At 42.0% G+C, this 144179-nt stretch overlaps 2 protein-coding genes and 1 non-coding gene across 40 annotated transcripts; 2 read left to right on the top strand and 1 right to left on the bottom strand.

The window, feature by feature from the left end:
* The first annotated feature begins 19230 nt into the window (after positions 1-19230).
* Positions 19231-19347, top strand: LOC118150712 (U5 spliceosomal RNA). The gene has a single exon (XR_004738866.1). It is a non-coding gene; the product is annotated as a U5 spliceosomal RNA (small nuclear RNA).
* Positions 19348-31095: 11748 nt separating this feature from the next.
* MAP7D3 (MAP7 domain containing 3) lies at positions 31096-64411 on the top strand. Of its 11 annotated transcripts, XR_013531773.1 has the most exons (20): positions 31096-31362; positions 36460-36540; positions 37947-38110; positions 41069-41186; positions 41875-41982; positions 45733-45828; positions 50040-50446; positions 51257-51384; positions 51935-52083; positions 53972-54107; positions 54542-54574; positions 55281-55431; positions 56690-56794; positions 57833-57886; positions 59500-59669; positions 60551-60644; positions 61774-61972; positions 63034-63112; positions 63208-63339; positions 64191-64411. XR_013531773.1 is itself a non-coding variant. In XM_008989964.4 (19 exons), the coding sequence occupies exons 1-18, from the start codon at positions 31296-31298 to the stop codon at positions 63334-63336; spliced, it is 2295 nt and encodes a 764-aa protein (XP_008988212.1). In that variant the 5' UTR covers positions 31096-31295; the 3' UTR covers positions 63337-63339; positions 64191-64411. The 11 variants fall into 11 exon arrangements, 10 of the variants coding, with proteins under 10 accessions (XP_008988212.1, XP_008988211.1, XP_078220241.1 ...); XM_008989964.4 differs by lacking the exon at positions 59500-59669 and having other exon boundaries at positions 45733-45825; XM_008989963.5 differs by lacking the exon at positions 59500-59669.
* Positions 64412-68754: 4343 nt separating this feature from the next.
* On the bottom strand, positions 68755-134791 carry FHL1 (four and a half LIM domains 1). Of its 28 annotated transcripts, XM_078364123.1 has the most exons (9): positions 134085-134423; positions 133311-133383; positions 110595-110668; positions 73506-73687; positions 72894-73068; positions 72124-72293; positions 71477-71663; positions 70664-70863; positions 68755-70243 (listed from the first exon to the last, which is right to left on the bottom strand). In XM_078364123.1, the coding sequence occupies exons 4-9, from the start codon at positions 73659-73661 to the stop codon at positions 70160-70162; spliced, it is 972 nt and encodes a 323-aa protein (XP_078220249.1). In that variant the 5' UTR covers positions 73662-73687; positions 110595-110668; positions 133311-133383; positions 134085-134423; the 3' UTR covers positions 68755-70159. The 28 variants fall into 28 exon arrangements, with proteins under 28 accessions (XP_078220249.1, XP_078220251.1, XP_078220246.1 ...); XM_078364125.1 differs by lacking the exons at positions 133311-133383; positions 134085-134423 and adding an exon at positions 134667-134791; XM_078364120.1 differs by lacking the exon at positions 70664-70863.
* Between the last annotated feature and the right edge of the window lie 9388 nt (positions 134792-144179).

Genomic DNA, 144179 nt, shown 5'->3' with positions numbered 1-144179 from the left:
GCTCTAGTTCCTCCACTGAGGCCTTAGTAAAGTGCCTGGAGCAGAGATGATGGGGAGGAGCCAAGGTAGGTGGATGAGACTGGAGAGGAACAAGCGACAAGTCTTACCAGGTCCTGAATGCCTGCTAAAGAGCTGGACTGGACTCCTTTGCAATCACTCAGCACTTCTCAAAAGTTCTGAAGAATGGACAGCTTAATCAGAGAGATATGCCTTAGAAAATATGCAGGATGATAGGGCAAATGATGTGTCTCGAGGTGACTGCGTATGAATGTCTAGGTCTGGGAAGAGGGGCAGGGATGAGTGTTTAACAAAAGTTACCAGGTTAAGGTCATGTGAGGAGTCTGTGACACCAGAAGACTAGCAGGGATATTAGGTGGGGACAGTTGGGGATGAGAGAGAGAAAATGGGATCAAGAGAGACTTTAGGGATCTCGTGGTAAAAACAGCCTTCTGGAGGGGCACTTCTGCCCTAAGGGAAGCTGTTCAGAGGGAGGCACACATTTCCTGAAATCACTACTCATGTGTTACCACAAGATTCTCTTTAACTGGCTGAAGAGCCACATGTGGCCCTAGAAGCTACTACTCCCTCAATGACATTCCTGTCTCCACCCACTGCACCATGCATGCCCTGGAAGAAAGCCCTGAAATGATTGCAGAAGCCATTACTTTTATTACTACTACATTACTATTCATATTCAGCTCTGTAACTGGCTGTAGAAACCTGTAGGAGGGAGAAGACATGATGCCTTCACTGTGAGGCACCTAGTTAAGGTTTCTCATTGGTGGAAGGTAGCCCAATGGCTGACTTCCTTCTTAATGACATCCTCTGTAACAGGAGTCAGTGTTACACATCACCTCACGTGATAGGGTCAAGTCATTTTTTGTTAAAGAGGTAATTCTAAATGTAATACTCCCTCCATGACACCTTGACCTACACACACAGCACTGTACCCAGGAAAAGGACAACAGAGGGTTGCAGAAGTCATCCCTGACATTACTAATTACTTGTCTGCACAATGTGCTCTCTGAGCGACTGAAGGGAGCATCCGTAGGGAGGAGCCATGATGCCTCCCCTCTGAGGCATTGATGTCCTCTTTACTGAGGTTTCACATTAGTGGAGGCTGGCCAATAGTGATCCTTCTAATTAACCAAGGTTTTTTTCCGACTAGCCAATGTGCTTCATTTTCACCACAGAACTCTAGGTCATAGTGCAAGACCAGTAAAGATACATGAGTGGCCTTATATGACATATATCTGCACCTCCACACACTGCACTCACCAAAGAAAAGTACTTGAGAGGGTTGCAAAAGTAATCACTTCTATTACTAATACATTACTTTTCACATTTCAGCACAATATTGTCAATGAAAGGCTAAAGGGACTCACTAGAGGGAGGAGCCACAATGCCTCCATTGTGAGGCATTGATGCCCCCTTTAACTATTAAGATGTTATATGGGGAGCACCATATTTTAAGACCGTCCCAATACCTTTAGGTAACTTGACCCTATGACTTGGGGTTCTGGGGTGGAATTGAGCACACTGGCTGCTGACACAGATGCCTTGGTTAAGTGTAAGTGCACACTGGACAGCCCCACTAATGGGGAAACGTTAGTAGAGAGGACACCAACACCTCACAATGGAGGCAGCATGGTTCTTCCCTCCTAAGAGTGCCTTCAGCTACTCAAAGGGCACCTTGTGCAGATGTGTGAATTGTTATGTCAGGAATGAGTTCTGCAATCCTCTGATCTCCTTTCCCTGGAGTAGAGTGCAGGGTACAAATGCGGAGGTGTCATTGGGAAAGCATTGCATTCTGGGGCCACCCCTATTCCTCTTAATGGCTCTATCCTATGATTTGGGGTCCCAGTGTGGTAAACCAAGCACATTGTCTGCTGACACAGAGGCTGTGATTAAGTAGGAGGGCTGCCATTGGCTAGCTTCCACCAATGGGAATTCTTAGTAGAGAGAACATCAATACCTCACAATAGAGGCTTCATGGCTTCTCCCTCCCGAGGGTGTCTTCAGCCACTGAAAAAGTCCTTTGTGATGATATTTGAATAGTAATATATTAGTACTCTAGTAGTGATAGTATTAATAATAGAAATGATAAACTCTGCAACACTCTCAAGTCCTTGCCCTAGGAAGAACTTTGCAGTGTTTTCTGATACAGACATCATAGGGAGAATACTACCTTCTGGGGCCACCCCATACCTTTAAATGGTCCAACCCTATGATTTGGAGTTCCGGGAGGGGGAAGTCAAGCACATTGTCTGCTCATATGGTGGCCTCCGTTAAGTAGGAAGGCAGCCATTGGCCAGCTTTCACCAATGGGAAATCTTAGTAGAGAAGACATCAATATCTCATAATGGAAACATCATGGCTCCTCCCTCCAGGATCCCTTCAGCCACTCAGAGAGCACCTTGTGCAGATATAATAATAATGCCAAGGATGAGCTCTGCAACCCTCTAATCTCCTCCTCCTGGGTAGACTGCAGTGTATGAATGTAGAGGTGTCATGGGGGGAGCACTACTTTATAGGAACAAGCCTATTGTTTTGAATGACCTGACACTGTGATTTGGGGTTCTGGTATGTTAAAGAAACACATTTGCTACTGGTACAGAGGATGTCATTAAGAAGGAGGGCAGCCATTGGCCCACTTTCCACCAATGGGAAGCTTTAGCTAGAAGGGGCCTTACACCTCACAATAGAGACATCATGGCTCCTCGCTTCCTTGGGTCCACCCAGCCTCTGAGAGAATCTTGTGCTGAAATGTAAATAGTAATGTATTAGCAATACTACTAGTAATAGAAGTAATGACTTCTCGAGCCCTCTCAAGTTCTTCTCCTAAGGACATTTCAGCACAAGTTTCTCTCAGAGGCTGAGGGGACCCAAGGAAGGGAGAACCCATGATGTCTCCATTGTGAAGCATAATGTCCTTTCTAGCTAAAGCTTCCCATGGGTGGAAAGTGGGCCAATGGCTGCCCTCCTTCTTAATGGCATCCTCTGTAACAGCACCCAAAGTGCTTAACACCCCAGATTCCCAAATATAGGATTAAACCATTAAAAGAAATTAGTGTTCTCTCCCTCCCTCTGACTTCTCTACATCCATACACTGCATCCTTCCTAGGGGAAGAAGGTCAGAGGGTTGCAAAAATCATCCCTGACATTACTTTTTTTTTTTTTTGAGAAGGAGTTTCGCTCTTGTTACCCAGGCTGTAGTGCAATGGCGCGATCTCGGCTCACTGCAACCTCCGCCTCCTGGTTTCAGGCAATTCTCCTGCCTCAGCCTCCTGAGTAGCTGGGATTACAGGCACGCGCCACCATGCCCAGCTAATTTTTTGTATCTTTAGTAGAGACGGGGTTTCACCATGTTGACCAGGATGGTCTCCATCTCTTGACCTCGTGATCCACCCGCCTCGGCCTCCCAAACTGCTGGGATTACAGGCATGAGCCACCGCGCCCGGCCGACATTACTATTTACACATCTGCAGAACCTGTTCTCTGAGTAGATGAAGGGCCCTTTGGGAGGATGGAGTCACCATGCTTCCATCATGAGGTGCTGACGTCCTCTCTACTAAGGTTGCCCATTCGTGGAAGCTGTCCAGTGACTGCCCTCCTATTTAATCAAAGCCACTATATGGCTAGCCAATGTGTTTGACTCCTAGAACCCCAAATCATAGGGTTGGACCTTTCAAAAGTATTAGGGGTGGCCCAGAAGTTAGTGCTCCCCCTATGATATCTGTGTTTCCACACACAGTATCCTCCCTAAGGGAAGGACTTGAAAGGGTTGCAGAGGCCATCACTTCTATTACCAATACTATTATTAATACATCACCTATATATTACTATTCAAATTTCAGTGCAAGATATTGTGAGGCAATTTCTTGCACTGAAATTTCCTCACAATCTGTTGTGAAGCATTAATGGCTCCTCACAAGGTTTCCTACTGGTAGAAGATGACCAATGGCAGCCCTCCTACTTAATCACAGCTTTTGTGTTAGCAATCAATGTGCTTGTTCACACCACAGGACCCCAAATCAATAAGGTAGAGCCATCAAGAGGAACAGGGTTGGTCCTAGAAAGCAAAGCTCCTCACATGACATCTCCACCTCCATATCCCTGCACTCTACCCAGGGGAAGGAGATTAGAGGGTTGCAGAACTCATTCCTAATATTACTATTCACATGTCTGCACAAAGTGCTCTCTTAGTGACTAAAGGGACCTTTGGGAGAGAGGAGCCATGACGCCTCCATTGTGAGGCATTGATGTCCTTGTTACTAAAGTTTCCCATTGGTGAAAGCTGGTTATTGGCTGCCCTCCTACTTAATCACAGCCTCTCTATTAGCAGCCAGCATGCTTGAATTTCACCAAAGTGCCTCATGTCATAGGCTAAGGGCATTAGAAGCAATAAGGGTCACCCTGGAAGATCTGTGCTTCCTCATACCACTTCCACTTTAACCCAATGCATCCTGCCCTAGGGAAGGAATTCAGTGGGTTGCTGAAGTCACCCCTGACTGTACTACTCACATGTCTAACCAAAATCCTCTCTAATGGCTAAATGGGCCTATGGGTGGGAAGAGCCATGATGCTTGTATGGTGTTGACTGACCTCTCAATCTACAGATGCTCATTGGTGGAAGCTGGGCCAATGGCTAGCCTCCTACTTAATAGTCATCTTCTCTCTCTGCCAACCACAGGTAGGGTTTGTGTCAGATCTAAAGGTGAAAAGGTCTCTCTCCCATTATCATTCTCCAGAGTATACAAAAAGCATATATGGGTTTTTATGAAGAGATTATTTAAAAGCTTATAGTCTTGAGACATTAAGTGATAAATGTCATGAAGAGTTTGTGGAATAAGATAAGACTATTTTACACAAAGTGGGAAAGATATTTTAAAATCTCTCAACCTGATTATAACTTGATTATATGTAAATGTATATAATGTCTGGTCTATATTATTTATCTACTACATAAATATATAATATTGATCAATTAACTAAAAACGGCATTGTCATTCAGCAAAAGTATGGGCCTTTTCCTGACCCCAGTTGAATCTTTTGAAACTGATTTTAATTTGCTTTTGGAATATATATATGAATTGGGCCATGGTTGCTATGGAGATCTCAAGATCATCTAAACTTCTCTGTGGTTATGTCTGAAATGATGTCTTTGGGGAGATTCAAATTATGAGGATGAGGACTGTGGGTGTCTGCCTCTCAAGATGCCACTTGTTATCAGCTACCATCATCTACTAAACCAGAAAGACTCATAGATTCCCTATCTTGATAGATGATTACATTTCATAGTAGATCTTTTATCCTGTCAACCATCCTGAATAACATACCAAATTAATTTGGGGGTATAAATGGATGTGCTTTTTAGGTGAATTTGGCTCTATTTTCAGCTGTGAATTATGCATTAGTAAGAATTATTTGGACAGCATTCATCATCATTTCCGAAGTTAATGAAATTCCATTACACCTCAGTACATTTTCATTTTACCCAGTGGTAAATTAATTCTCCTTCCCTCTCTCTTTCTGTCTCTATCTCTCATTCTCTTTTGCATCGTTTACAGTAGTTACAGGTAGGGAAACATGGAGAGGCTTCATCACTAGAATAGGTTAAATAAGGGCCAGGAAAGACAGATGTTACCGATTTTGTCTATGACAATGATGTGCTCTGTAACTCAACACCAAGATGAGCAAGAAAGCCCGCTTGTTTTCACAGCTGCCACTGCTGTTTTCCACTGCTCAAGAATTGAGGGCACGATTGGAGCTGGGGGGTTTAGCTGGGCTATAACTTAGAAGCCTGGTCCCTCATCTCCTTGACACACTGCTCACCCTTCTGAGGTTCCAGCAGGAGCAGCAGCACATCCCACCCAGCTACGTTCCTCAACTTGGGGAGGCTCTTTCAGCAGATGAGAAAGCCAAGAGCTTTGCAAAGTTCAGCTTTTGCCCCATTGAAGAGAAGCAAGCCTAGAGCTCTCCTCAGTGCTGGCTGTTTCTGTTAATTATTGGCCCAGTCCCATTCCATGTGTCTAGCCCTAGTCATGGCCCAAGGGAATCCTGCTCCCACAGGTCTCCTGCCCAGTAGGCAAACAAATCTTCTGTCTAGTTCCCTAGGACCAGACCAAAGTGGATCTTGGGAGCTAATTTGGCCCTGACCCCTCACACGTGGCTGGCTCTGTGTGTTGCTAGTCTCTTCTTCCAGCTAATAGTGTAGTGGTTAAAAGGGAGTTCTCACTCTAAACACATAGAAAGCAGAGTTTGAGTGCCTTGTACTACTGTGGGAACATTGCCAAGTTCTGTGACAACTTGAGCCTGGTTTCCACAGCATAAAATGGAGATAACTTCTTTTCACCAACATATTACAAGGAGGAAATCAGATAACGTATGGGAAAGTATTGAGCACATGGGCCTGAAACTTAGTGAGTAGCAGTTATTACAATTGTTTCTAGCTCATTCTAATGCTGTTTACTGATGTTTTTCTGATTCCCTTCTCCTTTTCTCTTCTATTTACAGTTATGTGCAGTCTCCTGCCCACCCTCTGCAAGGCTCAGAGGGGTCTTGGTAGCCACGAAAGTGTGGCTAGCCCTTAAACACACTCGTTCTAATACCCCTAGACTTCCCAGTCTCAGCCAGTCTAAGCATGCTATTTGCTTCCTTTCCCATTCCTCCAGTCACATAAGCATGCCCAGACACTTGTGTTTACATGGATTATTTAGAAGTTGGCATTGTGCCTATAGAAAATTTGGGAAGGGTAGGACTTTTTTACTTTTTTTAACTGTTTCATTCACCCCAGCAGTGAGTTCCATCACGCACTGTGCTAGATCAAAACAATTGAGAACCTACTCTATTTCAAGTAAATGTTAGGGCCCCTTATTGAATAGGCCCCTGTAAGTGCTGGGAGTCACAGAATGTATGAGGTGGATAGGGATACAGATATTAAAGTCACCCCCAAGATGATGCCGGACTTGAGAACAAGAGGAAAATTCTCTTCAGCGTGTTTAGTGGTTTCATTATACAAGTAATAGGTGATATATTATAAACTTTCTGCCTTCAGGCAGATTTGTGGGGGATTTTTAAGAAAGAAAATTGAACTTTTGAATCCTTCATAGAGGAAAAAGTCTTCCAAATTCCTAAATGCCAAAACCATACAAAACACTCTATTTCTATGGCTGAAAAAGAGATCAGTCAATCAATTCTGTCAGAGCACTTAGAAATGACCCCAGTCAAATGGATTGTTTTCTGGTTAATGGTATTTGGCCAAACTAACCGAATGAAATCAACCAGATGGCAATCCCATTGATTGTACAAACATTGGTCATTCTGGAGTTCAAAAAAATGGCCTTTCAATGAGCACTACAGACATGTGATAACAACACAGACTCTTCCTTATATTAATATATAGTAGCCATCACTTTAGATTACTTTTCAGGTTGATTTAGTTGCCCCGTGTATACAACATATGTTTATTCAGACTATTCAATGCTCTTGATTTCAATTAACTCCAGACAAGTCACTCCCAGAGCAAAAGGCAGAGAGTGTAAGTTTATTTGCCTATCTTAACCAAATTGGCAGGTAGTCAGGCAAACACAACCATAACAACATCTGTGTATTAAGCTGCTCAAAGCTCCCAAGGCTGGAGAGTAATGCAAGTCAGGTGGAGATAAGAGAGTACCTTGACTGTTATTTATAGTTGTCAGGGAAATGACAGAACTGGGGAGGTGCCCTACTCTTGCTAAAAGCAGAAGTAATTAATGAAGGAGAGTAATCATGTTGATTACAAAAGGTACAGTAAATCTTATGACCATATGTATCCCCTTATCAGGAGATATTCTCCAGGAGTCACCAATCCTGGAAAACTCAGACGATTGTGACTAATTTGGAGCACAGCAAATTTGTAGGTGACCTTATTAGCTAAAAAGCAGCAAGATATGGTCACTGAATTATCTGGGCACCAGAAGGCCAAGTGTTAGTCTTGACTCCACATTGTGTAACCTTAGACAAGACCTTCCTTTCCTCTGCCCTCACTAGGTTCACCTGCAAAAGAAAATGAGTTACACTAAATGGCTACCAAGATGCCTCTCTCTCTCTCTCTCTCTCTCTCTCTCTCACACACACACACACACACACACACACACATACACACACACACAGTCTCTCTCACACACACACAGTCTCTCTCTCTCTCTCTCTCTTTCTCTCTCTCTCACACACAGTCTCTCTCTCTCTCTCTCTCTCTCTCTCTCTCTCTCTCTTTCCCTCTTTATTATTATTATTATTATTGAGATGGAGTCTTGTTCTATCACTCATACTGAAGTGCAATGGCACAATCTTGGCTCACTGCAACCTCCGCTCCCAGGTTCAAGTGATTCTCCTGCCTCAGCCTCCCGAGTAGCTGAGATTACAGGTGCGTGCCAGCATGCCCAGCTAATTTTTGTATTTTAGTAGAGACAGGGTTTCACCATGTTGGCCAGGCTGGTCTCAAACTCCTCAAGTGATCCACCCGCCTCAGTCTTCCAAAGTGCTGGGATTACAGGCGTGAGCCGCTGCGCCAAGCACATAACACATTTTGTTAGCCCTTGATGTGAAAAGCTCCATTCTAGACAAGAGACGAAATTATTACACATTTCCATCCTACTTTCCTTGAAAACGTCTCATCAGCAATTTTTGAGAGGTCCGAATACTCTGCATCTTTGCCAGCGTTTCATATAAACAGTTCTGTCTTTGCTTTGTTTTGGTTGTAGCCATCCTAATAGGTATGCAGTGGTATCTCGCTGCGGCTTTAATTTGCATTTCCTGAATGACTAATGATGTTGAGAGTCTTTTCATGCGCTTATTTGCCAGCACTATGCCTGGCACGTAATAAATGTTCCCTTCCAAGATTTTGGGTGGTTTCTACCCACTGCTTCCCAAATATATAATTTCAACAGGGGCCATCTAGAGACAAGGATTTTAAGTAGCAGTTGTGTGCTTGAGGAGAAAGGCATGGGAGAGCGAGAGAGAAGAGAAGATCTCTTGAAACTTCTCACACAGCACACTGTGTAGTGACCACAGATTTTTGGTGGGAATAATTGTCCTACTTCTAGCTGGGTGCAGTGGCTCATGCCTATAATCCCAGCTACTGAGGAGGCCTAGACAGGAGGATTGTTTGAGGCCAGAAGTTTGAGACCAGCCTGGACAACATAGAGAGACTCTGTCTCTGCAAAAAAAAAAAAAAAAAAAAAACTTAAAAGACTGTCTGGGCAAGGTGGCACACACCTGTAGTTCTAGCTACTCTGAAGACTGAGGTGGGAGAATGGCTTGTGCCCAGGAGTTTGAGGCTGCAATGAACTATGATTGCACCACTGCACTCTAGCTTGGGCAACAGAGTGACACCCTGTCTCAAAATAAATATTTTTTTAAATGCCCTAATTCTAAAAAATTCTTTTCAGTACTAGCTTCTCTGAATTATACATACAAACACACACACACACACACACACACACACACACACACACAGTTTTTTAAATTAAATAATTGTTTTTGAGTGAATTGTACAGTAAAGGCAGATAGCCAGATTCTAGGGGAGCTGTAGCAAGTCACTGAAAAACTGCCCATATGTCCTGCATTATTATAATCATGATTCACATAAAATGAGATGAGAACATTTACTATCTTTGCAATCTTCCCTTCACACTCTAAAATGAAGTTTCCATCATTTCTCATTTCTTTTGCTGTGTTTTGTTTTGTTTTGCAATCACCAGCTTGATTCTCGAAGCCTGGAACTCGATTACAAAGTTTATTTTGACTCACTAAATATTTGCTGGGTACCTAAAACATCCCAAGCGCTAGGCTAGACAACATGGGAGAATTTGATGATAAGTAAGACATTCTCTCAACTCCTAGAGGGGAACTTGCGGTCTATGTGCCCCTCAGGCTTGTTTCCAGAAACAGCAAAAATTCTGCTTGTACTCCAGACTTCGTACGTGGAGTCTAGGGATGAGGCAAGTCCTCTATTTTTTTTAAAAGACCTTTTCTCCTTTGATGACCCTCCAAACACAAAGTTTCCTTTAGTCTCCAACTCACTTCCTCTTTTGAAACGACATTCTCAGCTGTGTTCAACTATTTCCTGTTGATATTTTCTAACTGCCTTAAGAAAAACCATAGAGTAATAACATAAAACATTATACTTGATTTAGCATATATTCTTTGCCTGAAGAACCAAAAAAAAAGTCAAAAGAGGGATGAGAAGTCCAGGTACAGTGGCTCATGCCTATAATCCTAGCACTTTGGGAGGCCAAAGTGGGTGAATTACTTGAGGCCAGGAGTTCAAGACCAGCCTGGGCAACATTGTGAAACCCCATCTCTACTAAAATTTTAAAAATAAACAAATAACCGGATGCGGTTGTACATGCCTATAACCCCAGCTATTTGGGAGGCAGGAGAATTGCCTGAACCCAGGAGTCGGAGGTTACAGTGATCCGTGATTGCGCCACTGTACTCCAGTCTGGGCAATAGAGTGAAACTTTATCTCAAATAAATAAAAAGGGAGGGAGGTGAGAGCAAGAGTAAAATCATTGTTATGCATATTCTGTCCATATTACACGGATAGATATAGAACAGATGGTAGATGAATAAATACCTACATACCTACATAAAATACATAGATAGATTCTTGTTTAAGGAACCTCTTCATTTAAACTGGTAATTCAATGGGAGAAAGAGGGGATCGTAGGAACACTAGAAGAAAGTCCGTTTATTTCTGTGAATAATTCTGTGCATGCTTGTTTATTACTGGAGAGAATTTTGTGTGTGAGAGAGGAAGGTTTGAATTACTTAACCACACAGTCAATTCTTAATTATCCATGTTAATAGACAGAAGCAATTGCTCTGATAATCTAAAAAACATATAATCAAAAATTCTTCCCCTTAATTAGTCACCTGTATCCTCCTACTGTTTCTCTCCCCCTCTACCCGCACCCAGCAAACAATTTTCTGTAAATTAGGGAAAATGTTTTTCAGAGGTAATCTCTCCCCCTACAGGCAACTAGCTGACCAAGCTGATGATCAGTTCCCTGAGGAGAGGCTGTAATCCTGGAATGCCTATGCATTCATTTACAACAAAGTCTAGGGATGGCAAGGAGGGAATGTCTTCCTGGAGATAGAAATATACATGTCCACTAGAGTATACATTCACCTCCTGCTTCCTGGTATTAGTGCATCTTGGAAGCCAAACCTTCAGGGAAGAGACAGTAAAGGGCAGCAATAAAGAGCTGAGAAGGTCAGGGAGAGCTATGTGACCTTGGGAAAACTGCTTTCTGAGCCTCAACTTACTCGGCTATAATATAGGGGCCATAATAATTATGACTTCATTGGTCTATTGTCAGTTTTATGAGATAATGACTGGAAAGCTCCTAACACAGTGAATGCCCCTGGTGATATCAACTATTATTATCACCATTGTTGTTATTCCTAAGGTTGTTGACAGTGCAAAGAATCATTCCAGGCTGGGCACAGTGGCTCAAGCCTGTAATCCCAGCACTTTGGCAGGCCGAGGCAGGCAGATCACTTGAGACCAGGAGTTCAAGACTAGCCTGGCCAGCATGGTGAAACCCCATCTCTACTAAAAATATTTTTAAAAAATTAGCTGGGTGTGGTGTCATGCGCGTGTAATCCCAGCTACTTGCAAGGCTGAGGCATGAGCCTCTTGCTTGAACACAGGAGGTGGAGGAGGTTGAAGTGAGCCGGTGACAGAGCCAGACTCTGTCTCAAAAATAAAAAAAAGAATCAGTCCAAGAATGTGGGCCATCCAAACTACAAACTGTGAATTTGCTGCAAATTATTATTGTTAATAACAAAAGCTATTGATTTTTAAAAATACATTCTAGCAGATTCAAGTTATCCTGCAATAAGCTTTGCTTTTCATCTCACTTCTGATATTCTTTCTGATAGCAGAGGAAACAGTAGGATTAGATCTGGTACACTGGGAGCCCTGAGTACTCCCTCATGGGTGGGAATGTATCTCATGAAGATTGAGATCTGTTGACTGTGGGACCTTTATACTCAGCCTGGCCTCTATGAGTCCTGATGAGTGATTACTTCATCCCAGTAGAGAGCATCTTCTAGTGCCTGAAGCTCTCCCTCAGCTTCAGTTTCTCCACATTTCCTGCCAGACCACCCATATCTCCCTACTAGAACGACTTGGCTTCCTTCACATATGTTCATATCATTGATGATATCTCCTCATCTTGCTCCAGACTGAAGGTGATTTTGCAAATGTCTAATCTCATCCATTCTGGGTGGATTTGATCAGACCAGGTATCAGAGTTCTGAGACCAGCCTTCCTGTCAGTATTGCCTATGTAAACTATCTTTGTGGCCTTGGTCAAATACGTTTTCTTCTTCTGTGTTATGACTCAGGCTGCCCTAGAAATTCGCTGATGGTTCCTTCCTGCTCAGACTCAGGGTTCTAGGATTCCAGCTGGGAGAGGGAGAAGATCAGTGGGAAAGGACACAGTGTAAGCAGATGTTTGGAGGAAACCAAAGACTTCCAACTTAACACTTACAGACCTCCTTCTTAATCACTCCTACTTAACACTGCCCAGAGTAGCTCTTCTCCTGATCCAATTTTTCTCAAAGGAAAAGATATCGGATTGCAGGTACTGAAGCGAACATTGCAATTTTAACGTATTAGTGAAATCTCATAAGTTATTAACATTTGGTCAACTGGATGATTTCTGGTCTTTTTCCCTGGGTCTCCACAGAAGGACCTGACCTTGCATGATCGCCATCTTCCTTTTACCCGCTAGGTGGCAGCAACACTCAGCTTTGTCAAATAGGAAAAAGAGTCCTTATTGTCATCTCTGTCGTCTGTATGTTTGATTTAGGAGCACCTCGATAATTTGTGTTTCTATTTTTATTTTTATGAACACCTAAAGTTGAATTCCAGCTACAAGTAATCACAAATAACTGTACAGATTTTGTTTTCGATTTCAGAAAAAAAAATCGAATGTAAAGCCAGTACACAACCAGCACAGAAACTGATGAATGGATGATAAAATAGAATTGGAATGACTTGCCCAGAGTCATACAGGTAGTCAGTGGCAGCGCGAGAACTAGAAATCAATCTCAACTCTCAAACCCAATCTCTTGGCCATTTTTTCTTTTGGGTGGTGAATACGCCCAATAGTTTCATGGAGTAACTATGGTCCCTGGGGCAGATTTGTTAACCTCTCTGGGCCTCGAGTTCCTCATCTATAATATGGGGACAATGATAGTAGCTATCTCACAGAATTCTGCCAGAATTAAATGAGACCTTGCCAGCAAGGGGCAGGGAGGCACGTCATACTCAGGCAGGTGTGTCACACACAGGGATGGGCAGCACACACTGGGACACCTGATGGCATTTTGGACCACAGTTTCCTTTGAGAGAGTCTCATGCAACACACTCGGTACACAATTTGCCTTCTTTTTTTTCATATGCAGGACAGTGCATGCATTTTTAACACACACATTTAAGCTAGATTCCAAAAATAAGAAATGCCAAGTGGAGACTGATATCCAATGAGAGGATGTCCAAGGCCTCTTTCAATCTTCACAGTCTCTGAATGCAATGTGTCTAACTCCAGGTTTCTCCCTTAGCAGGGGAAGTGGGAGAGAGAGTGTTTCCTTCAGTTGCTGTCACATTGCATCAACAACCCACCTAAAACAAAGACCTGAGGTAGAATAATCGGCTTGCCCTGATTATTCTCTGAGTATTCTCTTTCACTCTGAGTACCACACCGAATACTCTGGCTCCCTTTAAGATATACACAAGACCACCATGAACAGAAACATCAGTGCAAGTGAGTCTCATACAGGTAGACATTGCATTTCCAAATATCATAGTGTAACCACAATCAGAGACCCACTTCTCAGAAATCATTCTTTTTTTTTTTGGAGAAAGAGTCTTATTCTGGTGCCCAGGCTGGAGTACAGTGGCACCATCTCGGCTTACTGCAACATCTGCCTCCCGGGTTAAAGTGATTCTCCTGCCTCAGCCTCCCAAGTAGCTGAGACTACAGTTGTGTGCCACCAGGCCAAGCTAATTTTTGTATTTTTAGTAGAGATGGGGTTTTGCCATGTTGGCCAGGCTGTCCTTGAATTCCAGACATCAAATGATCTGCTCACCTCAGCCTCTTAAGGTGCTGGGATTCCAGGTGTGAGCCACCAGGCCCAGCCATCAGAAATTATTCTTAGGACCGAAGCCGCTGAGTATCTCCAGAAAGCCTAGGACTGAGCCAGGTTATGCGGCTGGTAGAGTCCTATGGAATCACTGTAGCTAAATCAAATCCAACTGATCTTAATACCCTGAAGTTACAAAGTGCCTATGTTATTTGTGCAATGTTTTGTTCACTCTTTACAAGGCACTTTGCAAGTTTTTTAAAATCTCATTTGATGCTTAAAACAACACTGGAGCTAGTGTGGGAGGTTGTAAGTCACCATCTCATAAATGAGGAGAATATCAAAGGCAAAACAAGATCAAGTACAAAGGCCTTCAAATCAGACAGACTTGAGTTCATATCACAGCTCTGGTGCTTCCTAGCTATGTGACTCTGAGCAAGTTAAATGATCTTTCTAAGCCTCAGTTTCCTCCTCCACAAAAAGGGGATAATGGAGTTCACTCCAGGGGTTGTTCTGAGGATTAAATAAGAGAGCATTGGAGACAAAGGGCTTTAATATTTTTAATAACTTATTATTATTAAATCATTGACAACTTGTGACAGAAGTCAGGCTAGGCACCCCAAATCCAGTGGGGTAAATGTTCAGATTCAAGGATATGGATTCACGGATCCAAAATCAGACTTTTCTAGCTTAAAAAAAAAGGACAGGCTTTACTTATTAGCTGACCTTTGATACCAAAAATCACCTTTTTGGCCATGAATTTGTGAATCTCCAACATTTGAATTGGAGAAGTACTTTTCATGTTCCCACTTCCATGTATGTGGCTTTTGTGAGATTTTGCCTAGTATTGATGCAAAAGCTGTTTGTCCTGTTGCGTGACAGCATGGCCATTTCTGCTCCAAGATTCTGCAAAGAAAGAGAAAATTAGTAAAAGGCCAGGCACGGTGGCTTATGACTGTAATCCAAACAGTTTGGGAGGCCGAGGCAGGTAGATCACCTGGGTCAGGAGTTCAAGATCAGCCTGGCCAACATGGTAAAACTCTGTCTCTACTAAAACCATAAAAATTGGCTGGTGTGGTGGTGCATGCCTGTAATCCCAGCTACGTGGGAGGCTGAGGCATGATCCTCTCAGTTGAACCTGGGAGGCAGAGGCTGCAGTGACCCAAGATCACACCACTATGCTCCAGCCTGGGTGACAGAGCAAGACTTTGCAAAAAAAAGAAGAGAGAGAGAGAGAAAGAAAGAGAAAGGAAAGAAGGAAGGAAAGAAAGGCAGGCCAGGAAAGCAGTAACAGTACAGAAGATTGGGTGGAGTGAGTAGGGATGTGGAAGGAAATTTCAGCCAAGAATTCTCAAGTTCCTTTTCTAAGCCTGGAGAGAAGAGTTAAACCACTTTTTTTTTTTTTTCTGAGAATATAGTCTCGACAAGATGCAGTGGCTCAGGCCTATAATCTCAGAGCTTTAGGAGGCTGAATCAGAGGAATCATTTGAGGCCAGGAGTTCAAGGCTGCAGTGAGCTATGATTGAGCCACTGCACCTCCAGCCTGGGCAACAGAGTGATATCCTGTCTTTTAAAAATAAAAAATAATATTGCCTCCTCATCACTGATGACGCACAGACACACTGAACTGGTGGTATTTCTCTGGAGAGCAACTTGGTTGGAAAGCTCTGTACACCTCTGCCCCCATTGCTGAGACCACATTCCAAAGAAACAATCCCCAAAGAAACGAGGGAATGGAGGGTGAAACACTGTGTAAGGTCATTCCAAGCCCAGCTGTTTATAATGGTGAAAAACTGGAAACAATCCAAATGTTCAATAATGGTAGACTGTATAAAAGAATGTCGTCTATGGACCGGATGGAATGCTGTTTAGGCAAAACGTGGTAAGCCTGCGGGCTGCGTTAAGTGAAAAAGGCAGATCACAATGTGATATGGACATAAACATTACAACTATGTAAACCTAAAATATGTGGACATTAATATAAAAGAAAGAGACCGGGGATGGTGACTCATGCCTGTAATCCCAGCACTTTGGGTGGCTGAGGCAGGCAGATCACCTGAGGTCAGGAGTTCCAGACCAACCTGGCCAACATGTCAAAACGCCCGTCTCTAGTAAAAATACAAAAATTAGCCGGGTGTGGTGGCAGGCACCTGTAATCCCAGCAACTCAGGAGGCTGAGGCAGGAGAATCGCTTGAACCCAGGAGACAGAGCTTGCAGTGAGCTGAGATTGTGCCACTATACTCCAGCCTGGGCGATAAGAGAAAGACTTTGTCTCAAAAAAAAAAAAAAATATATATATATATATATATACACACATACACACACACACACACACACACACATATATGTAAAGGAAAGAAAATGTGTATAGTATATGTAGTGCAGAGACCAAGCTACTGTGCGTGCCACCTTATAAACATTATCTCATTTAATCCTCATACCATCTAACCATTTTGTTCATTTTTTTTTTTTTTTGAGACAAGGTCTCACTCTGTCATGCAGGCTGGAGTTCAGTGATCTTGGCTCAATGCAACCTCCACCTACCAGGCTTAAGCAGTTCTCCTGCCTCAGCCTTCAAGGAGCTGGAACTACCAGGCATGTGCCACCTGCCTGGCTCACTTTTGTATTTTTTGTAGAGACTGGGTTTCACCATGTTACCCAGGATGGTCTCGAACTCCTGAGCTCTGATGATCCACCCACCTCAGCCTCCCAAAGTGCTAGGATTACAGGTGTGAGCCACCCTGCCAGGCCCATTTTGTTCATTTTTTTCTTTTTTTTTTTTTTTTGAAACAGTCTTGCTCTGTCACCCTGGCTGGAGTGCAGCGGCATGATCTCGGCTCATTGCAACCTATGCCTCCCAGGTTCAAGTGATTCTCCTGCCTCAGCCTCTCAAGTAGCTGAGATTACAGGGCACACTGCCACACCCAGCTAAATAAATTATTTTGTGTTTTTAGTAGCGATGGTGTTTCCCCATGTTGGCCAGACTGGTCTCGAAATCCTGACCTTAAGTGATCCACCTGCCTCAGCCTCCCAAAGAGCTGGGATTGCAGGCTTGAGCCACTGTGCATGGCCACCATTTTGTTCATTTCTATTTCTATACACACACACACACACACACACACACACACAAAAGCCCTGCTGGGATTATAATTTGCATTGTGAAAAATGGGACTTTAAAATGAGTGGCTCTGGCCGGGCATGGTAGAATCCTGCTCCAGCAGGAGAATCGCTTGAACCTGGGAGGCAGAGGTTGCAGTGAGCTGAGATCACGTCACTCCATTCCAGCCTGGGTGACAGAGCAAGACTCCATCTCAAAAATAAATAAATAAATAAATAAATAAAATGAGCAGCTCTCCCATTTACAAGATGTGTGACTTTGGACACTAAACTGCTTCGTTCATAAAATGAGGAGGAAGCTGATTAAATGTTAAATCTGAGTGTCTTTGAGCTATCAAATGTGTCATAATTTTAGTTTTTATGTCTCTGGTGTTCTTGAGAATCAGTTCAAAAATGCCTACCATGAAGTGAGTGTCCATTGACATGTTTTGAAAGGTATGGTGCAAGTCTGGGCGCAGTGGCTCATGCCTGTAATCCCAGCACTTTGGGAAGCCAAGGTGGGTGGATCACCTGAGTCAGGAGTTTGAGACCAGGCTGGCCAACATGGTGAAACCCCATCTCTACTAAAAATACAAAAAATTAGCCTGGCATGGTGGCAGGTGCCTGCAATCCCAGCTACTCAGGAGGTGAGGCACGAGAATCACTTGAACCCAGGAGGTAGAGGTTGCAATGAACCGAGATAGCATCATTATTGCACTCCAGCCTAGGTAACAAGACCAAAACTCCATCTCAAAAAAAAAAAAGGAAAGTATACTGCAAAATGCCACCAAAAGATAACTGACTTTCCTATATTAAAGAAGAGAAAAGAGATTAAAACTTTTTCTATGTCAAAAAAGAAAAAGAAAAATATAACTGATTTTCCTATATTAAAGCAAGATACAGTTCAAAATATTCTATTAATGTCATTCATAGTTCCATAAATTTTAGTTACCAGAATAAAAGTGCTTTCTTTCTACCATACCCAGAGAATTGGCAGAGATGGAGATGGGGGTGGAATAACATACCCAGAAAGAATTAGAAACTATGCACAGACAGTTTAAGTGAAAACCGGAAATTCTGGCTGGAACCACATTGTTTTCAACTAGCATTCAAATAACTTTGTCATCTAGGAGGCGCTATTTCCCCCAACCACAAACTGTCCTTCTGAAGTGGAGGAAGGAGGAGTATGTTAAGCCACATGATCGGGGTTAACCCCTCCTGAAACTGACGCTCTTCAAGGCCCACTTGCCTCCCTCTTTGCCATAAACTGCTGAGACTGTGGTCTTCTGGCTTGGATTCTCATTAGGTGCTGCTTCCGTTTTTGCCTTACTCTTTTTTTTTTTTAGACACAGTCTTGCTCTGTTGCCCAGGCTGGAATGCAGTGGCATCATCTCAGCTCACTGCAACCTCTGCCTCCCAGGTTCAAGTGACTCTCCTCCGTCAGCCTCCGGCGTAGCTGGGATTACAGACATGTGCCACATCACCCGGCTAATTTTTGTATTTTTAATAGAGACGGAGCTTCACCATGTCGGCCAGGCTAGTCTCAAACTACTAGCCTCAAGAAATCTGCCTGCCTCGACCTCCCAAAGTACTAGAATTACAGGCGTGAGCCACCACGCCCAGCCTGACTTACTCTTGATAGATGTTCTCACTTCTTGCAAGGTCACTCTTCCAGTACGTCTGTTTCCACTTGTGAGAAATGAGGGGAGAGTTCAATCATGGTAGTAGCTGCAGTCTGTCGAGACTATGTTTGTCCCTGACTTCTGACTTCTACCATCGGGAGACAAGTTTGGGAAAGGGGTGGGTGGGTCTGCGACTGGACAACGTTTCACCAGCACCTCAAGGGAACAGACACTACCTTGTCTTCTTCTGAAACAGGCCTTCCCCTCCCCAACAGCTGAGGGAAGTAGGGGAAGGGGCAGAGCAGGAACACAAAAGGAACTGACATTCTGTGATGGTCCAGCATTCTGGCCTTTAAAAAGACTTTGAGTAATGCTCTGGTTTCTCTTCATAAGGAATAAATTTTTTGCCTTTTACTAAAGATTTTCGTGGAGAGGAACAATTATGAGCCTATAACCAAATTTTTTGATGTCCTGCTTAGGTAGGGCTAAGTAATAGGAAAAAAAAAAAAGACTTTAAGTGGCCGGGTGCAGTGCCTTACGCCTGTAATCCCAGCACTTTGGGAGGCTGAGGCGGGAGTATCATGAGGTCAGGAGTTCAAGACCAGCCTGATCAACATGGTGAAACCCCACCTTTACTAAAAATACAAAAATTAGCTGGGTGTGGTGGTGCACATCTGTAATCCCAGCTACTAAGGATGCTGAGGCAGGAGAATGTCTTGAACCTGGGAAGTGGAGGTTGCAGTGAGTTATCTCACCACTGCACTCCAGCCTGGGTGACAGAGTGAAACTCCGTCTCTAAAAAAAAAAAAAAAAAAAAGACTTTGAGTATATGAATGAGTCCTGTGTTTATTTCTCCCCAAACAAGCATCTTTGTTAGGTAGTTAGACGCAATTATTATTCTTGGCCTAAACAACTTGAAACTGCAAATCCCTCTGCCAGCATTTGGGTTGCAAAATGTTTTGTTTTCTTGGCCTTCTGTCTTTAGTCTCTAAATCACCTGGTGCAACATCCTCGGCCCTCTGTTCACAAATGAGGACATTTAGGGCAAAGGTGAGGGAACAAAGAAGAAAAGGCTTTCTAGTAACTTTTGAGTCGGGACAGGATTACGAAGCACAAAATTATCTATTTTAGTCTGAGCTATGTGGTATATATATTATTGTCATTATTAATAGTAACAGCATTTAGGCCAGGTACAGTGGCTCACGCCTATAATCCCAGCACTTTGAGGGCCAAGGTGGGTGGATTACAAGGTCAGGAGATCGAGACCATTCTGGCTAACATGGTGAAACCCCATCTCTACTAAAAATACAAAAACGAAAAAAAAGAATTAGTCTGGCATGGTGGTACATGTTTGTAGTCCCAGCTACTCAGGAGGTTGAGGCAGGAAAATCACTTGAACCTGGGAGGTGGAGGTTGCAGTGAGCTGAAATCACTCCACTGTACTCCAGCATGGGCGACAGAGCAAGACTTTGTCTCTAAAGAAAAAAAAAAAGGAAAACAAAACAAACACTAACAGCATTTGAGGAGATAATTCTACTAACTTCAGAGCATTTTATTTTTGAGACAGGGTCTCACTCTGTCCCCCAGGCTGGAGCGATACACTGGTGCGACCATGGTTCATTGCCGCCTGGACCTCCTGGACTCAAGCTATCCTCCTGACTAATTTTTTTTATTTTTTGTAGAGATGAGGTCTCACTGTGTTGCCCAGGCTGGTCTCAAACTCCTAGGCTCAAGGCAGCTGCTGGTCTTAGCCTCCCAAAGTACTGGGATTACAGTGTGAGCCACTGCGCCCGGCCTCATAGCATTATTGTCAGGAATAAGTGAGTCTGCGATGTAAATAAAGTATATGACTCAGTCCCTGGCCCACAGTAAATGCCTCTAAACTATTAGCTACTATTATTGTTACCAGTCATCTTTTTATTGAGCCTGTACTGTACAGGGGCACTGTATCTGATCTTTTATATCAACTGATTTGAATATCAACGGAACAGTTATAAGCAATTGTCATTATGCTCATTTTACAGATGAGAAAACCGAGATTCAAGGTCACAAAGTCCTTAGGTGGCAGAACTGGGACCCAGGCCCAGATGTGTTCAGTTCCAAAGCCCACATGCTCCTCACCGCACTGCAGTGGATAAAGGACACTTTCAGGGGCTTCGCAAGTTAGCCAGTTTCCCTCCTCAACAGTGTTACTAAACTATGAATCCTTATATAATGACAGCATTTCTCCCTGAACCAATTTTCTTCAAATGTCATTTCCTCCTTCTATAAACAGACTGAACACATCCCTGACTCACATTTGAACAAAGTCATTTCACATCTCATATTTTCTTTTCCCTGCAGTCAGCCCTATGGCAATTGCGCAGGCCCAGGGCCAAATTCCAGCTCAGAGTGGAGGATGTGTGAATACCATAGGCTAAGAAAATAGCATGAGACCAACTAACAGAGGGCCCCCAAGTCCTGTCTTACCCTGCTATTTCCCAGCAGGCTGTGGATTAAGATATAAATGAGACATATGGAGATGGTAAAAAGCATATTTCAGGCATGCTGTGGCCTGTATTCCTGTCAAGCACACACACTGGGTCATTTTTAATCATGAAAACACCACCAAGCAGGCTACGTAAATATTTCTACAGAACCAAAATTGAAGTCACTGCTTTATTTCTCACACTTTCCTTCTTACATCAGCCTTTTCTGCAGTGTCCCAGAATTGGGTGCACACACCCCTCCTCCGCCCCCAGAAAAAGGAGAGAGAAAGAAAAGAACTGGTTAGTTCCAAAAAAACGAAACAGTTCCTCCTGGGTATGTTTCAGTTGAATTAATTATCCCCAGGCATAATAATAAATGTTATCATGATCAACAGAAAAACTTATCTAACATAAACTTTCTACACAGTATTGTAGAAGGGCATTGTGGTAAAATGCCATCAAGCATCCCTGCTGCACCTCCCTGTCAGTGATGTGTCCCCCACGTCCCTGTGTTGTGATGCGCTTCCCTGCCTTAAGCTCTGAGGACAACATGTATAAGAACTCACCATTCAAGAAATAGCCATTTCTTCCGTGAAGCCACTCCAGTACACTAGAGCTTGGTCATTTCCTCCATTCCCATCTTCACTCCCCGATTCAGATGGCAATTTGATGTGGCCGCTCGTTTGGCCCTTGGCATAGGCTCCCTGGCACCATTTTTAGTGGCCCTGTCTTCCTCCGACTCCTCCTGCTGTTGGAAAGCTTGCAAGCTCTGGAGTCAGATTATCCTGAATTTGAATCATGCCTCGGTGAGGTGGGGGAAGAGCAAAGATCAAAGCAGAGGTCCTTGTGAGCTCAGGAGATGTCCTGGTTTCGCTGGTGCAGAAACGAGTTCCTGGGAGGAAGTAGTGAGGAATGAGTCTGGAACAGCAGGTAGGGGCCAATTCACAGGAACCTTTACAAAAAGAACAAGTTGTTAGACAGAACATCTTACAAAACTTTGCAACATCTCCATTTAATTCTCTCCTATCCCCTTTTCAGTTTCATTGGAAGGATATAGGCCAAACTCCAGCTGGATTATATAATGATTCCCAGCATTGGATCAGCAATTCTCACTTTTTTTTTCCTCCCAAAAGATTGTTTAGGCAGTCTTTCACGTGTATGTAGAGGAAAGAACATTCATTAGATAGGGTATCAGGAGACTCGGTTCTAGCCACTGGAAGTTGAGTCATCACCTCTCTCTGAGCCTCGGAGGAAGGTAAAAGGACTAAAGTAGGTGATTTTGACAGTTGTTCTAGGTCTGACATCCTTGATATGTTCTCAACAGTAACATCTGGAAACTAAAGAAAAGCAAAATCTAAGGGTATGTGTCGTTCATGAGAGCAGAGGAATATGGTCTGTTTACCCATTGGCTTCAGGGATAACCTGCACTTTTTCACTTCTCCACATTTACCTCAAGTCTCTTCCTGAACATGCTCCTTGTGGGCCTTGTAGTGTTGTCTGCTGGGTTAACCTGAGCCTTAGAACTTTTGCTCTGTTTTTGCTGAGTCTTTCACCTGACCTGCATGGAAAGATGTTGGGAACCCATTGGCAAAACTTGCTTCAGCTCTTGGCTGTCCATACGTGCATGCCAATAAACCCACGTGCCCTGGAGATTGTGAACACAGTTCCCTTTATACTCTCAGGCTCTTATTCTCCCAAAGTACACATTCTTTAAATAAGGTTGTGAGCTGGCCATGAAAACAACAATGAGGTGTACAGTGCAGGCTTTCAGCTACACAACTGTATCAGCCCATTGACAATTGAGTTTTGCAAAGAGACATTCTCTCAAGAAGAGCCAGAACAAGGACAGATTTTTAAACATTGAAAATGGCTTCAGCTTGAGTCTCAAAATGTTGATAAACTAAGACTTTCGAACACCATGTAGCCCCAGATAGCACTTGATGATTAATGAAGTACAATACCCAAATATGGATGAGATAGATTCCTCCCATCCACAGAGCGTCCAAATGTCTAGATCAACACTCAAAGCAAGAAACCATTCCCTCTGCCATGGAAACATCTGAGTTTGCAGCATTAAAAACTGGGGGCTGAATGCAGTGGATGAGGGGACATGATCTACTCTGAATCTGACCAATTTTCCCTGGGAAACATCTCTCTCGGTTTATAGAAGAGTTTCTTCTGCATCTCACTTCCTGTGTGTAATCTGGAGGTTTTTATGTCTCCCTCATTCATCTAGCTAGCTCATTTTTAAATGTAGTTGGCTTTGTGTGTGTACTGTCCTTTATGGGGAAATGGCTAGAAAATTGTGTGTGCAGTGTGTTGTATCAGACTCTGTCACAGGACATTGTGATACAAAATGCCATCAGGCATCCTTGCTGCACTCCCTATAAGTGACAAACATGACCACCCCCACCTGTCTGTATTGTGATGCACTTCCCTGCCTTGTCATGCTCGCTGGTAACATCATGGTGATACCTTGGCTTTCAATGTGCCCCAGGGCAAAGCATCTGCCTGCTCTGAGATATATATACATATATATAAAGTATCCACAATGAATGTACACAATACTAGATCTGTATTAGAATCTCTAATACTTCCCTTTATCAAAGTGTAATAGTATTAAATATTCAGCTGTAACTAACATCACATAAGACGTTATTCAGTATACTTTCTTAGAAATGGATGTCATACAAATAATAACATATAGAATCAGAAACTCTGGGAATGGGGCCCAGAAATCTATATTAACTTCTCTTTTCTTCTCATTTTTTTTCCATCTGGATTTTTATCAATTTTTAGCTCTATTAGAAATTCCAAAGTGTCTTTAAAGGGTATCCCTTGATACTTTCTGCTTTTTGGCATCCTCTGAAGCTTCCCTTATATTGCAGGCCTGTATTTGGAATGAGGAGGCACAGCCCATGTTTGCTGTACTTTATTTGAAGCCAAGAAAATAAATGAGGACATTTTCTTGCCCTTTAATAATTTTAAGTCTAGACCTTTTCAACACTGGGGTGGCCATCCAAAATATTTTCATCTCTTCCTCCTTTGGTACCCAGGGGGCTTCTAGTACTCTTTTCATTTATTCAATAAATATTATTTACAGGATAAACCGCATAATAAATGTGGCACATCTTCTTTTACACACGTATTTTGAAATCAGTCCCAAATACTCAGCATTTATTGACTCTTCTGAGCCTTTCCAGAAGGAAGCCTGTTTAAGAGGAGTCATATCTATCTCCATTTCAAGATACACATTAAACACCCATTTTCTTTTTTTTAAATCTGTATAACTTTAAGGGGTACAAGTGCAGTTTTATTTTTTGGCTATATTGTGTAGTGGTGACGTATCTGGGCTTTTATTGTAACCATCACCTAAACACCCATTTTCAATGTTTCAGTCGATTTCATTGGAGGCTTAAGAGGCAGCTGAACCAACACTCAGGTTAGGAGATGTAGTTGTGGGAGACCTTACCAATTAGAAAGTGCATCTTTCAAAAGTCCCAGTAGCCAGAGTGTGAGGATTGCCTCAAGGAAGAAGTGGAAGGCAAGGGTGAGGAATTAAGAGGGCATGAGGGCTTGTCAACTGGAAATTGGGAGGAGCCAGGTGCAGTGACTCACACCTGTAATCCCAGAAACTTGGGAGGCCAAGGCAGGTAGATCATTTGAGGTTAGGAGTTTGAGACCAGCCTGAGCAACATGGTGAAACCCAGTCTCTACGAAAAATACAAAAAAAATCAGCTGGATGTGGTGGCGCATGCCTGTAAGTCCCAGCTACTCAGGAGCCTGAGGCAGGACGATCACCTGAACTCAGGAGGCAGAGGTTGCAGTGAGCCATGATCACACCACTGCACTCCAGCCTGGGCAATAGAGTGAGACTCTGTCTCAGAAAATAAAGGGAAAAGAAATTGGGAGGCCCAATGGAAGGAGGATGAGCTCTGCAGTCAGATATATATGGGCTTGAATCTTCACTCTGTGACTTCCTAGCTGCACTAACTTTGGGCAGGCTAGCTAACCTCCCTGGGCCTGCTTCCTCATCTGTAAAATGAGGATGGGAATAGAAGTGAGTTCATAAAGTTGTGGTGAAGATTACATGAAGTAATCCATGTCAAGCCTTTTACACTGGCCCTCCCATTGAGTAGGCAATCAGCAAATGATGGCTCTTAATATCAACCAGGAAGTTTCCATGGCTTACCTACTACTCCAAGCAGATTGCCCCCACTGCCACACCATTCCTCTCTGAGGTTTGTCTACATTCCCACTTGGGAGGGATATGGCAGTGGGAGCCTCTTTCCTTTCCTCAGAAGTTCACTGCCCCCTGCCTGGTGAGCTCAGGCAAAGGAAATCAGCCTCTCTACCCTAGGGAAAACCTAAAAGGAGATGGCACAGAGCAGCCTGCTGAAATTAGACAGTGGGGTCACCCTGGTCCTCTGTGCCACAGGAAGGAGGGGGTACTGAAGCATCAGTTGCAGTGGGCAGTGCTGCAGCAGAAATTCCAGAGCTGAGAAGGCTGCCATCAGCCAAGTGAGACATGACCAGGCCCTGAGGTAAGTCTGTAACTTAGGAGGAAAGAAAGTGCAGAAGTGGGAAAAGGAAGGAAAATGTGAATAGATTTGGCAAGAGATGAGTCCAGAAGGAAACATCACTCTTCCTGGGCATCACAGTCAAGCTACAACAGATGCAGGGCAAGAGTGAGCGATGAGAGGAGAAAGAACGAAAAACCAGAGCCTTGTCTCAACTGTGTATATGACAAGGAATCTAACAGGTAGTTCCAGATGGAGAGAAAACGCCATCACATAGCTGGTAAGCTTAAAACTCATGGTACAGAGCTGTGGTGGTGGCAGTTCGCATGCAAATTAGCTAGACTTGGTAAGCTCACTAAATGTTTATTATATGTAAATTAAATTTTTAAAAAACTTCATCTTTTAATAGAAACAAATGTGACAATTCCTAGACCTATTATGACTGTGGTTTCTGAATGTTTTTCCTGATGGTATAAGGTTTAAGGGGAAAAAATAGCTAGAAGGAAGAAAAAGTGAGCAGGATTCCAATTCTTTTCTGCTCGCTGGGGAACACATGCTTTCCAAATACCGGGAGGAAAGGAGAGGAGAAGAGAGGAGAGGAGCCACCTGGGTTCTTTCTCAGCTCTGAGTCTGTTTTGGCTCCAGAATACACTCCACTTTCCCCAAGCTGATAGCTTTCAGTTCCAATATTTTTTTCTCAGAAATGCACAATCTCGTGAGAGCTCCTTGGTGAGCTTCTGTAGCCCCAAGGAAACATCTAAAGGGACGCTGATATAAGTCATTAGTTTAGAATCAATGAGATTGGGGGCCCCAGAGGGCAGGACTTCCTTCTGTATGTATTTGTCCCCATACAGACAGTCACAGAATAGGTGGTTAATAAAAGATTAATTGAATAATTTGCCTACTAAATTATTTTGTTTTATCTCTTGTTTTTCTTTTTTGAGACGGAGTTTCTCTCTTATTGCCCAGGCTGGAGTGCAATGGTGCCATCTAGGCTCACCACAACCTCTGCCTCCCAGGTTCAAGTGATTCTCCTGCCTCGGCCTCCTGAGTAACTAGGATTACAGGGGTGTGCCACCACGCCCAGCTGATTTTTTTTTTTTTTTTTTTTTTTTAGTAGAGATGGGGTTTCACCACATTGGCCAGGCTGGTCTTGAACTTCTGAAATCAGGTGATCAGCCCGCCTCAGCCTCCCAAAGTGCTGGGATTACAGGTGTGAGCCACCACACCCAGGCATTTTTTAAAAAAAACTTTTAATGTAGTCATCATTTAAAAATAGATTTTACAGTAAGATCCAGATTTCCAGCTTATTTTGAAAAATGGGAATATCTGGCCACAGATGGGCCCACCTCCCCACTCAGCGACCATGTGCTGGAATTATGGCGTGGTTACTCGGTTTTAGAGGTGGTTCCCACAGTCCCCATCTCAGGCCCAGGATACGTGCTAATTCTTCCACAAAGACTTCTCTGATCACCCCAAACAGGACTGATTTCTCATCCCTCTCAGCCCTTGGAACCCATTTCAATTACTCACCTAAATCCTCTACATGCTGCCTGTACATGGGTATTTCTGGATGTCTTGTCTCCCCTCTTCCTCCTACACCCTGGCTGGAATGAGGCCTTCTGAGGCTCTACACACTGAAAAGATTAGCAGGGTGCCTCCGCATATGTAATTCCCAATCAAATTTTATTTTTCAAAGTGACAGTGTTTACAAACAAGTTAAGGACAAACTTCTAGATTGAAAAAAATTTCTTGGCTGGGTGCAGTAGCTCACACCTGTAATCCCAGCACTCTAGGAAGCCAAGCAGGGTGGATTATTTGACCTCAGGAGTTGGAGATTAGCCCGGGCAACATGACAAAACCCCGTCTCTACTAAAAATACAAAAATTAGCCTGGTGTCGGGGTGCACTCTTGTAATCCCAGCTACTTGGGAGGCTGAGGCAGGAGAATTGCTTGAACCTAGGAGGTGGAGGGTGCAGTGAGCCAGGATCACACCAATGCACTCCAGCCTGGGCAACAGAATAAGACTCCATCTCAAAAAAGGAAGAAAAAATCTCTATTTTCTTCTAATGAAGAACAACTTCTTATTTTGAAAAACCCCAAATCAAATCTTTACCCCTACATTCTTCAACATCTTTTTCTCTTTTATTTTTTAAGATGAAGTCTTATTCTGCTCTCAGGGTGGAGTAGTGGGTGATCTCGGCTCACTGCAACCTCCACCACCAGGTTCAAGAGATTTTCTTCCCTTAGCCTCCTGAGTAGCTGGAATTACAGGCATGCGTCACCACACCCAGGCAATTTTTGGGGTTTTGTTTTGTGGGTTTTTTGTTTGTTTGGTTTTGTTTTTTTTTTTTGAGACGGAGTTTCGCTGTTGTTACCCAGACTGGAGTGCAATGGCACGATCTCGGCTCACCGCAACCTCCGCCTTCTGGGTTCAAGCAATTCTCCTGCCTCAGCCTCCCGAGTACCTGGGACTACAGGCGCGCACCACCATGCCCAGCTAATTTTTTGTATTTTTAGTAGAGACGGGGTTTCACCATGTTGACCAGGATGGTCTTGATCTCTTGACCTCGTAATCCACCCGCCTCGGCCTCCCAAAGTGCTAAGATTATAGGCGTGAGCCACCGCGCCCGGCCGATTTTTGTTTGTTTGTTTTTTGTTTTTTGTATTGGTGGGGTTTCGCCATGTTGGCCAGGCTGATCTGGAACTCCTGAGCCCAAGCAATCTACCTGCCTTGGCCTCCCAAAGTGCTGGGATTACAGGCGTGAGTATTTATTTCTTAAGAAGAAGTGCATTTTCCTAGGTGACCACAACATCATTCATACAAGAAAATTCACACCCAAGAAATTTGACCTGGATACAATATCATGTACCATAGAGTTCATATTCAAGTTTTCTAATTGTGCCAGTAATGTATGCCCTTTAAAACTTCTTTTAAAAATCAGAGTTCTAATCAAGGATCATACATTGCATGTGGTCCCTTTTTTTTTCTTTTTCTTTCTTCTTCTTTCTTTCTTTATTTTTTTAGACGAGTCTTGCTCTGTCACCAGGCTGGAATGCAGTGGCATAATCGCGGCTCACTGCAATTTCAGCCTCCCGGGTTCAAGCGATTCCACTGCCTCAGCCTCCCAAGTAACTGAGACTACAGGCGTGCGCCACCACGCCCAGCTAATTTTTTGTACTTTAGTAGCGATGGGGGTTTCACCATGTTGGCCAGCATGATCTCCATCTCCTGACCTCATGATCTGCTGGCCTCGGCTCCCAAAGAACTGGGATTACAGGCATGTCTGTGATCTGGAACACTTCCCCAATTTTTGTTGTTAGTCTTTCATGACACTAAAATTTTGAAGCATCGGGGCCAGTGTTTTGTAGACTATCCCACAGTCTCTACCTCTGTCTGAATGTTTCTTCATTATTATTACATTTAGGTTCAACATTTTTGTGAGAAACTACAAAGCTGATGTGGTTTGCTAAATTTTCTGTTGGTGGAGTTCCAGATACTGTCACGAAAGCTGAAAATGTGTTTGTGTATGTGTGTGTACTTTGTGGGCACCTTAATAATATGTGTGTTGTATTAATAATCTTGGCTACCATCCTGGATATCATGCAAAGCATTAGCCGGGTGTCAGAGTGCATGCCTGTAATCCAGCTACTCGGGAGGCTGAGGCAGGAGAATTTACTTATAAGCAGGGCTTCAGGAATTATAATGTCAAACTGTTTATTTTCCCCGCTAGTTGGTTTTTTGTTTTTTGGTTGTTTGTTTTGTTTTGTTTTGGAGACAGAGTCTCTCTCTGTTGCCCAGGCTGGAGAGCAGTGGCATGATCTCAGCTCACTGCCACCTCCACCTCCCAAGTTCAAGTGATGCTCCTGCCTCAGCCTCTCGAGTAGCTGGAATTACAGATGCCCGCATGACGCCCAGCTAATTTTTGTGTTATTAGTAGAGACAGGGTTTCTCAGTGTTGGCCAGGCTGGTCTTGAACTCCTGACCTCAGATGATCCGTCCGCCTCAGCCTCCCAAAGTGCTGGGATTACAGGCATGAGCCAAGGCATCCGGCCTCACACTAGTATTAATCTACTGTCATTGCAAACACTTATTGACCACGTTATAATTTTTGTTGAATCTGTAGGTGTAACATAATGTCTTTTTCCTTTGTTTGTTTTTTGTTTTGGTTTGGTTTTGAGACAGAGTCTCTGTCGCCAGGCTGGAATGCAGTGGTGCCATGTTGGCTCACCACAACCTCTGCCTCCCTGGTTCAAGCGATTCTCAAGTCTCAGCCTCTCGAGTAGCTGGGATTACAGGTGCCCACCACTGCACCCAGCTAATTTTTTGTATTTTTAGTAGAGATGGGGTTTCACCATGTTGGCCAGGCTGTTCTTAAACTCCTGACCTCAAATGATCCACCCACCTCAGCCTCCCAAAATGCTGGGATTACAGGCATGAGCCACCGCACCTGGACCTATATTACATATTATATTACATATATTACATATTAATACATGTAACATGCTGTTATTGCTAATATATGTAATATATGGTATTATTAGCTTCTTCCATTTTATAGCTCCCATGTCATTTGGAGACTCATTGGGCTCGCCAAGGTGCCCATCTCACAAGTGGTCCTGCCCCCTTTGGGGATGTCCTGCACCACACTTAATGGCCCCGACCATAAACTGCGTCCCTATAACCGTGTCACCACACACATGCTCATAACAGTGGTGACTCCACCTCGTACGGGCAAGTGCCCATGAACTGAAGTCTGCCCCTTAAGTGTCAGGCCAATTATGGTTTTCCTTGTGAATCGGAAAAACATTCTGCGACCCGGTAGTGTCTCCCAAAATCCGAAGAGATTGATGCCAATGAGTCCCCTGCCTCTCTTTAGAGACTCACAGACATCTTAAAGATATTTCACCCAACTTTTAGACCTATGTGTCATGATTTATTCTGCAACAATTAAAGGAAGTCTACTCATGACGGGGCCCCTAGCACCTGAAAGCAACCCTGCCACTCCCAACCTCTCCCTGGGCTTCTTCCCCCAACTTGAGTCTTTCTTTGTATAGTGTTTCAAGGACTAACTAGTAAACTCATGATACAAGCGCATCCAGGAGGCGAGCCATAAATGCTCCATGAATGAACGAATAAGGAAGGACTGTTACTGCGTTGCTAGGCAAAGGGAAGGAACGTTGGGGGGGCCAATCTAGGTGCTGATTGGCTAGTCCCCACAATGCAGTAGGCGTAGAGCACGAGGCAGTCGTGGCCCAGCTGGTGAGGAGGAGGGACACAGGAAGCAATCCTGCCTCGTTTGGTGGTCCAAGGCGAGCGCGGTGGCCCTTTGGGCCCCGCCCCGCCCCGCCCACCGGCAGCCGGGCCAAGGCCCCAGCGGAGGTCCCGCGGACGCCTGCGCAATGTATCCTTACTGCCACCGCTGCCTCCGATTCCGACTCCAGCAATGGCGGACCGCTCCGCCGCCGGCGCTGGCGGCAGCACATCCTTGAGGGAGATGCCGGCACGGAAGGGTGAGCTGGCGGGTGGCTCCCGGGGGTGGCTCGGTCCTGCGTGGGAGGCGGGGCTCCCGCAGACCCTGCGTGGGAGGCGGGGCTGTCGGAGCGGCGCAGCGGGCACCACAAAACTTTTCCCTGGAGTCGCCTGGCGCTATCCTGTCCTCCCCTCACCCCCGCCGGAGTCCCCTGGGATGGGACAGGGAGTAGCCCTGGGCCTGGGGCGGGGGCGGGGGGGTCCAAAAGGTAGGCTTGGGTCCCACGCCAACGGTTGAACCGCCGCTGTCAACAGTCTAAGCCCCGCGGGCACGGCGCGAGGAAACTCACCGGCTCTGCTTCGACGCGCGGGGCGGGGGTGGGCTGGAACCCGGACCTTGCGGACAGCCCCGAGCCCTGACTGCCCATGAGGGGCGGTGGCCGCCCTCTCAACGGCCCCAACGGACGCGGCGCTGCCCGGGGTGTGCGGGCGCCCGCCGGGACTCCGCGCGCCGGCGCCTCCCCCGCGTCCAGGCTGCCCTTCCAGGCACGGAAAGTTTGAGTGATCCCCCAGCCCAGGACGTGGGCGAGGTTAGGCGCTTTGACTGTGGCAGTCCTCGCCTCTCCCAAAGGCCTACCTCCTGCACCCTCCAGGTCAACGTCCAGGAGGAAGCGGGGTGAGGGCAGGGATGTTTAAAAGTTGCTTTAAAAGATGAAACTTGGCTCTTTGCATCTCCTGATTTGCCTGCTGTAGCACATGACTTCGACAAGATGTCACCTTCCACAGTACATCTTGCAGTCCCTAGGCTGAACTGAACGAGGATCAGCATTTCAGAGTGCTTTTCCCTCAATGGGTCCCAGCGCCAAAAAGTTTTTCCCTCCTCGAAAACCGTTAATCTTACACAATTTGACAGCGAATTGCTTGGTCCAGGAGACTGCTCCACTACCTGAGATAGGATTTCTTCCTTGCAGAAGGTTGCTTTTAGCTTGTTACACTAGTTCCCTCTGCTTTGAGTGCAAATCAAACGATTTTATTAATTTTAATCGATTTTTTAGGGTTTTTCTTTGCATTTGTAATTAAAAAGTTAGATTGTCTGAGATTGGGAAGCTGTATGTTACTTGAGAACACTTTGAATCAGCTCTCCAAAGACTGTCAGAAGCATATACTACATACACTTTTACCATTCATTAGGGAGAAGCGAATCTTCCTTCTGTGTCTAAATTTATGGTTCACCTAGAAAGAGTCTTCAATAAATTGTGTTGCTTATTGGTACCTGGGACTCTCTGACACTGGTTTATTTCAGTGATTTAGATTAACCAGCCTTACTCCAATGTGAAAGAGCTGTGGACCGAATAACCCCCTAAAAGCATTTGGATACCAGATGTTAGAAAGTGTTTTAAAATTATATATAGGGCAGATACTTGAATTCACAGCATTTCAAACCAAAAACTTAAAAGCCGTGCAAAAGGCTTAACCCAAGACTCTGGTTTAAATCCTTGCTTCCCATTTCATGTTAGGAATTGGAAATATCACATGTTAGACTTTCTTTCACAGAGCACCAACTTGACCAGAACCGCCCTTTAGATCTCAGCGTTTTCCTTAAGGGGTCACGGAGACAGATGTTTTTGCTAAAGTGTTTTCATGTTCTGCTGGGAGCCTGGCAGCAAGAGTTAAAACTGTCTTGAACACATAACATATAGCTGCACAGTACAGTACACATTTATTTTATACATTTATGTATGTATGCATTAAGAGATCCACTTATTTAAATAGATGTTATGTATAAAGCGTAAATATGCATGTATTGAGTTATGTTTTCTGCGCATAGCACTGTGCTGAGGTTATAGCATACCAAATATTTATTTTAACAAACACATGTGTTTCTTAGTTTCATGCAGAATTGTTTTAAAATAATTTATTTGAATATTTCAACCAGCTGAGCATAAGAAACTTGCCACTGACTTATCACCTTTCCTTTTCTAGTTTTCTAAATTCACAAATGTTTCTCAGTTTAGAATAACTTATTCAAAGAATAATTTCTACCTATGCAGAAAAAGTTACCGAGATTGACAGCCAGATTATCATACAATTTTAGAGTTGGAGAAACCTTAAGATTATCTTGTCTGGCATCCAGAGTCCCAGCTGTAAAATCCTGGGGCACTTCTACCACTTGAATATGCACTCTAATGAGGAGCTTAATATTTTTCCAAGTAGCCATTCCATTGTAAACAGCTCTAAATAGTAGAAAATTGTCTGCAATTTTCTCTTCAAGACACGCTATTGTTGGTTTGAACTTGGAGGTCTTCTGGAAGTCTCAGCCCTATGACTTTGGCTTTTGCTATTCAAGACGAAATTCTGTGATTCTGCCTGATTTTTATGGTTCTCTGATAGCAGATTTCTTTTGCTGTTATTTTCTCTTAATATTTTAGAATAAAGTTGCTTTGAAATTTACAGTTAAGTTCTGGTTTCACCACTTACTACCTGTGTGATCTGAGAAAGTTATGTTTAGCTTCAGTTTTCTCAACTGTAAAAATAAATGGGGGGAAATAGTTATGACTATAGGATTGTTATAAGAATTACATTAAGTAATACAAGTGAACTTTGTAAATGGTGAACTGATGTATAATAATGTGTTATGAAAGTTTTTAGAAAAGTACCATAGATGCATATTGGTACTTTTCTTAGTAATAAACTACACATTTTCTTAATCTACAGGCAAAATATAACTTTTACTTTAATTTTGGATTTAGAATTAGTATAAGGACTACAGAAATACCTTGCTGTTACTTTTAACTGAATATTAATTCCCTCATTCATTAAAATGCATGTTAAGTAAATTCTTTCATTCAATGAAGCTGTGTAAATTGTTGACCCTATTATATCCAGACATAAAGGCATTATCCCATTGGCTGGACATTTTAAATCATTTTTAAAGCCTGTCCTTTCTGTTAATGTATTTCTTACCAGTAGGAATTTGGATGCAAAGGACTAAAAGTCAGATTTGATACTACTACCACATTAACCTTTATAGGATTTGGTTCATTATTCTCATCACAGCTACTTCTAAGGTTATTTCTGTTTAATAAGATTTTTAATTAATCTGGTAAAAATGTACTTTTTTGAGACAGGGTCTCTCTTGACCGGACTGGCATATAGTGGCATGCTAATGGCTCACTGCAGCCTCAAACTCTTGGGCTCAGCCTCCTGAATAGCTGAGACTGTAGGTGTGCACCACCACACCCAGCTAATTTTTGTATTTTTGTAGAGATGGGGGTTTGCCATGTTACCCAGGCTGATCTCTAACTCTTAACCTGAAGTGATCCACTTGCCTTGGTCTCCCAAAGTGCTGGGATTTCAGGCATGAACCACCACACTGGGCCAAAAATGTACATGATGGGAGAAATTGTCAGCTAAATAGTGTCAAATACAGACTATCCTTAGGACTTCTAAGCAGGAGAACTGAATGTGTAAAAACAATATTACAAGATACTTTGTTTTCTCTGCACTCACATAAAAATGTTGTAAAGTGGATGTATAGGAGGATCTGTAGACTAAGAAGTTTTGTTAATATACTAGTGCTCAAATTCTGAAGATAATTGTGGTCCCTGGAATTGCCAGTAGTTAAATTATTAAGGAAGCTGAGAAGAGTCTAATCTTCAAATTAAGCTACGTCATACATTATCTGGGCTGTTAGGCCTCTGGTGTAAAAAAAAAAAGTCATTTTTCTCTTTGGAAATAGTGATCCTTATGGCAGCAATTGTGATGTCCCTTTCAAGGTTATGCTGTAAAATAACTCCCTCAGTAGCAATTAACATCTCAGAGTTCATTCATTTTATAAGTGCAAGGACAGCCCCTCTATTCCCTCAGTTATTTTAACTGCCCATCTTCAACTGTTATATTTTTATTAATATATAGAAACCAAACTTGTATGCAGCATCACAGGGGCTTACTTCCTGTGCTTTTCTACAAGGGTGGAACACAGTTAGTTTTCAGTGTTATTCTCCGTACTCTTTCTGAAGATACTCAGTATTGTAGGGCATTTTAGATACAGCCATATGTGGAATTAAAGGCCTCAGGGATTCCTCTTACTTTTCCTCATACTGTGCTTTCCTAATCTTACACTTCACTCTTATTGAAGTTTATCACTTTTTCTGCCTGTTTACACGTTTGTTTGCACATTGTATAATTTATATTTGTTTGCTTGACATCAACCTAGAATGATACCATCTCACTGGAGATTCAAAAGAATAGTTATTTTAACAACTGGCAATTGTTAAAAGCTTTATTCTGATGCACACTGAAGGTGGAGAAATAACTATTCTTTTGAATCTCCACACCCAGAGACTGGTGGTGGGGAGCGGGCAGGGAGGCATTGCTGATTTTTTTAAAGTGATTTAGATGACTCCAATGTGCAATCAGGGTAGAAAGCCCCTAATTTAGGTAATTTATAAATGTACCCCTTAACATTGGTTTGGCCTGATCTCTTAGTATTTCACTGTTAACACTTTGCTTCAAAATTCAGATGCATATATTCTTAACCTGATATCTTCTAAATTTCCAATTTATGGTGAAACTTAATTTTTCCAATTCCTTGCCAGCTCAGTTTTTCTAACACTTGGTGTAATGTCTTGTCTGAGACATTTTTGAAATCTATTAATCATTGGCTCCTACTCATCCACAAGCTTGTTCTGCCGCTGCCACTAGCAATTATCTTTATGTCTACAAATACCCTGGCCATCATAGTCAACACTTTAAATTCTTTGTTAAAGTATAGTTGAAGGTCATAGGCATTCAATATATCTTTGTTGTTGACCCAGATGAAATCGGTCATGATTTATAGAAGTGATCCTATCCTTTATCATCAGACACGGTTGGCTGTTGTTTGCTGACCCCTGTGTTAGCTATGCATATTCTTAATATCTAATCCCTTTATCTCCCTGTGTTTTAGTTGCTGCAATGCACCAGATTTCAGAAAAGCGGAAACAAGTTGTGATTAGTAGCATATCATCTCATTCCTCAAGTATAAGATCGACATTTAAACCAGGTGTAATTTCTCTGATGCTTTGATAGATGTCAAAGTGTCGTATCTTTAAAATTTGATATCCTATTAATATCTAACTATATTCTTTTTTTTTTAGTAATCTATAGATCTATACTTAAAAATGATGAAAAACGAAGATTAGCAGGAGAGAGACGGAAAGAGAAAAAAAGACAGCAAGGTGGTATATTTTAGACCTTTTTCAAAAATAAAAATGAATTTTATGTTATATACTGCGAAGTGTTTTTAACTTCTCCTCATTTGTTTATATGATAGATTATGATTTTTTTTTTTTTTTTATGAGACAGAGTTTCGCTCTTGTTACCCAGGCTGGAGTGCAATGGCGCGATCTCGGCTCACCGCAACCTCCGCCTCCTGGGTTCAGGCAATTCTCCTGCCTCAGCCTCCTGAGTAGCTGGGATTACAGGCATGCACCACCGTGCCCAGCTAATTTTTTATATTTTTAGTAGAGACGGGGTTTCACCATGTTGACCAGGACGGTCTCGATCTCTTGACCTCGTGATCCACCCGCCTCGGCCTCCCAAAGTGCTGGGATTACAGGCGTGAGCCACTGCACCTGGCCATGATTTTTATATTATGTATTATTTTGGGTTAAATCCTTTTACTAAATCAGGTAAGGGAGGCCCATGAAAATTCTTAGTCAATCAGATGCACCCGTGGGGGACTCTGAATAGTTAGCTAATTATACACACACACACACACACACACACACTGTACACACACACACAAAGCAGTGAGGAATTAATTCTGCAGGTGCTAGTGGCTGAATCCAGTATTCGAAAATTCTTTAACTAAATCGTTTAATTTTTGAAGGAGTAGTTTATCTAAGTTCTGATTTTCTGAAAACTAAAGTCTGAAAATTTCTTCAATGTTTGTAAAGATAATCAGAATAAGATTTCAGTAAAAGTGATTCTAAAAATGAAAATAAGTTGCCAATAACCCTAACATAAATAAGATGAAAAGCATGTTACCAACTTATAAAAAGATTATCCTTTTAGATCCTAATTTATACAGAGTCACCCTTCAGAAGCATTTAGTGACAGAAAATTTTAATATAGGAAAAATTGTGCTCTCCTATAATATGGTACATAGCTAAGTCCGTTAATGCAAAACTGGCATGTTTAATATGGTCTGCATAGATGAGGACTTTGAAAGAAGTTTCTTAGTAGAAGGAAACAAAACATATATCCTAGCCATGTGGTTTTTAAAAAGTTTTATTTTAATATACAGCATATTAATATGGTGGGGTTTGACTTTAACTCCAATCAGCAGAAATATCACATGAAAGAAAATATTTTTTCTTAATTTGGAATTGTAGTTTGCACAGGATGAGAGACAATCCAGTTCTCTAGAAATTAAATGAATACTCAGTGAAAATGGTTCTTCAGTGGCTACCTCTGTTCACTTTATAATAAATCTTTAGTTACTAGCACAGACTAGCACAGATTGTGTTATTTTAAGAAAGAGAATGAGATATGTTAACTTTTTCCTTCTGTGTGTGTAACGTGGAAAACCTAAATATTTTCTTGGTTCTTACGCATTGAAAATGTGTTCGGAATATTTCAGCCAATAAGGAGACACAGCTACTTGAAAAAGAAAGACAGACCAAGCTCCGATGCCAGCAGCAGACGGAGGTAAAAATGAGAAAGTACAGGGAGCGACAAGAGAAAGATGAACGAAGGAGAAGAGCTGCAGAAGAAAAAAGACACCAGAAGGATGAAGCGTTAAAGGTACATAATTTTACAGCCTGTGCGTGAGAAGATAGACTGTGTTGCCTGAGTCTGGAATGTTTTCTTAGGCCTTCTCTGCAGTACTGGCCCTGTAGAAAGGGAACCAATCCCAGCTCGCTCTTCCTCGCTTCCTCTTCTCCTCAGTATAACAAGCTCTTACTCCTCTCCTGGTAAGATCCCAGGACCTTAGAACCACTAGCCCAGGGAAGGAGGAGCCTTGCAAATCCAGGAATAAAGCCCTATCCACCTTCAGGACTTGGCATATGAGGAAGCTGTGGCCTGGGGTTTATTCTGAGTGGCTCTGTTGTCTCATTGCCTACAGAATAACGGCAGACCCCACTGTCTGACCCTCCCAACATGCCCTCATCTGACCCATGGTTCACACTGCTTTAAGAGTGTGACTCCCCAGCCAAATCAGGGCACTTGCTCTCCCTTTCAGCATTCCTGGCTCCCTCTGGTGTGCACTCATACTCTCTCCCTCTCCACCCTCTGCCCCCATATTCCTCACTTTCCCTTTCCTGGCAGGGACCCTCTGGACAGTGGTTCAGAGTCAGCATCCTTGCTCTTGTTTTGTGGGACTGCCCCTCTCTTTTCCTTTCTGGATTCTCTTTTGCTGTCTTCGGCACTCTGTTGGGATGAGTCTGTGGCTTTGTTATGCCCTCTCTTTTTCACTTCTTTCCCTTTTCAGTTTGTCTTTTGTTTATACTGGACATCTGGCTACCTGTCTCATTCTGTGATTCTCTCTGACACCAAATTTTTCTCTTGCAGGTCATTTCACTACTTGATTTGGAGTATGCTTGACTGCTTCTGAATCTAGCGCGGTCTCTCTCACCGTTCTCTATCTTCCCAATGTTCTCACTTTCTCTTTATTCCAGGGATTCTTAAGTGTCCCTGAATAAACCTTAGTCTGTCTTTGGGTCTCTATCTGACTCTGGCCATTTTCTGCCTGAGGCAGCTTGCTTTTCTTTCTTCTGTCTTTGTCGTAGCTTCTGTTTTTCCCCATCTTTGGACTCTCTGTCTGCCATTCTTTCAGTGTGTTCTATTTTTATTTGCCTCTCTTATTTTCTGTCACTCTAATATTTGCATTTCTTTTTCTCTCCTTTTCTTTTTGGTTCCATTTCTTCCACGAAGAAGCTTCTTGTCTTCCTCTGTGGTACTCACTTTCCTCCCTCCTCATCCATACTGTTGCTCTTGTACGTGCTTCCTCTCCAGCCCTGCACCCTATCTGGAGAGCTTCCTGATTCCAGAACACCTCTTATGCCACTTCTTCCCCATACATGGTGTACTATCTGTCTTTCTAAACCTTTTTCTGTGGTTTATGCTCTGTTTCATGTTCCACTATTTGGTAGACTCATTCCGAATTTCTGTCATTTTCCATCATCTTCTGTGAAACATCTCCTTATTTTACTTATCTGTGGTGAAGAGATGAAGGCCAGAGAGAGAGAGAGTATGAACTAAGTAAAGATAGTTTGAGAACCGAAGGAGGTGAAATATAAACTGTGTGTAGAGTGAGGGGGAGTGCATGGAGGAGAGAGTCCCAGGGACTGAGACCAAAAAATAAAGACTATCTTATAGAAAGACGAAGCTGCCAGAAAGAACAGAGAAGAGAGTGCAGCAAAATGACACTGCAGACAGAAAGGGAGCCACAGACATGGCAGGAGAAGGGGCAAAAGAAAACCCCAGAGAGCTAGTGTGGGGGAGTCCCAGACAACACAGGGCATGTGCACTGTAAGTAGGCTACATATAGCAAAAGAGGAATTCTGGAGAGCAGAAAAAAAAAAGACTCAGTGGTGCTGAGGACGGATAAGTGTGGACAGGAGGTGTATATGAGATGGGATAGGAACTTCCATGTGAGTCCTGGGTGGCCACAGTGTGAGAAGGGACCTGGATGAGAGCACAGTAGGTAATGCCTTTAGAAACAGTGGAATAGAATCAGAAATAGTTTAATAATACAAGATTAATCTTTGGTTTTAGTCTATTATAGTTTCAGGGTTTCTAAGTAATTCAGAACAACTGCCTTTCTGTTAGATAATATAATTTTCAAATATTACCATTAGATCAACTTTATTTTAAGAATTGCAGTTGCTTTTCTTCTCAGAAGGTATGGCTGCTCTCCATTTTCCTAGTAGGTTTATCTTTGCCCTTGGTAGAAACAGTAGAGGCTTTGTAAGGATGATGTTTGCTGTGAAATGGTTGTTGATAGGGAAGAATAGAAAACCTCTGGCCCTAAAAGTTGATTTGCTTACCTGAGTTCATGGTATGGTACAGTACAAGGATGAGAAATATTTGAGAGAAGCGCTCACTTCTGGAAGTGGAGTTGTTTTGCTGCAGCATGGCATTGATTTTGTATAGTGTCTTGACCACTTTAAGTTAAAGTTGAGGTCAAGACAAATACATTAATTATCTTTTTTGAAACTTTATTTTTATTAACACCAGAATTTAAGCTGTTACAGATGAGAGTATAATAGGTGATTCTCGTATAAATTTAACTTATATGTGTGCTGATTTTTTCCCCTGCCTCGTTCCACAAAGAATTCAGGTGACTTAAAAATGCATACCACACCAGATGATAAAATAAATGGTTGAGGGAATCAAGCAGAGGGGAAAATTAAGGTAGGCAATTAAAACATATAGTATGATTAGCATACACAAAAGCATACCAATCAGTTTTTGTACAGTTGCTAGAAATAGGCTACAAACTTGGTTCTAAATTTCCTAATGATACAAGCAAGGAGGAAGGCATGGTCATTTTCTCAATGCAGGGTCCATAAGATAAAAAAAATGAGTTACTTAGGAGAAGCACTGGTATTGATTGATAGCTGAGGCATGTCTCCAATTATTTTAAACTTTTACCTGATACAGAAATTTGGTGATGGTTTATTTTATAAACCACACAACAAAATTATACTGACTAATATAATGAATATGTAAAAATATGTGGGCATTTACTTTAAATAGGAGCAATTTAGAGCCATTCTTCAACGAACATTGGAAAGAAGGAGACTTACTAATGAATATCAACAAAAAAGATGGTCATGGGGAGTCTCTGCCATGGTGAATTCTGAGAACAAAACTGGTAATTAATGCATCTGTTAAATTTTAAGTTCATTTATGTTCTTGATTAAACACTGGCTATGAATAGAAGCTTGCATTACAGCAAGGTTTTAGTCTTTGTATCCTAAACAAAAATACTATAAATGGTAAATTTAAATTTGTGTCATTTGCCATTGTAAAAGAAACAGGTGACATTTTATAGTAGCTTTTATTTAGCTCAGTATACCTACAGTCTTATGGAAACTTATAATCAGCAGAAAAATGATGAATTGGTGAATAATAACTAAGCTTTACACAGCTTATTGAATACATATTTTAAAAAATAAGTCTGCCTTATCTATTATTGATTCAGTGTAAATTTTCCTATGTGTTCATAATTCTACATAATTTCAAAAAACAAAAGCAAAATGTATACAGTTTAGAAGGATTGGCCAGGTACCGTGGCTCATGCCTGTAATCCCAGCACTTTGGGAGGCCAAGGCCAGCATATCACTTGAGGTCAGGAGTTTGAGACCAACCTGGCCAACATGGTGAAACCCCTGTCTCTACTTAAAAAAAAAAAAAAAGGAATGACGGGTAGTGAATATTTTGAACTTCAGTAATGTAAGTCTGTGCTCCATAGAACTATATCATGAAAACTCATTTGGTTTCAGTTAATGATGCTTTCCTCCTTGAAATGTGATTACAGTAAGTGTTATGTCTTTTCTCAGCCAATAAACGATCTCTATCTACTGAAAAACTTGAAAAAGGACCTTCTTTTGCTCTTAACAGACAAATTCCTTTGACATCTGAAGTCCTTGAAACTTGCTTTGCCAAAAGTAAGTAGTTATTTTATGTATTCTACTGAATTTCCATTTAATGAAATTAGTTTATAATTTTACAGTACCACCTATTCGAATTGTGGAACATTTAGGTTTATTTCAGAATACCATGTTGTTTTACAGCAGAAAGAGAGAGATAGTCATACTTATTTTTTTTTTTTTTTTTGAGACAGAGTCTTACTTTGCTGCCCAGGCTAGAGTGCAGTGGCGGCTCACTGCAACCACTGCCTCCTAGGCTCAAGCAATTCTTGTGCCTCAGCCTCCCGAGTAGCTGGGATTACAGGCATGCACCACCCCGCCCAGCTAATTTTTGTAATTTTGGTAGAGACAGGGTTTCACCATGTGGGCCAGGCTGGTCTCAAATTCCTGACCTCAAGTGATCCACCTGCTTTGACCTCCCAAAGTGCTGGGATTACAGGCGTGAGCCATCATGCTTGGCCTTGTATTTTCATTAATATACTTGTTTCATGATGTTTGTCTTAATCATATCAGATTGGATTATTGAGCCTCAGTAGTGCAAACTGAAACAGACTTTGGCCAAAAGACATTGCCATTAAGTGGCATAATTATTTATTTTAAAAATTCATATTCTAGCCAACCTACAAATGAAATCATGTTTTTTAGGGACTGGTTAGACTAGTTATTCAATTTCCATTAAATATTGTGAATATTACCTCATTTAAGAAAAATAATAGCATATATATATAGCAGTGGACAAGTTGATCTGCATTACATATATCGTGTTTGTTATTCACCATTATCTTAGAAAATTGACAGACAAGTATAATTACCTTCCTTGTTTTGTAGTTAAGACTCCAAGAAATTCAGTGACTTCCATTCTAACATCCTTTTCTATGGTTTATATTTTGGTCATTTTATAGATGGATCATGATAATTAAATTGTACCTTTCATTTATAAGTCAACATTTTCCCCCAAAAGCAAATAAAGTGATAATGATGTTTAATGATAGATGTATTGCCAAGCTCCACTTTATAACTCTTCCTAGTGGCAATACAGAGTTGTTTTAAATATAGCAAAGTTATCTACTATGGATAATTTAAATATCTTTTTGCTCCTGATGTTTGCCCTTTTAATTAGTGTTCCTTATTGAAAGAAAAATCTATACCCGAGTGTGTGTCAATAACCACGTCTGGCTTGTAGCACATGGTGCCTCTCACTGATAATTGAAATGGATTAGGCAACCATACCTTCAATCCAAAAAAAGAGATCCTTTTTCTTTCTAGAGGAAAGAAAGGAATGTTCTTGAGAGGAAAAAGACAGAGCAAACAAATTCCACATCATTCCCTTAAACTTAGCCATTAAAAAAAGATGAAGAAAGACAGCTTTTGTGCCTTATGAATTGAAAAAGGCATAATTATAGTTTGAATTTTAAAATGTTTGTTTTGCATTATTAGGTTTCTCGACAATTTTTGAGCAATGCTGATTGCTATAAAATTCTAGTACAGCAAAAGATTTTGGATATCATTTAAAGTAATTAATTGTAGCAGTAGTTAACCTTATGAAAAAGATTTCCATTTTTGCGTAAAACAATATAGTTTTTAATATGTTTAAAAGTAATTCTAGGGGGAAAGGATTTTTGTTCAAACTGACTTTATGCTATTTGTACTTTTAGGACTCTTAATATTTCAATGATGAACTTGAGAGGTCTTCCATTTTATTGTCAGTCTGAGTATATCACGTTTTCTCTTGTATTGGCCTGAGAAAATTTCATCCATTTACCACCTCCACCCTCAATATGCTTTCCCAAAGCACTTTTATGTGTAGTCTGGGTTCATTTATAGATTAATATGGGGAGATTTTCTCTGTCACCTTGCTTATAATATGGTAAAATTGATTTATTATTCACCAGCTAAATCCTTTAGAAAAATTAGATAACATTAATTGCAATGCCATGTTTATGTACTTTCATTTTAATATATCTTAATTGTTCCACAAGCATTGACTCTGTTTACTATCTAATTGCTTTCAGGAATTAGCAAAGATTTATTTCATAGACAGTTATTACATATTTAATATAATGAGCAAAAGCCTTATTAATGAGACATGTAAAGAGAAGGGACAGATTATGACCTCAAGATAATAATTATTTAAATTGTAATGTGAAAGAGTAATTCCAAATAAAACTTTTAAAATGATTTCTTTATTAGTTTTTAATATAAGAAGGTATGCGTGGAAGATACTTTGTGACATAACTTGCTTACAGGTATAATATATTGCACACTCTGAAATGATGATTTCTAGAAAATAAAATCCATATTGGCAATGTCTTACCTTTAAATTGAAATAAAACCTGGTCAATACAGAGAGATCAATATTTTAAACTCAAATGAAGTTCATAATCTAACCTGTAATATTTTAAATAACCGTCTTAAATCTTGGTTGATTCAAGTAGTCTATTTTTGTGACTACTCATTGCTGATTCATAATAACTGCTCACACCATTTTGTCATTTCTTGCAGTATGCTCGTGAAGGATACTGACTTAATCACATGATCAAACCACCTCTGCAGTTCATGCTGCTCAATCACATTATCAATTCAAGGAATTTTCAGATCGCACTGTGTTGTTAACATGTACTTTCGTTTACAAATCCCCAAAAGAGAAATTATTATTGTCTTTTGAGACAGAGTTTCACTCTTGTTGCCCAGGCTGGAGTGCAATGGCACAATCTCAACTCACTGACCTCCGCCTCCCGGGTTCAAGTAATTCTCCTGCCTCAGCCTCCTGAGTAGCTGGAATTACAGGCATGCACCACCACACCTGACTAATTTTGTGTTTTCAGTAAAGATGGGGTTTCTCCATATTGGTCAGGCTGGTTTTGAACTCCTGACCTCAGGTGATCCACCCACCTTGGCCTCCCAAAGTGCTGTGATTACAGACGTGAGCCACCACACCCGGCTAAGAAATTATTTTTTAAACAGACATTTCTCAGTATTCTGAGCTAGAATATCTTATATGAAATAAAAGTGTCTACACGGAAGCAGATTATTTTTTCTTGGGTTGCTTAATTCATGGCATCTATACCAATGGTCAATATTGATTTTTATTTTAAAAATACTAGTTATAACTATGTAACTTGTAAGGTCCAGGACCTCAGCCTCTGAAAGCCATTTTTTGGCCATGCAGCTGAAGTCAGATGCTAGAGCTATTAATAACATTAAACTTGATATCAAAAGAATGGCTCCGTAGGGTAAAACACTGACAGTCTGTTAAAGCCTGTAAGCTGATACATGTATAACTCAGATAATTCATTTTCCTTATGTTAATAACAAATATCTTTTTATTTAAATGATTGATATTGGAGCTTGGTGTTTTCTTCATTTTGTATTGGTGTGTGCTCATGTATGTGTATACCTGTGTGTATACATATATGTGTTTTTAAAATATATGCATATATAACAAAAAACAGTAGTTATAACTAAAGTATAAATTACTTTTAAGTATTAGGCATGTCTAAAGGGTTGTATGCTTGTAATTTGGGAACTCTGATGTCAGTATCATCATTTTACCTCTTAATTTTTACCATTTTCTAAATAATTGTATTTCATTTCAGATAAAGAATAAACTCACTTTAAGTATGGGGATATAGACTTTCTGCACATTATTTGAAATTAAATCTTATAAGCAAAGTAGAGAAGATAAAAAATATTTGAAAAAGGAATGTCTCACTCCTGAGATAATTAGTAGTTTATGAACACTAATATTTCTTTGTACTTGATCTCTAGGAAAAACCAACAAGGAGAAAAACTTGTCTTTAAATAAAAGAAATACCAAGGCACATTCATCTGCTGATACAGAACAAGTGGAAAAGAAGCCAGGTGGTTAGTTAATTCTAAATACAAATTTTAAGTAGTGATTTAAAAGAGGTATTTTATGTCAACATTGAATTGCTTGAAAAATCATTTCCAAAATTGGAAGCCAAAATATTCCTTCTTAAACTAAAAAAACATGCTTTGATGCCATATCTATTTGGCTAAAGCTAGAACAATCTGTCTATAAATGAGTGTATGTAATTCCTCCCATCATCTGACAGGGGGTGGATAATGCCAGCTGAGGAAATAAATCACAGAATATTGGTATAGATAGCTGTGTATTGGAGGATTTGATTCACTTCCAAGATTTGATTAATTTGGATTTAGAAGTTTAAATTCCCGGCCACATTTTGAACTTCAAAACTTTGCTCTTGCTTCATAGCATTACCCATATACATCCTTTGTGCATATTTTCACTGCTGATTATTCACAGAATTTCACAGTGATTACTAAAGTACTTCTTTATATAAAGTAGGTTTTTTTGTTTTTTTTGTTTGTTTGTTTGTTTGTTTGTTTTTGAGATGGAGTCTCACTCAGTTGCCCAGGCTGGAGTGCAGTGGCGCCATCTCAGTTCACTGCAACCTCTGCCTCCTGGGTTCAAGCAATTCTCCTGCCTCAGCCTCCTGAGTAGCTGGGATTATAAGCACCCACCACCACAACTGGCTAATTTTTGTATTTTTAGTAGAGACAGAGTTTTGCCATGTTGGGTCTCACTCAGTTGCCCAGGCTGGAGCGCAGTGGCGCCATCTCAGTTCACTGCAACCTCTGCCTCCTGGGTTCAAGCAATTCTCCTGCCTCAGCCTCCTGAGTAGCTGGGATTACAAGCACCCCCTACCACACCTGGCTAATTTTTGTGTTTTTAGTAGAGACGGAGTTTTGCCATGTTGGCCAGGGTGGTCTTGAACTCCTGACCTCAGGTGATTTGTCTGCCTCGGCCTCCCAAAAAGTCCTGGGATTACAGGTGTGAGCCACTGCACTGGCCATAAAGTAAAACCTTTCTCTAGCATTTTCCTTTCACGTGTATTTGTTGCTTTTTGTTTCATACCAAAACTCTCCACTTAATTGATTCAGGTCAAATTCTGTTAGAACAAATGTCATTGACACAGGGATCTTTATGAACATGAAGATTTATTGGCGCAAGATATTTACAACAAAATTTACTGTTAATGAAAGAGTTTACTCACTTTCTTGGAGCCCTTGGCAGTGGACTTGACCGTTATGATTTTCAGTGATGTCCATCTGTAGGAATCCTTGTAAAAGTTGTTTTACCATGTGCAACTTTTTTTTCCCAAGTGTGAGTTCCTGTATACACTTCATACCGTGGGGAATGGCTGTGTTTGAATTGTTACCTATACTCCTTCCTTAGAGTTATTTTGGTATGTATGCTGTGGCCTTTCTCCTTTTATTTTGGGAATCTCTTCCTTGAAAGAGCAGTCCAGTCAGATGCCAGTGTTCAATCCTGGTATGTTTTGTGTTGCTGGGAAAGTTGCTATTGAGAGCAGTTTGCATTGCTCTTCCTTGCAATGGAATCCTTTGAATTTGTTTGCATTATATAGCTCATTGCTCATATATCAGTTCTCAAGAGAATAATTTGATCAGTTTTCTGCTCAGCCCAACAAAAGTGTCATTAGCCAAAAGCAGAAGTACTGCTTCATTATCCAGCCCTGAAAAAGATAGTCCGGATAACAGGCATATTGTGGAAAGCCTGATGCTAACACCTGGAGAGGTGTTAGTATTTGCATTTCAAAGCAGGCTTCATTACTGAATTTGTTGTATTTAGACACCAAAATAGCTTGAATCAGTAATTACAAGATTAGTGATTTGACCCAGCGTTTGATGTTGCATATTTATTGTTTGACTTCTAACATGATAGATAGGGCAGTTATCTGGAGAATAGGTAATTTGTAGGATGAGATTGTTAACTCTGGAGGTGGTTGTTAAATTTTAAAGCTGTAGGGGTTTTTAAAGTATAGAAAAACTTCACTGTCAAGGGAGAAAGTTTCCTACTCTACCCTCCTTTTTTCCCTAAAATGTGGAAAAATAGCATAGACCCACCCTTCAGCTTTTAACCAGAGACCTAAGATTGTTCTTAACATAAAACATCTTCAGGGTTGTGTGGACTTTCTCATTTTCTCATTTATGGTTTACATATAGTATTGGACTTGCCTTTGGATAGCAAGACACCCCCTGCCCCAATAATGGAAAGTGCTAACGCACTGTTCCTATGACGTTTTTCTCTTTTTTTCCCCTTCCACTTTTTCCTTTCTAGTATATATCCCACTCTCTTTGCTTTTTCTCAGTATTCATATGATTAGTAAAATGAATCTAAATGCTATCACAGACTTTCTTGTAGTGCACCCTTATCATTTTTGCTCTAATTCCTGACTTTTTTATGCCTAGTTATATGTATGTCAGGTTATTTTCTGCCAGTCTCCCCCACCAATCTATGGTGAGATATTTCTATTACCACCATCCAAAAAAACCTCAATATTTTGTCTTACATGTTTATAGCTAATAAAAATCCAGTTATACTATGTTTTCTGTAGATCAAACTGTTGGTGCTAATGTGACTGTTTAGGCATGTGTAGATGTGTAAATAAAATGCTTTCTCCACTAAAAATGACGGACTAAAAGATAACATTTAATATAGCTAAAAGTTTTATTCATAGGTAGTCAATCTTTCGTAATTTGGTCTATTTTAATAATTTTATAAGATTATGTGAAAATTTGCCACCCGTACATAATGATGAGGTGGCAGATAAATTTAACCAGGTCTTTTTTTAAAATTTAATTTACCAGGTCTTAAGAAAGCCACCTCCAAATACGTTTTTAAAAGTGTAATTAGGCCAGATGTGGTGTCTCACGCCTGTAATCCCAGCACTTTGGGAGACCAAGGCAGGTAGATCACCTGAGGTCAGGAGTTCAAGACCAGCCCAGTCAACATGGTGAAACCCCATCCCTACTAAAAGCACAAAATTCATCGAGTGTGGTGGCGCAGGCCTGTAATCCCAGCTACTTGGGTGGCTGAGGCAGGAAAATTGCTTGAACCTGGGAGGTGGAGGTTGCAATAAACCAAGATCACGCCACTGCACTCCAGCCTGGGTGATACAGCGAGACTCCATCTAAAAAAAATAATAATAATTAATTAATTATATAAGCAATAAATGTTTCATGGAGAAGAATTTTTTAATCGAATCCCCCATTATCCCAGTGTGCTCACTGGCAAGTTAATATTTTTCTTTGCATTTTTTTCACAAAATGAAATAACCTTCTTTTATTTAAACTCAATAGAAGCCATCTTTTATGTCCAAAATATTGCATGTTATTACTCTTAGTGACTGCCTTAATATAGTCCACATTTCCTTTGGAGCATTTGGATGCTATTTGCAATTGTTTCAATATTATAAACAGTATAGTAATTAGCAACTTTATGCATACATTTTTATGTATTTATGTAATTTCTTTTCCTAAGATTAAACCTAGAAGTAGAATTGCTAGAACAAGCAGTATGTACTTTTAATGGCCCCCCCCAGGGAAGATATACAAATCTATACTCCCACCTGTGGTGATGAGGTTGCCTGGTTCCAAACATTGGCATTAACGACTTTCTTCCATCTTACCTGGCACCAATATGATCATTTTTGTCCTCTTCATAGGAAAAATAAAATTAGATTGTTAAAGGTGGAAGGGACCTTGGAGATCCAATTCACTCTGATTAATGTCTCATTACAGTTGTTAGTATGGGTGAGAAAATGCTCTTTCTTACCTTCTATTCTAAAACAATAAACTATGGAGTGTCTTACATAATCACCTATAATGGTAAGATCTCTAGCCCTGGTGAAGATGTTTCGATTACTTTTAGAAAGGGTTGAAGATCTTGTAATTTTTTGTGAAAATTATTCTGAAATATAGTATGATTAAAATAGAAACAACTTACTGCAAACACCAACACTGGAGAAGCATCTTATTTTCATCTGTAACAGGCTATTGCCTTTACAATGACTGTTGTTCATGTTGCTTCTGAAGCACTGACTTTGTGATGGTTCTTTCCTGTGTCATCCAATTCACTAAAATTTCCTGTGTTGTGTGTAATCCCCGTGATGTCCTAATAAACAATCTCTTTTCTCTGTTCCTGTTCTTATACTGTATATGTGGTGTGTCCTTATCTTGTCAAATTTCTAGCTTAGGGAATTTAATTATCTGTCCTCATTCACTTACAGGCGGCCCCAAGTATGTAACGCAGTATGTCACTATGCCACTGCGTAAATGTACTAGTGATGAATTGAGAGCTTTTATGTTTCGCATATCGGCAGCAAAAATACCTCCTCAAACTAAAGTAGAAGTTCCCTCAGAAGAAGTAGAGGCACCTCCCAAGACACCTCCCAAGAGTATGGATGCACCCTCCCCAGGGAATATCAAAATAATTTCCAACAGAAAAATAGAGGCAATCCCCAAGTTTAACTTTTACATGGACACAATCCGTGAGAAGAGCATAGACTTATCCCCTGTGGTGAGTGGGGACGTGTCATCTGTCATGAGCACAACTGATTCTGAGTGGAGCACGGACACATCCTCCAAGTTGAGCATAGAAGCAGCCTCGAAGGTGCACCTGAGAACAGTTCCCAAGGTAAGCATAGAAGCATCTCTCGAGGTGAGCCCGGAAGCACCCCCAGAGGGGAGCCTGGAAGCACCTCCCAAGGTGTGTGCAGGAGCAGCCCCCAAGGAAAATGTGAAAGCATCATCCAAAGAGAACACGGAGGCAGTGGTGAAAGCGTCCCCAGAGTCGAGTGTAGAAGCGCCCCCAAGGCATCCCTTGAAGCAAGCTTGGAAGCCTCTCACAAGGCAAAAGTGAGAGATGCTCTAAGGGTTTGTCAAGTGTCTGTTATTGACAGGTTTTCTATTAAAATATGTACATTTTATTGTATACTTCACAGTAGGTCAGGTTTTACAACATAACCAGCATATTATTTATAGTATTTTGCAATATAGTTAATAAAATAGGCTAACTCACTTAAACTAAGAATTTAAACTCTCTGATGTTCATTGGACCACTTTTCCCCCAAAGCTGAAATATTAGTGAGTCTTTATTAGAAGGGAGAAAATGTAAGTTTATGTGAACTCTGTTTCTAAACTCTGAAGAAATGTTTTTCAAGAAATGTTTTAAACCCTGAGTTAGGATTTGGAAATAGAGTTAGGTTTTGAAGCATAATATGTCTTTTAAACCTATTACTTCTGTGATCTCCTCGAATTGTGTAATATAAATTGTTAGTCCAGAAGAAAATACCGCTGTCCTGCTTCTCATGCTCTAAAAGAAAATTGGAGTTTAAAGAATTCTAATTGTGTTTTATTCAGAATGTTTTTCTGTTTAAAAAAAAAAAAAAGCCAGCTGCAGTAAGAGAATTGCTAGTAACGTATCTTACTGTGTTTATCTGTTCAGAAATCAGAAACGGACCTACAGGCCTTAGACCGTGTTCCTAAGAAACATCTATCATCATACGGTGAATGTTATACATCGTCGTTTTCTCCTGAAAATGTTTGTGCTCCACCATCTCCTGTCAGTTCTAAGTAAGCAGCTTATTTGCAACTGTTCCTGATAGGTATTTTACCAGAACAAATTTCATGTTAATGTCTGATGAGTGAAATAATAGAGTGTGCATGGTAACACAAATGTAAAGGGGAAAAGCCTGTAAAAAGGGATTTACTGGGCCGGGCGCAGTGGCTCAAGCCTGTAATCCCATCACTTTGGGAGGCTGAGGCGGGTGGATCACGAGGTCAAGAGATCGAGACCATCCTGGTCAACATGGTGAAACCCCGTCTCTACTAAAAATGCAAAAAATTAGCTGGGCATGGTGGCGCGTGCCTGTAATCCCAGCTACTCAGGAGGCTGAGGCAGGAGAATTGCCTGAACCCAGGAGGTGGAGGTTGTGGTGAGCCGAGATCGCGCCATTGCACTCCAGCCTGGGTAACAAGAGCGAAACTCCATCTCAAAAAAAAAAAAAAGGATTTACTTTTCAGAAAAATTCCAAGATTATAATATCGTCTCATAATATCATCTCATATTTTATACAATTGTACACCAAAAATTAATTAGCAAACATGTATTACTTTTTCTCAGGAGTCAAATCCAAAAGAACCAGCTTTCATCACCTCTGCCGAAACAGTCAAAACAATCAGCAGACCCTTCCCTTCCCTGTAAAATGCCTCTTCAGTGGGACCAATTTGTGCAGAGTGAATCAAGCGCTGATAAAAATAAGAAAGAGTCAAGTAAGTTCTGTCGCTAAGTTTATCTTAGCAACACAGAAAATCTTACTGTATTCTGGGAAAGTTTCACTTCATTTTATTCCCCAATTGAGAGAACTTTAGGGAATTATTTTCCTTATAGAGAAAGAGAGTCTAACCAATCTCTGTTACATTGGAATGTATATTCTCTGTTTGCTTGTCCTTACCAAAGCTTTCTTCTCACCCCTTTGTTTTGAGAAACCATTTTTGGAACTGCTTTTAAAAGCATAGGTCTGGCCAGGCATGGTAACTAACACCTGTAATACCAGCATTTTGGGAGGCTGAGGTGAGAGGATTGCTTGAGCCCAGGAGTTCGAGACCAGCCCAGGCAACATAGAAGAGAGATTCCCTTTTCTACAAAAAAATACAAATATTAGCCTGATGTGGAAAGGATAGGCTGTATATTCTCTTAGGCGGTTAAGGATAAGAATAAGCCATATTATACCATAACTACCTAGCTTTAGGTGGTATACAGCTGTAGTCCCAGCTAGTAAGAAGGCTAAGGTGGGAGGATCGCTGAGACCACGAGGTGGAGGCTGCAGTGAGCCGTGATGGTGCCTCTACAGTCCAGTCTGGATGAGAGAGCGAGACCCTATATCAAAAAAAAAAGCACAGATCAGGTGAGAGGTTTGGTCTAGGTGATTGCTAAGGTCCCTTCTAGCTCTGAAAGTGATGGTTCTTGGAGAGAGCATATCCACTCGTGGATGAGCAGGTCTCTCCCAGGATTTAGGTTCCTTTCTATATATAGGCCATAATGTGGTTTCCCTTGATTTGTGTAGTATTCCTGAAAGTGCTATATTGCTATATATGCCCATCACATGCATTGTTAATACCCATGGACATTACTTAATTTCAAAAACACACTGGGAAATTTTGTTTTTTTTTTTAGGGAGCTCCACAGTGAATTTTTTGTAACAGAAACAATCATTTAATTATAGATTATTCATTCCTGATGTGTCTTCTCATTTTCATGTGTGATTTATTTAAAATAAATTAGTTATGTAGACCAAAGTATTATAATATGCCTCCATGTACTCACCTTATTTTACTGATAGTCTTGGTTTTATTATCTACTGTTAGCTACTCTATGATCAACCACATATATACACTATTATCAAGGTTTAGCTAAATAGTAATTATATAGTAAAAATGATGCACAAATCTCAAAACGTATGCCAGATGTATTTTTGCTTATTTGAGATACACGTACCCTTCATTTGGATTGAGCATAGCTTGTCTTCCTCTGTGTTCAGTATTTCTTATTCTTTTTTTTTTTTTGAGACGGAGTTTCGCTCTTGTTACCCAGGCTGGAGTGCAATGGTGCTATCTCAGCTCACTGCAACCTCCGCCTCCTGGGTTCAGGGAATTCTCCTGCCTCAGCCTCCTGAGTAGCTGGGATTACAGGCACACGCCACCATGCCCAGCTAATTTTTTGTATTTTTAGTAGAGACAGGGTTTCACCATGTTGACCAGGATGGTCTCGATCTCCTGACCTCGTGATCCACCCGCCTCAGCCTCCCAAAGTGCTGGGATTACAGGCATGAGCCACCTAGCTCCGCCCAGTATTTCTTACTCTTTTCCTGTGAGGTCGGTTGATTCAGTTATTTCAGAACAGCTAAAACGAAAGTATAAGTACATTGTTTCATTTTGGAACAAGCAGGTGTTAAAAAGAAACAAAATGCTACTGCTTTTGTTGAGGTACAGTTTGAGCGAAATCTGTTAAGCAAGCACCTATAGTTTGCTTGTGATTTATACATTTTGGACTATACACCTGTTTTGTTTTTTAATGTTTTGGATTGTGTTGTACTTCTTTGTTGGACTGAGAGATGACTAGCTCCCTAAACTAACTGTTGCACATATTTATTTAAACTAGAGTCTGATAAGAAGAATACTGTACGGTGTATGAATGACGAGATAGAAAAACTTTTTGCCAGGCTACGTCGTCGCATTGCTCGTCGACTAGGATCAAGAGAGGAAGAAGAAGAACTAGAGGAAGAGATGCAGCCAAGGTCAGCACGAAGTCTTCCTTCTTATACTATAAATCTTGAGTGGGGCCCACATTTTTGAAAATCAAAATTTAACCCTCAAGTTATGAATTCTCAAGGAGCAACTGACTTTCTTCAGTGAGGATCAGAAGTGCCTCATTGCTTGTATAGGAAGCATTTCAAGCCCTTGTAAATGGCTAAGGACTGTTGTGTGTAGATAAATGGCACAGTCCTTTTTGGCCTCCATACATCACGTGCCATTAAGGTGTGGTAGGAGGATGCACAGAGATCAAACTCACATTCAGGATTTGATCTCTCAACACCAGAGTGGTATATAAGAATATTTTTCTTTGTGTTCACTAGTGTCAGCCCTTTTCTTTTTTTAAATTGACTTTTAACCTCAGGATTTTAAACCTGAAAATTATACTTACTCCTGTTTTACTTTGGGTGTTTTCCAGGGATCTTTCTGACACCTGTATCTCGTCAGACCGGTGAGTCATTGCTAGGATTCCCTTAGTGCGCAGCAAATCTCATGTACAGTAGTGTGCTTTCAAATTCTAGCAAAGGTTTCTTGCTCCTCCATCTTGAGGCCTATTTCATGTGAGGCCTTATAATGTAAACCTCTGTCCACTGACTGCAGGGAATAACAACACTACTGACTTTGCTTTTAAGTATTTAGTGTTATTTGAAATTATCACATATTTTCCATATGCTTATATGGGCTTGGGAAAAAGAAGTATTATGAATAGCAAAAAACTATAGCCTGAAGAGTATTATTACTCACTTCATATAAACAGAGCTAATGTAGCCTTTGAAAATGCTGAATACTAGGGAACCAGCAGACTCTCCTCTAAGTTATCTCTACAATCCCCACGAGAGATTGGGTGTGAGCATGTATAAATAAGGCCTTTTGGGGGATGTCACATCTCAAAGACAGTTAAGTTTTTTAACAAGCAAATTAATCTATTACTTGATTGAAATATTTTTCTGCTCCTAAGGACTGGTTTTTCTCTTTTAAAAAGGGGTGGAACTGTGTGATTCCTATATAGTAAGAACACAGAAGATGTAGTGACTATGGTGTAAATATAAATTGTATTACTATACACAGGAAGTTTCACGATAAAAGCTCACATAGGACTGCAAGCTGAGTATGGTAGCAATCAAGACAAATACTAAGAATTATTTCAATACTCTCAGGGCCGTTAAGAAATCAAAAGATGTGGAAAAGAAAGAAGCTGAGTTATTGGAAGCAGAAGAGTTCTTGAAACCCGAAGATGGGCAACAACAAAAGGAGACTGAAGAGAAGAAGGGCTGGCCGGATCAGGAAGACCAGGAAACACCACTTCAGGTTTGCTGGCTTGACACTTTTATCAGGGGATGAGAACCAGATTACATCAGTTGGAACCCAAAGCAAAAATATCTGTCTCTGACAAGACATGAGCAGATTCTCTGGCTGCTTTATTTTATTTTATTTTTATTTTTTGAGACAGAGTTTCACTCTTGTCACCCAGGCTGGAGTGCAATGGCATGATCTCGGCTCACTGCAATCTCTACCTTCTGGGTTCAAGTGATTCTCCTGCCTCAGCCTCCTGAGTAGCTGGATTACAGGCATTCGCCACCACGCTCGGCTCCTTTTTGTATTTTTGGTAGAGACGGAGTTTCACCATGTTGTCCCAGCTGGTTTTGAACTCCTGACCTCAGATGATCTCTCCACTTTGGCTTCCCAGTGCTGGGATAACAGGCATGAGCCACTGTACCTGGACTCTGGCTGCATTTTTATGTTACAGTCTCTATTAGCCAGTACCACTGCAGGTCATTGTCAGCCACTCTCAGAAAACCACAGAATGTTTTCCTACTGAAATTAGCAGAAAACAGGAAATTGTGGATTAGTGGTTCTTAATTTGAAATCCAAATTGCTTAAACAGATTCAACATTCTACATTGGTTTCCCCCATCTTTCATTCTGTGGTACCACATACAACTCCACCAACTGGACCTTACAATGTCCCTGTAACAGATAAGATAAACCATAAATACTTTTACAAGTTTAAAATCATTAACCAATAAGAATGTCTCATCTATCTAAAGTCAATCATTGGGTAAATAAAGGCCCAAACTGAGCTCAGACTGTATTCAGTTTGAATTATTATCATAGCCCAATTCATATTCCTGGTTTTTAGTGTGTCATTCACCAGCGTTGGTCAAATGTTTTATATATGACTGTTTATGCCTGCTTTTTTTAGCAAAGTGCCTTCAATAATCCTCTCAGTGCTTTTGAGAAATGTCAGGTTGTTGGCTTCTGTTACTGTGTTAATGGACAGCTCCACAGTCATGTAAATACTTTGAAATAGGGTGGTATGGTGCTTATAAATGTAACCCTGTGGTCCTGAATCCTTAAGATAATGTTTAGCCTAGCTTTGTGCATTCTAATTAGTGCTTTGAAAATTGACAATCCACAAATATCTTATATATAGGAACCTTCATCCAAAAGGTTACATTATTTTGTTACACTAGATAACATTTTACTGTTGAAGTTTTTAAACTAGCGTTCTCTGATGTCACTCAGGTGTCTTGAGATTAAATGATACTTTTATATAAAATTCCTAGGAATGGGACACCAAAATAAAAGCTCAAGAGGAAGACAACAAATACAAGAAAGAAGTCGACAGAATTATGTTACAAAATTTAAAAGAACACCTAGGAAGGAAAAAGGTACTCACTCTCTGTTTAGGGGGACTTGATTTTGGGTTTAAAACAATATTGGGCACCTGATAGCAGCACATTTTTCAAAATCACACATCTGGTGTATGCTAGCCCCTGGTGGTTTCCCCACTCTGTTCTCTTCCTTTTCCAAGGATCTGACCTCTCCTACATAGAAGGCTCTCCTCTTACTAATCATGCCTCCCCATCATGGACCCTTGGTGGTTGTTATAGTGATGCCTCACTATATCAAACCTCTGGTAACAAAACTCCTCTGAGCAGAGTGACTCCAGTCGTGGTAGGGGTTGGTGGAAGTTAAGAATTTCTTCCAAACTTGCTGGAAATTGCAGCAACTACATGGGAAAAAGCAGAAACTGTGGGCCTCTCTGAGAGGCCGAGGCGCAGGCTATTTGTAAGGTAGGACCACATGTGAGCTTATCTGGCAGCCGTGGTCCTGCAGGTACTGCAAGGCTTCTCTGGTAGTAGATTGGTCACCTCGAGGGGGCCAGGGAGCTGCAAGTCTCCTCACTGCAGGGAAAGAAGTATGCACAGGAGAGAGAATTCTGTCATTCCCTAGAATATATTACTCTTCTACCTCCTGTCTTCTCTCTTCATTAACACAGTCTCTAACAGTGTGGCATCATTGAGGTGTATTATTTTCATTAACATTGGCTTCAGGAATCAACTGAAGACTAAAGACTATAATTATGTTAAGACTAAAATTATGTTAAAAGCTCTAATTGGTTTTCAATATGCTTAGTCTAAGTAATGAATTCCTGCATATACAAAATTAGGAGTTAGATGTTGTCATTTGGATATTTGTGTTATAACAAATCCAGCGGTCATCATTCCAGGCATTGTACCGCTAAAACTGGGATTGGGATAGGGAACATAACTGCCACCACAAGCCTTCTGTTGGTAATATTTGTGGTTTTGGAGCAATCACTGCCATTGTTTACCTCTGTGAAATGGGGATAATCAACTCCTTTAGAACAAGTGTTCGGTTTCTAATGTGTTTTTATGTTTGAATTTTTATTTTCCTTTAAACAGAGAATAGAAGAAATTATTAAGTGGATGGGACAGACAGATGTGAATGCCTCCAAGGTAATCTCCATACTCATACCAGCAGTGTATAAGAATGCCTCTTGTTTCACATTATTGCCATGCTTTTCATTTTTGCCAATCTGGTGCTAATGAAATAAAGTGTTACATTTCCATTTCCCTGATAATTAACAAGGTTGACCATGTTTTCATATCTTTAGTTAGCTCTCATGTTTTCTTTTGTGTGAAAGGCTTGTTTTGATCTTTTGCCCAAAACTTTTGGCTTGATTTGTCTCATTTGTAGTTCTTTAAATATTTGAGATACTGCCTTTTTTTTGGTTATGTATTGTAGATGTCTTCTCCCAGTTTACAGCTTATCTTTTCTTTCTTTTTTTTTCCTGGCTATAATGTATAATGATCAAATCAGGATAATTAGCATATCCATCACCTCAGAGGCTGATTATTTCTCTTTTTTTTTTCTTTTCTGAGACAGAGCCCTGCTCTGTCCCCTAGGCTGGAGTGCAGTGGCACAGTCTCAGCTCACTGCAACCTTCGCCTCCTGGTTTCAAGCAATTATCCTGCCTCAGCCTCCCCAGTAGCTGGGATTACAGTGTGCCACCATGCCCAGCTATTTTTGTATTATTAGTAGAGACAGAGTTTCACCGTGTTGGCCAGACTGGTCTCAAACTCCTGACCTCAGGTGATCCACCCACCTCAGCCTCGCAAAGTGCTGGGATTACAGGTGTGTGCCACCACGCCCGGCCAGCTTATCTTTCTTAATGTTGACCTCCACTGGATAGAAGCTTCTGATTTTTTCTTTCCTTTTTTTTTTTTTTTTTTTTTTTGAGATAGAATCTTGCTCTGTCACCCAGACAGGGGCACAGTGATACAATCTCGACTCACTGCAACCTCCACCTCCCAAGCTCAAGCGATCCTCCCACCTCAGCCTTCCAAGTAACTGGGACTACAGGTGCATACCACCACACTCAGCTAATTTTTAATTTTTTAATTTGTTTGTAGAAACGGGGTTTTACCATGTTACCCAGGCTGATCTTGAACTCCTGGACTCAAGCAATCCACCCGCCTCAGCCTCCCAAAGTGCTGGGATTGCAGGCTTGAACGCCCTGCCTTCTGATTTTAATGTTGTCGAATTTACCAATATTTTCTGATGACTAATGGGATAACTAATGAAGCCAGGCACCTTTTCATAAATCTTATGGGCCTGTTGGAGATTGTCTTTGGTGAAGAACTTTTTCACGTCATTTGCTTGTTTTGCTGTTTTGTTACCTGCCTTTCTCTGATTGAGTTGTAGACATTTTTACCAACACTAGTTAGGAGTCCTTTGGATTTGCAGGTTTCTTTTTTCATGCCATAGTCGGCCTCACACTCCCCTAATGTCTGTTGATGAATCAGACGGAAGTTCTTCTTTTTAACAAGCTCAAATTTATCCTTTTTTCCCTTATGATGAGTGCTTTTGTGGTCTGTTTCATAATTATTTGTTTACCCCAACGTCATGTCTTTTGATGGGGCACATGTATTCAAGGCCTTTTTCCTCCAGCTTCTGTGCTTTTTACATTCTGTGCTATAAAACTGATGTTTTGTCTGTTTGTAATTACCCAGTTGTGCTCATTTATATTAAATAAAATGAGAATTTACAGTAGAAATGTCATTTCCAGAAAATGCTGGGAGTCATCATGTCAAAGTTCGTTCAACTTATTGGGAGTTTTACCTCAAGCAGCAACCAAAGGCTGGGCACAGTGGCTTGCGCCTGTAATCCCAGCCTTTGGGAGGCCAAGGCGAGTGGATCTCTTGAGCCCAGGAGCTCAAGACCAGCCTAGATAACATAGTGAGTCCTCGTCTCTATAAAAAAATTTAAAAATTATCCAGGTATGGTGGCACATGCCTGTAGTCCCAACTACTTGGGAGGCTGGGACAGGAAGATTACGTTAGCCCTGGAGTTTGAGGCTGCAGTGAGCTATGCTCATGCCACTGCACTCTGTCCAGTGCAAGTCTAGTCAAAACTTTTTAGCTTCAGCAGAATGAGACTTTGTCCCCCACCACCACCAAAAAATAATCAGTCAAAACTTTTTTTTTTGAGACGGAGTTTCCCTCTTGTTACCCTGGCCGGAGTGCAATGGTGCGATCTCGGCTCACCGCAACCTCCACCTCCTGGGTTCAGGCAATTCTCCGGCCTCAGCCTCCTGAGTAGCTGGGATTACAGGCACGCGCCACCATGCCCAGCTAATTTTTTGTATCTTTAGTAGAGACGGGGTTTCACCATGTTGACCAGGATGGTCTTGATCACTTGACCTCGTGATCCACCCGCCTTGGCCTCCCAAAGTGCTGGGATTACAGGCGTGAGCCACCCGCCCCCCGACCTAGTCAAAACTTTTTAGCTATTCACTGACTAGTCCCATCCCACCTTAGTTAAGGTTCTGAGAAGGTATAGAACAAATGCCAACCCAAAGCTGTAGTCCCTTGGCTACTGCCCAGAGACATCTTTCATTCTCGAGCGTCTTTTCCAAACTAAAAGACACAGCTGTGGGTACCTGTCTCTATCCTTTGTAGATTCTTGGGGCTAGTTAAAAGAGGTTAGGTTTTTTTTAGCTTTTCATTGAAATGACAAAAGTTAGCCATCAATCCAGCTTTGAAATCTGACTTCGTTGAAATTCTAAACCAGGATGATTGAATATTAGGCATAATCAAGATTTCCTTTTTTAATCATAGGTCACAGAAACGCCCTGCCATGACACATATGAGGAGGCTGAGGCTACCAGTGAAGAAAGTGACACAGACTCATTGAATGAAATATTTCTGTCAGGTTAGTCCCCATTTAGGAGCTAGACTGCCTAGGTTCATATCCACGTGTTCCTCTGCTTTTGAGCTGTGTGGCTTTGGGCAGGTCACTTAACCTTTCTGTGCTGAGTTTTCCCATCTGAAAACAGGGGAAGCTAATGTCCTTTTCCTAGAGTGGACATGAGATTTCAATAAGATAAATCCATGTAATTCTAAGAACAGTGTCTGACACATAAACTCAATAAATATCAGTTGCTGCTGCTATTATTTGAAAGATCATGCTAATAGACTGTAGACATCAGCTCCTTCTCACTTGAATGTGAGGAGACCCAGCATTTCATAGCTCACCTCCTCAAGGCATCCATGATTGACCATAGGTGGAATTCCACTTTCCACTTCATTAAGAAAAATTGAAACCATGCCATAATATGAATGCCCTCTCAAATGTATCAGTGACTCCCTTACGAGTAGGAACGACTTTGTGGTAGCGGTAATTGGCATTTGAGAAAACAAGATTTGTCCATATTTTTCCTGCCAGTGTATATTAAACAGGGGAGTCAGGTCCTCTACTAGGTGTTGGGGATGAAGAAGGGTGGAAAGACATGGCCTCAGCTCGAAGGAGCCATAGCCAGTGGGAAGACAAACATATGAGCAAACCATAATACTGCCACAAGATGATGGGGTTAAAAGAAGTTTGGTGAAAATACAATGAGAACATAGCAGTAGGAGCCTCTCAGTCTGCCTTAGGGCATTGAGGAAAGCCGAAGGTAGGAGGTAACATTAGAGGTAAGATGAAATGCACAAACAGAATTGGCTAGGTGAGTGATCAGGGGAGGGGCAAGAATCTCGAGCAGTTCTTCTCTCTGGCCTGTTATTCTTTCCTAGCAAAGTAAAAACGACAAGTTCCTTAAAGGTAGCCTCTTGGTGCCTCGAGGGCAGGGTGAGTGTATGTGCTGAGCAGTGGCCCAGGACATGGCTTGGGAAAGTAAAACAGCTGTGGGGCTGCTGGGCCTGCCTCCCGGGGGTACCACTACTTGACTCTTCCTGCCTTCAGACAGGTGTCACCTCCTCCCCATGCCGTAAGGGTCACAGCCTTCGCTTTTTCTTGAATTTGTTATTGAAACTCCATATTTAATTGTGATTTTTTTCCCTAGGCACTTTAAATGGCAAAGATCCATCTTCCAAATTGAAAAAGTCAATTAAGAATGTCAAGAAGATGCCACCCAAGCTGGTATTTCTGCAAGACAGTGACATCCAGGTCCATAAAGAGCCAAAGACATATTTTAATCGTGATTTAAAAACCTTCAGACCAAAAAGAACGAAATACACTTCAACACAGGCAGTAATTTCAAGGTGAGTCACTTAGGCAGCTTATCTAAATAAACTTGGCAGGATTATGACTGACATTCTTAGAATGCTAAATAATAGTATCTCTTGAGCTCATGTTTGTACCAAACATGATGTCAGGTATTTGACTTAACAGAAATAAACTCATCCCCACAATAGCCTTGCTAGGTAAGGATCATCATCCCCATTTATAAAGACAAGGAGACTGAGGTGTGGAGAGGCTAGGGGCTTCATTTGCTCAATATCCTGCTATTAAAGGGCTGAGCCCAAATTCAATTCCAGATACATCTGGCTCCAAACTTTACTTTTGTTCATAGTGATTAATGTTGTCTCATAAAGCCGGGCAAGAAGACATTTACTGAGTGATTGCTATCTACCAGGCATTTTATATTACCCGTTTCAATTATCACAACTCTGAGTGTGACAGTAATATCTTCATTTTATTTATTTTTATTTTTTATATTTGTTAAGAGAAGAGGTTTCACCATGTTGGCCAGGTTGGTCTTGAACACCTGGGCTCAAGTGATCTGTCCACCTTGCCCTCCCAAAGTGCTGGTATTACAGGCATGAGCCAGTGTGCCCAGCCATAATATGCTCATTTTCAGTGTAAGAAAACAAGGTCAGAGGTTAGGTCAGGAAAGCAGGAACCAATTCATGGAAAGGGATGCTATTCACCTGCAAGGCCCACAGGAACAGGAGTCTGCTGAGAGGGGCGGTGATGTGGAAGGAGCACTAGAGCTAGAGAACCTGCACCAGTTCTGTCACTACATGTCATTGGCCACATCCTTGACCAATCTGAGGGAGGGACAGGGTTTCTGGAGTCCCACGTGCTTAGCTGCTCCTACTCCTGGTGCTTCCGTGGGACCAAGGGCTTTCTGGAATACAGTTTGAAAATCAGTGTGTCTGTGATCTCTAGGGTTCCTTTTAGCCATCCTGTTCTATGATTCGGAAAATATTTTTTTAATTCCAAGGCATTTCTTAGAAGTTAATCAAAGGACAGAGCTTCTTTTAGGATAGAGCCTTGGTGTGGGAATAATTGGGATTCTAACCAAACTGTCTCTTTCCAGACCATCTACCAAAAGAATGACCAGTCGTACAACAAAAATCAGAAAGGCAGATGAAACCAATACCACCAACAGATCCTCTGTTAGTATGAATTATGAGCAGCAGCATATTTGTGATAAGATTACCAATATTTTAAGTCACGCCAGACTGTCTTTGTCACATTTTTCTCCTGACAGCCACAAACAAAATCTGGAGGATTCCATGACAACTCGCCAAAGTCTTCAGACACCTTTAGACGACAAGAGAAGCAGCAAACCTGTTTATCCTATTCAGGAAGGGCCTCATCTCATCTACCTTTTTCTTGAAAGGCAATTGACCCCGAAACCCCCTCCCCTCCTTCTAGCTGTTCCAGGGCAGTCTTTGCACCACATAGCTTTGGAAGAGAAGAAGACAGTTATGGGTCTGCAGGAATGATGTGAGAGTCTTCCATTAAGCTGGTTTTGAGAGAGTAGAGAGTAGATGACTTGATTCTAATTTTTATGTCCCACATTTCCTGCCAGATATGAAAAATAACTTCTAGCCAGATGTGGCGACTCAGGCCGATAATCTCGGCACTTGGGGAGGCCAAGGTGGGCAGATCACTTGAGGTCAGGAGTTTGAGAGCAGCCTGGCCAACATGGTGAAACCCTCGGCTCTACTAAAAGTATAAAAATTAGCTGGGTGTGGTAGCGCATGCCTGTAATCCCAGCTACTTGGGAGGCTGAGGCAGGAGAATCACTTAAACCTGGGAGGCAGAGATTGCAGTGAGCCGAGATCACACCACTGCACTCCAGCCTGGGTGACAGTACAAGACTCTTTCTCAAAAAAAAAAGTTCTTTTCAAACTTACATCTCAGACTCCTCTTAGCTCCTGGTCTGCGGGTTGCTTGGCAAGCACGCAAACATTTGCTTAGGGCAGAATATTAGGGAGGTCTTTGGAATAGCCTCAACCTGTGTTCCCAAAACCGGAAGCCCCTTGTTTTTCTTTCCTTGAGAAGCTCTCTTTGAAATTGAGAAACACCTTGGGCTTGGTCGGGAGCTGGGGAAGGGGAGGGCATATATAGGGTCACCAGTATGTCAGCAACTCCAGGAGCATGTGCCCTGAAGCGAGGCCAGGGACAAGTTGCTGTGAGACTAGTATCTTCTCTACTAATCTTTCTTTTATTTTTCCCTCTGGTCAGATATGTAAACTTTTCTCACCCTGGGAGGTATATACATCGTCCACTTGGATAACTCAACTCCTGGGCCATCAGTCCTCAAATTTTTTGCTTCTGACTTGAACCTGGCAAAGGATGTGACACCGAAAAATTAAGGAAGCTTCAGAAGGTCTCGAAGATTCGCAAATCATCTTGTTCTCTTGTTTCTAAGCAAGAGTTCTGAGTAAAATGTTTCTGCATGCTCAGGCAGTTCACTGTGCTCTTTTACATACTCTTAATGACATCACCGTTACTGTGAGTTGGCAAAACAAATGTTCTGATCTGCCCATGAGTGTTTAGTTTCCAACCTTAAATCATGCTTTATTCCAGCAGTCCACAACCTTTTTGGCACCAGGGACTGGTTTTGTGGAAGACAATTTTTCCATGTACCTTTGGTGGGTGCAGTGTGGTGCTTTTAGGATGATTCAAGTGCATTACACGTATTGTGTACTTTATTTCTATTATTATTACATTGTAATAGATAATGAAGTAATTATACAGCTCACCATATTGTAGAATCAGTGAGAGCCCTGAGCTTGTATTCCTATAACTAGACGGTCCCATCTCAGGGTAGACAGTGACAGATCATCAGGCATTAGATTCTCATAAGGAGTGCATAGCCTAGATCCCTCACATGTGTGGTTCACAATAGGGTGAGTGGTCCTATGAGAATCTAATGCCACCACTGCTGTGACAGGAGGCAGAGCTCAGACAGCAATGCAGGTGATGGGGAGCCACTGTAAATACAGATCAAGATTTGCTTACCTGCCATTCACCTCTTGCTCTGCAACCCAGTTCCTAACAGGTCACAGACCAGCACCGGGCTGTGGCCCAAGGGGTGGGGACCCCTGCTTTACTAGGTTTTATTTTTGATAGGGCAAGGTCCTTGTTTATCCCCAGTCTTTGGGGTCTGGTGCTTATGAGAATGGTGGTAGCCATTCCCCACTGAACATGCTAGAGCTTTCTATATACTTTTGAATCAGCACAAACTAGACACAGCTCATTCCTGTCAAACATATCACCTCCATATGTCTCATCTGAGCTGGATACTCTTTACTGCCAAGTGTGGTGCCAGGTTCTGTAGATCCATCCATTGAAACTGTCTGCCAGGATGTTCCTGTTTACAAGGCCAAGGTGATGGCCCTTGACCTAGCCTTCCCCTCACGCTTTGCTGCCTCACATTTCCCTTCCTGGTGTCCTCTCCCTGGAGGGACAGACCCCTGGCCTCTAGCAGCAGATTCTGCAGATCAGTGCATTTTCTGCTCCTGTGTCATTGTGGACACTGCCTGTGGAATGAAGCTTTTAACAGCTCCAGTCCCTAAAAAGCACAAGAATGCAGTGTGAAATACCATAAAGAGTGCCAGACAGCCCCCTGAAGACCTGAATCCAGCCGAGAGGGCTGCTAGCTCCCATGTGACTTTGTGTGTGTTGTTGCTCCTCTCTGATCCCTGTTCCTTATCTGTCAAATGAGGGAGCTCTGCTACAATCTCTGCAGCCTTTTCAGTTCGGAGATTCCACTGTTCTCGAATACCTCTAATAGCAGTTAGGGCCAAGGAGCCAGGGCATAGAAGCAGGCTGTGCATGACATTTTATCATGTCAGGGGGCAATTCCCTGTCATTTTCAGTGACCCCACCCCCCTCAGTGCCTGGCCGGCCTGGTTGGTTGAAACAGGCTCCAAAACAGCCACCAGTCCAGTTACAGTGTTTCCAGATGGGTTTTAGGCACCCAAATAATTTGAATTTCCCCAACTGTGTTGTAATTGTTGTAGTTAGATTTACATGTGCAATATGCCAGGTACTTGGTAGGCATTTTGTTTTATTTTATTTTATTTATTTTTTGAGATAGTCTTGCTCTGTCGCCCAGGCTGGAGTGCAATGGCATGATCTCAGCTCACTGCAACCTCCACCTCCTGGGTTCAAGCAATTCTCCTGCCTCAGCCTCCTGAGTAGCTGGGATTACAGAGGCACACACCAGCACACTTGACTAATTGTATTTTTAGTAGAGACAGGGTTTCACTATGTTGGCCAGGCTGGTTCGAACTCCTGATTTCAAGCGATCTTACTGCCTCAGCCTCCCAAGGTGCTGGGATTACAAGCCTGAGCCACCGGGCCCTGCCAGGCATTTTCAATGCTCACAACAACCCTATGAGGTGTGGGTATTCATTTATGCCTATGAGGACACCAAGATGTGTGGCAAGCAGCATTTGTTCCAGGTCACACAACTGGAAAGAGGCAGAGCTGGTGTTCAAACCCAAGTTTGTCCCTCAGGCCAACACCCCACACTGCTTTGGGAGTGGGCATAGTGTCTTGAGGCTTGCAGGGTGGGTCACAGACACTAAAGCAGTGTTTTCAGTGCTGGGGACAAAATCTTTGCTAGCACTGAGTGCTTTTACTGGGTGCTAGTCCCCTCACTAAACACTTGCATTATATCCCCTACATGGAATTCTACAAAGTAGAAATTTTAGGTCTCACAGATGAAGGATCAAGCTCAGAGAGGTTAAGTAACTTGCCCAAGGTCTTATGACCAGAAAGTGGCTGAGAAGCCAGGATTTGAGCCCTGGTAGCCTGGTGCCAGAACCCACCCCATTAACCACAAGCAGAGAGGTTCTTGACATTCTGATCCCATTCATTATGTGGGAGAAAATGTTTCTCTGCTGACAAATTGTTAAGTGGAAATTTACCCTCATTTCTCCTGAGCCTTATGGGTGTCACTCTTAAAATCATGTATTCAACAAAGTGCCTTCTAAGTACTGAGCCCTGTGCATGCTGGTTTTATTGTGATGTGTATATTTGTATGACAATTTAGTGTCATGAGTGATATGCTAGAGGTGTGCCCAGGGTATGGCTTGTCACTTACTAGCTGTGGGACTTTGGGCAAGCTTCTTAACCTCTCTGTTTTTTCATCTGGGAAATGGGAGCAATGGTGTGTGTCGGCCGTGAGGGTTAGCTCTCGTGTGTAGGTGCTTCACAAGATGCAGAACTGTGAAGGGCAGGCATCACAAAGCAAGCAATAGCTAGAAGCAGACTCCAGATAGGCCTCAGTCTCCCGGGTGAGGGTGGTGGAGGTGGTCTTGGGACTTTGGGCCAAGTGGCAGAGTGGTGGGACTGGGAATTTTAGACCAGCATGGCTTTTCCTCCGCGGAGCTCAAGCCATCCACCCAGGTTTTGCAGGCCAAGCAGGCTAGAAGGGCAAAGGGATAGCAGGAGTAAGGGAAACGAATGCAGTGCAGAGAATAGAATCTAGGGCAGATGGGGAGGGGCATCAGGGTGGGAAGGGGCTGAGAAGGAGGGTGCACCGAGGACTGCAGGGCAAGGAACTGGCACAGTAAGGAAGAGTCTGGAATGGGAAACAACATGTGGGTAGGATCCAGAGCGAGCTGGGGCCAAAGCCCTTAGTGAAGGAAGTGGGGCCCCTCTCTCCATCCCAGGCCTCTCTCCTCTCCCCTCTCCCCTCTCCCCACGGGGCTCCTTTCCTTGCTGTAGCCTCAGGAACTCAGCCAGAGGGGGCAACCACTCTCCATCCCCCAACCCAGACTCATTTTCCTGGGGCCCCAGATGACTAGATAGACTTCATTGGTTTCGAGGTTTTCACAGCTAATTTCTGTAAGGAAACACACACAAGGGGATGTGCCACATTCCTGAAAGCGCTCATGGTTTCTTGCTGACAGGTTCAGTGCCCTTCTCAGAAGGCAAATGTTAGCACCAAAGGGCGTCTGCCCTTTGCTTGTATTACCCTCAGCGTGGGGCCCAGTTAAGACTAACACCCTCTCCTCCCACCCAGTTCTGCCTGGAGTTTGACAAGGGGCCATTAAGGTCTGAAGCCCCTTCCACTGGGAGGAGAGTGCAGCAGGCACCTGTCGCATGGGGCCTCCTGTGCTGTGCCGTAAGGGCCACATGGGTGGGCACAGTTTAGATGACCCAAGAACGCAAGCCTCAGAGGTGAATGAAAGACACTGGTGTGTGGTACTAGGCTAGCGGCAACTGCGGAGCCTCAATGCCAGGCCAACCCCTGCCTCTGCCCACAGCATCCCTGCATGTTCCCCCTAACTGAAGTGCATGGGCCCAAAGGGGCAGCCTCCTCAGTGAGCCATGCCCACAAGAAGCAGCAAAGATCTCATTCAGCTGTCAAGTGGAGGGAGCCGTGGTTGAGATGGTCACGCTCAACCTGGACCCTGGGCTCCAGAGGGCACAAAGGCAAAGGCACAGCAAGGAGGCACCCAAAAGACAGGGACTGAGATGGTTTCTCAGCAACACGCTTCACTGGGGGACTCAGGGATTCCCGCCCTAATCCCCTGGACAAATGAAACCAAGTCATCCTTTTTCAGTGAAAATCTGGGAAATACCATTTCAGGTCAGAATGGTTTCTGTTTTTTTTTTTAAAAAACTCAATTAAATGTGGTATTTACAGGTTTGTTTATAATTCTTATGTTCTGTACAACTGCACTGAACTGAGTGTATCCTGGAAGGAAAAGAAGTCATTTGGGTTTCTGGGTCAGGAGTATCACCTTAGAGTGATTCCACCCAGCAGAAAGAAAAGACAGGAGGCAGGTTATTCATATGCTGCTTTATTTCTGTAAGGATACACTGAAACGTTAGATGATAATAGCTAATGACAGAATGTAGAAATGAGGCATCAGCTTCTCTAACCACTCCTACAAGAATGTTAGTATGTATTGTCATTACATGTTTACTTTTGATACTGTCTCATTATACTATGTCATATAATAATGTAGAATACAGTTAATCAGGTGATCCTGCATTTCAGGTAAAGCGGTAGATAGAAATCCAGATTTCCTCTTGAGGATAAGTCCTAGGAATCACAAGAGAAGGGACTTTACAGTCCTCATTAACACAGGGACACAGAGCAGACAACTACTACGTTACAAGGAATTCAACTCATCACTGTTGGGAAATGTCATATCCATGTTGATGACAGCCCTGGCGCCTGCTCAACTCCCCCTCTAGAGTTTGGCGGTTACTTTTGTAGGATGAATTTCAACACTGCAGGAACATCTGAGGGGGGCTAAAATATTTTCATGCAAAGTTTCCAAACCCATAAACTATTTTACTATCAATTAAAAACAAAAAAATTTTAATTAAAAGCAATAAAAAGGACAGCAGGGTTAGTTTTGTTAAGCTTCCAGAAGTATCTGTGGTGACGATGTTGCTCTGAAACAGGCTCGTTTTCTCAGGTCTGCCTACACTTCCCAAATCACCTGCATGTTCCATGCTTTAAAGTAGGAACACTCAGAAACATGCCACACAGGGAAACCAAACGTTAGTACGGGGATAGGTCAGTTTAGAATTACAGCTAAGTTCAAATGTTAATTTTCTGGAAATTCATGTTAGTCATTTGAAAGCACAAAATAACAAAAGGAAGGGCAGAGTTCTGATGAGGAAGTTAAACCATGCATGTCAGTAAGTTCTTTTCCTGCTCACAGAAGAGGGTGAGCAGTGAGTTGGAGCAGCCGCTCCGACTCTGGCATGTTGTGTGTCTACACGGTGGGTCCCAGCTGAGGCGTGAGAGGCAGCTCAGTGGGCGCTTTATCTCCTATGCTTCTTGCTTACATCACTAAGTGGCTAAATGATTAGCACTTTTCTGCTCTATGAGAAACATGCAGAAGAGTCAATCTACCTAAGTTTTTTTTTTTAAATTGCAGCTGGACAGAAATTCACTTTGCTGCAGGGTTGCTTTTTGCTAAATGCTAATATGATCACGGTGTGCCCTTATTTGAGTAATACTGTAAAATGGGAGAAAAGATGGAAGGAGAACTTTAAAGAGGGGAAAGACCACTCTTCCCCTATTGATGGTAGAGGGCAGAAAGTAAGGACACAAAGAACAAGATTCAAATGCCATTTTACAGGACAGGAGCCCCTGTCAATTTACAGCTTTTTGGCACAGTCGGGACAATACACTTGCTCCTCGTGGAAAACAAAGCGCTTGTTGGCCAGATTCACGGAGCATTTTTTGCAGTGGAAGCAGTAGTCGTGCCAGGATTGTCCTTCATAGGCCACCACACTGGAGCCTTTACCAAACCCTGGGAAAAAAACAAAAGAAGACAAGAAAAACAGCTGAATGAACACAGGTAAGGAAGCCACGATTCAGAGAGATAAAATGACGACCTGCCCCACTCACAGACCGACAAGCACCGCAAGAGCCAGTGTCTGCCTGGCTCCCAGACCCCCTCCTCCACTCCATCGTGCACAGTCCCCCACGCCGCCATTGTCCCCCATGCCGCCGCAACCCTGCTATGGCTCTCCAGGACCTGAGAAGAAGCCGGAGCCCCGCCAAGGGCTTCCCTGATGTAAAGACCCCACGTTCCCATGCCACCGCGCTATTGCCCTGTGACTCGCACCGACCTCCCAGCATAACCAGTTTCTTTGATTTAGGTCAGGGCCATGGCATCAAAGTGGCCACCAGGAGGCAAACTTGGGCTGTTCGTGGGGTGTGCACTTACCGGGCCTCGAGGAGCTGCTAAGCTTCGATTTTTTCTATAAAGAACCACCACCCACGAGGGACAAGTCCTCTCTCCACCCGGATGCCTGCCCCGGAGGTTGGCGCTGGGAAACAGGGTGAGAGGCAAGCGTTTCCCGTGGCACACTGGGGGCTTCCTAGCTTTAGAGACTGGGTGGCTCACTCTTGACACAGTCCTTTTCCCTGAGGATGGCAAAAGTCTTCTCAAATGTACATTTCAAGGCTCCCCGGGGAGATGGGAAAATTGGAGGCAAGGGAAAGGGCCCAGGGCACGTGGATCGCGGCCGCGAGATGAGGAATGAAGTGATTAGCTTTGCTGATCGCAAAAACAAATGAACAGAAAACCAAAAAAAAAAACCCTGCCAACAGTCACCTCTGAACTAGCCTTCAGTTATGGGTTGTTACAATCCCAAGTTATCACTCTTCGGCCTCCCCTCCCACTTCCCCTACCCTTCTCCACCCTACCCCACCCCCCTTCTTTCTACCCTCCTCCCGCCCCTCCCCCCAGAATCCCCCTGCAACGTAGCATTGCCTGCCGGTGATGGCCGGCAGGTCTCAGGCTTGTGAACGCTTGGCATTGTTAGTCAACAGTAGTCAGGAAGTGTTCTGTATTGCAAAGCCTAACCTGGCCTGGGGACGAATCCAAACTCTTGGGGGACCTTTGGGATGACAATAGCAGGGGGAGAAGGGCATTCTCTGGGGGCCTTTGTGGATGAAACCGACGACAGGAAAATGAGAGATGGTTACCATGCGCAAAACCTAGCCTGGCAGACTTAGCAAGGACTCTTTAGCCTACCAGTGATGGGGTTCTTGCATCCAGCACACTTCTTGGCCACAAAGTTCTTGTAGCAATCCACGCAGTAATACTGGTCCTCCACAGCGGTGAAACGCTGCCCAGCCAGCTTCTTAGAGCAGGTAACACACACAAAGCAATCGGCATGCCAGGGCTGATCCTGGTAAGTGATTCCTCCAGATGTGATGGCCTAGACCAGGGAGTGTAGCACCGGATTCAGATTCAACAACCATTTTGTTGAATGCCTACTGTGTGCCAGGCACCGTGCTGGGCGCTTTGGTATACAATATCTCATTTAATCTCCACAGCAGCCATGGGAGGCAGGGGCCATTATTATCCCCAGTTCACAGATGAAGACACCAAGGCTCGGAGAAGGCGAGCCCCTATGCGAGGTTGCACAGCCCCTAAGTGGTAGAGGCAGGCCGTATGGGCCACCCGCACCACGGAGCTGAGCATGCGTACCGACAGCCGACTTGGCTGTGGCACTGCTTTCTAATCCATGGTCTCCTCATCTGTAAAATGGGAATAATAATTCCTACGTCACAGGACTGTCGTGAGGATGGAATGGGATAGTGTGTGTGGAAGTGCTCTGCAAACCATCAAACACTTCTGGAAACAGCGGTCAATGCCGAACTCCCTTGAAAGCATACCTTGTTGCACTTCACGCAATGCTTGGCAAACTTGGTCTCATGGCAAGTCACGCAGTAGAAGTCCTCCCCTTTAGGGAAGAAGCTTCCAGTCCCGATGACTTGCTTGCAGTTACTGCAGGTGAAGCAGTCTTTGTGCCAGACGGTCCCCTTGTACTCCACGTTTTGATCTCCTGCAGGAGGAAGCAATTGGATGGCCCCACTGACAGGCTCTGCAGGGTGCTGCATCCACTCAGCCCTCCTCCCCAGACCCCTAGAGGTGAGGGGATGCAGGCCCTGCAGTTACTGGCCTCACACTTCCAACTAACCTACCTGTGTTCTAATTGTGCTTGTGCCAACCCGGGATTTCTGTCATGGGCGGGGACCCCAGAATTATTATTTTAGGATCCGATGCCTGAATCCCCCATGCCCCCACCTCTATACCCTGCGTGCACTTAGACATTAAATCAGGGACTGACTGGCCCGCAATGACACCCTGAGGAAGAAGCATGCTTTCATCACTTACTACGCCCAAATGAGAAAGCGCTACATACTGTTCACTTCATTCTCTTGCCACAGGCTGTTCTCGCCAGTGTTCTTTAGTCTCCGAGTGTGTGCGTGTGTGCGAGCATATATGTGTACGCATATATACGTGTATGTATATGTGTACATATATATGCTAAGATCTCAAAGCAGCTCAGAGCAACGTTAGCCCCACCGTGACAAGCAAGCCCACATCACATCTGCCCTTAGGGCCTCCTCCCTGGGAACCCGGGGTGGGAAGGGGGCAGTACCTGCCACAATGGCCTTGAAGCACCCTTTGCACCTGGGGGAGTCCTCCCGAGTGGTGCACTTGTTGCACAGGATCTTGTTGTCCTTGGCCACAAAGGTCTCATTGGCCAAGGGGTGAAGGCACTTGGCACAGCGGAAGCAGGTGTCGTGCCAGAAGCGGTTCTTATAGTGCACCTCCTGGAAACCAAGCAGACGGGGGGCTGCCATGAGGGGTGCTGGGGGCAATGGCAGGAGCCCTCCCATAAGGCAGATTTCCCCGGGACTGACCACTGAGATGACACAGTCCCTTACACCTGGGACGGCCCCACAGTGACGGTTCTTATGAGTAATAAGAGGGACAAAAGTAATAGGATAGGATAAAAATCTCACAATTCTTAAAATGTTTAGAATGCAATCAAAAGAGCTGGCAAGGACCTTGGCACCCGTCTGGTCGAGCCCCACATTAAACAGCTCAGGCCACTGTGGCCTGGGGAGTGGAGGAGGCTTCCTTGAGACCTCAAGGTGGCTACAGTGATGCCGGGAAATCCTCCCAGCCAGACGCTGCTGCCATGGTTGCGGGGAAAGGATATTCCGAAGCCCAGCCCTGCCCATTAAGATGTGGGGAGGTCCATTACCTTGGAGTCCGCCCCGATGGGCTTGCGGCACTCCACGCAGGTGTTGGCACAGAACTTGTCAAAGCACTTCAGGCAGCAGTGGTGACCATCCTTCTGCACATACTTCTTCCCCTGCAAGGGGTCCCTGCAGTAGTGGCAGTCAAACTTCTCCGCCATGGTGCCCACCTTATAGCTGGAGGGACCTGCGGGGGCAAGCAGACAGGACAAATGACCACCAGAAACGCCCCAGCACCCAGAGGCACCTGTGCAATGCTGCCTTGGAGTCCATGGGGTCTGGGAACCAGGACCCAGCTTCGCCTTCAGCACAGCTGACCACCAGGCACCAAGATAACAGATACTTCAACTATGATTCCAGGAACAAAAGTGCCCCTCAGGGCCAGAAGGCTGATGGCCAGTGACTCCCTGGGGAGATGGTAGAGGCCCCTGTTCGGATATACCACTGTGCTGATTCACAAAGGACAGGGAGGAGGAAAAGTGGATCAAAGCCATGTTGGCCAAGTCACCAGACAGGGGACAGGATACTGGGAGATGTGGCCAGGTAGTGCTATTGTGCCACTGAGCAGTGACCCGATGGAGTGGAGAGGTGTGATAGGGCAGGCAGGTGAGAAGCAGTTGTTTTACACGAAGTAAGAGTGTGGGGCAGAGGCTCAAAGGGGTGCAGGAAAGCCGGGGTCCCGCCTGTAGGCAGCAGCTTCTCTGAGCCCACTATGTTGTCATGAAGAAGCCTCTCCAGCCGCTTGTGGCTCTTCCTCCTTCACTTTTAGAGAGGGTAGTATCCTCTAGAGGCCTCCCATTCCTCCTATCTATAAAATTCTAGTCATCAGCAGGCACCTAAGTAATCCTTGTTAATTTAAAATGTTTAAATTGACTTTAGGAGAAAAGTGTTAAATTCCTGAATAGATCCTAAAGAGGTTTGTCCAAGACAGTTTACCAACTTTTGAGGCCAGAGCAATATAGCAAGAGACAACTTACGTACATGGCATTGTCAATTGGTACAGGCAAGTTTGGTAACCGTGAATTATCTGTTATAGTCATGGGTGGCTTTGTGCCTAAAATTCAATCCCTCCCTTGATTCAAGCAAGTGAGGATCAATATGCTCATAGAATTGTAGCCAGTGTTATCATTTGGGATATATGCTGTTTTAAAAATTATAATCTTAAAATAGAGTTTGGAAAAAATTATTCCAAGAATCCCTTCCACTCCCTCCGTGTGAACACGGTCTCCCTCCCCAGCGGCGGCCCTAGACAACACGCCTGCAATCCCAAGCATTGCTAAGGCACTCTGTGACTCCCTTTGCCAAGGCATTTCCTATAGAATTCTGCCACCTAAAAAGGTACCAAATGTGAGTTTCAATTAAGCTCTCAACTTCTTTAAACATATGCTAATTTGTTCCTCTCCCCCTGAAAAAGAAATTTACACGGGTAAATAGATAGCAATTATTTCATTTGCACAGAAAACACACAAGTGAGACTATTTTCTAAAACTATCCACAAACATGGTTATTGTGCTAGCAAACATCCAGTGTAATTTAGAGAGAAAATAAATGAGCAGTTGCCTGGTACTCACCACAGCTCTTCCAGTGACTGAACAGCCCCAAACTGTCACTTTGGGTTCCATTCTCAGGTTTTTTTATACAAACACATGTCCAAGTTATTTGGATCCTGTTGCCATAAGCAACCAAATAGCAGAGAGTGAGCTAAGGAAACCACACCCTGTGTCTGAGAAGCCGCCTGGGCAAAGGCTATTGAACTCTCACTCAGAACCAAGCCTCCAAACAAGGGAAATCAGGCCACTGGAAGAGCCACAGGGCCTTCTGCCTCCTGCTAACACATAAACAGACCCCCCTCATCTCTAAGGAGCTGGCAGATGAAGCAGATGAGTGACATTCTTGTGCAAGGACAGTTGCTTAGGACAGTTGTGTCACAATTAAGAGACTTAGCAAGTCCAGAGAATGATTCTTTCTTGCACTTTTCTCTAAAAAGCAAACTGTGATGTTCCTTTATATAATGGGTTAGAAACAAAAACCAGAGACACAATGGATGCAGGGCCTGTCTCTCTGAAATATGTACTGTTTAGGCAAGGCAGCTTTCAACCTGCTTTTAGCCTCCGTATCTATGAATTACCTGTCACAGTGAGAACATATGGAAAATCACTCTCCTTAATCCATTCTTGCTTGTCTTTCCCACGTCACACAGAAGCCTTGTCTTAGCTTTGCCATACTGGTATTGTGCCCTCACAAAGACTTGCTTTCTTGTTAAGGGCTGAGTTGAGAAACCAAATAAAATCTCCAGTAACAGCCAGTGGTAATAAATTAAATTATCAGCTGCTCCTAAATCCCATTTGGCAGGAAAACAGAATTTGTAAGATTAGACAGCACTGGCTTCCTGCATGCCTAGTAACCGTGGCTGGTTTAGCCTTTCAGAGACTATCTTCTGGACCATACTTGAAAATCCCTCATTCTCTCTTATCAAGGTCTCTATTTAGTATACAACATTGAACCTACTCGCTCTAGTATCACTTGCTTTTGATACCTTTATAAGCAGAAATAGATTTCAAATATTTCTATTAAAGTACTATATAAAGTTCCACCTAAGGTGAGTCAAACCTCTCAGTATTTGAGTCCTATCTTTATGGTAAAAATACAGGTTAATTTGTGTCATACAGAAGAAAAAAAAACACTAGAAAACACAGTGAGTGCCATTTAGAAGTAGAGGTTTTGAAGAGAAGGAAAACTGCATTATGGGTCAGAGTACCTGAGAGATCTTACCTGCCATGTCTTTCACACATTAAAACCACACACCTTCAGAACTTTTTTATTACCAATGCAAAGTGCTTCACCATTTAGTCTCATAGTTCTAGAACATGACTTGCCCAGAGTTCTAAGCATCCAGATGATACAGTAATCCACGGCTCACCCGCGAAGACAGAAAAAACAAAGGGTGTTGAAAATGTCAGACAATGAAGTCACTGGCCACTATATAATTCCTAAAGTACACAGTCTTAAACCAAGCAAAAGGAAAATTAAATGAAACAACCCCAAGTTAATAGTATCCATAAGAAGAGATTCATCTAATGGTATTTTTGAATCCTAGCTGTAGGCAAGACTTTCTCACTCTCTAGTATGAAAACTCTAGGGTCACCTTACACCTTCTATTCCCCACCACTGTATACTTAAACCTATAGTCTGTACCCAGATGGAGAAACATTTCAAAGGGTATATTCTTTTCGAATTGATTTCTACAATTCACTTGAGTCCTTTTAATGTGTGTGGAAACAATTAGTGCAGATAAAACAGGCACTTCTAGGAATGCTGGATTTGTTGCCTAATAAGTAAACAGGCTAGAAATACTTACAGTATGTTCACAATGTGTATGTCAAACTCTTGAACGTTAGTACTTGTTTTGCCATAAATCAAGTGGAACTGCGGGCAACCTGAATTAGCTTATGTCATGTAGTTCTAACTTTATGATTATTTGTTACAAAAAGATTTCAAACCCTCACGCATGCAGTGTGCTCAGGATGAAGCTGGAGGAGATACTTACTGATCATACCACAACTTTGTATACAGTATGGACCAAAACAACCCTAAAAAGCCAGCTTATAAATGACAACGCTGAGACACACGTGCAAAGACCCTGTGTGGGCTCCCTAGGAGTCCGAGCTACTGTCGAGCTTTCACTTCATGAGGAGAAAAAAATTTGCACTTTCTTTTCTTTTGTTGGAAACAATGAGAAAATAGGGAAAGATGAAGATGGCATTTTACCTCGATTTTTTTTTTTTTTTTTTGAGACTGGGTCTCACTCTGTCTCCCAGGCTGGAGGGCAGTGGTGCCATCTTGGCTCACTACAACCTCCACCTCCCGGGGTCAAGAAATTCTCCTACCTTAGCCTCCTGAGTAGCTAGGACTATAGGTGCAGGCCACCACACCCGGCTAATTTTTGCTATTTTAGTAGAGACAGGGTTTTGCCATGTCGGCTAAGCTAGTCTCAAACTCCTGACCTCAAGTAATCTGCCCGCCTCAGCCTCCCAAACTGCTAGAATTGCAGGCGAGAGTCACCATGCCCTGCCACTATCTTACCACTTCTTTTGGGCTCTGTTTAACCTTACAGAATAATATGTACTTAGGCATTTATCTCTTAGGGAGTAATTTTTTATCCCCTTAGCGATTTCTAAGTACATGAAATGTGAAGGCTTTTAATCTTCCAAAACTTCTGGATATGTCTGCCTTGACCTATTGTTGTTATCTGGGAATGGGCATGTCAGCCATCATTGAAGGAGACATTTGCTACATATCATCACAATGCTTCTTCCCTTACCAACTGTCTTTGTGGACAGCATGTTTGCCCTCGGACAGCTCTTTGACTAATTTTAACGTCTCGGTATAGCCTTCATCTGTTCATAGTAGGGATGCTAGAGTAGGTATTAGACATGAGCACAGCTGGAAGGGGCACCCCACTCAACCAGGAATGTTAGGTGGCCATCAGGTGAAGGTTAGGTGGTTGTTAAACTCTCTCTCGCTCTAAAATAATGATTGGTCGAAGCTGGCACCAAGGAAATGCGGTTCCCAATAGACAGAAACACCTGAAACTGGTGATCAGCCACTTCCCTGTAAGATCTCAGGAGCTGGGTGAGTGGGCTCAAGTATGAGCACTAAGAGGCAAAATGGTGGCGTTCAACTGGTATAAGACCTACCTCTAGGAATGTTCCACTGCTAAGGGAAACACTGCTTAGGGGAAGCATGTGTACAACTTCAATAAACAGTGCGCACGCGGCCCTTCCCGAGTGATGGCAGGCCACTGGGCATGTGGACAACAGCCCACCCCAATGAAAGAATCAGAAGAGAAGTAATATAACCCCTTTTATATGCCAACATATAGAGGCCCAGGTCAAAGATCAAACCATAAACTTGAATCTCTCAATGAGCCTGTTTGGTCATCTTCCAAGTGTACTTTCATTCCTGCTCTAATTTTTTTTTTTTAAACAGAGTCTTACTCTGTCACCCAGGCTGGAATGTAATGGCGCTCTCTGTTCACCGCAACTTCCACTTCCCAGGTTCAAGCGATTCTCCTGCCTCAGCCTCCCAAGTAGCTGGGATTACAGGCGTATGCCACCATGCCTGGCTGATTTTTATATTTTTAGTAGAGACAGGGTTTCAACATGTTGACCAGGCTGGTCTCCAACTCCTGACTTCAAGTGATCTGCAAGCCTCAGCCTCCCAAAGTGCTAGGATTACAAGCGTGTGCCACCACACCCAGCCTCCTGCTCTAAAACTTTTTAATAAACTTTCAATTCTGCTCTAAACTTGCCTTGGCCTCTCCTTCTGCCTTGTTCTTCCTTGAGGAGGGAAGAGCTGAGACCCACACAGATTCCCTGCTAACATACTTTGGTGCCGAGTGACTTGGATACATTTCCTAGTGCTAACAAGTGGTTTGTCTATCACAAAAAGTTCTGCCCATACACAAGGAGCCCCAGTACTTAATCCAGGGCCTTGTATACAGGAATCACTCAGTATATGCCTGTTGATTGACAGATGGAGATAAATTACCATAACCATGTTTCTAAAACTTCCGGTATGTAGATGGTCACTAAAAGTGGTTTCTGATGCAATTATCTGAGCCTCTTATTTTGTCCATACCAAGCCTATTTTAGGACCACACTGATTTCCTTTCTGTAAGGACTTCTCTTCTTTCTTGGGCCAATTCTCCTCTGCTTTCATGGACTTATGAACCTAATGCAATATGACATGCTATTTCCTGATTTTAAAAATCATTTCCTATGACCCGTAAGGTGCTGAAGTCTAACCTACACCTCAGGGTCACATGAATGTCCCCTAATTATCTAAGAGAGAAAAAGCATCATTTTTAAATAATTTAATTTAAAAATTGACTTAAACGTTTTATAAACTTAGAATGCAGTTATAAATGTGGCTGGGTGACAAAATTTTAGATATTTATTCCAAAAGGGTAGCCTGACTTTCTATGCCTGCTTCAAAAGACACGTCATTTTTCACTTAATAAACAAGCTGCCTTTTTCAGAACATTCCTGAACTACATCCAGCATGCTGAGAGGTCCCTAAATAAACCTCAGCATCTTAATTAAAAGTTCTGGCTTTCAATTTAATCATGTACACAGAAGAGTAATATAACATTATGACATTTTTCTCTTTTTCACTATAAACTTCTCAATAGAGATTCAATTTGTATTTAATAAATCTTGCTTGTGGTCTTACATGTATTTTCTCATGTATTTCTTCCTTGTGTTCATTTTCTCCCACATGCCCGAGTAGCTCAAATCATGAATATTTAAGGACAAAGTGAGTAGGCAGCATTTTCTTATGTGCTTTCCCTGAAGGGTGTAATGTACAGTGTAAACAATAAACAACCCAAATGGAAAAAAAAACAGGCTATTTCAGACTCGTTCATCACTAAATCCAACATACCACTACATTAGTGACTCCACATATAAACACTGGCATCTAAAGAAAGGGTATAATGCTTTCCTCAGAACATTCACCAAATGGAGCGAAGCCTTAGCCGATGAATAGGACACTTGTGTAGCAGACATGCTAAGGCACCTGGAGGTGTTGTCAGACATTTGGGAATAAGAACCTAAGTAGCTGCAATGAGATGGAGCTCATGAGTCACGGCTGAAAAGTAGTTTTTCATACAATTTCATACAAAAATCAGAAAGTGTTTTTTCCTTTCAAAATAGAACGTGTACAGAATGATTCAATGTTATTAGCAACTTCACTGGTATGCTGCATTTCGAAAAAAAATCTTTTTGGGGTCATTGATACATAACTAACGCCATTTTAGATTATATTGGGTGTCAGGAGGGCTCAATACAGATTATTAAAAGAAAAATTATGTGCTACTGAACTTCCTGCACCATTTTGTCTGTCTGAAGGTTTTTCATAATGTTGCACAGATTATGTACAACACATCCCCTCTTTCATATGGGAAGAAAGCATCTCTGACCCGGCAGCAAAAGAGCATGAGTCCTTTAGTTTCTCCAGTTGTGCTGAAGCAGTAGGTAGACATTTAGTGGTCCTTAAAAGTACAAAACGTTCAGTTTCACCCTCACCCAAATCTTCTGAATTTTAAAAAGCCAATCCAGTTTCATTACTCTCCTCTCACCCTACCCTCCCATTTTCCATCCCTGCCCCAAGAAAAGAGGGGCAGGCTTGTGTAGCCCACTGAGCAGTGGCTGGTGAAGGGAATCAACGGCCATGTAATATGGCAAGTGACCTGATTCCCCCTCCACAACCCAATCCTTGTCTTTGACTTGAAAGGCCAAAGGGTAAAGAAATTAAATCTACATAATTTTGCAGACTGAAAGTCTTCAATGTCAAGAGTATACATTTTTTTTGTCCCTGAAATGTCCTCTCAGTATAGGGACAGTCACTAAAAATAGATTTGCATCCAATTATCCTAGCTTCTATTTTGCCCATACTGAGCCCATTTCAGGGCAACACTGATTTCCTATGAGGACTTCTCTCTCTCATGGACTGATTCTTCTCTGCTTTCATGAACCTATGAACCTGATGCAATGCAAAATGCTATTTCCTGATTTCAAAAATCATCTAAAAGGTGTAAATAATTTGTCTCATTTAGCCACAATTATTATAGCCTCCAGACTTACATACACAAGAATGACATAAGAATGTGTTGCAATTTAAGAGCCAAGGTTGGGTAAGCTTTTAAACTTTCTGTCACTATTCTGTCACTTAATTATTAAATACAATGAAGAGTTACTTTACCAGGTAACATGCATTTAAGGTTCATCAGGACAACTAGTACAGCTGACTAATTTGCTTACACCCAGAGAATGTGTATCTTGGCTGATAACCACAATCTCAAGCATTTGGTACCATGTTTGTGAAACAGTTCCTGAGGGTTGGGGAAAAAAAAACACAACTGTTGAACAGTTGGGAACAGGGAAGACATTGCATATTAATTCATTAAGGTAGGGAATTCCATTGCAGCATATCTACTTTAAAACCCCAAAAAGAGCAATTTCCATTGTTCAAATATTGACAGGCAACAAGTTTTAAAATATAATTTTTCCACCATGGCATGTGTATACCTATGTAACAAACCTGTACATTCTACACATGTAATCCAGAACTTAGAGTATAATAATAATTTTAAAAGATTTTTTCAAAAAAGCCATAGATAATGACTTTGTCTCTTAATCTGAAAGCTGGGAGACAGGACAAAATGCCTTCTTTAAATCCAACTGCCTGACTTGACCAGCTCCAAGAAAGGGAACCATTACTTAGGCAGTGGGCCACAGGGCCACAGCCACCCTCCTGGCTTCAAGGACTGGGCTTTTGTACCCTCAGCCCCTAATTCATAGATTTCTTGTCAGCGGCCAAAAGGCTTCCTTAATTGTAAGGTTACAAAACCAGAAGAAAATGCTCATGGCCTAAGGAATCCAAAATGTGCCCCTTTTTCTGCTAAAAACAGTAACATACTTATCACATCAAAAGGACCATAGCTGTTACTTTGGGAAGATTTAAAACATTGTCAGAAAAAGGGAAGATGTGTTAGGTCGTTGTGGACTTCCTTAGTTACAAATGTTCCTCCTTCCAGTTCCACATTTGATTTACCTTCTTCAAACACCTGAGATTTAAAGCACTGTCAAGATGAAGAATTCTATCTTAGAAAAAAGAAAACCAAAAATTCCTAAGCAGAAAAATCTTTCCTCACATAATCTCTTATAGTTTCAATGTAGTGGGAACATGTTCATATACATCCTTTTAAAATAAGCCACTCAAACTGTTAATTGTACTTGAACAATATTTTGCTTTGAAATAGCATGAAATGCAAAGGCAAAATAGAGACAAGCTATAATTTATTTACTATTCAGACAAGACTAAAATCGTTTCATCGAAAACCATCTTTTAGCCAAATGATGGATTCACTGCCCTAACAAAACTGTGCTCAATATAAGATAAAGAGCATTAATTTTTTTACCTGAGTGTCTATGGGAAGCCATGGCTCAGAAACCAAGTTCAGGAGCAGCACCTAGACCCGTCTTCCCTCAACCCCAGCTGATAAGGCTGTGGCTCATTTGTGAACATACATTTAAGGGGAAGCAGCTAACACAAAAATAACCGAGAGCAGATGTCCCACCCCTCCCCAGAGATCACAACCTTAATCCCACTAGAAAATTCTTAACCATTTTAGGTGATCCAAGGGAGAAGAATAGGACCCAGTAAAAATACCAAACGCTACATATAAATACCTGCGGGGCTACTCAGCATCCAAATTAGCTCCAGAGCAGAGAGGCCACATAGAAAGTCATGCCTGTACCGGAATAAAATTTGGACTCGGCTCTGGCATAGCTTAACACTGAGCCAACCTTATTAATCCACTTTATATGCCTCAAGAGCTTGCATTTGGCCCTATAAATAATACATTTCTGTGCTGTTAATGATAACAGTAACTCTAAAAGATAGACTTATGTTACCAGTGTAATTCAAGGAGATTAGACTCTATGAATATAGAGATTAAGGGGATTATAGATGTTGTCACTCTACATCCTCCTTGGTATGTTCCAGAGATCAGCAGACCACCGTACCAGAAAGGGGAGCGATTCTAATCACCCCACCTCCTTAACGGCAGGCAGCACAGAACAAGATGGGGAGACTACGTGTATCCCCACCACAGATACAATGAAGACATTTTGTCTGACAAACTCAACCTCTTGCTTTTCAACATCAGGGACAATAAAAGGAAAAATATGAATGAAAATAAAGACATCAACCTAACATGTTGTAACAGCTCAACAGGCCATCAGATGGCTGGAGGCTGGTCATTAGGAGCATGCTCTAGGAAAAGAAAGCCATCTTCTCCCAAATTCTTCTCTGGCCTTCTTATCTTCAGCCCCCTTTCCCTCACTCCTGCCTCACTGGCCTTCTCACAGAGGGCACAGGGGCCCCCATGGTTGTTCCTTCCACCACTTCAAGTCTGCTGGTATTGCACTGATTTCTCTCCTTGTTGTCTGATCTCCTGCTCTGCTCCATGAAGGCAGGGATTTAGTAGTGGAGCCCACTGCAGTGGCCCCAGAGCCTAGAACACTTTCCAGCTCCCAGGAGAGCCTCCAATAACGATTCCTTGAAAGAATGAACTAAATAACTAAAAAGTCCATCAAACCTCCAAAACACAGTCTCACCTGCAATCCTGAAGGTGGTTTTGGCCACTCAACTTTAAGGCAGGCAGCTGACCCTCATGCTGGTACACCTTTATAGCCACTGTCTTGTTGAACAGTGCATGTCACTGGTTTTGGCCCTATTCACCCATCTCCCCTACCAGGTTGAGGGCCAGGGCAGTGTTTTGCTTGTCTTCGTGTTCCTACAGCACAGAGTAGGTGAGCAGTAAATGTTCCCTGAATAAATCAATTAATGAGTTTCCCAATTCCTATGATCTTCAAACATTTAAGGAAAAGTTATTCTAAAAGGTAGCTGACATCAGTAACTCCCATTTAGCTAGAAAATGATACAATAAAAGCCAGGTTGTTACAAGCAAATTTATTACGTATTGGGGGGGAAAAAAAAGCCTGGGACAAGAAGAGACGCTACACTGTGCTCTCGCTCCATGCCTTTCTAGTCTCTTTCTTATCCAGCCTGATTAAATTATGGTGGGGAGATTAGCCAGTTGTAACACCACCACATCCCTAAAATAAACTGAAACTTTTCACCTGAGAAAATTCTCTTACTTTATTAGATGATTAACCTTAATGAACCCTGAATTTTTTATTTTAGTAAGGTATATTTTTAGGAAGAGCCCATGTATGTTGAAACGCCTCCCTTGCAGTGCTTGGTGTGCCAGATACTTTCCTTTAGGAAGTTTCAAGCTATGCATCGGTTAGTGTCTTATCGTAGCAAGTGTGGTGGTTCTTTAGGTTTCTGATCATTTTGAAAAGTGACAACAGAATATGGACAGACAGCCTTATGAAGGTATCAAAAAACAAATCTGTTTTGCCTAAAATAAAAGAGAAAATTCAAAGACAAGAGAATCCCTTTTTGACCATCATGAATTAGTCAGCTATGCCAGCCAGCATGGTCTGGGAGCTGAGCCCTGCAACAGAATTTACTCCAGTTATTTCCATTTCCATCAACAGGTAACTCTGCCTTCCTAAAAACTTCATGAAGCATGACAACTGCCTGCTTGCTCTGACATCTGGCCCTACTGCAGACATCCTCAAGGCACAATTAGACCTTCCACAAAACCAAAACACAAAAGGACCCCTGCATGATGAAAAACAATTTCTTAGGAATAATAGTTGGCAACTTTGTCCTGTCTCAGATCCGTGGTTCGGAACCCTTGCTGGTTATTTCACAGGTACCTGGAGTCACGGTTTTCATTGGCATCTGAGTCACTCTTGTTACACATAATAACATCCTTAAGAATCACCGTACTGTTTACAAAGCACCTTTATATACTATTGGTCGAGCTGGCTGGTGTTTGGTGAGCAATTCTCTTCCGTGTATGATGGTTACACTTCAGGCCTTCTAGTCTCATACTCTAGCAATATCAGGACAATTTTTTTTTTCAGTGAGTGCTAGGCATCAAACTCCCTAAGGTTCCCCTCCATGTGATCCTCTGTGAATCACTTACTTCAGGATTTATCTACACATCCTTATGTTCCTACTATCTACAGATGCATTATGACCCATTGTTGGGTTCACCTATAGATAATGCCACCCAGCCATTATTTTATTGTATATGACAAGCACTCATTGAACAGATGCCCTACTATGTGGTGCAAGATATTTTGCTGGTCACAAAGAATAAAATACAATCCTTACTTTCAAGTGTAACAAGATAAATATACAAATGACTGCCATGTAAGGCAGAGCTTGACAAATATTATAAGAAAGTTATAAAATGTTACTGAGATTTATCACAGGGAGAGATTACATCTGGTTTGGGGATCAAAAAGACTTGATGGATGTTATGGTATTTGACCTGGTCCCTGAAAAATGATTAAGACTTTGACACGGAGAGAAGGGAGAGGGAGTGTTCTAAGAAAAAGGTACCATGTCAGCTAAGATATGAGAAAAACATAGGGCATGTTCAAGAAGCAGGATGCAGCTGGGGTGGTTGGGGTGTGACAGAAGCACCAGATAAGGAAATAGTGGAGAGGAGAGAAAGCCACACCCGGAGGACCTTTCTGCAACTGGTGCAAGTGATGAATGAGATGGAGTCATGTAAGCAGTAATAAGAAGAGCAGATCTCCACCGGGGGTGGTGGCTCACGCCTGTAATCTCAGCACTTTGAGAGGCGGAGGTGGGCAGATCACTTGAGGTCAGGAGTTTGAGACCAGCCTGGGCAACATGGTAAAACCCCATCTCTACTGAAAATATAAAAATTAGCTGGGAGTGGTGGCACATGCCTGTAATCTCAACTACTCAGGAGGCTGAGACAGGAGAATCACTTGAACCTGTAAGTAAACATCATGCCATTGTACTCCAGCCTGGGCAACAAGAACGAAAGGGAGACAGGGAGGGAGGGAGGGAAGGAAGGAAGGAAGGAAGGAAGGAAGGAAGGAAGGAAGGAAGGCAGATCTCAGAGGAAGAGAGGAGGCAGGCAGACAGCACAGGGTACTCTCCAGTGAGATGCAAGGTAAGACTGAAAGAATGAGAGGCAGGGCAATGGGCATGGAAAGGAAAGACTAGATGTAAGGGACACTGTGGGACAAGGTTGCAAGGACTGAAAGAAGGGGAAGGAGCCAAGGATCTATCTGAGGTTCTGACTCTGGGTGATTGGGAAAATAATCGGGAAGGTGGGAGGCAGAGCTGGTGTAGGGAAGAGTGACACTTTTAGACTTCACAATGAGCTTCTTCTGAGATGTCAAAAATGAACCCCCTTTAATGGGATACCAGTTATCAAGGAGCAAGAGAGAACAGTAAGATTACAGTAGAATCACGTTTGTGGGATTTCTCAGGCTGCAATCTATTCCCAGCCTCTCTACCTCAGAAACACCACTGGGAGGATCAAACTTCAAAAGTTCAAAGTGGTGCAACCGAAGAGTCAAACATGGCAAATTCAGTGACCCACTTGGCCCACATTTCAGCAGTTTCTCATTCACAGCTGGACTTGTGGTCACCCTTCTCCCTTTACTAGATTTTTCTTTTCCTGAAGAAATTTCCAAATGGTTAAAAACTTGTTCAGACAATGACTAGCCATGTGTCATGACCAGGGGCAAGAGGCTGGTAACAAACTGTAATGGGGTCTTTGCCGATTTATCAGTGGTTTCATGTCCAGTTTTTAAACCTTACTCTTCTTTACTTCATGCCTACTACTAATAAACTAATATACTGCAAGTTTTTTTCTGAATATAATTTTGTCAGACTACTTAATTCCTCTGCCAACAATTTATCCTGAGTGAGTCCAACTGCAAGATTAAAGCAACTAGTCATGCACTATGATATGATGTGATTCAATGTTGAGCTCTCCGGAGTATTTCTTGTCCTATGTACTCTTGCCAGAAAAAAGCCCAGGACAGCTTCAGCCATCTCATGTTCCTGTCAATCTTTAAGGTGGGAAGAGTACTTTTTCCTACTGACAAGTCCAATTTGCAAAGTCACTGCTTAAATGTCACAATTCATGGCATACCTGTCAGAGATTAAAATGAAGGAGCACCCCTGGAACCCCAAGAGGGGGGATTTGGTCTTGTAAGATCCAAATGAAAGCAAAGCTGAAATTCGGCCTACCCAAAGGGTCTCTGAATCTCAGAGAGAAGGAAAAGGTGACTACGAAAGAAGAAGATCTGTTACAAATGAGATAAGATAAATGAAATAAAGGATCTTGTAAACAGCAAATCACCTGGAAAATGCTAATTAACTCAACTGAAGACCTGTTCATTTCACAGTTGATGAGGGCTTAGAAGTTCCCTTATAGTATTCACACGGAGATTACGAAGCATGGGCCATGGCCTCGTCCTTTGATTTTTGGTAATGTCATGATCAGTAACAGTTTTAAACATCTCTTGTCCCCAAAGTCTGCCCCCTTCCTGTGTTACTACTAGACTTTTACCAAGAGGTAGGAACTATCCCAACCACATCCTGTAGATACTTTTATGGGCCTATAACCAGAAATCACTACCAGGAAAACACCAAAAAAAGACTTTTGGAGCATACCTAGGATTGTATTTTTCAAAAAACAGAAGTGGCAAAAAAAAGTAAAAGAAGTAAAGAAAATAGAAACCAGAAGATGTTTTAGAAGGAAATATGTAACATAAATACAGATTCTCGAATCAAAGGAAAATGTTTCAAGAAACTGAGAAACTGCTAAGGATAAATCCTTGCCATATTTTAGATGTTAAAATTCTCTTCCAGTCTATTTCTACCAGCTACTTCTGATATATCTGTTTTATTTCCATGTTGCCATGTACCATGACTCAAAACACCCTTTTAATCATGCTAAGTCCTGGCATTCACCAAACCCACCTTTTATGAACATTTCAAGCCTCTGACAAATGCTTGAGGGCTAAACATTCCATGACCCTATTCTATAATTTACCCCGCTGGTTAATATCCATAACAGGAAAGAAGAGCAAATCAAATAAGCTTCCATCCATGCCCTTATTCTTAATGCTGATAACTGAGATTGACTGCCTTGTTCAGGGATGTTATAATTCATGAGCTCTGCTTCCTGGTGTGGAACATTAAGGCTAGTAACATACAATCTGTATTTACCAAAAAACTATAATTAATACATTACTTTATTATGCATTGGTGTTTTAAACCCCAAATAGGAGATAGCCCTAGAATTCAAGGTAAAGGTTGAAAAGACTCAGGAGTGGTTCTCTGGGGGTTTGGTCAGTAGAACATCTGAACTTAACATGGTGCACTGAAGTGGAAGTGTGAACATAGCAGGAGGAAAGAGACCAAGCTGTGACCTGGATGTCACTCAGGAAGTCTATATTTTGTTAGGCAACAGCATTGTCTATTTTGATAGCAGGGGAAATCCAGATTTCCAGAGGACTGAAAGTACATAAAGTGAAAGCTCACTTGGCTCCCACCTGCCAAGCTTCCCTGAAGGCCATCATTTGACTGCCTGAGCAGTGTCTTGATTCAAATTTTATGCAGGAGTACATACAGGTGGACAGAGGAGAGTGGTGGCCCATAGTTATTTGCATCTGAGAGAGCAAACAAAAATAACTTTCTATGGAAGGAGCTCTTCTGTTGTGCCAGGACAGGCACTGTTTTGTGAAAACTCAGCTGCAGAAGCAGAGTGATCTTGGTGTGTGACCTGCCATTAGGTTACCTCCCTGAATGGCAGCTTGTCTTCCCTGTTTGTCTACCTATGCATGGTGAGGACAGAGTATAGGCTCCTCCACAAGTTGGAGAGGCGTGGCAGACCTGAAGATAAACTGGGCCAAGTCTGTGGGTGTCTCCACCTTCATAAAGATCCCACGATAGAGTTGGAAATGGTCTTAGATACCACCTAATCCAATCACCTCATTTTACAGATGGGAAAGCTGAGGCCCAGAGATGGGGGGATGACTTGAGTTAACAGCCACTCCAGGTCTAGAAGCTGGGTGTCTGGGATCTTTACTCATGACAGTGTAAATCTCGGGAATGCTACGTACAGCAAATGGGGTTCGTTATGACTTTATATTAATCAACAGAGGTTAATCTGGTCACACACCCTGAGACTAAGGGACAGTTGTGTGTCTTGAGGACACATTTTGCAGATTCTCTCATGCAGCACCAAGAGTCCAGTCAAGTTATCTCAGCCACAGTTAGTTACGGTTAATTCTGGAGTCTCTGAGCCTACCCTGGTTCAGGAGGCTACCTAATTCACGAATTGTTCTTTGCTCAATTAAACTCTATTAAACTTATAAAAAACAAAGTTTATGGATAAACTTTGGCTGAGATAACTTGGAAGTGGTAGTTGACACAGAGCCGAGAGAGATATGGACTAGTCTGGATGGAAGCAGAGGCTCTACCTAAAACAGCTGACACTTAAGGAACAAGAGTGAATGATTTCAAAGCCCTTGAAGTCAAGCAACAAGTTCACCATGCCAGGCAGCAAGTACATGAAACAGAATGACAGGAACACGAAGTCCAGAAAGGAGAATGCAAGGAGAGTCTGCAGCTAGAGGAGCAGAAGCAGCCAAAGGACATGTACTTGGAAAGATCACACCCCATTCACCTCCCATCCCCGCCCTTCTTGCTCATTTCCAATCAGTGTGATAATCAACAAGAACAAACATGGGAAATATGTACCTAGCTAAGTGTAAATAACACCAGATTGTCTAAGGTACAGAAAAGAAAACAAGGAGTGATTGTCCTATTGCTTTCAATGAAATTCAGATAAAATGGTTTAGACTGGACCATAACTATTTTTGAAGGCTTCCCTGAAAGAAATTTAAGGCTTAACTTTATATGAGATTGGCTGAACAATTAAGATGGTTAGTTCCAAGACAAATAATAGGAAATTTGCCCTGAGGTTAGTATCGGTGTATCTATTTTATAATGTTTCAAGAGAATATAGCGCAGTGGCTAAGAGCATAGACTGGAGCCAGATTATTGGGATGTGAATCCTGCCTCCACCACTTACTGGTTGTATGACATTGGCAAGTTTCACTTAACTTCTCTGTGACTAAATTTGCCCATCCGTAAAATGGGGATGATAATAGAACCTATGTAAGAGGGTCATTGTGGGAAACAAAGCAGTAAATATTTATAACATTTAGAACAGTGGCTGGCACACAGTAAGTACTAGATATTATTATTAATTCAACTACATGCTAAAAATGTGGCTGACCCAAAGAGCAGATTCCTACAAACAGAATTTATCAAGTTTACCAATTCACAGGGGATAGGTGAAAAAGAGATAAGAGCTCAGGATGTTGGCCAAGAGCCCAGCTGCGAGGACCATGAGACTGAGGAAGTCTAGGGCAGCAGAGAGCAAAACTCAAAGTCCTAGGGACTCAGAGGAATTGGCCTCTAGCAGCTTGACAGCAAAGTGGAGATAGCTGTGGATTCAATACGGGTCAGAAGGGTTTATGAACAAATGATTGAGACCTAGGGAGAACAAATCTCTGCTCTCTTGATCCTCTAATGAAACAAATACCCAATAGGTCTAAGTCACCCGCCAGTCTTGAGTTGGGGAGGGTCTTCCCTACATCCTCCCTGCCAGGAAAGGGCCCAGTTAGCTCAGTGGATGATTAGACCTTTTCTAGCTAGAGTCAAAAATTTTCCAACACAACAAATAAGGGTCTGCCTTATGAGCACTAATTCATCAGGTATGCCACCCTTGGTTCACATCTCTGAGCTTAAGTTGGCCTATGAAGGCCAAAAATGAAAAGAGGCTACCTATATCCATCAGGCAGCTCCGCCAGAATGCAGATTAGCTTCGTATTATATGAGTTAATTCTGAATAAATGCCAAGGGCATGGATCTGAAAGACCCTATTTCATCAGCCACTTACAGAAAGGACTCAGCAGCTCAGAAGATGAGGTTGTTTGTGCTGAGACATAGCCTGGGTGAGTACAGCAATGTCCAAGTTCCCAGAGGTGGCAGAACCAAAATATACACCATCTATCCAAATCTTGACCAAAAATACGTTGTGGTCAATTCACCCATAACCACCCCAAGATGAACTCAGGCTAAAGCATCTAGAGTTGGGACGAGTGTCAGAAAACTATTATCTAACCAGCGTGTGGACAGACCAGATGCTGTATGTCTGCAATGACCCAGCACCTTACATTCCCACCCAAAAGAAACCCTGGATCTCTCAGTTGTCACTCTCCATACATAAACAGTTAGTGACTAGGAGAGGAGAGCCTATATTTTCAGGTCCACAGATCTCATCCCAGAGCCCCAAAGCTAATCTCCTCCCATGAGGATGGGCTCCCTAAACCCTGTGCCTCAGTTCACCGCAGGAGAACACAAGGAAGCAAACAGGGTCATATCAGCCTAAGGAGTCAAAGAGAGAAAGGACACACTGGTCCAAAAGAATCTCTGTGGCTCCATATCTCCTCTCCTACTGGCACAGCCTGAGCAGGGCATGCAGGTACAATATCTCAAATTTTTCTTAGTTATTTTACCCAAAAATTTATCAATCAGGGCTTCATTTGGGTTAATAATCTTCCCTTATAAAATGAAAAGATCCAAGGTGAGTGTGAGTGAAGGTGGCTAAAGAACATGAAGCTCTTTGTCATTATAGAGATAATATGTAAAATATTTGAGAACGAAAACATTTCTTAGGTGAAAACTTAAGAAGTTGTTGTTTTATATGTTCATAATGATTCTTAAAGTTTCCATGTTCATGACTTCAAGTTGTTTTTCTATGTTATTTTATTTACTGAGCTATAATTTACACACCTGTGCTTTGGGAGGCCAAGGCAAGAGGATCACCTGAGGCCAGGAGTTCAAGACTAGCCTGGGCAACATAGCGAGACCCCATCTCTAAGTCAAATTTAAAATAAACAATTTATATATCATAAAATTCACCTTTATAAAGTGTACAGATCAGCAGTTTTTAGTATATTCATAATGTATACCAATCATTACCACTATCTGATTTTATGTTTTCATCACCCCAAAAGAAACCCTGGACCTCTTAGCCATCACTCTCCATACCCCACCCCCACCCCCTGGGAACCACTAACCTACTTTCTGTCTTTATGGATGTGCCCCTTCTGGCAATGGAATCATGCAATATATGGCCTTCTGTGACTGATTTCTTTCACTTAGCATAATGCTTCCATAAAAACGGAACCACACAATACGCAGCTTTTGTGGCAGGTTTCTTTCCCTTAGTGTAGTGTTTTCAAGGCTCCTCCACGCTACGGCATGCATCAACATGTTACTTCTCTTTACAGGTGAATAACAGTCCATTGTATAGATACACCACATATTGTCCATCCATTTGGCAGGTAATGAACATTTGGGTTATTTCTACTTTTCAGCTGCTATGAATAATACTGCTATGAACATTTTTTTTTTTGCATGGATTTCCAAAGATGTATTTTTGAAGAGGTGTGAAAGAATTCAGAGTGAAAAGTCTTCCTCCCCTACCTATCCCCAGACACCTACTTCCCTGTCTCCATTGATAACTCATGATTCCAGTGTCTTCTTTGTGCTTCTGGAGATTCTGGGCTTAGAAAAGATAGGCAGCTATATATATATTTTTCTTTTTCCTTTTTTTTTTTTTAAAAAAAGATAAATGGTATACTATACATCCTCTTCTGCACCTTGTTTTTTCTATTTATTCTACTGCTAGTTCTATTTATTCATATTTAGAGAATTTTCCTTGTCAGTAAAGAGCTTCTGGGCCGGGCGCGGTGGCTCAAGCCTGTAATCCCAGCACTTTGGGAGGCCGAGGCAGGCAGATCATGAGGTCAAGAGATCGAGACCATCCTGGTCAACATGGTGAAACCCCGTCTCTACTAAAAATACAAAAAAATTAGCTGAGCATGGTGGTGCGTGCCTGTAATCCCAGCTACTCGGGAGGCTGAGACAGGAGAATTGCCTGAACCCAGGAGGCGGAGCTGAGATCACACCATTACCATTGAACTCCAGCCTGGGTAACAAGAGTGAAACTCCGTCTCAAAAAAAAAAAAAAAAAAAAAAAAAAGAGCTTCTACTTTTTGAATATGCACATAGTGTCCAACTGTGTAGCTATTCCACAATTAACCAGTCTCTTATTGACAAATATTTGTTTCCAGTCTTTTCTTTTGTTATCACAAACAATGCTGTAAGAAATATATACTTTTTTGTTCTTGTTGTTTGAGATGGAGTCTCTCTCTCTCTTTCTGTCACCCAGGCTGGAGTGCAATAACATGATCTCAGCTCACTGCAACCTCTGCCTCGCAGACTCAAGCGATTCTCCTTCCTCGGCCTCCTGAGTAGTTGGGATTACAGGTGCATGCCACCATGCCCAGCTAATTTTTGCACTTTTAATAGAGACAGGGTTTCATCATGTTGGCCATGCTGGTCTTGAACTCCTGACCTCAAGCAATCCACCCACCTCAGCCTCCCAAAATGCTGGGATTACAGGTATGAGCTACTGTGCCAGCCTTGAAATATATACATTTTTATAAGATAAGTAAAAACAATAGTAAGTCAGTTTAATCAGATTGGTTTCTTCTAACCCCAAAAAGAGATCAGCCACACTAAAGGAATAGGAGTTTTGATTTACAAGGAAAGGGAGAGAGCAAAAGAAACAGATGAAAAGATCTGGATTGGCTCAGGCAGCACCCACCAAAGCTTACTGAAATGGCGCATTTTTGTTCATGCAGAGAGGATGCCACCTGGAAATCCCATACCAACTATGGGAAGGTTACCCTCAGCTAATCAGCCACCCAGACGGGAAGTGCCTTTTGATTCCAAATCCACGCTCTTTGCACCAAAATCCACAATGCCTTGCCAATGAACTAAAAAAACAGTAAACTCAGCAAAACGCTGATACTGACGGTGCACACAGCATAGCCTCAGGCAGCACCACACCATGATGGATTAGTGGCGATGGAGACCCTACTTCTCAAAATTAAAGAGGCACCTTAATGTTCATCAAGTCTTCAGACTAAAAAGTTATAAAGTACGTATAGTATTTGAGTTTCAAATGTTCATGCTGTCTTCCTTATCTATTTTAAAAAATGAAAGGTGGCTTCTCAGCTGGAGATTATAATGGAGCAAGCTAAGCTGGGCACAAGCCCTTCTGGACGATTAGACTGGCAACATGTCACTGATGCATACCACCAGGGAAGTGCACAGCTCTGAGTCATAGGTCTGACCTTAAAACTGCATGCTGGGAAAACAACACACCATCCACGTTAGTTATATAAATCTGTCAGGGATTTTTCAACTCTGTCTGCATCAGAGTTTTAAATTAATGCTGTCATTGTTTCTTCCTTAAAGTAGAAGGGTAGCTTGATGTCTGTAGCCTCAAAGGTCAGTCTTTTCTGAAATGGGCACTTGTTTTCTTAAAGGTCACATAACTAATTGAAGCCAGGTGACCCATGTTCTATGACTATTTATCACTGATTTCCTAACTTAGATTGTATCTCCCTGTCTTTAAAGATAAACAAGAAAAAGAGATGTCACCAGCACCTCCACTCCAGTATCAGTGAACATAAAAAAAAATTAACTCTGGACTTCAGAAAAGGGGTTGATGTTTATAAAGCAGCTTAAAATAAACCATTTTAAAATTAAGTAGATTAGCAGCTATTTTTGTTAGATGTTCTAACAGGGATCCCCAGTCATGTCATGGCAATTCAGTGTGGCAAACCAGGAGTATTGTAAGAATTGCAAGACCTACTTAATCTTAATTCCCTTCAAACTGTCTACTAACTTAATGCCATAAGTAAACGCTAAAGCCTATGTAAATTATCATACTGGAACAGGAAATGTAAGGAGAAGAGATTAATTCAGGAATTGTGAAACAGAATACTTATTTTAAAACACTTTTAGCAAATTCAAAAATCAATTAAAAATTAACTTCATAAAATTAAATTAACGCTGCTTTTATATTGTTAAATTTTATACTGTTAAATTTTTTAATTGATTTTAAGCTTTCATTTAATGAAAATAACAGTAAATTTCATTGACTTAATTGTGTTGTAACCGAAGGAAAGCACACTAGACTTAGAATCAAAAATCTCAAATGCAATCCCTGACTCTGCTGAATTGCTTACTAGTCAATTTTTCTTCATCATCTATGAAATGGGAATATTAATATCTGTCTTGCTTTCCCTACTGAAATGTTTTAGAAATGAAATTAAATAATATATGTCCAAGTACTACACAAACTTTAATATAGCATAATATAGTCATAAAAGAAATATATCATAATATAGTCATAAAAGAAGTACATCAGGCTTTGTACCCAAGTAGGTAATGCTTTTAATTTTTCAAGTAGACTTGATTTTTTGTATGAGTTACACAATTTTCACAATAAACACACACAACTTTATCATATACTATAAAATCTAGTAGCAGGTCATTGTGAAAAGACAGGCAAGCCCCATGATAAGGATTCCCTCTCTTTCATGTCATTCTAAACTTTCAAGGGTACTATGGGTATTTTAGTTTTACTTAAAGCCTAGCTATTTAATCCTCTTGCATTTAGTTAATATTTAATTATTTGAATAGGCACAAGTAGCTGGGAACAAATATATCATAAGCAAGCTCCATAAAATCTTGCTTCTTCGCTTTGATCTAAAAATCAAAAGCATACTCCTCTACATATTTATCGTGGGTATTTTTAGTTGCTTTAAGTAACTGACATGGTTTATCCTCCATCCTTTACAAAGAAAATAACTTGGAAAGCCCTCAACAAAAGAAAAAAATAAGCCAAAGTTGGTTATTAAACTTTTATTTGGGAAAAATCAAAATAAGGAACCCCTTTTATGTCTGTTGCTTAAAGGGCTGAAGATTTAGTAACAACTTGAAGAAGTGAGTTAATCCCTTTGTAACACAGCCAGGATAGGGTTTATTTTCCTACTGTTATGGTGGTAACTTAGAACACACAGGAAAACAATATCAAATATCAATTCCCTCCAGAGTTGTAACTTTCTAAATGTAGTAATTAGTAATTTGTCAAGATTATCATTCAGCATACAAATACTCTCTACATAATTTGAACTTCCATGCCATCAAGTCCTCAAATGCTACCAAATATAAACCAGGTACCGGTTTCATGAAATAAGAATACAGGTGTTACAGATGAATACACTGAGACGTTTAAGAGATTAAGTGTCTTGCTTTAAGGGGATGGGGGGAGGCAAGGTCAAACTAAGAATAGAAGCTCAAGTACTATCACCTGTCCTAAGCATAAATCTAAAACACTTTCCACTTTCGTACTAGCCATAAGTGCATAGTCCCATCAAATTTGTATGTATTTTAAACATACATTTTGAAGAAAGAAAGTCTTTCAAACTGATTTGTGGACATATCATTTAATAAAGGGTGATTCTGCATGTATGAACTGCAGACTATAAAGTATTCATACATGAAATAACTTTTTATCAAATAAAATTAAATCTGATTTGAAAGCTTAATGTTAACATCTAAATGCTAAAAAATAATTCATAAACTTAAGCTATAACGGAAGCTAGATATAGTTTTAAACTTAACTATTCATTATATACAGTAAATCAGTTTTATTATGGGTGATTATGAAACAATCTCAGGACAGGTCAGTTACTTTCCAAGATCAAAGAGCAAGTCAGTGGTAGAGGAATCAAAAACGCTGCAACCTAATAGTCTCTTCCAAGACCAAAGTGTATATTATTCCACTGTGCCAAGGAGTTTTAATGGGTTTTAAAGTGTCATGTGTCTGTCTGAAGGGATTGGTAAATTTCTTACAACTCTCCATATATAATTTCTTTTTAATTCATGTTCTACACTGACATGACATGTTTAAATATATCTAATCACCAGGTTTCCCACCCATATCCCCCAACTAATCCCTCCTGCCCCAAAGGTTTTCTGTCCCTCTTTGTTCTCTCTTTTTTTTTTTTTTTTTTTTGAGACATAGTCTTGCTCTGTAGCAATCTCAGCTCACTGCAACCTCCACCTCCCAGGCTCCAGTGATTCTCCTGCCTCAGCCTCCCAAGTAGCTGGGATTACAGGCACCTGCCACCATGCCTGGCTAATTTTTGTATTTTTAGTAGAGATGGAGTTTCACCATGTTGGCTAGGCTGCTCTTGAACTTCTGACCTCAGGTGATCCACCCGCCTCAGCCTTCCAAAGTGCTGGGATTACAGGCGTGAGCCACCTCGCCTGGCCTCTTTGTTCTTATACACTCAATTTTTGTGGACCATCTGGAGTTTGAGAACACAGCAGAAATCTGTTTCTTCCCAAGCAACAGCAGCTGGAACTAAAGTGGAAAGTACAGGATGAGCCCCTATAGGGAAGTGAGAAAAACTGCTTGGAAATGGTTTTAAGGGATCTCTTGCCAGCTAACTCAAGAGTGCTAGTGAAGACTTCCAGAAGGAAACATACCCAGCCAACCCCTGGGCCAAGGGAGAGTGTTTGGACACAATTCTGGGGATTGAGAATAAAGGGAACAACAACACAGCTTTGCAAGGATGTGGAGAGTGCTTTCCACATAAATAGGGGCAAGAGCCATACATGAGAACCTTTCATCTCCATACCATTCTCTCTGTCCAAATTGTAATGAGTGTTTTCTTAAAAAAATAATAATAATTCACACTTAACACCTTGACATCACGGTTTGGAATCAGATCCTGCATAGATCAACTTAGTCCTCAGTTAACTGTTCCTCTGCCTTCCAAATGCAATTGATTCTGTGGGAGTAACCAACACTCTGTGTCTATAACACTTTTCAAGATGATCTTACCTCTCTATAAAAACTGGAAGTAACATGGCTCCTGCCTGAAATGAAAATAAAATTTACAAGTGTATCCCCTCCTTATTAGGGGTCAGCAATGTATGAGTCACAAAAAAGTCCCAATTTAAAAATTAGCTAATATTTTTTTTTCCAACTCCATGCCAGGATTCCAGAATACCTGTTACTTTTAAAATAAGCCTCCTAAATATTTTTCCCAGCAAAACTGGGGCATTTATTTTACACCTTCTTTCACAGCATTCTATACCAATTTAGGCACATTTGTGTACTATTCAAAAAGCTAGACTTCAAGTATATAAAATATTACAAAGTTAACTGGTGAAATCTGCTACATTCACTTTGAAATGCATCCAAAAATAAGATGAATGGATAGATAGAGGGACGGATAGATACGTGACAAAACAGGTAGAGTAAAATGCTATTAATGGAAGCCTCTTGATGATAGAGATAAAGGTGGCCACTATAAAAGTCGTTTCAACTTCGAAGATCTTAATAAATGCTAGAGGAAAATAAAATATACATCAGCAAACCCTTTAAAAATTTTCTGCAGCGGCTGGGCGTGGTGGCTCACACCTGTAATCCCAGCACTTTGGGAGGCCGAGGCGGGCTGATCACGAGGTCAGGAGATCAAGACCATCCCGACCAATATGGTGAAACCCGTCTCTACTAAAAATATAAAAATTAGCTGAGTGTGGCAGTGCGTGCCTGTAGTCCCAGCTACTCGGGAGGCTGAGGCAGGAAAATTGCTTCAACCTGGGGGGCAGAAGTTGCAGTGAGCTGAGATCACACCACTGCACTCCAGCCCTGGGCAGCAGATCGAGACTCTGTCTCAGAAAAGAAAAATTGACTTCAGCTACACACAAGGAGGTACTGGCTTCCAAAATGTTTTTCACACTATAGGCACAGAATGTGTTACAATCTGGAATGAAAAACACCAAAGTTAAGTGCCACAAACTCCAAATGGAAGAAATCTGCCAAACACATTTAAAGGTTTTTAGGCATAATCAATGAAGCCCTGAACATCACATCTCATCATGAAGTCCAATACTGCACATATCTGTTTTCAGACTATGTTGAGGAGTTTGGGCCAGAAGAGAGACCTTTTTGAAGGTTCCCTAATCCATTCACATAGGCCCATCTGAAGGATTACACTGTAGCCAGCCGCCAGCACCCTAACCATCTCTACCCTTGTATGGTCGTTTCAAGTTTAAAGCAGATACTCGTCAGATTCTTAAAGGTACTAGAAAAAAAAATCTAAATATAACAGATGGATAAGTGCTCATGGTAACTGGAAACCAAATGTAACTTCAGCTTTTGCAGGCCAATGCCTTAACACCCATGGCTTTAGTGTAATGGTCCTGCTGTGGACCTTTTGTCTTTATTCCCACATAGAAATACTACCCTGACTTTGATGAATGACAGATAAGTGTTAGTCAAAACTTTATTTTAGGTTGACATTAATAACTGGTCAATCAGGGCAGGGCGCGGTGGCTCACGCCCGTAATCTCAACACTTTGGGAGGCTGAGGCAGGTGGATCACCAGAGATCAGGAGTCCGAGAGCAGCCTGGCCAACATGATGAAACACTGTCTGTACTAAAAATACAAAAAATGAGCCAGGCGTAGTGGTGGGCGCCTGTAATCCCAGCTACTCAGGAGGCTGAGGGAGGAGAATCGCTTCAACCTGGGAAGCAGAGGCTGCAGTGAGCCGAGATGGTGCCATCGCACTCCATCCTGGGCAACAAAGCAACACTTCATCTCCGAATGAATGAATGAATGAATGAATGAATTAGAACAAAAGAAAGAAAGAAGGAAAATCTATCAGTATGTGTTCTCCAGGATGTTAAATTTTTCTACAAAACACAGTCAAGTGTGTCTATTGGGTTTTCTTATTCGTTTTTTAAAAAATAGTTCAATATACTTGCAAAAAAATAATTCAAATGTTGGTGAAACCTCTGAGACAATTCTATGAATTCTAGGGTTCCATGGAATATAATATGAAAACAACTAAACTGGAATAGCTGTATCTGCACTCATTGTTTATTCAATCCATGACCTTTAGGTGTCACAAACAGCCACCAAACCCTCTCTAGACTTCATATATGAAAGTGGTATCATGCCGGTAACTTCCTGATCTGAATCTCTTCCCCTTTTCTTATACTCAACTCTATCCTCCCCTTATAGCAGTTAACTCTAACATTTTGCCCTACTATTCTCAACCCCAATTCTCTGGTTTCATTCATATCCACAAGCCCCTCAACTGCATTTCCTAGGCTGGTTTTCCAAGTTTCAACAGTACAAATAATGTGACCCTATAATGAAGGGGAGAAGGGGCAGTGATATGTGTCTGTACAATTGCTGGTAGTTACAATGAAAAACTCCCAGTGTCTGAAAACTGAGCATATTGCACATTTGATTTATTACCTCTTCTTACCTACCATCAAAATAAATGTCAGGATCTCAACAAATCTGAAAGCAGCTCTAAGAAAATCAAAGCTGAAACCACATAATGATAAAGCTGAAGTATTTCAGGGTAAAGTCTACAGATGCCTTCAGCGTACTTCGAAATGCATCCGAAAAATCAAGATGGACTAATGGTGGATAGATATTTGATAAAGCAAATATAGTAAAATGTTTAATTGCTGACTGCAGGTGGTAGGAATAGGAGTGTTCACTGTATAATTTCAACTTTTCTGCTTGAAAAACTTGCTGATAACATGTCAGGAAAAAATAATGCCATGCTACAATGAGGGAAAAGGGATAGCTCTATTCAAGGATATTCTCCAATAATTCAGGAATACAGCTATTAGAGGAACAGGGATCCTGAGACAGTCCTGTGTCATATCACGGTAATGCTATGGTCTGTACTTAACACAATGCTTTTCATTCAATTAATTGTATCTCTAGTAAATGCCTACTAAATAATAAATGATATGAAGGACATAAGAGGAAACATCAGGCTTCTTGCTCTTCAGAAGCTTCCAGTTTCCTGGAGAAAGCGGGGTATAATTTAAGACAGTAACTCTGACCAAATCCTCTACTTGTTGTGCCTTAGATTGCCCCAGTAAGGAAAATGGAAAACATCCATGAGAGGACCAAGAGTCAGATCAAGATCCTGTGTAAAGTCTACAAGGACTGACAATTCAAAGGGCAGAGCTGGGAACATCAGGGATAGGCTAAAAATACTGGAGCACGTTGTACTATTTTCCAGTTCAAACCTGTCCCATGAGCCAATGCAAAAGGTGGAACTCACCCTCTCAAACTGGTTTGCATTTGAACCACTGTAGGGAGCAAAAGACACTCTGGAGTATAAATCCCCTTGCTTGTGCATGATGACAATTATGTACACAAGCTCTCACCACCACCCATAAAGAAAGCTCTACTGGTTCTGGGGAAGAAGCACACAGAGTACCTTAAGTAAATTATGAATTCGTAGCCCTAATTAATGTGTATAGAAATGGTCCTAACAGCTTGGCGCAGCGGCTCATGACTGTAATCCCAGCACTTTGGGAGGCTGAGGCATGAGAATCATTTGAACCCAGGAGTCAGAGGTTGCAGTGCGCCAAGATTGCAACATTGTACTCCAGTCTGGGCAACAGAGTGAGACTCTGTTTTTAAAATAAATAAATTATATATATATATATATATATATATACACACACACATATACATATATATATACATATATATATATATAAAGCAAGCAAGCAAAAGAAAAAGAAATGGTCCTATTATGTACACAAAGCACATGGTTTAAGAAATGTCCACAGACTCACAAAGACCACAGAGCATTGTTTTTCTGCTTCTCTACTTAGGTGAAGAACTGTTCTTTGGTTTATGTGGCTTGGTTTTATTTTTGTTTGTTTGTTTTTTAGACAGAGTCTCATTCTGTCACCCAGGTTGGAGGGTAGTGTTGCGATCTCTGCACCCTCTGCCTCCCGGATTCAAGTGATTCTCATGCCTCAGCCTCCTGAATAGCTGGGACTACAGGCGTGAGCCACTGCACTCAGCCCAAGAACTGTTAAAGAAGCTAATTGTTTATCCAATAATTAGATGTCCTTCAGTGAGAAATGCTCCACTGAACACAAAGCTTATCTGGCTGATGAGATAGACAATGAGGCTACTATTCTAAATCCATTTTTATATCTTTCTTCCTTTTTAAGTTGATCCCTACAGCTGTTTAAACAAAATTGAAATATCACTAATGAAATACATAAATTATAACTATTATTAGCACAGTTCCCCACACTGGGCTTTCAACATGTGCTGTGAGGTTGATACGATAATGATGATGATGATGATGATGATGATGATGAAAGTACTATTCTTTCTCAAGCATTATTAAACACTTTAGGCCTTAACATTGTGATTTCCATAAAAGCTTTGACCTCAGCTATGCTTATTGATCATAATAAAATTTGTATGATTTAGCTATGACCTTAATCTAACAAATATTTTAAGTCCATGGTTATAAGACAAATGAGTCAAGGTTTCAAACCCAGAAATTAAGGAGCATCCAACATTCATCTCCCAGGCATGGTTCTCTCTTACAAGACAGCATCTGTTGTTGGCTTCTCAAAGCTTTGTCTATTAATAGAAGAGTTGATGATGGACAAAATCTTAAAAGAACTTCCACATGCACTGAACTTTTATGATGTTCAAAAATCTTAGTAAATAATCACAAATTCCTATTGGACTTGAACTAAACTTGATGACATATCTGAACTCTAATACTTTTTACTTGGGGACAGAAGAATACTTTTGTCACTTCCCTTGCCTCAGTCTCTATGCAATATTTGATAATTAATCATTTACTGACTCATTTGTTTTGGTTTCAAAGAAAATTCACATGTGAGCTTATTCTTAGAGAAGCCGAAAGGACCTGTAAATAGCTGAATAAATCAGTAAATTCTTAAAACTGGAATGTTGTTAAAAGTCTCAAAGCACCATACAGGAGAAGAGAAAAAGTTTTGAAGGATCATTTGAACCAATAGAAATCCAAGATGGTTTGACTCTAACTACCTCAGAGATGAGATATCTGTGTCCTCATTTCACATCAATTATGTAGATGGAACACTAGATTTGAATTTTAACTGTCCAAATCTGACTCCTTCCATTGGGTTTATTGTGGACTTCCCCAGCACAATTTAATACACTTGAACTCCGAAATATGGTTCAAACATTTATATGCATGCAAATTTAGAATTCTGTAATGGGTAAAGGAGATACTTTTCAAAAATAAAAACGTAATGTCTGATCAATGTTTCCACTGACTTGGTATCCTGACAAAAGGTTCTCCTATAGAAAGTTCTTACAGACGGTTAATTCACATTAACTAAATAATACTTTATTTCACTTGAAAGAAAAGTATTTCCTTGAGATATTACGTGTGTGTGTGTGTGTGTGTGTGTGTGTGTGTTTCTACATGACTTCTTAGCTTTCTTTACAAGCACAACAGGTACTCTGAAGACTATGTAAGAATCACAGACTGGAGATTCCACTTTTCAAGAGTTAGGAACCCTTTTGTAAGTGAGGCAGTTTCTCTCCTCAAGTGAAAATGAATTCTTTCTAAATCAGAGGCTGGGAAAAGTTAGGAGATGTTACACGAGGTCAAAATTAAGCCCATTAAATCCCAGACCCAGATTTCGTCTCCGTAGAGACAAGGGAGATAAATAAACCAGCAACCCTAGCAAGCGTGCCGCGCCTTTGCCAGACACATCCCTGACTTACCATTATTTCTACTTAAGTATCTCTCAGTCCAAACATAACTGACTCCGAAGACTACAAAACCAAACAGAACTAGGCCCAAAAGAAATACGAACACTCACTGAAGCAAAGGGCAGGCAAAAGAGTCAAGAGCCACCCCCCACCCTTAGCGACATGCTCTCCGTTCCCCTTGAAAAACTATTGCAACATGAAGCTCCAGAGGCAATGACATATGGGGAAAATATGTGGTGCCAAAGCCAGAAGAAACCATGTCAAAAAAGAAAAACAGACATGAAGTAACCGACCTAATTAGAGGAGAAAAGTGTACTTACAGCAGAGAAACAAGTATATCTGAAACAGGAAACACAGCTGAAGGTGAGGGGGCCTGCTCTAAGGAGGCCCATGACCTTAAAGCGAATTTTTGTTGCTTATCTAAAGGAAATCAGAAGATGAAATAGGCATCGCTCTTGAGCCATTGCTCCATTAATATTCTCCTTAAGTGGACCCTGGGCCTTTAAACGTGAAGATTCATCCCCTGTCTGGCACTGCTATGCTTTCATTAAAAGCTCTGAAACAAATATTTGTACTTGGTGTCACGTGGGATACCAGGATGCCTCTACCAACCACCAAAAATGGAAGAAAGAGAAATGGGGGCTCAGGATGATGAAACAAAACAAACGAGAAGGAACTAGAGCATTGGAACCCCATGTTTAGACTCTCGGCAGGAGTTCTCAAGTTTCTTGATTAGTTACTAAGCACCTACTGTGTGATACATTGGAATATCCTGCTTGTGATATGGAGTTGAGTACAGAAGTTTCTCAACATCTAAGTGAGCATATATTTACAGGAAAATGTACCAACAACATCACAACATGAATATAACCTCAAAAAAGTGATACTTACATTTTTTCCTTGTGTCTTCTAGTTCTTGTCCACAGGTAGCTATCACTTTGCATGTTACAATCAAAGCATATATACGATTTTGCATCCTGCATTTTTTAGTAAGACCATATTATACAAATTCTTTCATATTGCTAATGTAAGTATGAAAATCATAATTTTAACAGAATCATGAAATTCCACTGCATAGATATATCATACCCTACTTAACCAAAACTATCTGTTGAATAATTGAACTATTTTTTTCACATTAGACATTAAAATTCTTTCTTTGTGTCCTCAAAAATAACACTGTGATGAATACTTATACAGCTTTTTTCTTTTCTTTCTTTTTTTTTTTTGAGATCGAATCTCTCTCTTGGTTGCCCAGGCTGGAGTGCAGTGGCGCAGTCTCGGCTCACTGCAACCTCCACCTCCCGGGTTCAAGCAATTCTCCTGCCTCAGCCTCCTGAGTAGCTGGGACTACAAGCACGCGCCACCACACCCGGCTAATTTTTTTTTTTTTTTTTTTTTTTTTTTTTTTTTTTTTTGTAGAGACGGGGTTTCAGCATATTGGTCAGGCTGGTCTCGAACTCCTGACCTCGTGATCCACCTGCCTCGGCCTCCCAAAGTGCTGGGGGATTACAGGCGTGAGCCACCACACCCAGCCTTTTTTTCTTTTCTTAGAACAATTTGTTTCTTAGAACACAGTTCCCAAAGGATGATTACTAGATTCAAGGGTACCAGTCGTTGTGCCTTTTGCCATATATTGCCAAACAATGTTCCAAAAGGCTTTGTACCAACTCACAATGCTGCCAGCAGTGAGTTAGTGCATATCCATTTCAAGTTAACCATATTGACATTGGGTTTTCTTTTTGTAAGTGAAAAGTGTGCCTTGCTGACGTTTAAATATGCTTATCTTTGCATACTAGTGAGGCTGAACGTTTTCCATGCATTTCTTTACTTTGTGATAGAACATGAGTGTCTTTTACCCATCTATCAGCTGGAAAATTCATTCAGTCAACAGATAGGAAGCATCTACCACATGCTAGGCCTGTGCACACCTTTCTTACAATCCATATGAGCTCTATGTATGATATAGAAAGTATGCATCTTGTCATATGTGTCACAGATTTTTCCTGGCATGCGTTCTTTTTCATTTTATTTATTTATTTATTTTTGAGATTGAGTCTTGCTCTTTCTCCCAGGCTGGAGTATAATGGCGCGATCTCGGCTCAATGCAACCTCCACCTCCCGGGTTCAAGCAACTCTCCTGCCTCAGCCTCCTGAGTAGCTGGGATTTACAGGTGCCTGCCACCATACCTGTCTAATTTTTTGTATTTTTAGTAGAGACAGGATTTCACCATGCTGGTGAGGCTGGTCTTGAACTCCTAACCTCATGAAGCACCCGTCTCGTCCTCCCAAAGTGCTGGGATTACAGGTATGAGCCACTGCAACCAGCTCTTTTTCATTTTAATCATACTTTTTCACTGTAGGACTGTATACATTTGAAACTGTTGATTTCTTCGTTTCCAACTTTTAAAAATCATTTTGTAGCTTCCAAGGTTGTCATCTATCCAGGGATTTGATAATTATCCTATTTTCTGTGGTCTTATAAATAAGTTTTCTAACAGCCCCATATTTTCCTAAATTTTCCTAAAATTAAAAGCTCTAATCCCTACATTTCATAAATCTTGAGCTTTAACATATCTAACTTTTTTTTACCAGAAGCACATAATTTAAAACAAATTTTAAAATCAAAGTTAGATTTATCTTTCCATGTGCTATACTGCATTGAAAATAATTGATTTTTCACCTCCTGTGTTGCAACTCAAACTAGATCCAGATTTATCTCGGAAGATTCAACCCAAAATCCCTGGGTTCATAGCTCTTTTTCTTTCTCAGGTCAAAGAAAAGTGAATGTTCTTAACATTAGCACCATCATTGCCTGACTGATTTTTCTTAGGATTGCTTTAAGGCAGTTCCCTTGCTATTCAGAGAGAGGCAGATCCTCAGATTAGCAGTGGTGTAACGTGGAGCTTGTTGGAAGTACAGAATCTCAGGCCTTACTCTAGACCTGCTGCACCAGAATCTGCACGTTAAAGTGTGAGAAGCACCAAAGCAGACTACAGGAATCCTCCAGAATGAAATAAAACACCCACACCTGTCAATGCTCCTTAATCAAGTGCCATCATCAGAAAGTATCCCTCCCCTGAAATGTTTGCCCTCAACCCTTTTAAAGCACCCCGTTAATAAGACTGTCACCCAATGTCGGACACCTGAAAATTAGCAAGCCAATACTCTGAGAGAAAGGATGACCTTAAGTTTGCAGCCTCAATTGTATCTATACCTCGGATTGAAAACTCAAATGTCTATAGAGGTAGAACATTCAGATAATGGCAACCAACTCTTGTCCGTAGTGTCAAGGAGACTACAGGGTCTGCCAAAGACTGTAGCAAACTTCAGAGTTCATGCTCCAGCTAAAGAAACAGCAGCCATTCGGCTCCAGCCTAGTGTAGCCAAATAGGAATGAGGGCTCAATGCTGCCAGATCTTCTGATATTTCAAGAGAAGCTGAAAAACTTGGATTTCAAAAAATATGAAATCTTTCAATTTTTAAATGCTGGCAATTAAAATTTTAAAAGAACACCTCTGTGTGCCAGATCTAGCCCACTAGTTTGAGACCTTGGCTCTAGACTGATGATTTCCAAACTCAGTCTATGTAACCCATCTGTGCTAATTTTCCTTCTTACTGCTAGTGCACCAAGAAGAGAGGTTACATCAATACAAATGGCACAAATCAAATCACTCTGACCACTGTATTTCAAAATTTTGTGTTTTGTGAATATTAACTGCCAAATCAATAATGAAAATGACCATATGTCAGTGATATAAATATCTCCATGTGAAACACACGTTTAATTAACAATATTGTCACTATTATGGTACAAATACTCAAATTTAGCCCAGTTCACGTATGAGTTAAGAATTATGTGTTCAAGCTTGTGTTACAAATAATTTCATAAACTAAAAGGCAGCCAAATGGAATAATTCTAAGTTTCTGAATAATCAAGTTTATCTATGATAAACACTATATTAAAAGGGGACACACCATCATTTAAAAGAACAAAATAGGCCAGGTACGGTGACTCATGCCTGTAATCTCAGCATTTTGGGAGGCTGAGTCGGGCAGATCACTTCAGGTAAGGAGTTCGAGACCAGCCTGGCCAACATGGTGAAACCCCGTCTCCACTAAAAATATAAAGATTATCCGGGCATGGTGGCGTGCGTCTGTAATCCCAGCTACTCCGGAGGCTGAGGCAGGAGAATTGCTTGAATCGGGGAGGCAGAGGTTGCAGTGAGCCGAGATCACACCAATGCACTCCAGTCTGGGTGATAGAGTGAGGCTCCATCTCAAAAAAGAATAAATAAAAAATAAAAGAACAAAATTTCCTCATGCGGAAACAGGGAAGTCCATTTTACTAAACTGTTCAATCATTTCAAACAAACTTTTTAAAAATAGAGCATGAAATGCACAGTTTACATTTATTTTCATTTTAGGACCGTTGGGTCCCAGGCACAGCTGCATCCATGGTGATTACTGAATATTTTATTTGCACATGATTATATGGAGGTGGCATAAATCACAGGCTCAAAGAGCAGAGTAAAGACAGGGACTTTGAACTGTACCCCTTCATCTATACGTGTCTACTGAATATTGGGCAATGGAATCAAGAAAAGCAAAGCAATTTTCAGTTTCCTCGTCTACAAAAGGGAAAATAATCTAGCTATGTCCCACCCTTGAAGAATATCAAACCCAAAATTCATTTTTTGTTGTTGTGCTCACCACTACATTCCTGCCCTGGCCCATAGTAGGGCTGAATGAATTAATAAGTAAAAGAAAGGAAGAAAGAATACAAGATGCAATTGTGCAATCTTGTGTATTTGTTACAAGGAAACAGAATTTAACGGATTTGGCCAGGTGCAGTGGCTCACGCCTGTAATCACAGCAGTTTGGGAGGCCGAGGCGGGTGGATAGCTTGAGGTCAGGAGTTTGAGACTAGCCTGGCCAACATGGTGAAATCCTGCCTCTACTAAAAACACAAAAATTAACCAGGTGTGGTGGTGTAGCCACGCCTATAATCACAGCTCCTTGGGAGGCTGAGGCTAGAGAATGGCTTGAACCCAGGAGACGGAGGTTCCAGTCAGTCTCCCGGGTTTGCACCACTGCACTCTAGCCTGAGCAACCGAGCAAGACTCCATCTCAGAAGAAAAAAAAACCACCCAGAATTTAACAAATTCTATTCAGTTGACACACCTGAGAAACTTGCTGCTCTAAAAACCCAAGGACACTAAATTTTGGTGAATGTAAAGATGTCACTGGGGTGTGCTTGATATCATAAAACCATTTGAAATGTGTGTTTGAAAAACTTGGATTTAAATGTTCTACTTTAAGAATATAGACTTGTACACATGGTTTCTATCAAAGTTTTCTACTGACGAAGCTGACTGAATTTGCAGATTGCCACGGAATTACTAGGGGCAAATAATGCATGTGAATAGCCACCTAGCCGGCGTTTCCATCTGATGAGAGGGTGTCTCTGTATCTCCTTAAAGAACCTTTATATCTCCCTTCTTTATATCTCCTTAAAGAATCTAATCTCTTTTCTGTCGGAAAATAAAAATAAGAGCTGGGAAGGGCACACAGCTAAACTCTCTGCTCTTTCAATAAGGTACTATACTTTAAAACTGCCCTAGGGTTCCTCTGCGGAGAGTGACAGAGTCAGAGCCTCCTACTTGAGCCAAAGCAGTTCAGCTTTGGTTTTGTCTATTGGGGTTAGATGTAAAGATTTGTATTTTTTGAAGATAGGTTTCTATCATTTTTTTTTAAGTTTGAAAACAACCATTATAGGTAAAGGCTATGAATGAGAGTGATGGCAGGATTTAGACCCAAAAATGAAGATTGCATCTCCAGCAGCAGAGGGAAGCTGCTGCAGCTTTTATCACTGAGCCTGCTTCAAGCCCCAGGGCTTTGGAAGGACTTCTGACTACCACCATAACTGATGAAACAGATTATAAAATTCAGATTTAGCATTTCTAAAACCTTGTCCTACACTTTTTACTCTTTTACATTTAATATATTTAGGTATTTGACGAGATATATTTTAAAATTTGGGTAGAATTCTGTAGCAAGTAGACATTTAACAAAGGCAATTCTTGTCACCTGGTGACATGTACCCTAACTGAAATCTAAGTACCTACACTGACCATGTGGCTGCGTGCTGGCATGGGCAGGATGAAGGTGAAGGCAAAATCTCAGCAACCTTTTGAGGGATGAAATGGGAAATCCTCACAGGTACAGTGCAGGCAAAGGTTACATCCCCTTTTCTGAGCACATGGAGACCGGGCAGGGACCATCCCTATATTGTGCCTGGATGAGCCTTCTCTTCAATTCCTTCCTTTCATTATTTTCAAAGGTCAATGTCCTTCTCTCAGAGAAAATTGAGGAACCCTGAGTCATGACAGAGTATAAACAAGCCACTGTGGCTAAATGAAGAGGACAGAAGATGCTTATTCAATGCATGTGACATGAAAGGTCTGCTTGACCTGGCTGCCCACAGGTTGTTCTGAACTTGAGGGCAAATCAGAAGAAAATCTTCTGGACCCTATTAATGTCACCTGCCAGAAGCACTCTTTGGACTTCCTATCACCAGATTTTGCAGTGCCGGTACCACACCTTGGCTCCTTCCACCCACGGAGAAAGATTCCTAATAGCCGATCAGGCCACCCTAACCTTCTCCTGGCTGGCAGCAGGACTCTCCTCCCTCCTGTCCCAGTACTTGCTCCATGCAGCTTTCCTGCTCCCTACTGTTCATGCAGCTACACGAGCAGATCTTTATTTTCAAACAGATCTTTGAACAGTTTTGTTGTGCCTGGCAAATTCCCTTTACATACCCCCAAGCTGAAAGCAAATGAGATTTTCCGTTGAAAAGGCATTCTCCCCAAGAGCTAATATTTAGGGTAAGCAGTGATATTGGTTGGGTCAATTAAAATGAACCTTCTGAAACCTCCTGTACAAATAAAGGCCTTTGTACAATGCCACCCCTAATACCACAACTTGGAAGGCTGGCGATCAGTATAAGAATTTGTGGCAATTAGTGAAACTTACCTCACACTGGATGTGTGGCAGATAGAATGTATTCAGCAAGGGGTGGATACGGTTGAAAACAACTCCCAAGGTGCCTAAGTTAGGGAAAAAATGAGAATCAAGAGGCAAAGTTACCTTTTTAGAAGCAAAGTTCTGAATTCTAAAAAAAATCAAGTCAACTTCCTTTGAAATGGCTCATGGTAACACATTCTACTTTGTATTTACAACCCTTACAGTGAAAGGAAAACTGCCAAGATGTTCTGCATATTTCTCCAAATGTCTGTTTATCATATAACATGAGCACTGGCAGTGGATCTGGCTCCCTCATTATCAAGCTGTATTAGCTCAAACACTCACATTGTTGGGGGAGTGAGCTCATGGCCTATTTCAGTGTTAAATTAACATTTGGCAATCACCCGGGTAATCAAAACAAATGACTCAGTCGTTTAGAATAGATTTATTAGTTGAGGCTTTTTTTTTCTCTCTTTTAACATCTTTAGAATATTTTGCCACAGGAGGGCTCGGATCCAGCCAGAATGTAGAGCACAAGTCACCAGAGGAATATTTAGAGGGGTTGCCATGGAGACGAGGTACCCTGTGACCGCTGAAGTTATCTCCAATAACAGCAGGATTAGGATGCGGGCTAGTGGGCAGGCTCATCTCAGGGTGAGGATTCTGCAGCACTAGGAAACAGGTGTGCCCTGTGCCATCCCCATCCCCGACATAAATACGGGCCGCCACGACATGCTGCCCTCTCCAAGCCCCTACAATCTCCCCACAGGCCCATTCACATCACCATCTTCCTCCCCCAACCACCTGACCTTTATTCAGAAAGGACTGGCTGGGGCAAAGCAGAAAGGGAGTGCGACTACTGCATTATCCCAAAAGTGTGAAATTCTAGAATTCACACCAAAGGCCACTTTCAGATCAACTATGAAATGTACATGAGCGAATGAAATCTGAGGAAAACATAGTGCCCTGAGCAGGGGACCCTGTCTGTTTTTGCACTGCTCTGTCCCCACACCCAGGTCAATGCCTGGCACACAGCAGACACAGAAGTGTGGATGAAAACAGGGCAAAAATTAACCAAGGATCACAACCAGGCGTGTAACCACCCACCCCACCCCACCCTCCAATCACTTCCAGGCTGTTCTTCACACAGGCAGTGGTTATAGATGGAAAAACTGTGAATGTGCTGGTAAAGAAACAGCTGGGGCAGTTGGTTCACTAGGCTAATGGGTTCATCTGTTGAGAGATCCTGATGACCAGTGTCAGGATTGTCAAGAAGACAAGGCTGAAGACAATGCTTCCCAACTCAAAATGGGCAAACCTGCTGACCATAGGGACGGGGCGGGTTCTTGTCTGCCAGGCCAAAAGCCTAAACGAAGGCAAATTTTGTTCCTGAGTGAAGCACTAAAATTTGAAAGCAAATGTTTTAAAGTGCCTTAATGCAAAGGAACTCCTTCTAGTCCTCTTCCCACCTGTGCTTAAATAGAGACAATATTTTCAGATTCTATCGTACGAATCTGGGTTGGTTCATGTTAGGTTTTGTTTGTCCTGTGAGATGTTATGTATCAAGTTGGCAAAAACAAAAGTGTCTCAATTCATTTCTATCTCCCAGTACTTAGCATGATATTTTTACACAAAAGGCTCTACTCCGTCTCATCTCTTACCACCACACTTCACTCTTCTGGAACTCACTGTTTCTAGAAGGTTCCACACCCTTTCATGCAGATGCAGGAGGAATGCAGCATGCACAGCTGTTCACAGCAGGGGCACCACAGTCAGACTGCCTGGGCTCAAATACTTGCTCCACCTCATATCAGCTGTCCAGCCTCTATGAGCATCATAATGGCAACCTACCTCATAGAGATAGGGAGGTACCTACATCTGCATGTAAAGCATTTAGCAGTGCCTCCCCCACACAAGCTAACCACTGAATGTTAAATACATACTTGGTACTATTATTGCAGCAGGCAAAGAGTCAAACAGTTATCCAATATGGATGATGACTTTATATGCCGTTCTGGAGTTGACTTTTCCTAGAGATGGGTACAGCATCTCTACTTGATGGAATCTGGTTCTCTTCTTTAAGAAGCAACAATCACTACCTTCCTAAGATTCCCACCTTGCCAATGGCTTCCCTGCCATCACTCTGCCTGCTCCTCACCTCTATGCATTCCAGCTTGGAGGGGCTGCAGGTGGGGAAGGGAACAGATAAAGTGTCTTCTAGTAACCAGACTGGGACCTTGGCTATCCTTTCCAGAAAATATTTTCATATTCTATCATATGACTCTGGATTGGTTCATGTTAGGTTTTGTTTGTTCTGTAAGATGTTAAGTATCTTGGTGGCAGAAACAAAAAAATGTCTCATTTCATTCTGTCTACTAGTACTTAGCATGGTATGTATACATAAAAGGCTTTAAACCGTCTCATCTCCCACCACCACACCACTCTTATGAAACTCACTGTTTCTGGAAGGTTCTACACCCTTTCATGCAGCTGCAGGAGGAATGCAGCATGCACAGCTGTTCACAGCAGGGGCACCACAGTCAGACTGCCTGGGCTCAAATACTGGCTCCACCTCATATCAGCTGTCCAGCCTCTATGAGCATCATAATGGCAACCTACCTCACAGAGATAGGGAGGTACCTGCATCTGCATGTAAAGCATTTAGCAGTGCCTCCCCCACACAAGCTAACCACTGAATGTTAAATACATACTTGGTACTATTATTGCAGCAGGCAAAGAGTCAAACAGTTATCCAATATGGATGATGACTTTATATGCCGTTCTGGAGTTGACTTTTCCTAGAGATGGCTACAGCATCTCTACTTGATGGAATCTGGTTCTCTTCTTTAAGAAACAACAATCACTACCTTCCTAAGATTCCCACCTTGCCAATGGCTTCCCTGCCATCACTCTGCCTGCTCCTCACCTCTATGCATTCCAGCTTGGAGGGGCTGCAGGTGGGGAAGGGAACAGATAAAGTGTCTTCTAGTAACCAGACTGGGACCTTGGCTATCCTTTCCAGAAAATATTTTCATATTCTATCATATGACTCTGGATTGGTTCATGTTAGGTTTTGTTTGTTCTGTAAGATGTTAAGTATCTTGGTGGCAGAAACAGAAAAATGTCTCATTTCATTCTGTCTACTAGTACTTAGCATGGTATGTATACATAAAAGGCTTTAAACCGTCTCATCTCCCACCACCACACCACTCTTATGGAACTCACTGTTTCTGGAAGGTTCTACACCCTTTCATGCAGCTGCAGGAGGAATGCAGCATGCACAGCTGTTCACAGCAGGGGCACCACAGTCAGACTGCCTGGGCTCAAATACTGGCTCCACCTCATATCAGCTGTCCAGCCTCTATGAGCATCATAATGGCAACCTACCTCACAGAGATAGGGAGGTACCTGCATCTGCATGTAAAGCATTTAGCAGTGCCTCCCCCACACAAGCTAACCACTGAATGTTAAATACGTACTTGGTACTATTATTGCAGCAGGCAAAGAGTCAAACAGGTATCAAACGTGGGTAATGACTTCATACGCCGCCACTGACATTTGGCACCAAATATATCTCTTTAGATTCAATCCAACTGAAGCTTCAGATCTGAATCTGTCACACACTACCTTTAACATATTTCATCTTACCCTTCTGGAATTGATTTTTCCTAGAGATATTCATACCGATTCTACTTGATGGACTCCAGTTCTCTTTTTCTTTCTTTTCTCTTTTTTTTTTTTCTTTTTTTTTTGAGACAGAGTCTCGCTCTTGTTACCCAGGCTGGAGTGCAATGGCGTGATCTCGGCTCACTGCAACCTCCGCCTCCTGGGTTCAGGCAATTCTCCTGCCTCAGCCTCCTGAGTAGCTGGGGTTACAGGCACGCGCCACCGTGCCCAGCTAATTTTTTGTATTTTTAGTAGAGACGGGGTTTCACCATGTTGACCAGGATGTTCTCGATCTCTTGACCTCGTGATCCACCTGCCTCGGCCTCCCAAAGTGCTGGGATTACAGGCGTGAGCCACCGCGCCCGGCTCCAGTTCTCTTTTTCAAGAACCAAAATCACGTCCTTCATAAGATTCCCACTTTTCTAATGGCTTCCCTGCCATCTCTCTGTCTGTTCCTTTCCTTTACACATTCCAGCTTTGAGGGGCTACAGGGGGGAAGAGAACAGGTAAAGTATCTTCTAGTAACCAGACCAAACCCTGGCTATCCTTTCCAGAAAGTCCTTGCATTTAATGTTCTCTGACACCCTCCAGAGGGCAGAAGAGGGAAAGTCCCAAAGGCTAAGTTGGCAAAGCTCTGGCATGAGATCCAACTCAAGCCCCTGCTGGAGCAGTTTTCCCTCCATAGTTCATGGTTTCTCCACCCAGAATTAGTGCACAAAGAAGGAGAAAAACTGACAGTGACATCTGAACTGCCTTTGTATCTCCATTTCACTTTTCCATCTGTACAAACATGTCTCACTTAACATTAGCTGGGGTCATGAGGCTGAAGACACTAACGGTAGGTATATTTGTGTGTACTTTTCAATCTGCAGCGTGTAACTGTGTCTCTGACCAGAACATCATACAAATTATGTTGACAATATTGTGCAAGGCAAAGAATAAAAACAGAACAGCAGCCAAACACACTGGGTAAGATGACAGCAAAGTAATCCAAAATAAAGCCCAAACATTTTTGGGTCAGTCATGCTTTCAAGGAGATCATGGTAATCTTATCCCACCCTGACAGAATTAATAAGTGAAAGACAAACCATTTATATTATTCCAGAAGAAGCCAGGAGTTACTTTTTAGTGACATTTAACACATACAATCACTCTCCTTCAGGTTTACCAAAAGTATTGTGGTCATGGACAGTGCTGTCTCTGTCGCTGCTGACAACCAAGCTTCCAAGATCCCCACATCACCAATCAATTGGGTGAATTACATGGCAAAGAAAATCCAGAGACAACAGCTGTCTGAATGAACTTAAAAGACGAGTCGAATCAATCAAAGGAGATGATCCCCACAGACTCATTGTCTCCTCTCAATTCTTTGAATGTGATTGTCATGGTAACAGTTCCTTAATCACGTCCAGAATATTCTCTCCCACCCAAGATATCAAAGAGCAGTGAATTCCAAACAGCTTCTTAATTAGGTACACTTGATGGTACTGGGCGGCACAGACTTCTCATTTACCTCACTTTTATTCAAATACTTACGCTACTATAGAGGTCAGAAACATTGGCATGCGCACCATTAAAAACACATTTTAAATGCTTACCATAAAAGGCAATGATAAATACAACTGAGGTAGCCACTGGCTCATTTCCTTTAACAAAAAACTGGTAAACTAGTTCCCATTTGGCAAAATAATTTATTGGAAATAAGCAGTACAGATGAAAGATGCCTCATTTTTAATAATTCCAACATAATCAAGGTCTACGACATAATAAAATCTTTAACAGCATATTCATTTAATAAACAAGCAAAAACTAGAAGAATATTACCAGTTATAGAAATGTAATAAAGTCCAGTTTTGTGTCCTTATATTTAGTTAGAGTATTATCTGGTGATATATGCCATACTCTGTTTGGAAGATCATTTATTCCACACGTTTCTATATTTATTTTATATGATATAATCATAATATTCCTCACAATTTGGAAAGAGGATTTATACTCATCCAGTTTGGGAAAAGATGAGTTATATCTTTAAAAGATATCTACTAGATATACTAAAAATTTCAAGTTGTGATTAGTCCAGATTTTTCTGCAGATTTTTGCAGTTCTTTCAAAAACTAAAAAGTGCACACATTTACCAAAGTTGTAGTGAGTCATTTTTAACTTTGCATAGGAATATATGCAATCCTTTAAAATACTGAGTCTGCTTTCATAGATTTTGAAATTAGTTAATGAAAGGTGTCTTTCCTTCCAGATGTGGCATGACCTAGAAACTAACAAAAAGCCCCACCATGCCCTAAATAAATACAAAGGAGCCCTTTCTGTGAGCCATTTCTGGATGCAAATTTAAAGAATTTTTAGTAATAAAGGAAGAATAAGTATATTGGGGGAAAACATAAAGGGAAAAATACATATTTTTAACTAGAATAGTAAAACATTAAGAATACTTATGAATAAAAAAGCCATCAAAAATAGAATAGAAGCTGGGCACAGCGGCACACAATTGTAATCCCGGGAGCTCAAGACCAGCCTGGCCAACATCGTGAAATCCAGTCTCTACTAAAAACAAGAAAATGAGCTAGACATGGTGGTGTGAGCCTATAATTTCAGCTACCTGGGAGGCCAAGGCACAAGAATCACTTGAACTTGCAGTGAGCTGAGATCGTGCCACTGCACTCTAGCCTGGGCAACAGACGGAGACTATGTCTCAAAAAAAAAAAAAAAATGGGGAAACTACAGTTATCAAGCACAAAGAACAAATTGAAACAAAGCAAAAACACAAGTTAAATGGCAAAATCTAGCAAAAGAAGTGGAGCAGCAAATATTTGCTAAAGTCAAAAGGTAAAACCTTGAAATTCTTGTCCTTTGCCCTAATGTTCAATGGTATTTTTGTTTTGCTTTAAAAATATGAAGACTGATGTCTTCTCAATGACTATTACAGCAGCTCACAAATAAAACAAATGATAAAATAAAAATCCACTTAATTGACTGATAGGCTTGAATTACTCATTGCCAAGTTTACAACTTTCCCACAACTCCAAGCATTCTTTCCTTAAGAGAAAAACAGCATTTTTTTCCTCTGACATGATGACCATGGGTAGCTTTCGAGGTGACTACAATTCTGTACTTTTCTATAACTTGCTGTAGACCACCTCCGCATTATAACTCCGAAATCAAAGCAACAAAAATCAAAGAATTGTACATATCCATACATAACAATTTTGCCAGATGCATCCAGAGAGCACTGGCCGTCCCAGAAATCTAAGAAGAGCTCCTGAACCAAAGATATTCTAACACTGCTGTCATCCCAGCGACCAGCGCCAAACCCTGCCCAATTTTCCTGAAAAGAGTTTTCATATATTTTCTTCCTTATAATTTCATTTCTATGGTCGTAATTGGACCCATTATCACTTCACACCAGACTATTTCATCAGATTTCTCAGCTATGGGTATGCCCTCTTGTTCATCATCTCTCAAATGTACCACCTCAAATGTATCACTCCCATTGCCAAAAACCTTTCTCTTTAGTAATGTAAAGGCAAAGTTTCTTAGCATGAAATTCAAGCCTCTGGCTTTGGCTAACTCCCTGCATCTGAGATTCATTGCCACTAGAGAATGACAGGGGTCTTGGCTCATGCCATTGTCCCCTAAACCAGTGATTCTCAAAATTGGCTGCACCTGGGGAGCCAAAGCAACTAGTGATGGCTGGGTGCCTGCTACAGTTTTTATGTGCCCAAGATTCAGATGTTGAAACTTAATTGCCAATGCGATGGTATTGAGAGGTGGGACCTTTAAGAGGTGGGGTGATTAAACTGCAAGGGCTCCTCCTTCTTGGATGGAATTAAAGCTTCATGAGAGCCTTTGGCTCTCCTGCCCTTCTACCTTCCGCCACATGAGGGCAGCGCATTCCTCCCCGCTGGAGGCTGGAGCAGTAAAGTGTCATCTAGGAAGCAGAGAGCAGCCCTCACCAGACAACTGAACGTGCTGACACCTTGATCTTAGTCCTCCAGTTTCCAGAACCATAAGAAATCGATTTCTGTTTTTATAAGGTACCCAGTCTCAGGTATTCTGTTATAGCAGCACAAACAAGGACAATTCCCCACCCCCAACAAAGTTTCCTCAGATGAATCTATTGTATGGCCAAGGCTGAGAACCACTGCCCCAAATTCCTACAGCCTGTAATTGTCAGACTTTATTGTGCCTCAAAATCTCCTGAGAGAGGACCTTGTTAGGACACAGATGGCTGGGCCCCATTCCCAGCGTTTCCGCTTCTCCAGGTCTGGAGTGGGGCCTGTGAAATTTGCATTTCTAACAAGCTCATGGTGCTGATGATGCTGACCCAAGGAACTCACTTTGAAAAACACTGGTCTATAGTCACAACTAGTATTATATAGTATAGATATATGCACTTTATGAATATAATTTTTTGAGACAGGGTCTCACTCTGCCACACAGGCTGGAGTGCAGTGGCATGATCATAGCTCACTGCAGCCTCCTGGGCTCATGCAATCCTCCCACCTCAGCCTCCTGAGTAACAGGGACTACAAGCACACACCACCTCACTGGGCTAATTTTTTGTATTTTTTGTAGAGACAGAGTCTTACCATGTTGCCCAGGCTGGTCTGGAACTCTTGGACTCAAGCTTCTGTTTTCCGGAATCTCTTCCACATTTATGAATCAATCCACAGAACATCTTAAAGATGATCTTGTTCAGTTGCCTTTTTATAAACTGAGACCCAGAGTGGGGAGATGATTTTCCCAGAGGTTCCAATGCTTAGTGGCAGAAATTGGGCTAGGATTCAAAACTCCTGACTCCCTCCCCACACCCTATGCAGTTCAGTACTCTTTCCACCTCCAATTAGAATGGGCGTTCTTGGCTTGAAGAGATCACTTTTTTTTTTTTTTTTTTTTTTGAGACAGGGTCTCTCTCCGTCACCCAAACTGGAGTGCAGTAGCACAATCTCAGTTCACTGCAACCTCCACCTCCCAGGTTCAAGTGATCTTCCTGCCTCAGCCTCCCAAGTGGCTGGAAGCACAGGCACACACCAGCAGGCCTTTTTTTTTTTTTTTTTTTTTTTTAGTTGAGACAGGGTTTCATCATGATGTTGGCCAGGCTGGTCTTGAACTCCTGACCTCAAGTGATCTGCCCACCTTGGCCTCCCAAAGTGCTGGAATTACAGGAGTGAGCCACCACGCCTGGCCTTGAAGAGACCACTGTTGTTTTAAGGCTTCCCACAGTTATCTAGCAAGCCTAGCAAAGTGCCTTGCCCATGTGAGTAAGCTCTTGAAAAACATTTTTTTAAATTTCATCTTACTAAATACTCATCCCCATACTTTTACTAAGTTGGCTTTGGCACTCCATGAACTGTTTCCTTACACTTCAACAACTGGGCAGCTCTGCTCCAATCAATTAGCCCTGGAGCAAATCCCTCAGATCAGCACGCGTGCTGCTGTTATCTGCTATAGGGATAATCACAAGCACATAAGGAAAACTTACGGGGGTTTAAAAGTGGCAGAAATGATAACTAAGTTTATAAGGTGACAAAATTCAACTTTCAAGCTGTATGTCAGAAAATATTTACAAAATACCCTAAGTCCCATTTAACACCAACACAACACTGCAGCCATAACAATCAGGCAGTCCAAGAACTATAAAGTGCATTGCTCTGGTGGTTTGAATATTTATGCCATTTTTTCATGGTGAGGCGCTCCTGGTTCCCTAACAGAAAATTCAAAAGTAGCTGGATTAAGTGTAAAGAGGAGATGGAGGGGAAGATGAAGAGGAGCCCATGGGTGGCAAGAAGCAGGTGGGTGAGCAACAAGTGGGCAAAAGGATGCTGTCACATGCCTGTCCCACAAGCCACTGCCACTACACCACCCCTAGTACTTCCAGGTACTTACAGCAATTAGGGAGCATGACTACGCTAAGCCCAATGACTAACCCAGCCTGCCTATACCTGGGAAACAAACATATTATGATTTGGTTAGATGGTGACTTTTGCCATCTTTCCAACCAACAAGAATTGCTGTAAAGTCACATCAGCTGCAGGATTTGGTGTCAACTGTGAAGCTGACTGAAAGAAGTGCAGTGGCAGTGCCACCATTTGGCTCACTACTGGCATCATCTGGCCACTGAATCCCAGCTTCCATCACAAAATGGGACTTGAGGGAGAGGTTATTTTTATCCTCTTTCTCCCTTTCCTCATCAAAATCTGCATCTAACAGGTGGTACCACATATATAGTCAATTCAGGAAAGCAATGAAAGTAAGGAAAAAACTGTCTAACAATAGATGTAACAACGAGTATACATAACAGATGTGCACACAAATAATTATTTCCAGTATACGAAATAAAGTTTAATAAGTTAAACAAGCCAGGAATTTGAGACCAGTCTGGACAATATAGAGAGACCCTGCCTCTACGAAACTAAAACATTAGATGGGTGTGGTGGTGCACACCTGTAGTCTCCAGCTACTCAGAGGCTAAGGCAGAGGGATTGCTTGAGCCTGGGAGGTCAAGGCTGCAGTGAGCCATGATCATTCCAGCCTGTGTGACAGAGCAAGACACCATTTCAAAAAAAAAAAAAAAAAAATTAAACAGCTGAACTCTATAACCAACTCTTCCCTTTATTGGTATTTTTCAGATAATCGCATAAACTATGAAGTTTTTCACCCTGGGTCTTATCACAGTCCTGACAGACAACCACTTCTTTAAGATACCTGGGTGTTAGCCGGGCACGGTGGCTCACGCCTGTAATCCTAGCAACGAGAGTGAAACTCTGTCTCAACAACAACAAAATATCCAGGTGCTTGAGTGATGGCTCCCATTTGCCTTCTAATTCTTGATGCCTTCTCAGTTTTTTCTTTCTTTCTTTTTTTTTTTTTTTGAGATGGAGTTGTTTTGCTCTTGTTACCCAGGCTGGAGTGCAATGGCGCGATCTTGGCTCACCGCAACCTCCGCCTCCTGGGTTCAGGCAATTCTCCTGCCTCAGCCTCCCGAGTAGCTGGGATTACAGGCACGCGCCACCATGCCCGGCTAATTTTTTGTATTTTTAGTAGAGACGGGGTTTCACCATGTTGACCAGGATGGTCTCGATCACTTGACCTCATGATCCACCCGCCTCGGCCTCCCAAAGTGCTAGGATTACAGGCGTGAGCCACCATGCCCAGCCCGAGCTTTTTTGTTTCCCTTGTTAGTTGAGACGTCCCTCTTAGACCTGATTCTCCCCTCACCCCTACTACCACATACCACAGAATGTCCTGTTCTCACTGCCAACTCAAGAAAGCAATGCAAACTTGTAATTGCTCATCATAGCTACCCAGTTCCAATATAAAGAAACCATTTACGTTAATGCCTATAAAAACTGAATCTTTTCACACATGTTTACTGGAGAGCTGTCCATATGGAGTAAGTATATGGAAGTTCTGACGTTGGGTCTATGCTTCTACAAGCCATGCAATAATGGCCTTTAGCCCAAAGCAATCGAACTCTGACCTGGATATTGGCTTGGAGTTGGCATATGTTCACCAACTGTCACTGTTGCTGGCACAACACAAATGTAAGGATCAAAAGAGGGCCCTATTTGGTTGTAGGGCAGGGAATTTGTCAAATCTGGGACTCCACTGCAAAGATGGCATGATGTTTCAAGGGTGGCATGCGAAGTCCCTGCCCAGTGCTCCCACTGACCTATCTGCTGACTACTGCGCAACTAGACATGGCACTGGAGGTACTGGGGAGCTCTCCTGGAAGCTCATACTTTCCCTTTTCAGGGGCTCATGCCACAAGTTACATCACTCAAGGAGAAACACGTCTTATTTTACTCAATCTGAAAAACAAACACTGGATTTATTTATTTATTTATTTATTTATTTATTTATTTATTTATTTATTTATTTGAGACAGGATCTCACTCGGTCTCCCAGGTTGAGTGCAATGATGCGATCTCGGCTCACTGCAACCTCCACCACCCAGGTTCAAGCGATTCTTCCACCTCAACCACCCGAGTAGCTGGAAGTACAGGCGCATGCCATCATGCCTGACATATTTTTGTATTTTTAGTGGAGACAGGGTTTTGCCATGTTGGCCAGGCTGGTCTCAAATTCCTAGTCTCAAGTGATCCACCCGCCTTGACCTCCCAGAGTGCTGGGATTACAGGCGTAAACCACCACACCTGGCCACAAACACTGGACTTTAATCCCCAAGGTAATAATAAAAAGTTCCCGATCTAGACTTTGTATTTCTGAAACCCATATATTTGAAGAGTTTTTTTCAACTAACACACTTTTTTTTGAGCAGTTTTAGGTTTACAGAAAAACTAAGCAAGAAGTACTGAGTTTCTATATACCTCCTTAGCATCCACTGCCCAGTTTCTCCTTCTATCAACATCTTGTACTGATGTGGTACATTTGTCCCAATTGATGGGCCAACGTTAATACGTTATTATGAACCAAAGTCCACGGTTTACATTAGGGTTCATTCTTTGTGTTGCGCATTTCATAGGTTTGGACAAATGTTGAAGGGGTTCTTTAATATCTTTATGGCTCATTCTGAAAAACAATAAATCACCTTATCTCAGGACAATCTTAATTGCTTTACAGTTATCAAAGGAAGTTTTCTAGGAATATTATAATGTAAACTATTCACTTATTTTGAATGATTCATGGTTTCAAAGACAGTCATAACACTGCCCAGCAAGTATATTCAACTTTGATCATCCAAAAACCAAAAACCATCCTTTCACAATTCTCCAATCTCCAGTACAGCTCGAAACTGGAAGGGAGTGTGAAGAGTGTTTGATCACAGGAGAAACAGACGCCAAGACACCATCTGACATGTTGGAATTAGTCTGCTGCCCTCTCGGTCTTGAGAAGTTTATAAAAATGGCTTTCTCATGAGAAAGCAGAGCAGTGCAAGAGAAGTGACATCCGGAGACGGGAAAGACATGGAGGAGGAAAGTCAGGGAAGGAAGATAGGGCAGAAACAGTAGAAATCGAGAGTGGCAAGAGGAGACTAGATGTATACCAAAGTAGTGGCAACAGAACAGAGAGAGAGCCAGCAAAGTATTTTTTGACACTTGGATTTTTCTAGAAGGTGACAAAAGAAGGGACAAACTGCACCTCAATGAAGTAGACTTTAAATTGCCCAATAATTATTAGTTCGATTAAATATATCAATGAGGGTAATAACAGCATATGAAAAGCTTGCTTTGCACCTAAATGTGTAAAGATAGTACACCTTTCATGCACAGAAAATTCACTCTGAAGCCTTCAAATCTTTTGGAAGCCTCCAGGGATAGAGTTATTAATACATAGTAATTTTATATAGAAACATATATACACACACTAGCTGGAGGGATGGATGGATGAACGATTACATAGATTAGACAGATAACCTTTATTCTCAGTCTTCGTTTTTACTTTACAAATCAGTATGAAGCAAAATTCAAATTTTACTCTTCCTGTTCCTGGGGGATTTGACATCTCACTGTAACTACTTGGGAAGAACATACACTGCTTTTCTATCAAAATTGTTTTTCTTTTGGGTGTAATTTCTCTTCAAGTACATAATGAAACTATTTACTAAGTAGCTTACTTGCAGAGGATCAGGAAAAGATTCTAAAAAATCAATACCTAGAATTTCTCTGTAATATTATTTTAAATATAGAGACGACAATTGTATTTTGGACATAAATCTAGAGGAAGATCCACAAACTTTCAAATCCGAGTTTTGAAAATGGCTCTCACATTTGAAAATGGCTTTCCCCATGTCTGGGGAAAGGGGTGGAGGAAGAATGTTACTGGAAAAGGAGCAGGGGTAAACTCATGGGGGTGATAAAGACATTCCACGTCCTGATTGGGGCAGTGGTTTCATGGGTATATACATCTGTCTAAACTCATCAAATTGGAGGCTTTACTTGGATGCCGGTTTTTGTACCTAAATCATGATCAGTAAAGTTGGCATTTTAAAAGTGGCTCTAACAAAGGCCATCTGCTATAAGATGCAAGTATAAACTTTCACTTCCTCATATGAGTTTGGCTGCCTGTTTTCTTTCCTTCGTGTGATTAGCTGTGCTTAGTGCATTGGAAAATTCCTTCTTTAAAAGAGGCAGACCTTCTGTGGCCCAGAAGAGAATGGGTCTAGGGTTTGAAAACTTGTGTTGACTCTGGTTGGTATCTGAAGGTGTGGAATCTTTGACAAGCAACTTAAAGTGTCTCTTCAGCTTCTAGAAGCTATGTGGCTAAGGACTTTATCTTTTCATTGTTGTAGGTGAACTGAAGATCATTTACAGGATAGTTGCTAGAATGTGTTGAAAAACAGTTTGCTAAGTCGAATGTCTAAATCCACTGCTTTGGCTTAGTGATACAAATATTTTTGGACTGATAATTTGCATGTTTGCCTCTGTGTGTGTGTGTGTGTGTGTGTGTACACTCTTTAGTTTCTGAGAAGCCTGGGGGGAAACCTGTTACTTCAGTCCATCTGGCCACCTGAAAGTACACGTGATTGATTATGTCTGTAGGCACACTTGCAATCAGCTTCCCAAACAAGAATGATGCGTAAAAGTAGACCTGGCAGAGTACAATGGAAAACCAATCCTTAATGTCTCATAAATCATACATTTCAAATCTGACAATAATCAAACAGCCTAATCCACACTCTAAAACTAAAAGTGAGTTACAAGACTTACAAATTAATCAAGTATAGACATTAATTTTGTGCCATCCTTGTCAAAACAATCTTGCCAATAAAGACTTTGCATTTTCAGCTATCATTTCCTTAGTATTGAAAAGGGAATTTAAAATCTTGTGAATATTACAAATTCTTGTGATTAGAAAGTCTATGGAACAGCTCACACCTGTAACCTCAGCACTTTGGGAGGCAGAGGCAGGCAGATCACCTGACATCGGGAGTTCGAGACCAGCCTGGCCAACATGGTGAAACACCATCTCTACCAAAAATTAACTGGGCGTGGTGGTAGATGCCTATAGTCCCAGCTACTGGGGAGGCTGAGGCAGGAGAATCACTTGAACCCAGGAGGCGGAGGTTGTAGTGAGCCGAGATTGTGCCATTGCTCTCCAGCCAGAACAAGAGTGAAACTGTCTCAAAAAAAAAAAAAAAAAGTCTATGGAACATTTAATGTCTTGCAATAGGAATAACATCCAGAGAGTTGTTATGTGAGTAAATAGAAGCAGTAAAACGCTGACGAGATACTTATTATTTTGATTGTTCTTTTCTTTTTCTAGGTTTCAATGCATTTCCAAAACAGTCCACGGGTATTTTCTATCTGTGTCTTTTATATCTATAGTAGTTCAAAAATGAGGCAGAAGTAAATCTCAGTGGTTTAAATACAGAGCGAAATCTATTTTCAGAAGAGAAAAACAGTGTACTACGGGAAGCTGGGGAAGAGTTGGTCACTTACTGACAATGTACATATCCATTAGCAGGCAATAATAAGGAACAGGAGCAAAAACTACTGTCTTGCAATAGGAATAACATCCAGAGAGTTTTTATGTGGGTAAACAGAACATCAATTCTACAAGCAGTAACATGCTGACAAGAGATACTTATTATTTTGATTGTTCTTTTCTTTTTCTAGGTTTCACTGCATTTCAAAAACAGTCTACAGGTATTTTCTATCTGTGCGTTTTATATCTATAGTAGTTCAAGAATGAGGCACAAGTAAATCTCAGTTGTTTAAATACAGAGGAAAATTCATTTTCAGAAGAGAAATACAGTGTACTATAGGAAGCTGAGGAGAGTTGGTCACTTACCGACAATATACGTATCTATTAGCAGGCAGTAATAAGGAACAAGAGCAAAAACTACTTAAAAATACACCCCTAGGCAAGAGTACAATTCTCTCACTTGTTCAAATAGTGAGCCCTTGGCAATAGGTATCCATATTCATTATTTCATGTAGCTTTAGCATTTTCTGGGACTCTGGCTGTAAAGAAGGGATGATTTTGTGTTCACAGGTTTACATGCATACATAGCCTATATAATCTCTGTACATAATTTGTTTAATCCTATTTTGTCAATGCCATTTCTGTATGGAGTGACTACAACTCTTTTCACTCCACACCTGCCCTGGAGATCAGCTTCCCTGCCCAACCTAGGCTGAAAAACAGCCCTGGCCCAGCCCAGGGTGGGGTAATTGTAACACTGGAAAATGGGGACAAGGGCAAGACGCAGTGGCAGATGCATGTGATAGAGGGATATGGATACATGGAGAGCCTGGAAAAAGGAAAGTGGGTGCGGTCTGGTGGACTGAAAGAAGAGTCACCCTAAGAGTGCAACAGACACAAAGAGAGTGTGACTCTCACAGCTATAGAAAGAAAGAAAGTGGGGCAGGAGAAAAGGGGGAAGAAAGAGAAATAACTGATTTTTTTAAGAATGCCAGATTAAGGCCGGGTGCAGTGGCTCACACCTGTAATCCCAGCACTTTGGGAGGCCAAGGCGGGTGGATCACCTGAGGTCAGGAATTTGAGACCAGCCTAACCAACATGGTGAAACCCTGTCTCTACTAAAAATGCAAAAATTAGGCGTGGTGGCACGTGCCTGTAATCCCAGCTACTTGGGAGGCTGAGGCAAGAGAATCACTTGAACCCGGGAGGCGGAGGTTGCAGTGAGCCAAGAGAGTACCACTGAACTCCAGCCTGGGCAACACAGCGAGACTCCATCTCAAAAAATAAAAAAGAATACCAGATGAAAACAATAATTTCATGTATATTTGTGCAGCTTAATGATACCACACTGCATGCATTTACTATAATTTAACTTTCCACCTTACTTTGGAAGCAGATGCAATCTTTAAAATCTCTATCCCACAATTTCAACAGATATCTCCCTTTATAAAGAAAAAAATACTTTCATGAAGCAAAAGCTCTAATTTTGATCTTCCAGGCTACTATGTCTAAAGACTCTTTTTTTTTTAAGACTCTTTTAATGTCATCTTTCGTTTTTGTACCTATAGGCATACTTCATATGCCTTGGCACTTGCCTCATAGAAGAGAGGAAATTAAACTGAGAGCTAGATGCATCCAAGGGGTTCCTCACCACCAAATGTTCAATTTCAATAGAGCAAGTAACATGAAAAATTCCTGTACTGCCCACACTTGCTCTGAACATATTCTGAAATTAGGAAATATTATACTTGGCCTTTTAGTATCCTTTATAGTATATTCCCAACAGAAGAACTTGTTCTTTTGAGGGACAGGCCATGAAAAAGTTCTTGACTGTGAGGAATCTTTAGGAAATAAAAATTTATCTACCTATGAAGACAACCTAAAAATTCAAGCTGGAACTCTGATTAGCACATTAGGTGCTTGGTCCCTTTGAGCCTCAGTTTCCTCATCTGTAAAATAACAGGGGGTAGGTACTGACAGCCTCTTTTAGCACTGAAACTCGATCATTCAAGCTGGAAGAGGAGATATTTAAAGGAGCTATCCTTAAGCTTCTTTACACAGCTGCCAGGAAGAAGCTATAGCATAGTTCTCCAACTACCTGGCAGCTTTCCCTTTTCATGGGTTAAGACCGTGACTTCTATCTAGAGATGCAGCAATCATTCAGAAAAAAATCTCCTAGTCATTTTTAAAAGAAAATAATAGACTATATAAGTTAGAGGTTGTACAATGGGCTTGAATCCACCATTTTTAGAAAGTACTGCATTTTTAAAAGACATACAAAATACTGTCATTAATTTCTGGATGGTGGATTATGACTGAGTTTTGTTTTCTTCTTGAAGTTTTTCTATATTTTCTGCATTTCCCTAAAATAAAAAAGTACTATTCTCATTGAAAAATCTGATTTTCAAAAGGATCATTCATTCTTGCAAATTCTATCAAATTTTTCAAGTCTACTCTAGAATGAATCAATGGGTGATGGGACAAATCAGATGTCTATACACACTGGTTGATTACCCACGTGGCTGATTGCTGTCGTAGAATCAGGACATTATTATTATAATCAGAATCTATGGCTCACAGTTCTATGTGGAAATCAAAACACACATTTCATCTGAATAACATTTTTTTCCAGCATCCTGGCTCTTGAGAATCATGGTTAAAATTCCTTTCCAAATTGAAGTAAATGAAATGAAACATGCGGTCCTTTTCCTGCCCCCCCCCGTCCCCCCAAAAAATGCTTTCCAGACAAAATGATTGTGATTGGGCTGGTTTTTAAATGTTTCCTCTTTTTGTGCTCTGAAACAAAACACATCAAAACTTAAAATATTTAGTTGTCAAAACAAAACACCCCCATACGGAAAACACAAGTATGAATTTGATACCACGTATTACAAAAACAATTTCCATAGCAAGCACAAATGTTTAAATTGTGTAAAAAGAAGACAAAAACCAAATGCTGTCACCCCTAAGTTCCACAGGACAGCACTAAGAAAGGTGAAAGGTGATCTACCGAAAGGATAAGCACAGACTTCCGTAACTTCCAGGTTTATGGTTATCAAAGCACAGCCTGGAAAATTCAGGTAAGACAGAAAATGGAGTTGAACAAAATGGCAATCACTGTTTCGATTTGAGTATATCTCCAGAACAAATTCCATGTAGAATTAAATTCTCATCAGCTGAGGAAGGTACAGCAATTCACCTCTCTATTCTCTACCTGAATATAACCCATCATCTACTTCACGTTACCTCTCAAATTTTTTTTTTTTTTTTGAGGCAGAGTCTTGCTCTGTTGCCCAGGCTGGAGTGCAGTGGCACAATCTTGGCTCACTGCAACCTCTGCCTCCTGGTTCAAGCTATTTTCCCTGCCCCAGCCTCCGGAGTAGCTGGGATAATAGGTGCCCACTACCACATCCAGCGAATTTTGTATTTTAGCCATGACAGGGTTGGCCAGGTTGGTCTTGAACTCCTGACCTCAGGTGATCCACCCGCCTTGGCTTCCCAAAGTGCTGGGATTACAGGCGTGAGCCACTGTGCCCAGCCTGAAATTACGTTTTACCCAGGACCAGTTACCCTCCTTTCTCCAAGAAGCTCAACTTCCAAACTTTAGAGTAAGCAGCAGAGTGGCTTAATTGTGGGACATCATTTCAAATCCCAACTCTGCTGCTTATTAGTTGTGCAATCTTAGACAAGTTACCTACCAAACATCTCCCACTCTCATCTGTGAAATGTGCATCATAACTGCAGAGTTGCTGTGAGAATCGAGTTAGACAATGGGTGTATATTTAATTGTGTGCTTCCTGAAATTTTCGTAGGTGTTCAATTAATGTTGGTCCCCTTTTCCCCCTACTCCTTGTCACTTACTCCAAGTATGATCACATTTAATATTCATGGTTTTAATTACTCTCAGGCAAACCCAATGGTATATAAGACTTATAGTAATTTTCATTTTGTTAAGATTTTGACTGATGCGTGCAGCAAGGGAGATAATACGTAGTTGTGCTTAAAACCATGAACTTCAAAGGAGTAATCATCTTAAATCTGATTTCTATTTCTAACCTTGACCATCTGTGAGGCCCCGGGCAAGTTCCTTTACCTCTCTGATCATGGTTCCTCATTTACAAAATGAAGATAATATATAATGTATACAAGTCTTCTGGCACAGAGTAAGTGCCATAAATGGTAGCTGTTATTTTCTTTTTTCTTTTCTTTTTTTTTTTGAGACGGAGTTTTGCTCTTGATACCCAGGCTGGAGTGCAATGGCGCGATCTCGGCTCACCGCAACCTCCCCCTCCTGGGTTCAGGCAATTCTCCTGCCTCAGCCTCCTGAGTAGCTGGGATTACAGGCACGCACCACCACGCCCAGCTAATGTTTTTTGTATTTTTAGTAGAGCCTGGGTTTCACCATGTTGACCAGGATGCTCTCGATCTCTTGACCTCGTGATCCACCCGCCTCGGCCTCCCAAAGTGCTGGGATTACAGGCTTGAGCCGCTGCTACTTTCTTTAATTCTTCAGGTTAGTATGCAGCAACCAGTCTTATTTATTTATTTAGAGACAGGGTCTCGCTTTATCACCCAGGCTGGAGTGCAGTGGTGCAATCTCAGCTCACAGCAACCTTTGCCTCCTGAGCTCGTGATCCGCCTGCCTCAGCCTCCCAAAGTGCTGGGATTACAGGCGTGAACCACAGCACCCAGCTGGAACTAGTCATTTTTGAGACTAATAAAGTGAGCTCTGCCAACTACTCAGTCACCTCAAGACACTGTTATTGTTCTCCACTCTCCTGGAATTATGTTCTACTACATTTTGTAGAGGAAATTACATCAACCTCAGCATTATCGACATTTCAGGCTAGATAATTATTTGCCGCGGGGCACTGCGCTGTGTGTTGTTGGATATTTAAGCAGCATCCCTGCCTCAACCAACTGGATGCCAGTAGACCGCTTTTGGCCAAAATTGTTAAGTGATCCCTGGGGGGCAAAAGTACCCTGTCTGAAAATCACGGTGGTGGCACTATCCATAAAGAGGGAATTTCTCCAGGCACTCAGGAAGTAGCGCTGTAGAAGATGTAAGGTTTATTTGAGCTGCTATTTAGGACTATCCCCACTCTTCTAGGCTCCGTCATCCATTACTATCCATAATTCAAAGTTGACCCCAGAAAAATATTTTGGGGAGGCCCAATTTGCCACCAGAGATGCATGAAGTCACAGGAAGGGATGTCAGCCATCCACTTCTCCCTACTCTATACACTAATACAAAGCTGAATATAAACATCAAGAAATCAGCTATGTCTTACTTTACATAAAACTTATTTTTTTAAAAAAGAAAAGGCCATAGACCCTAATATGACTTATAAACCATATGATTTCCCAAAATGAAAAAAAAAAAAAAACCAACACGTCTTCACTGAGAAGGCAAGGTACAAACGATGCAGTGAATAGGTGACCGAAAGAAACGCCCCCACTGTTTGCATGGTTGAAGCAGTTTACCGTATAGAAGGTTGCCATGTGTATGTACAAAAACTCCAGACAATTCTTGATTATTCACAACAGATTCATTGTCTATTTTTCATTGTCATAACTGCACCAGAAAGGCGGAAGCCATTTCTTATCAACCATATACCCCCGCACCCAGCACAGAGCCTCCAACAGAGGAGGTAACTCAGCAAATGTTTGTTGAATAAACGAACAGTCATGTATTCTGCTCAATTAAGTACACCACTGCCCAAAAAAGAAACTTTCTTTGCTCTTGTTCCACAGGAGCTAAAAGAAAAGATCTTTTAAGAGAAAATTATTATGGTCTACTCCCTTTTATCCCAAATCCAAACAACCAGATAGTTCAATTAACCAAAAAAAAGTTCAGTAGGCAAAAGTTGGGGAAAGCAGCCAAATAGATAAGGCCTAGAGTTCAAGCAAGCAGGAACATTTGGTTCAACTCCCACAAGGTTATAAAAGCCAGTCACTGGCACCAGAGCGGGGGAAAGGGAGAGGCAAGGGGAAGAGGGAACTAGGAGGTGCAGAGTGGGAAAACAGGCTTCAGTAGCAGGAGACTACCTTCCACGCCTTCAACAAACTTTTTTAATGCTCAAACTTTAGAGGTGAGGGTAAATTTCTTAGATGAAAACTTGATTTACAAATTTTCAAATGGGTATCAGTAAAAGTTATAAGTGCATCCAGCAAGAGAATTTGATCCGATTTCTGTTCATTCCTGAAATATCTTTCATCTTTTTTTCTTCCAGTTTTAGAGGGCAACAGATTCTCAAAAAGCCAGGTAAAATATACGCCATTTACACCTTTTGTCTGGAGAGAAACTTAAAGCCCATTTCCTATCAACATGCTTCTCTCTGTAAAAGACTTTTACCACTTTCTGCATTCGACTCCTCACAGAAAAAGAACATTAGGCTTAAGTCGTATTATAAAAATATGCTATTTTTTCTATTGTTATTGTAGATCTTTGTGACCAAAAATATATACTTCCTCTTAAACATTTCCAGTTTAATACTTCCAGTAAAAAATAATTATCTTGTTTTAGCAGTCCATTCATTTAATTTACATTTAACCTCCAATTCACTGCTATTATACAAGAGGAATTTCATCAATTCAAATCTCACACAATTTTTCTTAGTTTCACTCAAAAATCTAGACTTGGTTGAAAAAAATATTTTTCTTTTCTGAAAATTAAATATGGGAATGGTGGCCTAGAATTTCAAAAACCATATATGGTTATAGAATCTATATGGTTGTCTTAGGACTGTGTACTTATTGTGAGGTGGTTTGCACAAATCATGGCCTATCTGACCAATTTCCTGTTGCATAAAGATTATATTTGCCCTTAAAAATGTTAAATAAGCATTTTTAAAGACTGAACGTAAAGACTTGATTGGAACCTTATGTAACCAAAAATGAGAAAACACTGGAGTCTCACCACATAAAAGACAAATGCCTTGTTAATACGTACTCTTCTTAAACAAACATGAGCATGAGTTTGTAAAGGCAAAGCCACCATCCCAGAAGCCCTTGCTTCTTCAGTGTAAGGCTCGGGAGGGCCCAGTTCTTGGAGATGAGCTGGGGCGGGAAAGGCTTTACAAAATTCAAGGGGGGCCCATAATTTAAACTTGTGCTATTCTGCAAATGTTCACATTTCCAAGGAAGGCCATAACATTTACATTAAAACTGTCTTAATCAAGACGACGGAGAAAACTATTCCTGCTGTTCTATAAGCTTGCCATAGATTTGATAACCCAGAGAAGAATTACAAGCAATTACAAGATGATGGCTCCAATTAGGAAAACTGGATCTATTCCAAATCCAAATCAAAGGGGGCTCGGATAATCCCGAAGGGATAATTTAAATGAATACAAGGGGACTTCCAGCAAAGACATATGCTTATTCTACTATTTCTACTCTTCTGAAAACCAAGGGAAATGCTACAAGGATGTATCTCCTGCCCTTCAGGAAATTCAAAAACCAAACCTGGCATACCATTAATAAGCCTTGTCCTTTTCTTTTCCCAAGGGGTCTCCCTAGTATGGGCTTTTCATTGTAAAGGGCAATCAAAACAAACCTGAGAAACTCGCACATTCCCAAATGCAGAAAATAATACAGCGCTCAACACAAACGACACAACAGTCTTTCCCTTAGCCGTGATGATTTTTAAACCTTTACCTAGTCCTGGAACGACTAAAAGCAGAGAGGAACGGAACAGAAACTTCGAAAGCAGAAACCTCTCTCCCAGAACCTGCAACAGACGGCACCTTGTCAGGATTTCAGGCTTTTTGAGACGGGAAAGGTCACGCCTTGCAGTTTTGAAAACCCACCTTCTAAGGCTCAACGCCGGTGATAGAACCCTAGTGCTTCTCTAGATTCCACGCTGCAGCTGTAATCCCCCCTCTCCCCACCCCCACTCGCCAACCACCCCGCCCCCACCATCCCCCTTGGAGAGAAGAACCACAGCAGGCCCTCCCCCTCCCTCCTCATTCTGCACCCCACCCCCATCCTCCAACCACCCCCCCAGCATCCCCATCAGGAAAACCCAGGAGAGCCCCCTCACTTCTACTCCTTCACGTCGTCACCCCCGCCATCCTCCTTGAGCGAAGCAAGGCAGGTCTCCCACCTCCCCCCTCCACGATCCCCGCCATCCTTGATGGGGAAAACCAAGGGAGACGACCTCGCCTCATCCTCACCTGCTCCCCACAGCTCCTGTTAGCTATCCTGGCTGAGAAAACCAAGAGGTGTCACCACCTCGCCCCACCCCCACTGCCCGCCATCCTTGGTGACAAAACCAGGGCCCCCCCTTCACTCCCTTCCCACTCCTCACCATCCCCCCCCTGCACAGGAAAACATAGAGAGCCCCCATTTCACTCCCAATCCCCCCACCTCCACCGCACTGCCTCCTCATCCCCAACAAGGCGAAAACCCAAGGGAGGCCGAGGCACGCACCAGAGGGGACCTCACAGTCCCTCGTCCCGCACCCCGCAGCCCGGGACGCCCCCAGCCCCAGCGAGGCCGCCGAGGCCGCAGGTACCCAGCCCAAGAAGGCCGGGCAGCCGGGACCGCAGGGACCAGCCCCGAGCCTCGGCGGCAGCGGAGCAGCAGGGCAGCCGCTCCCCCGGGACCCAGGACGCGGGCGGGCGGGAGGCACATACGCACGCACACGCGGAGAGAAACCAGGCTTACTGCGTGGGGATGCTCGCCCGCGCAGCTGTCTCGGCGGCGGCGGCCGCTGCCTGCACCGAGGCCGAAGCGCGGCGGTGGCAGTGGCGGCGGCGGCTGCGGACTGAGCCCCCTCCGCCGGGCGGTGGATGTAGGGCGCGGGAGGGGCGCGAGGGGAGGGGCGCACGCGGGGGAGGCGGGGAGGGAGGGTGGGGAGAGAGCAGGAGCGCGGGGGCGGGTGCGGCTGGCCCAGGGCGGGGCGGGGCGCGCGCCGGGCCGGGCTCTGCCCACTGCACTGGGGCTGCGTGCGGGGCGCGCGCGCGGGGGGCGGCCTGGCGGGCGCGGGGAGGGGGGCGGCTCTCCACGCACCCTGCGCGCCCACATGCCCCCGCCACTGGAGAGGCCCGGCTGCTTGCCAGGCTCGGGCGCGCGGAGAGGGTGTCTGCGGGGACGCGGTGGCGTGCTCTTTCCCCAGGACCGGCTCGAACGTGAAGGCCGGGAGGAGGGCGGGCCGGAGGCGCCCGGGGCCACCTCCCACGCGCCGCGGGCCTTCGAGGCCAGAGGGAGTCACAAGTCACTGCAGGCGGTTGGGACTGGGGAGGTGGGAGCAACAAAGACAGCCGAGTGAGGGTGGCGTTTCGCCTCACCCGGGGCCTCGCTAAACTGCGCACTCCCTGCAAAGCGGCCCGGGTTCGGGACGCACGCCGTTTCGGCCCCCGACTGCGGAACCCGGTGGCTCGGAATGGCGGTGAAAGACCCACCGACGACCCCTCCCCTTAGTAACAAGCCTGTGGGAGCTAAAGAAGCCCCATCCATAATCCCAAGGCCACCATCCAGAGCGTTTTAACGTCACTAAGAAAGCACCGATGGCAAAGCGGCGCGTGATGTCTCATTCATTCACTCAGCATTCAGTTTCCTGAGCCCTCACCATGTGCCAAGCACAGTGCCGGACGCTGGTGATAACAGCATTGTCTGTAGACAGTACCCTTCCTGCCCTGGGAGCTTGTAATCTAGTGTGGGAGACAGACAATAAAGAAGTGAGAAAATAATCAAATTTGGATAAAGCCTGTGCAGGAAAAGTGCAAATAGTGTGTTTAGGAAAGGAGAAGGTGACGTTTTAGCTGAACCCTGAAAGATATGAAAGAGCCAGGCAAAAGCTTGCCAGAAATCAAGCCAGAAGGAGGGACCAAATCTTGATGCTTTGGAACTAAAAGGTGGTGATTGTGATTGGCACCAGGAGAGTTGGGTAGAGTACCAGAATGTAAGGCTGGACAGGTTGACAGGGACCAGATCGTGGATTGCATGCTACGGGCAGGTGTAGTCCATGGACAGGCCACTTCATTCGAAAATCAATGGAAGGGCATTGATTGAGTGGCTTAACCCCAAGGCATGACATAGTTCAACTTATATTTAACTAAACTTTTGTCTTTTGGGATGATTGTAGATTACATGCATTTGTAAGAAATAATACAGAGAGATCTGGGGTCCAATTTCCCCTAATGCAAAACTACACCACAAGATAACCAGAATATTGACATTAATACAATCTACCAATCTTATTTTGATTTCTCCAGTTTTACTTTTACTCGTGTGTGTGTGCATGCACATGTGTGCATGTGGTGTGTATGTTTAGTTCTATACAATTTTATCACGGTGGCCTCTTTGCACCACCATGGTCAATGTATAAAACAGTTTCATCATTGCAAGGATCTCACCTGTTGTATTATAGCTATAAAATAGCAATAACCATCTCTTCAGTTCCCCTAGTCTTTCACCGCTGGCAACCACTAATACATCCTCCATTTCTGTAAGTTTGATATTTTGAGAATGTTTTGTAAATTAATCCATACAATATTCATTTTGAGATTTGCTTTTTTCACTCGGTTTTGAGTCTCTTGAGATTCATCCAAGTTGTTGGGTGTTTCCATAGTTTGTTCTTTTTCTTTTTCCAGATCTGATTTACATTTTTAAAAGACCACCTTGACTACTGTATGGAGAATGGTTCAGAGGAGATTAAAAATTGAAACAGGGAGATTAATTAGGAGGCTTTCTCAATAGCTCTATCAAAGCTGATGGTGGTTTAGATTAGGGTGGTGCTAGTGGAGGGAAGTGGAAGGATTTGATGGAACGGGGTTGCAGACGGAATTGGAGTTGAAGTAGAGACAGCATAGGGTAGACAACTGTTTCGAGGCCTTCCATTGTAAAGGGGAAGAAAAATGGAGCAGAACTGGAGGAGCGAGAAAGGACAAGAAAAGCTGCATGCAGTGGCTCATGCTTGTAATCCCAGCACTTTGGGAGGGCAAGGCAGGCAGATCACGAGGTCAGGAGATAGAGACCACCCTGGCCAACATGGTGAAACATCATCTCTACTGAAAATACAAAAATTAGTTGGATGTGGTGGTGCATGCCTGCAATCCCAGCTACCTGGAAAGCTGAGGCAGGAGAATCACTTGAACCCAGGAGGCGGAGGTTGCAGTGAGTCGAGATTGCGCTACTGCACTCCCGCCTGGCAATGGAGCCAGACTCTGTGTTTAAAAAAAAAAAAAAAAAAAAAAAAAGAAAGAAATTAAGAAAAAGAAAAAAAGGAAAGAAAAGAAAAGATTCCCTTGTCTGTTTGTGATTTGAGAGATGGCAGCCTGTTTGTCAATAGTTGAGGGATAATCAGTAGAGGGGCGTGTGTGAGGCATGACAGAAGGGTTTACTTTTTTTCTTCTTTTTTTCTGAGATGGAATCTCACTCTGTCACCCAGGCTGGAGTACAGTGGCAAGATCTCTGCTCACTGCAACCTCTACCTCCCGGGTTCAAGCAATTCTCCTGACTCAGCCTCCCAAGTAGCTGGAACTATGGGTGCCCAGCACCATGCTCAGCTATTTTTTGTATTTTTAGTAGAGACAGGGGTTTCATCACATTGGCCAGGCTGGTTTCGAACTCCTGACCTTGTGATCTGCCCACCTCGGCCTCCCAAAGTGCTGGGATTACAGGTGTGAGCCACCGCATCTGGACTGACAGGAGGACTTACTAAAGGAGTCAAGTCTCCTGCCTAGGCGAGATGGAATAAGGGCTGGATTTGTGGGGAGAATTGGCTCTCGATCTGCCGAAAGTCATTCTTCACTGTAGGGAAGACCATAGAGGTAGATCATGATGGCAGGGGCGGGTGTAGGGGCAGTGGTGTACATAGATTCAGCAAATAGATCCTCATGACTCCTATTTGCCTCATGTTGCACAAACTGGCTGGTGGTCTCCCTTACCAGAGAACCAGCAGCATAAGCCCTTATAAAGTCCCCTTCTCTACCCCTGGCACCAGGGCCCTGGGTTTTCTCTTTTCCCCTTCTAAACCCTCAGAAGCACTGAAATTTGTTCCTTCTAGATGGCAAGAGAAGTCCTGCTCCACTGCCTAGGAGAAGAGGAAGCCAATCTGCCCCCACTCCATCATGGAAAGGTGCTGAACAATTAGCTCAGCCACAGACAACTCTGAACCCCATACCAGCCCTGCACCCAGCCCAAAAGAAACAGCCAAGAGTCACCCATGATGGCAGGCTCTGGATAGAGGACCTTCTCTCAGGGAAACTTCTGGCTATTCTTTGGCATTCAACCAGTGTTAGTTGTGATTCATTCCTCTCAAGACTTTTTCTGTCCTCCCTCTTCCTTTATTCATTCTTCCTTCTTTTCTTTCCCCATTGTCAACCCCACCCCCATCTCTGCTCAACTCCTACCTTCCTTCCTGCCTCCTCCACTTATTTCCTCCCTTTCTCCCTCATGCAGATATTGGTGATAGTCTAGGTACAGGGCATGCTGTCCTGCCTCCCACGTTGCCCCAGTTTAATCTGCGCCCAAGGCCAGCCCTGTCTGCCTCTTTTAACACTTCATCTCCTTGAGTCAGATGCAATTTCTGTGCGTCATGGAAACAACAGCTTTCCACTGAAAGCATGTAAGGGACTGTAGTGTGTGTTGCAGAACAAGCAAAACGAATAAAAGGAAAGGGGTTGCCCAAATTTCAAACTTGTGTGCTACATTGTGGTAATGTTTTCAGCATTAAAAAGTAAAAAGAAATTAAATAGACTAAAATCAGGTAGTGTGATCTCAGATCTGATCTTTTGCATTTCTGTTTGAGTAAGGAAAAGGGCATGAGGAAAATAGCCTTCGATTTCAATAGAATTTAAAACACTATTGGAAGGAAATATGGAGCATTTATCAGCACACAAAGTAATCAAGTCCTTTACATTCTTTTCAAAAAGTACCATTAGAACTAATAATTCTACATTATTGAAAATGTATTATGTAACAGACAGTTTGCTTACATCATTTTATTTACTCTTATACATTAGATACTTTACAGATGAGGAAACTGAGCCTTAAGCAACTCGAACAATTCTGGAACCAGTATTTAAAACCAAGCAGCATAGCTCTAGAGCCCACAATCCAAACCTCTATACCGTACTTCTAAAACAATGAAAGAAGAGTGTTCATCACTTTTATTACAGTCATCCAAATGGCTGCTTCTTTCAGGCAAGTGATTTTTTCCCACAAAGTGGTGCTAAGTCCTTCATCTGACTTTCTCAATGGAACCCACAGGGAAGCAGTGGATCCATTTCATAATCTCACATGTCCCATCAATGGTGGAGCCCAAAACAACTCCCAGAAAACCACGTCTACTTCTCCAGACAGCCTTACTCCTGCCTCTCCCCAGCCTATTAGGCTTTCAGTCCAGGATCTAGAAGGATCTCCAAAAACATCCTGTGAATTCCCCTCTTGAAACCTTAGTTACTACCAGTCCTTCTGCCTAGAACCGTTTCAACCACTTCCGGGACATCTCAGCGTGACACAGCAGTTCAATCTCAATAGGTCTAAAGCTGAACTCTCCCCTACCTGCCCCAACTCTGACCTATTTTTCTTCCCATATTACCTTTTTCCATTAATGGCACACCACCCACCCAGGTGGCCATAGTAAAAGCTTCTATTACTTTTGACTCTGTCTTTTTCACATCCCATAGGTCAAGTCCTAGAAATTCTACTTCTGAAATAGTGAAACCTCACTGTCTCTTTCAAGCTGTTCCTGACCAACTCAGGCAGAATCCAGTTCCCCCGTAGCATTTGGTCATGCCGATAGCACAGCAGGTAATCGTGGCATACCTGGTCATTTCATGTGTCTATTTTCCCCAGCAGATCATAAGCTCTTTGAGGGCAAGCAATGTATTTTCCTTGTTTATACTTCCAGTTTCTTAGAACATGGTAAGCATTAAATTATAGTAGTTTTTTGTGTTTGTTTTTTGTTTTTTGAGATGCAGTTTCACCCTTTTGCTCAGGCTGGAGTGAAGTGGCGTAATATCTGCTCACTGCAACCTCCACCCACCGGGTTCAAGGGATTCTCCTGCATAGCTGGGATTATAGGCACCTGCCACCACACCTAACTAATTTTTTGTATTTTTAGTACAGATGGGGTTTTGCCATGTTGAAAACTCATTATGGTAAAATACAAACATATGTGTAATAGAGAAAATAATGTAATGAACTTTCATGTACCTAACACCCAACTTCAAAAATTATCAACACATGTTCTATTTCATTTTATTTATAGTTCTCCTACCAGTTCCCTCTAACACACATACACCAGATTATTTTAAATCAAATGCAAAACATCATGTCATTCCATCCAGAAATATTTCAGTGTCTATTGCAAAAAGAAAAAAATGCTTTTCTTCTTTTTATAACATAAGAACAATATCATTATCACACTTAGGAGCAGTTAGCTCAAATTCCTTAATACCGGCAAGTATCCAGTCAGGGTTCTGAATTCTCCAGATGTCTCCCAAATGTTGTTTTTACAGTTCATTTATTTCAACCAGGATATTTTTTTGTGACATGTAAAATTCGTACGAAATTCACATTTCGGTGTCCAGAAATAAAGTACTGTTGGAACACAAGTACATTCATTTGTTTACATATTATCTGTGGTTGCTTCCTCAATACAGCAGTAGAACAGAGTGGTTGTGACAGAGATCAGATGGTCCAGGAAGCTGAAAATACTTGCTGTCTGCTTCTTCAAGGGAAAAGTTTGTTGACCCTTGATATAAACAGTTTCTATTTTGGTGACCTGGTCATCTGTTTAATGCTAAGTATCTTTCCACTTCAAGAAATATCTTTTTTGCTATCATTTCTAATTGACAAATAATCATTGTACATCATTGTATACAATGTATTTCAATACATGTAGACAATGTGTAATGATCAAATCAGGATATTTAGCATACCAATCACCTCAAACTGATATTTCTTTTCTTTTCTTTTCTGTTTTTTTGAGATGGACTCCTGCTCTGTCGTCCAAGCTGGAGTATAGTGGCACAATCTTGGTTCACTGCAACCTCTGCCTCCTAGGTTCAAGCAATTCTCTTGCCTCAGCCTCCCGAGCAACTGGGATTACAAGCACACACCACCATGTCTGGCTACTTTTTTTTTTTTGTATTTTTAGTAGACACGGGATTTCACCATGGTGGCCAGGCGGGTCTGAAACTCCAAACCTCAGGTAATCCACCCACTTTGGACTCCCAAAGTGCTGGGATCACAGGCATGAGCCACTGCACCCAGCCTGATCACTTCTTTGTGTTGGCAACATTCAAATTGACTCCTGGCTTTTTGAAAATAGTTGTTAGCCATAGTCACCCTACAGTGCCATACAACAGAACTTAGTCCTCTCATCTAGCTGTAACATTGTTTGCATTAACCATCTTCTCACTACTACCTTTCCCCTTACCCTTCCCAGTCTCTAGTAACCACTATCTACTCTGTACTTACATGAGATTAACGTTTTTAATTTCCACATATAAGTCAGAATATGCAGTATTTGTCTTTCTGTGCCTGACTTATTTCACTTAACACAATGTCCTCCAAGCTAATAATGTTGCTGTGAACGACAGGGTTTCGTTCTTTGTTTATGGCTGAATAGTACTCCAGTGGGGTGTGTGTGTGTGTGTGTGTGTGTGTGTGTGTACCGCATTTTTCTTATTCATTCATCTGCTGATGGACACAGGTTGATTCCATATCATGGCTGCTGTTGCTGCAATAAAACTTGGGAGCGCACATTTCTTTTTGACATATTGATTTCATTTCCTTTGGATATATACCCAATAGTGGGATTTCTGGATTATAGGCTAGTTCTATTTTTTATTTTTTGAGGAACTCCTATACTGTTTTCCATAATAGCTGTACTAATTTACATTCCCACCAACCATCTACAATAGTTGCACTTTCTCTGCGTCCTCCCCGGCATTTGTTATTTTTGTCATTTTCATAATAGCCATTCTAACTGGGGCAAGGAGACATCTCATTGTGCCAGCCACAATCTTTTAAAGTCCCATTTATTACATTTGGTTACTATGTCTCTAACAAAGGTTCTTGGGTGAATGAATTCCCTCTACCTTCTTTCATCCATTTCTCCCAAATTTTACCTGTTTACAAAGATCTCTCTATCTGATATTGGAACCTGCTCAAACTCTTTTGTCTAGCTCTGTCTTTCTTTTCTTTTCTTTTTTCTTTACTTTGTTTTTTTGTTTTGTTTTGTTTTGAGATGGGATCTCACTCTGTCACCCAGTTGGAGTCCAGTGGTGCGATCTCGACTCACTGCAACCTCAGCTTCCCAGGCTCAAGTGATCCTCCCACCTCAGCCTCCCGAATAACTGGGACCACAGGCATGTACCACCACACCTTTCTTCTCTCTTTTTCTGTAGCACATATCATAACTGCCTCTCACCCTTATTACATTTAATCTTATATTAAAGATATTATGAAGGCAGCTTATCTCTCATGTAAAGTTTTCAGCTTCTTGAGGGTAAGTAAAATGTCTCACTCAGTATTGTGTATTAAAATCGCAATTACTTTTGCACCAACCTAATATCTAGTGGCACCAAGAATAGGGCCTTGCTCCATATTAGACAACCAAATAAATTATTTCTAAGCAGAATGGAGTTAACAATTAAGACCAGCATTCATAGCATCCTTTATCTCCCTCAGGTATAGTCTAAGCACCATGAGCCTTGAAATCTTGCAGATATGGGTTCAAGTCTACACTTGGCCTCGGTTGGTGGTGTGGCCCAGGGTAAGTTACAAACTCAGGTGTGTTCGAACATTTTTGCCCACATGCTTCCTAAAATAATTTTGAAAACCTATGTGCCCCCACATCATTCAATTTAGAAATAATTGATTTGGTTGTCTGAGAAAGGCCCTGTGCTTATGCCACTAGGTACACAACAGTGAGTGAGACATTTTACTTACCCTACCATTCACATTATAAGCTGATGTCTCAACTTTTTCATCCCATGTTTAAACAGTTACAAAACGAAGTCATTTTGGGTGTATAGTATATATTGACATTGTAAAATGATTACATCACTTTTTTATTCTATCCAATTAAATTGAAATAGAGTAGTTGTTTCATACCCGCCATTACCCATTAAATATTATACATGATTAACCTCTTTAACAGTTGTAAATTTTACATTGCTCCTTTTTGCCTTAAAGTCGTATCTCCATTCACTACTTTTACAGAATTTTGTACTAATGTAATATATTTTACAAGTATAAGTTTGTTTTTCATCACTCTATATACACCTCTGCAATGCAAATATGTACAAAAATAAAATTTTAAAAATTATTTCACCATAAAGTTCTGTGTGTTAAAAATAGTTTTCTAGGAGATGGAGTATAAAAAAGTTTCCTGGATAGAGTTATCTTTAGTACACAATTTAATCAGAATAACTTAAATATTTTACAAGATTTGAAAAATAATTTAAATGCACAATGTAAAGTTTTTTGAAATGTACTTTTCGGAGATGGATGAAGTCTTGTCCAATTAGTTCATGCATTTGTGGATAAATATTGCTTATTGTTAGAATGAGACAGTGTTCCATATCCATTTTATTTTGACATTTTACATGTTTAAAAAATATTAAGGTTAAGAAGCTTTGTTCACATAAATAGCTAGAAGGACGTGAAAAGAGCTCGTCTCACAGTGTTAACGTACAAACTTTGTATTTCTTCTGAGTTGTATACCCAAAATCCAATCCCATCATGATCTATTGTCAAAAATTAATTTTAATGATTTATTGGTTGACAATTCTATTAGATCGTTCAGCGTTTTTTTTGAAGACAAAGAATTGGAAACCACCTGTGTTGCAAAAGGTCTTGCTATGCAGGTTCAGGGTCACTCATTTTTCCACAACACCCTTGTTTTGGCTTCTCCCTTTGTTTGGCGCAGGGAGGTTTATATCCCCTGGGGCAATAAGCCAAAGTCAGATTAGTGATGGAGAAAGTGGTTGTCTTTCTTTTGTAAAATGGGAGAAGGGCTGTTGGAAAAAAAGGAAGTGGAAAAGGAGAATCCATCTGCCTCAAACACTGCTTTCTCAGGCAGATCAATTTTTAAAAGTTGAGGGTGTAGAAATTGATTTCTTCACAACTGAATGTGCCCACAGACTCCTAGAAGTTCTTCATGTATCCCCAGTACGACTTAATTTACTTCGCCTCAGTTTCCACATCTGAAATTCAGGGCTAGCATTATCTAAGTCACAGGACTGTTGTGAGAATGAAATCAAATTACCTACCACATGTAATTACCTAGCACAACATCAGAAAGATACTAAGTGTTTGGGAAATATTAGATTCTTACTCCACCTTTCCATCTTGACAGTCCTATTTTTACACAAGTATGATGGATTATCTTTAGCTTTTTTATAGTCTTTTAAAAAAAAGAATAAAAAGGTTATGCTGTTAGGCCAAGATTACAGATGAAATTAATAAATGTGGGCTGTAAATCTAATCAGCACGCTTCCCCATATATTTTTTTAGGCTTTCAGACATTTCTTAAAAAGGAAAGTACAAACAATAATATAATAC

The sequence above is a fragment of the Callithrix jacchus genome, chromosome X (assembly GCF_049354715.1).
Source record: "Callithrix jacchus isolate 240 chromosome X, calJac240_pri, whole genome shotgun sequence".
NCBI lineage: Eukaryota > Metazoa > Chordata > Mammalia > Primates > Cebidae > Callithrix > Callithrix jacchus.
This window is presented reverse-complemented; position numbering and strand designations above follow the sequence as displayed.

Bases quoted from the DNA above. Each gene is read 5' to 3' on its own strand.
- MAP7D3 (XM_008989963.5), top strand. From the start codon at position 31,296: ATGGCGGACCGCTCCGCCGCCGGCGCTGGCGGCAGCACATCCTTGAGG. The intron at 31,363-36,459 runs GTGAGCTGGCGG...TTTTTTTTTTAG, and splicing joins GGAGATGCCGGCACGGAAGG to TAATCTATAGATCTATACTT. The intron at 56,795-57,832 runs GTACTCACTCTC...TCCTTTAAACAG, and splicing joins AACACCTAGGAAGGAAAAAG to AGAATAGAAGAAATTATTAA.
- FHL1 (XM_035289009.2), bottom strand. From the start codon at position 82,505: ATGGCTTCCCATAGACACTCAG. The intron at 71,664-72,123 runs GTATGCTTTCAA...TCCCTGGTCTAG, and splicing joins ATTGCGTGAAGTGCAACAAG to GCCATCACATCTGGAGGAAT. The intron at 70,864-71,476 runs GTAGGCTAAAGA...TGCCATCCTCAG, and splicing joins ATGCAAGAACCCCATCACTG to GGAAAAGGACTGTGTCAAGA.